This window comes from Amblyomma mixtum, chromosome 1 (assembly GCF_055824585.1).
Source record: "Amblyomma mixtum isolate Tamu chromosome 1, ASM5582458v1, whole genome shotgun sequence".
NCBI lineage: Eukaryota > Metazoa > Arthropoda > Arachnida > Ixodida > Ixodidae > Amblyomma > Amblyomma mixtum.
Genome location: NC_143012.1, coordinates 20,327,824 through 20,471,658, shown reverse-complemented (window position 1 = coordinate 20,471,658; position 143,835 = coordinate 20,327,824). Strand labels below are relative to the sequence as shown.

At 46.7% G+C, this 143,835-nt stretch overlaps 2 protein-coding genes and 1 pseudogene across 4 annotated transcripts; 2 read left to right on the top strand and 1 right to left on the bottom strand.

Moving 5' to 3' along the window:
• The first annotated feature begins 35,352 nt into the window (after nucleotides 1–35,352).
• Nucleotides 35,353–36,315, top strand: LOC149365657 (alpha/beta hydrolase domain-containing protein 17B pseudogene; annotated as a pseudogene).
• Nucleotides 36,316–43,271: 6,956 nt separating this feature from the next.
• Nucleotides 43,272–93,154, top strand: aux (cyclin-G-associated kinase). 3 transcript variants are annotated; one of them, XM_089545093.1, is made up of 26 exons: nucleotides 43,272–43,645; nucleotides 50,344–50,405; nucleotides 50,602–50,661; nucleotides 52,819–52,933; nucleotides 53,690–53,829; nucleotides 54,822–54,947; nucleotides 55,850–55,939; nucleotides 60,014–60,149; nucleotides 63,130–63,336; nucleotides 65,469–65,670; nucleotides 66,041–66,093; nucleotides 68,730–69,001; nucleotides 69,848–69,981; nucleotides 70,695–70,811; nucleotides 71,623–71,703; nucleotides 72,603–72,705; nucleotides 72,884–72,963; nucleotides 73,634–73,818; nucleotides 74,351–74,472; nucleotides 75,849–76,103; nucleotides 77,768–78,004; nucleotides 79,763–80,024; nucleotides 80,850–81,161; nucleotides 83,937–84,088; nucleotides 85,815–85,988; nucleotides 88,679–93,154. In XM_089545093.1, the coding sequence occupies exons 1-26, from the start codon at nucleotides 43,501–43,503 to the stop codon at nucleotides 88,772–88,774; spliced, it is 3,918 nt and encodes a 1,305-aa protein (XP_089401219.1). In that variant the 5' UTR covers nucleotides 43,272–43,500; the 3' UTR covers nucleotides 88,775–93,154. The 3 variants fall into 3 exon arrangements, with proteins under 3 accessions (XP_089401219.1, XP_089401210.1, XP_089401228.1); XM_089545084.1 differs by having other exon boundaries at nucleotides 65,466–65,670; XM_089545102.1 differs by lacking the exons at nucleotides 43,272–43,645; nucleotides 50,344–50,405; nucleotides 50,602–50,661; ... (3 more) ...; nucleotides 55,850–55,939; nucleotides 60,014–60,149 and adding an exon at nucleotides 61,213–61,424 and having other exon boundaries at nucleotides 65,466–65,670.
• Nucleotides 93,155–103,007: 9,853 nt separating this feature from the next.
• Nucleotides 103,008–110,230, bottom strand: LOC149365655 (uncharacterized). Its single transcript, XM_089545069.1, has 2 exons — nucleotides 109,768–110,230; nucleotides 103,008–104,480 (listed from the first exon to the last, which is right to left on the bottom strand). Exons 1-2 carry the CDS (start codon nucleotides 110,115–110,117, stop codon nucleotides 104,339–104,341), a joined length of 492 nt encoding a protein of 163 aa, XP_089401195.1. The 5' UTR covers nucleotides 110,118–110,230; the 3' UTR covers nucleotides 103,008–104,338.
• Between the last annotated feature and the right edge of the window lie 33,605 nt (nucleotides 110,231–143,835).

The window sequence follows — 143,835 nt, the reverse complement described above, 5'->3', positions numbered from 1 at the left end:
GGTGACAGTGAAAGCTGCGAGCACTTAGGAAAGCTGAACAGTTATTTCACCTGCGCTATTCTTAACAGAGGTTTGAAATTGAATATTCTTCGTTAAATGCTATAGAAGGAATAAAACAAAGTATAAAGGGCTAAAAGTGGTTATTAGGCAGAACGTACCTTGCTAATTACAGTTATTAGGAATTTTATGCGAAGCATATTACTAGAGGTACACTACAGCCCTTCGCCGTGGTTACGCGCCGTGCACACCACGTGGTACAGTGACGTCACACCACGTGACATACCACGTGACACATGACGTCACGACAGAGGAAGACGGAGGTACTCCACAGCCCTTCGCCGTGGTTATGCGCCGTGCACACCACGTGGTACAGTGACGTCACACCACGTGACACATGACCTCACGACAGAGGAAGACGGAGGTACACTACAGCCCTTCGCCGTGGTTACGCGCCGTGCACACCACGTGGTACAGTGACGTCACACCACGTGACATACCACGTGACACATGACGTCACGACAGAGGAAGACGGAGGTACACTACAGCCCTTCGCCGTGGTTACACGCCGTGCACACCGCGTGGTACAGTGACGTCACACCACGTGACATACCATGTGACAAATGACGTCACGACAGAGGAAGACGGAGGTACACTACAGCCCTTCGCCGTGGTTACACGCCGTGCACACCACGTGGTACAGTGACGTCACACCACGTGACATACCACGTGACTCATGACGTCACGACAGATCGCCGTCACGCGCTGGGAAAGAGAGAACGATGCCATCGCACAGACAGCGGAATGTCCTCGAGCGGCATTCCCGCGCATTTCGAACGCGCGTTCACACTCGGTGTAGGTGAAACGCTCGCTCCACCGGGCAGGCGGACGCGGCTTCCGTGGCAATCCAGGCGCCCACCCAACGCGCGTCTCGGGGTTAGTCGGCGTTCCGCTGTAGCCATGCCGTTGTCTTCCCCCACGACGAAGGCTTCTAGTGGTTGTATTAAAATGACCAAGTATTCAACCAAGGAAAGCCATGTATTACCAAGCCTAGCCATCAATATGCTTCGCATCTGACCAGGGTTAACCCAGTTAAGCCTCAGCCATTTTTTTTTTTTTTATTCAATTGTAGTAACACTATTTCCTCAAACTGCCGGTTCGAAAGAGCCCCGTGATTCGGCTTTAATCAGTGGAAATAGAAAAAAAAAACCTCTCTTCAGAAGCACACGAGCACTTTGCAGTGTTGTATTTGATTTTTCCCTCTGGAGAGAAGCATACAACAGCTGTATCTTAGCGGTACTCACCTACGGGACAGAAACGTGGAGGCTAACGGAAATGCTTCAGTTTAAGTTAAGGTCAACGCAACGAGCTATGGAAAGAAAAATGATAGATCTAACGTTAAGAGGCAGGAAGGGGGCAGTGTGGGTGAAAGAACAAACGCGGCTTAATGGCATTCTAGTCAAAATCAAGAGGGAGAAATGGGCTTGAGCAGGGCATGTGATGCGAAGGCAAGATAACCGCTGGTCCTTAAGGGTAACGGAGTAGATTCCAAGAGAAGGCAAGCGTAGCAGGGGGCGGCAGCAAGTTAGGAGGAAGGATGAGATTAAGAAGTTTACGGGGATACGCTGGCCGCAGCTGGCAAAGGAAAGGGTTAATTGGAGAGACATGGGAGAGGCCTTTGCCCTGCAGTGAGCGTAGTCAGCCACGTCGATTCGATGATCCTGGAGGTATAGCTAGAAACTCAAGTTTTCCTGGCGCCTCTTGAGAAGCACGGCTTCTGTAGCGTTGCTCCTCCAAACGAAAGGAATTCTTGCGATTATTAATTTGATGCTGACGGCGCTGATGACCCAACTGACCCGCGTATGGAAAAGGGCGTGACCTTTATCGTGCTAACAAAATAAACAACAAATGCTCCTGAGCTTGAAGGCGAAAGTTTTTCATTTCTGTTGGCAACCACCGCAACTTGAAATACGGGTAGAAGGGTGTTGTTTCTGTCATGGCGGTGAGTTTGTCTCCTCGTCCTATCTGCCACCGAGTGTGCAGAAGCTCAACATATATGTCGTCTGTCTGCTAAACAACCAAAGAAGATAGTAAGACGACTGGCCAGGCAAACGGTATTGACATCGTCTCTTTCTAATTCCTTTTTCTTTTTAAGTGCTCTGACGCCTTTGCGATGGGTATCGAAAAAGATCGAAAACGATGTTCGATATTGATACTTCGATGTTTTCATTTTTGGCAAGCAATACCTAATATCAATATACAAAATGCATCGGAAGATAGTATCGAAAAAATAAGTATTATCAATACCGCCCATGCATTCCTGAAGCTGCTCACTTTTCTGAAATAAATGAGAAAATTATTAGCGAAACATGGTTACCTTTCCTTAACCGAACCATTCCGGGTTATCCTCTAGCCTGCGACAGAAATTCTCATGCTCGAGGTATGACAAAGGAAACCACTCTCCCAGCTGCCTTGCGCAGGTGTGGGAATGTGAATGTACTGGTTAACTTTTTCGTTCTTTTCTTTTTTTTTTTCATTGAAGAAACCTGAACATGACGCTGTCATTGAGCGTGAAAGAAAAAAATATGACAAATATGAATCGATCTTCGTCGAACGCAGACGACACTTGCGAGTGATGCGATCCCGTCTACATCAGTTGTATTCATTCTTTTGCTGTAGGGCCCACTAGGGTTCATCACCTTTGTCGAAATAGAAAAAAAACATGGCGCATTTATCTCTTTCCGGCTTGAGTCATATCTTTGCTCGTTATTTTTCAAGCCGCGCACAAACGAAACCGAAAGACGTAGAAAAAGCAAGGCCGAAAGCGACGCATGCTTCCAAACTTTCCATACACTATACTTTCTTTCCAGAGAACGACGGCTTCTTCTTCTGCTTCTTTCCTTTTTGTGTGTGTGTGGGGGGGTGGGGGGGGGGGGGGAATTCACGACAGGCAACGATGCGTAGCCTTCGCTCTGGTTTTCCCTTTCGCGTGTCTTCGAGCTCCCAGATGTTTACGCTTTGCTTATTCAATTTCGCTCGCGGGGCGTGCCGCGCAGCAGGCGGTCACGAATCGTTGCAGACGACAGCGGCTATACCAAGGCGCGCAATGCCTTGCTCGATCAACGCGCCCGTCTGCGCAAGCGCAGTCTCAATGCCGTCATCTGCTTCGGGCGCTCGGCAGGAGCAGACGGCGAACGAGCGGCGCTGCTTGGCGATTAATTGCATGCAGCATTACGGACGCTGCGTGTGCGTGTCAGTACGATAAGTGCACGAATGGAAACGCCTAGCGAGAGCTCAAGAACAAGTATCTCTTAACTTCTGCATGGAATTTGAAAAAAAAAAAGCATCAAAAGAGTCTGCGTTTAGACGAAAGCTTTATTAGTTGATGTGCGGTTTTAATGTCCCGAAACCTCATGTGCGTGGTGAGACACGTTGTAGTAGATGACTCTGGACAAGTCTTGACAGCGTCAGGTTGTTTAACATGAACTGAGAGAAATATGGCTACCGAAAACAACAATTTACGCTCTTCTCTCAAACTTGGGTAGTATTGTACTTCTGGTTTGGTTTGTAGGGGTTAACGTCCCAAAGCGACTCGGGCTATGAGAGACGCCGTAGTGAAGGGCTCCGGAAATTTCGACCACCTGGGGTTCTTCAACCTGCACTGACATCGCACAGTACACGTGACTCTAGAATTTCGCCTCAATCGAAATTGGACCGCCGCGGCCGGGATCGAACCCGCGTCTTTCGGGTCGGCAGCCAAGTGCCATAACCACTGAGCCACCGCGGCGGCTGTTGTAGACTTCTAGTTAGTAAAGTGTTAATTAACCAGGTACAACTTTGGGCGAGCTCGAAAAGTCAATCCATTTCGCATTCATTCGACCTGTACTTCCATCCTACTAGGACGCGATCTAGTTGGTCGTGAAACTTTACAAATGTTCGTGCAGTAATTCTCGCTGACAGCAGGCATACAGGCTAGAAAAGTACTACTGACCAGAATGTGCGCCTATAAGGAGCGAGCTGAGGTGTAAAGAAAAAAAAATGAATTCCGAGTTAACCGGTTCGGCAAGCGTCGCCTTTTAACTGGGCCGGCTCCGCGCCGGCCCCGTTTGCAGTAATACTGCACGGAACTACGACGCCGGTATTAGTCATCCTCCGCAGGCTCGGCTTGACTGACAGCTCATTCGCTTTTCTGTTTGATTTTGCGCTCGCTTCGTTTAACACCTGTTGTCCCAGTTTCTCTGCATGCCGTGTGTACGCGTTCTTAGGAAGCAGGGGACGGACGACGATTAGAGACACGAGTAGGAGTTTGGAAGAAAGGGGGGGGGGGGGGGGGGGGGGTTGTAGTAAAAATGGCAAGATAGAAAGAAACGCGTAACATTGAAAAGAAAAATTGGCCAAGAAAGCGACCAGAAAGAAAGCAGGAGAGAAATTGGGAGCGGCGAAAGTGGAGCTGTCGTTATCGTTTCAAGCTTTTCTTTCCCTGTTCAATGACCTTCGTAGCAGATGTCGCTTGCTCGTATTTGCGTGGCATTAGAAGATGTATACGCACTCTAAAAGCCAATGGAAGCTTGTGCACGTACGCATCGGTGAGATATTTACGTGACCTTGATCCATCTTGTGCGCGGAATGATTCAGACGCCTTAGAATGGAAAGCGTTTGAGTTTCGATTTTTTTTTCTCTCATGATTAATAGACGTGATGGTGGGACTACTTTGTATCTAAAATGGGATGCCCTATTATAATAGCGGGTGTGCACCATCACATGTATGTCACGCTATCTGGTATGAAGCGAACAAATGCATGATACATTGCCGGCGATCAGATACAGGAAGGCGGTATCAAGCAGCACCGATATTGTTGGAAGCGCTTGCATAAATACTGGCACATAACATGTCCTAGATTTCTGTCTCCCATGGTGAGCAAGAGTGATTCATAATCCCTCTCTAAGCAGTAATGTCTCATGAACGCTGAAACGAGTCTGTTACGAACTATGTGCGCAAAGAGGTTAATACCAGGAAGCACATAAAGCTGGATAAACTGTGATGGCAATCAATCAATCGATCAATCAATCAATCAATCAATCAATCAGTCAGTCAATAAATCAATCGTACAATAAATCAATCAATCAGCCAATCATTCATTCATTCAATCAGTCAGTCAATAAATAAACGAGTTGCTCATCAATCAAGCTATCCAGGTCAGAAATTGAATGAACCAACAAGGTAATGAACTAATCGATCAGTCAGCCAATGAATCAGTCACTGGTCCAGTTCGTCAATTTTCCAAGCAAGCAGCGACGATCTTCTGTCTTCGGCTTCGCGTCTGTGCAAACGCAAATCGCAGTACTCGAGCGCTTAGTAAAATCGGTACCGATCGTCGCCTATGTGGTACCCCTTTTCTGTACGCGAGATCTTTTTCATCGCTTCTTCTCCTTAACTTTTCTTTTTTTCATCTATTGGAAGCCGGTAGCCATAGTGCCACTTTTCAAGAAACAGTTTTGTTCGCTCGCTTTCCATGCTCTCTCTCTGGTGTCTCTATTCCGTTTTCCTCGTGAGTTAACGATAGCGAACACAACACTACGCTTTCCCCTTCTTGTAAGCTCTCACACGTGCTTGCGAGCTCCCATATTTTACCTACGTCCGAGATTATCTCACGTCGAATAAATATCCTGCCTGCGCTCCCGATCGTCGAGGCTTCCATTCACGGCACCTTGAGCTCGGCTAAAGAGAAAGTGACCGCCGCACGGCCTCTACGCCTGCCGCCCTTGAGACAAACATCGCGTGAGATTCCAACCCGCGACCTTCTGTGCAGCGAGACATATTCGCGCAGACGCGGCAAGGCTTTGTACAGTTCTGGCTGTGAGCCACGTAGTGTGTGATCGGGTAAGCCCATTGAGGGCGCGAAGCCTTGGGGAAAGCTATCCGCGGACGCCATCTTCGATGCGCTGATAGTCGGATCGCTGAGAGCGATACCATCGGTCCGTGTGCCGCTCGTATATAGTCTTATAGTACACGTGAACTGAGGCGACCTACAGATTGCTGGTATAAAGAGCGAGGCCATCTGCCAGTGCGCGGTATGAGAAAGGACGCTTATCTAGTGCATAAAAAACTCATTTATTGTCACTTGTGCGTCGTACTTGAAAGTGCATTAACGAGACGATTGTATTGGAATAAAGGGTATTTTTTGTGTGTTCTCTCACAAAAAGTGCTCCAAATCTCCGATTTTCTTTGCGAAAACACTATAAAGTTGAAGGTACACCTGTAGTTGAAGATTGAAGAGCTCCTTATTAGAAAAAAAAATGATGGTCGATTTGCATAGGTAGGTTAAATGCAAATTAGGTGCGCTATCAGTTTGGTTTTCACTTCGGTTCCGGTGTTCACGAATGGCAGTTGTTCGGATAGCGATAATGGGTTAAGGTCCATATATGTGGAATTGGTCATTCTCTGCATTCAAAGATCCCCGGGCATCTCGTTACCAATTTTGGTAAGCAGCCTGCCGCAAAACCGGCTTTGGACGGACGGACAGACGGACGGACGGACGGACGGACGGACGGACGGACGGACGGTCGGACGGACGGGCAGACAGACAGACAGACGACAGGTGACAGATAGGCGACAGGCAGACAGACAGGCGACTGACGACTGGCGACAGACGACTGGCGACAGACGACTGGCGACAGACGACTGGCGGTAGACGACTGGCGACAGACGACAGCAGACAACGGCTGAATGCGGGGAATAGGGCACCAAAAAAACTTCACTACCTTCTTTGTTCTCAGGCACGAACTGGTATATGCAGCATGATTGTGAGTGTGTGAATCACATACAGTGCGCCATTACACCGGAAGCAACCAGCCCTGAATTCAAAGAAGTTAGATTTCTTCGCCTAAGTCGCTCCTCAGAAATTTTCGACGGCGGGCGTACCTAATATTAGGACGGAATATAGTGCGAACAGTAGACACAATACACTTTTTCACGCAATTGCGTTCCTCTTGAGTGAGCCCGATTCCTGTTCCCATGTTATCATCAACAGAAGTATGTAATCATAAACTAGCTACATGTACATATATTTATGTATATTTATATATATATCTGCGAATATTTGCATACACGTACGTACGTTTAGGGTCAGATTAAGCGCAATCGAGACAAAAAAATTGAAAAAGCAAAATGAGAAGATCTTAGATGAAGGAATAGACGATATGCGAAATGCGCAGCGCCATCTCTCGGCGCTCCGAGAACTAAGTCTTCCATGTTGGTATGGTACAGAAAACGAAACCGCTGCCCAGCGTTGGGTTAAAACGGCTGGGCTTCGTTTGAAAAGTAAAATGCCGATGCAGTGTTGCGCTACCCTCTCCACTGTGAAAAGACACTACGATGCGTGCCAGAACTAGGTGCGTTCCAGCTTTTCGCTTTTCTATTTTTTTACTCCGTCCCAACGTTTTAGTAACACAAAACGCCATGCGAGGTATCATGTGTCAGCACGCGGATCAGTGCGCAGCTTTCGCTTTCTGCGCTGATTTTTGACAAATCTCTCGAGGTGATTTGCGATTAAATTAAGATAGGGACCACAGCCTTTGTTGTCTCTGATCAAAATTAGAAGCCGATTTCGTGCATTTATCAACTCTCCGGTCGGGCGTGAATATATATAGACGCATACTCGAACAACGTAATAGAGAAGGTAATTTTTTTGAGCGGGCCAATCGCTCGTGCCGTGGCGAAATGAGTTCACTCGAAGAACCATATGCCGATTACTGCTTAGTTTGCTACGTGTTCAGTTAAGTTTTTCCTGTGTTCAATAGTTTTAGAAGGGCGAGCAAACTCTCTGGACCATATGCATATGTTACGCGCGTTAGGGAGTCTTTGTGAAGCAATACACGTTACGTATAAAAACTGAGGTGCGAATGCTTTATTTCTTGAGGATTCCTATACCTTCGATATCTGCGGCGACGAAACTCTAAAAAAAAGAAGCGAAAAATATAGCTACTTTATTATGAAGGAGGGACGCATTTCTAAGCTAGAAAGTACGTGCAACAGTGTTCTGAAAACTCTTCAGGCCTTCAGATTTTATTATCGTTGTGGTAAGCTCCAACAGCTTGCTTCGCAACAAAGCCATTTTTCTAAGTTTGGGAGTAAGTTAATTAAGTTTCGGAAGCAACCGAACATGCTAATTTCGCCCCTGCACACACAGCTTGACCAGCGTATCGAGTCCGTGCATGCACCTACAGCTGTAGCATCTTTCTTTAATCAAGCCGGCGCGGTGGCTCAGTGCTTATCTGAAAAAAAAAAAGCTGCGTCTTTGCTTACAATATTTTGAATTACATGTGCATGCCTTCTTTCCTCTTGTTAATGTCGACTGACTGACTGCGTCTTAAGCAGGACGCCGTTTCAACGAATTGTGGCGAAAATCAACCGACGCCGGGCTCTGAAACGGTGACGTTGAAAACCGCGGATGCGCATTGCACATTACAGTAAAGGAATCGAATTACGCAGCTGGTCGAGGGTCTTGTGTGATTATACTGCAATGCCGAAGCTCCTGGCGTCAGCGCGAACGAAAGTTCGTACTGTCACAGAAGTTTGTCAACAGACGTGCTCACTCGGCGCAAAATAACCGCTCGCTACCCTACCAGATGAATTCGCGTCCACCTGGGAATAAAATAGCCATGATAATGCGTGATGCTTGAACTGGTGCTTTAATGCGAGCATTAAAACGACAACAGCACACGGTCACGGTTAGACTTTCCAACCCACTTTCGAGTACAGATTATTGCGATCATCAGCGCCAGACTTCAAGCGAAGCTGAGGACGCGGTAGGAGTAAGCTGGCGCTTATTGAAAGCACCTACATTTGGTCAAAGATCAGCTGTGAAAACAACGCAGCAGCTGAAGCTTGCCTGTTGAAATTCCACTCGCAAGAAGAAAGCGCGCACAGAAAACAATGCACCAGCTCGACGAGCTCGACCGACCTAAGATGGAAACCGGAAGTTGTGGGCGCGGTGTTGCCAGACCGCCAAGCAATTTCGCATATCGTCTATTTAAATGTGTCCCTAAAGTGGCAGCTTGGGCGTAATGGTATGACATGACATGAAAGTTTAAGTGCCCAACCAGACGAGGACGGTGAAGAACGGAACCTAGGGAAGAGTGTAGAGGAGTGTTTCTTTTTTAAATTTGTAGTGTCGGTCAGTAAGAAATTAAGTGCATTTTATCGCTAAAAGCTAGCTTCTTAAAAAGAATACACAGAAGAAAAGAAAACAAACGCATGAAGTCGGTGAGATCAGAACTCACGGCCTCAAAATTTCGCTGTCATTGCTCCACCAACTGAGCTATGGCAGCGGCTGCCCAATCTTCTACTTTCGGGGTATTTATGTTGCGTGTGACCCAACCTTGAGAGTGTTCATCAGTGTTCACCGGTTCACAGGAAATACAGGACGTACTACGTCCTCCGCTATAAAGAAAAGCGATGGATGAAAGGTTTGGTTTTGGTTTTATGACGTTTAACGCCCCGAAGCGACTGAGTCTATGAGGAGGGCCGTAGTGGAGGACCCCGGAAATTTAGGCCACCTGGGGATCTGCTGTCACAAGTACACGGGCCTCTAGGATTTCTCCTCCAACGAAATGCATGTTGTGTTGTGTTGGGTTTTATGGCACATAGGCGGCTAAGGCCGTCATGCGCCAAGCTCACATCGAAATGCGCCTGCCGCGGCCGGGATCGAACCCGCGTCTTTCGAGTCAGAAGCTGAGTATCATAACCACTGAGCCACCGCGATGGCTAATGAAGGAGGTAAACACTCCCTTACGCTTAAGTTTCGGTGATTGCTGTCGGTCGGTCGGTTGGTCGGTCGGTCGGTCGGTCGGTCGGTCGGTCGGTCGGTCGGTCGGTCGGTCGGTCGGTCGGCCGGCCGGCCGGTCGGTCGGTCGGTCGGTCGGTCGGTCGGTCGGCCGGCCGGTCGGTCGGCCGGCCGGTCGGTCGGCCGGCCGGTCGGTCGGTCGGTCGGTCGGTCGGTCGGTCGGTCGGTCGGTCGGTCGGTCGGTCGGTCGGTCGGTCGGTCGGTCGGTCGGTCGGTCGGTCGGTCGGTCGGTCGGTCGGTCGGTCGGTCGGTCGGTCGGTCGGTCGGTCGGTCGGTCGGTCGGTCGGTCGGTCGGTCGGTCGGTCGGTCGGTCGGTCGGTCGGTCGGTCGGTCGGTCGGTCGGTCGGTCGGTCGGTCGGCGGCCGGCCGGTCGGCCGGCCGGCCGGCCGGTCGGTCGGTCGGTCGGTCGGTCGGTCGGTCGGTCGGTCGGTCGGTCGGTCGGTCGGTCGGTCGGTCGGTCGGTCGGTCGGTCGGTCGGTCGGTCGGTCGGTCGGTCGGTCGGTCGGTCGGTCGGTCGGTCGGTCGGTCGGTCGGTCGGTCGGTCGGTCGGTCGGTCGGTCGGTCGGTCGGTCGGTCGGTCGGTCGGTCGGTCGGTCGGTCGGTCGGTCGGTCGGTCGGTCGGTCGGTCGGTCGGTCGGTCGGTCGGTCGGTCGGTCGGTCGGTCGGTCGGTCGGTCGGTCGGTCGGTCGGTCGGTCGGTCGGTCGGTCGGTCGGTCGGTCGGTCGGTCGGTCGGTCGGTCGGTCGGTCGGTCGGTCGGTCGGTCGGTCGGTCGGTCGGTCGGTCGGTCGGTCGGTCGGTCGGTCGGTCGGTCGGTCGGTCGGTCGGTCGGTCGGTCGGTCGGTCGGTCGGTCGGTCGGTCGGTCGGTCGGTCGGTCGGTCGGTCGGTCGGTCGGTCGGTCGGTCGGTCGGTCGGTCGGTCGGTCGGTCGGTCGGTCGGTCGGTCGGTCGGTCGGTCGGTCGGTCGGTCGGTCGGTCGGTCGGTCGGTCGGTCGGTCGGTCGGTCGGTCGGTCGGTCGGTCGGTCGGTCGGTCGGTCGGTCGGTCGGTCGGTCGGTCGGTCGGTCGGTCGGTCGGTCGGTCGGTCGGTCGGTCGGTCGGTCGGTCGGTCGGTCGGTCGGTCGGTCGGTCGGTCGGTCGGTCGGTCGGTCGGTCGGTCGGTCGGTCGGTCGGTCGGTCGGTCGGTCGGTCGGTCGGTCGGTCGGTCGGTCGGTCGGTCGGTCGGTCGGTCGGTCGGTCGGTCGGTCGGTCGGTCGGTCGGTCGGTCGGTCGGTCGGTCGGTCGGTCGGTCGGTCGGTCGGTCGGTCGGTCGGTCGGTCGGTCGGTCGGTCGGTCGGTCGGTCGGTCGGTCGGTCGGTCGGTCGGTCGGTCGGTCGGTCGGTCGGTCGGTCGGTCGGTCGGTCGGTCGGTCGGTCGGTCGGTCGGTCGGTCGGTCGGTCGGTCGGTCGGTCGGTCGGTCGGTCGGTCGGTCGGTCGGTCGGTCGGTCGGTCGGTCGGTCGGTCGGTCGGTCGGTCGGTCGGTCGGTCGGTCGGTCGGTCGGTCGGTCGGTCGGTCGGTCGGTCGGTCGGTCGGTCGGTCGGTCGGTCGGTCGGTCGGTCGGTCGGTCGGTCGGTCGGTCGGTCGGTCGGTCGGTCGGTCGGTCGGTCGGTCGGTCGGTCGGTCGGTCGGTCGGTCGGTCGGTCGGTCGGTCGGTCGGTCGGTCGGTCGGTCGGTCGGTCGGTCGGTCGGTCGGTCGGTCGGTCGGTCGGTCGGTCGGTCGGTCGGTCGGTCGGTCGGTCGGTCGGTCGGTCGGTCGGTCGGTCGGTCGGTCGGTCGGTCGGTCGGTCGGTCGGTCGGTCGGTCGGTCGGTCGGTCGGTCGGTCGGTCGGTCGGTCGGTCGGTCGGTCGGTCGGTCGGTCGGTCGGTCGGTCGGTCGGTCGGTCGGTCGGTCGGTCGGTCGGTCGGTCGGTCGGTCGGTCGGTCGGTCGGTCGGTCGGTCGGTCGGTCGGTCGGTCGGTCGGGTCGGTCGGTCGGTCGGTCGGTCGGTCGGTCGGTCGGTCGGTCGGTCGGTCGGTCGGTCGGTCGGTCGGTCGGTCGGTCGGTCGGTCGGTCGGTCGGTCGGTCGGTCGGTCGGTCGGTCGGTCGGTCGGTCGGTCGGTCGGTCGGTCGGTCGGTCGGTCGGTCGGTCGGTCGGTCGGTCGGTCGGTCGGTCGGTCGGTCGGTCGGTCGGTCGGTCGGTCGGTCGGTCGGTCGGTCGGTCGGTCGGTCGGTCGGTCGGTCGGTCGGTCGGTCGGTCGGTCGGTCGGTCGGTCGGTCGGTCGGTCGGTCGGTCGGTCGGTCGGTCGGTCGGTCGGTCGGTCGGTCGGTCGGTCGGTCGGTCGGTCGGTCGGTCGGTCGGTCGGTCGGTCGGTCGGTCGGTCGGTCGGTCGGTCGGTCGGTCGGTCGGTCGGTCGGTCGGTCGGTCAAACCCGTCCGACGGCCAGTTACAAATAATTTAGCGTAAAATTTGTCTCGTTTCTGTTCTTTTCAGCTCCTTTTTCTCAAGTCACGTTTCTGTATTGCTTTCAATGTCATTTGTTCGCTTCATCGGCACCAATGCACGGGCGTAGTCGACCCTCTCTTTCTCAGGCTTGACCCTGAAAGACACATTTCCCCGGCGCGTAGCGGTGATGGTGGACCTTGCGGCGTCGTGTCTTGTTCATGCAGCAGCCCTTGTGCTCCGCTTCGATAAAAGTGTACTAACATCGCGATAATATCTTGTTTACGCTCCTGCGAAGCCGTTTTGAAGGTTAATAGCACCCCTCCTCCGCGAAGGCCGGACCGGTGAGATAAAGGACCTTGGCCCCGAAAGGAACTAGAAATCGCCGGCTTCCTCCATCTGCGTTGGCTTTAATTCCGCTTTCGCTTTCCGTGGTCTGCTCAAAGCGGCGCTCCCTGCCGAAGCAGACGAACGTGCACTACCGTATCGATGCGGACTTAGCGCTTAACGAGCCTTTTAAGAAAAAGATTGCAGAAAGTATAGAGGAAAATACATTAAAAACAAATACGAGTACTTAAGCGGCCATTGAGACCTCAATTACGAACAATATTCCGCCAGAAAAATATGTCACATAAGCAACATTATCATCATTACAAAATCAGTTTGAGTTAACTAGCTGAAGCAAGTGCACTCCATCATGCCAACATATTCTCCCCATACACTCAGAACAGAAAGGAGTAAAAAGGGAGTAACCGGTACTCTAGCGCGCTCCCTTTTATAAAAGAGAGTGCGTACCAGAGGACCACTTACTCCCTTCTTATTCCCCTATAGGCGTATTCGTGTTTAGAGTATGAGGTGAGAAGCTTGTAAGCTATAGAAAAAGTTCTGAACGGGAAAAGGGTCCGCGCAGCGAGCGAGGAAAAGCAAAAAATGCCGGAATAACGCAGTCATATGTGATAAGTACCAGTGTGGTTTAGATAACATACTCGTGTTAATGACATCCTATAGGAAATCAAGAACGAATGCATATGGGGCGAAACATGCAGTGCGGAGAACAGATAACCGGTGGTCTGTTAGGGTGGCGAAGTGGCTTCCGAGAAAGGAAAAAAAATTCAGAGACACCTAATTAAATTATGCGTTGGCAAAGCGATACCATTACCAGCTGTTGATGCCTTTGCCGGATGAAGTGACGTAATTTCCCTTCAGCCAATGGGTTTTATCCCGTTCGGTGACGTCATTGCTTCCCTAAGTAATCAGCTAATTTAGCCTCCGACGACACATTTTAAACAACCAAAAAGGCCAAGGAGTCTTAACAGTGACGATAATGACAACAGCATCGCCGACGATCAGACCAAACAATGTCAGAAAGTAAATGCAATAAATGTCCACCCTTTGTTAGGTGTTTAGAGCACAAGGGAGTTTGCTTTTGGGCCCCACCGAGTAACTCGTTATGCATCCAAATCGTCACAATCCTCTAGAAGGTAATGATTTGGCATTGACGCTGAAAACTGCTTACGTGTGAGAATGCGAAAACATTCCGAGTCATGCTAGGCTGCAGAATGACTGAGTCATGAGCCATGACTATGCCTACGATGCATGACTATACATACTTTGTACAAACTCTATACACCTTACATTACGTTACTTGTAAAGTGCTTAGCCGTGTTACGTTGCAGAAGTGAAGGGCTGAGTCATGCGTCATGGCTATGACTACGCGTCATGAAACGCTACTTGTGAAGTGCTGATTCATGCCACCTTGCAGAATTATTATGAGTCATGAGCCATGATGTGTCTACGCGTCATGACTAGGCATACTTTGCACAGGCTCTATACACCTTACATTACTTGTAAAGTGCTTAGTTATGATAGGTCGCAGAATGAGTATGAGTCATGACTTTGATAAGTTCCAGTACGTTACGTTTCATCGTTCATGACTATACACGTTCGCTTACATGTGTTGTGACATCGTACATAAGCGTTCTGGCATCCTCCGAATTTTTTTGCCATAGACGGCGGACGCGGGCTTTTGTGCTAATGGGGAATATAATGATTTCACATTAAATGGAACTCTGCTTTTCCACTCTCTGAGAATAACGACGTCATGGATGCTGCTGGACCAACAAACCAAAATGAGCCGACGCCAAAAGAGTAAACAGCAAGATATAGGTTACGAGAGATGGTTTATCTGCATGGTTTATGGGGTTCAACGTCCCAGCGACTCAAGCTATGAGGGACACCGTAGCGGAGGAAAATTTCCGGAAAATTTCGACCCCCTGTGGTTCTTTAACGTGCACTGACATCGCACAGCACGTGTCTCTGGCATTTCGCCTACTTCGAAATTCCACCTTCGCGCCCGGTATCGAAACCGCGTCTTTCAAGTCAGCAGCCGAACACCATAACCACTGAGCCACCAGAGGCCCGGTTACGAGAAAGTCAAATGGTAACTGTGTAATGAATTTGATGCATGAATAAAAAGAAACCAACCAATTACATCGCAGATACCGAAGACACTTGAAGCGCTGCCTAAATGCGCGTCTTTACGGCACTTGCGCGTGACTCCCTCTTTCTTTCCGCTTGAGTGTGAGGGAAAGTTACGCGCTCACTCCAGCAGCTAGGCTGCTGCGTGAGTTACACGCTTGGTCCTGCACGCCTTGCTTACAAGGACCGCTTTCACACCATGTAAAGGCCGCGAACAGGCAGTAGAGGTCGCTTCGTAAGGATTTCCGGGACCGGTAAGCAAGGCCTACGAACGCCCTCACTCTCACCGGTGAGAGGTTGAGCTATTGCGGTCACTAATCGCGTGTAATATCCGGAGTACTGGATCGAACCTTCGCTCTCTTTGAATGTAGTTGCTCGAGTCCTCGGCTTTAGCAATATACAGGGCGCCCCGTGCGGCAAGCTCGACAGAATGCTACTTCGTTATATGCTTAAACAAACATCACTACCACGGAGAGTTTTCTTCCAACGTGCATGTTTTTGTATTTGAAATTTTGCAACGTGAAAGAAACTTGCCAGTTAAATTACCCTCACGCCGCCGTGCTGGCTCAGTGGTTATGGCGCTCAGCTACTGACTCGGAAGACGCGGGTTCGATCCCTGCCACGGTCGTCGAATTTCAATGGAGGCGAAATTCTAGAGGCTCGCGTACTGTGCGATGTCAGTGCACGTTAAAGAACCCCAGGTGGTTGAAATTTCCGAAGCCCTTCACTACGGCGTCCCTCATAGCCTGAGTCGCTTTGGGACGTTAAACTCCTATCAACTGTAAAGTACCTTCCCATCTCTTTTTATAGCTCCAATGACGTTCGCATGGCAGCAAAAAAAAAAGCGCGTTTATTGCCGAGTGAGTCAGAGTTTAAAATGGCATACTTTTCCTGGCGATGATTTCGAAAGTCCATCTATGATCACTGACTCTTGAGAACAATGGGGGACGTCGCGTTTCCAAGGCGGTTTGTCTGTTAAACCACCTTAGACGGTGCACGCATGTGCTGATGATGCTGCCTTTCTACCGTTATTCCTTCAGTTGCTCCATGTCCGAATTTAACCGAAATAAATCTTTCAAACAGGCTTCACATAAAACAACATTAAAAAATCACTAGAGGCCAGCCAACGTTGTTGGACCACCTCACATACCCCGCACGTCCTCCACATATAACAGACTCGAATCTTCAGACTGGGTCAACTCTAACACAATTTTCGCCTCTAAACCACGGTACGTACTTAAACAACAAACTTTCCTGCATTATCACACCCGTACTTTAAAAAAAAAAAACTTAGAGGGGACACATATAAGCTCCGCCCTAAGGATATGACGTGATAGAGTAATCGGTTGATTCCCATATACGCAAAAGAACGTTCTCTACTTTACATTCATAGATCCCTGGGAGTTCGCATACCCTTCTCGGCGCATTGGTGCAGCGGTTAAGCGATGCACCACTGCCCTGCGATGACGGGCGCTTCCAGCGGTGGGCCTTGAGCGACTCAGATTGCTTTTCCCGGGCGACCAATCATTCATTTAACTGCAACCTGCCACGGTGGGTAGTTTGCTCACCATTCGGTGGGCAGATTGTGGTGACGCAGCAAGGTCACGTGACCTAGGTGGCCCATCTGCATCCTGGTATGCTCTCTGGGGACCACCTGCCAGAACCCTGCCCGTGTTCTTTCGCTCGCAACGCCGACACCAGATTTTCTGGTGAACGGGGCCTTTAATGCTAACGCATAAAAGCTGGCCAACATGGAACACTCGTCTACGAACTGCCTAGTATTCTTTGCCCTTTAACTTTTCTCCCTAACTCTGTTCCCCGCTAGGGGGACCGATTAATCTCAATATACCGCTGGCGCATTCCGTCATGCATCTTTTGGGTGACCTTTAAAGGTTGAAGTGAGTATACGTATCGTGTTTAAGTATGAGTAAGTCTCCGGGTCCCCATCTAGTTTAGCCTGCCTGTTTTTCCGTCTTCAATTGTCTATCCTCTGGTACACCAAACCTTAGTTCCGTGCGTTTAACATTTCATAGCATCAGTTTAAAGACCAAAACAACATCAATTTCACTCATGAAGCCAAATGGGCATGTATATTTAAGTTATCTCATTCAAGACAAGCTTAGCCTAATATAACGAAAATGGCCGCACAACGGTCCTCAAGGCCTCCTTTCGCCTTGACTTACTAAGAACTCTACAGTGCTACTATACCCATTGTTAGCGAACTTGTTGCTTATGGCGCACGGCGGAAGTCAACGAGCGAAACAATGTGCAATACGTAACGCACACAATGCTCAAAAAGGGCACGGACGAGGAAAAACATTGTCTTTTCTCAAAAACGAGTGACAACCACTTTTCGCGCGGCGTGCAAGCAGGAAGGAAACTCCCGCGGCACGGTTTGCAGACGGTAATTTCAGCGCTTGCAGACGACGCGCGAGAAGGCGTCGTCTGCATATGTACATAAGCATCACCCTTCTTTCCCCGGCTTGTACAAGGTCATGGAGGTCACACTCAGGGCATGTTGCATCACAAATAACGGCCACAGTTTCCACTAATAACTCGCTGGCCCAGATATTTGCGGACGATGATCCTGGAGAAAAAAAAAAGAAAAAAGAAAAAGGAAGAGTGGGGCAAGTAAGACATACGAAACACGGAAAGCAGACGACACCTTCACTCGCGCGCGTCATCTGCAGGCGCGAAAATTGTCGTCTGCGACCTTCCTAAAAATAAAAAAAAGGAACTGCGTTCTCCCTCTACATAGACCGCACCCAATCGTCCCATGGCGCAGCGCCCTCGACGTTTACCTTGAAACTTTCTAACGATCCACCCCCGCCTTCACGCTTAAGAAACTAATACAAAAAGACGAAAAAAAAAGTAAAGTACTGAAGCGAGAGAAAGAGAGCGCGGAAATGCGTTCAAGACCGGCAGGCGACTTGGTAATAACGGGCCTGTGACGTAGTCGACACGCAGACGAAAGAAATATGAAAGCAGACGGAAACAAGCATGCGCAGAAGTTTTCTCTCGCTCTCTCTATTGGGTGAAAGCTGTAAAAGGAAAATAAACAAACAAAAACAAAATGCGGTGATTCTAAGCAGGGGGCAAAACTGAAACAAAGAAAAAAAAACCTTCAAGCTAGCTGTTTTCGACGCCTTCTTCAAAGTCGGTTCCTTTCTGCGTTCTTGCTTTCGAAACAGCCTTCATTTGTTTTTCATTTTTTAGCTTTTTTCGCCTTCTTTTCCAGTAGTCTTGCCTCTGACTTTCTCCGGTTACCAGCAGCGCCTCCTAGCGGTCCCCAGAGACGATGGTTAGGCAATAGCGCCAACCGCCTTGTGCATTGCTAGCAGCGCAAAGCCTTGCAAAGAACAACAAGAAGAGAAGCATAAAATAAAAGGTGACAAATAGCGGGCCACCGTTCAACAGGAGCGAACGGGGAGGTTTGAAATAGAAACCGGCAGGCCTTGCCCGACCTGCAAGTTAAGTAACTTTTGCGCGCAAGCCGCGGCTGCTCGGCCGTTCTTTTCCGGCCTTCACTGCCGGCTTTTCCTTTCAACGTCCACCTTAGCTATTTTTTCTTTCTCTGGAAGTCGTCGGAAGTCCACGTGCTAAACGCCTTCCTCAAGGATGAGGAGTTAAGGGAACTTCTGATGCACGATCGGCCCATGTGGTTCTTGCGGTCACGTCTCGAAGCTGCGAGGTGTTTCTGCAAAAACCGTCGGTAGAATTCCATTCTTTGCAAGGCCAAGTTTCCTGGACATTAGTGAACCTCGACTGCACGGTAACTTTATGGCTAGACGGAGAGCGAGGGAGATGGACACGGGCAGATTTAAAAGAGAGACACTTGTATTGTATGAAGGAAGACCACATCGGCCGTCAGGATTTCGAGGAACAAGATCAAGGAAGGTGTTGCGTGAATACGATTGCCACTTCCAATAACTGCCTATAAATACACCTCCGAATAGATGCATATACAAAGAGAATCTAAAGTGGTAACTCAGTGAATGCGAACAATTCTTTTGAACAGAATAATCTTCCCCTTTATACCTTTCCGTAACTGTGAACCACTAGAGTGATCCATGTTCCTACTTAACGAGCCTCCAGAAACGTGTGTTCACCAGCCAACAGACGGGATCACCAGAAGAAGCAGTACCCGGGACAGCAGTGGTCCGTGTACTCCTTCTTCTGGTGATACCGTCTGTTCGCTGATCCCAATATGTTCGATTCACGCCAACTGGCCAGTATGTTTACCTTGATAAAGTTCACCAGCCAAATCGGCTGCTGAAACATACACGAGCAGAGCGGTATTGCTACCTGAGGCTGCCCTCCATCCGCCAGACAATATAAACCAAGCACGCTGGCGATGAAGCTCGCCTTCAACACACCTGACAGAAGGGCGGCAACTACTCGCCCGCATGAGGTGAGACGTGTCACTGCTACCATTAATATCGCTGCAAGCGCCACCGACTGGCACCTAACCCTGAGACTACTGTGCGGGGCTTACTTTGGACACATGACCAAGACACGTCACTGATGCGCGCCCGGGTTCGTCAAGAGGCTTGGGCTGTCTTCGAACAATTACCCCGATTGCGCTTGTGGTTGACGGACAACACCTGCAGTCGTAATTTGTAAACCGGATTGCTGAACTGCTTGTAACCCTTTCTAATGCTTCCTCATTGTTTTAATTCGCTATGCCCTACTGCATGCAGTAAGAAAAAGAAGCAAATCGCGAATTACAGTCCGCGTGGTGCTTGCGTCTCCTGTGATCCGCTTCAGAGACTTTTGACCCCGTATCTACTGACATCACTCATCAGCAGATTACAGATCAATGTCACGCTTCACACTTCACGATTGGATTCGGACCACTAGTGCGTGCGCGAATGCAAGGACATACGTACAGTCTTTCCCAAAAGTAACCAGGCTGGATGGTTTGCTTCTCATTCGTATAGCAGAGCCCTTACGGCTTCCCTAAAGTTCAAAAAGTTCTTGGAAGATGAGAGCAGGGGTTCTTCTTACCATACAGACATTTAGAACTTGAGGGCAGCCATAATAGCTTTAATATACGACTGAGAAGCAAATCGTGCAGCCTGGTTACTTTTGACAAATACTGTACATATTAAAATTGGTTAGGAAAGAAAAGGCTGAGGCGTAGTAACTGTCTCAATTCTCGTTGGACGCAACCTGTTGCCGATCGCTCCGTGCGAAAAAAGAGGAAGGAGGGAGTGAAAGAAGGAAGAAATAGACAGATGCCGTAGTGGAGGGCTCCGGAATAATTTCGAACACCTGGGGAACTTTAACGTCTACTGACATTGCAAGCACGACTGGGTGGTGGTGGGGTGGTGGGATGACAGCTGTCAGTAGAGCAAACTGTTTTTTTTTTTTTCCTTTGCTGTTAATGGATCGTTTGCGGCTTGAGGGGCGTCGGTGGTGATAGTGTAACAGATCTTGTGACTCTCCGGTCTAATTATGATCAAGCAGTCGCTAAACTACAAATTAACGCTGCAAACGCCATGAGTTGGTGCTGTAAACAACTTAATGTCGCTCAATCGAAATAAAAATAAATTGGCATATTCTTTTCACCATTCCAGTATCTTATCATTTTTCTCAGTGTTATAACAGTGTCTGCTCTGCTATTCTATACATTTCAGGTGTCAAGTATTTGGGTGTCCTTTCTGATTCCACCATGGCTTGGAACAGTCATGTAGCTTACATTTGCGAACGGAGTTTCTGCTTTACTCTATTAAAGCATTATGCGCAATTTATATCAGGAAAAATTATTGCACATGCAATTATCGTACAGTGTGTGGCGTTCGGAGGAGCGTTGCGCCAGCTTTCATTGGCTTTCATTTTAACAAGATCATCACTTCAGTGAGGTCATCACAGAAAAATTTGTTCTTGGGGATGTCGTGCAGCTTACTTACAATCTCAACAAAATAACTCCACGCAGGCCGGACGTCAGGGTCACAATTTCTGGCAGTCATTCGAGACCGTCAGATCACATGGAAGCCAAGGAGAAACAGCACATCGTATGGAATCAACTCTTGTTGTTTTTGTTGGCCTCTGGTGAAATGGACCGTACCCCCAGTGGGGGATTGGCAAGGTGTCTTGCTCATTCAAACATTAGCACTACATCGACACGTTTGAGATTGACGTGGGTGAAATTTTGTGGTAAAGGAAAAAAAATGTGAAAATTATAAGTAACAAAGGACGCAACGATGTAATTGTAAGATAATCGCACACTGGTTCTAGGACATATCCCCTGGCGCTTGCCCCAAAGGAGGGATGACCCGGAATAGAAAGTGGCAGCCCTAATCGAGTGAGGGGAATTTGCAGATGGACTCTTCGCAGAGAAGCAAACCATCGACAGGAGAGGAGAAAGTTATCAAGTGATTCAATTTCGTCACATGATTCACAAAGTTTCGACAGAGAGAATCTTGATCGGCACAAATGAAGATCTAATCGTGGTATTCTGCACTGCGAGAAGGTCATGGACACCTCGCATTGCCTTGAACTCGTAATAAACTACAACACACGCTCTCGCTAGCATCGCACATCGTTGTCTTTATCATGGTCTTCCTCATAACTACTCGGTTTAACTACGTTAAAACCCAACACTTTTTTTTTCCTTGACACTGGTTATAATGTTTCGGACCTTTGCTATAACCACCAACTATGCCAACTCTCTCCTTGAGTTATGCCTGATAGCATGGCAAACGTGAGGCTTCTCTAGCTCTTGTACAAGGTGTTGCACAGTACGTTAATACACACACTTCTTGTTCTGACTTGTTTTTTTTTTATGGCCGTCACTGGCGTTGAAACACCGTTTAAACTAAGGTGTGGTGCAGGGCTTCTGCAGCCGCTCACTAAATGGCTTAACAAACCGCGACTAACTTGTCAAGTGTTAGCCTTTCACACCGGATTTATGGTAACCAGTTTCTGCTTCGTAAAGTTGCGTTATAGTAACCGCATTCGCGACCATAAGTTGGTTACTGTTGTTTTTTAGCTTTCTCCCTTCATATCATATTCTTGTACTGAACGTTTCCATCTCTGTAGGCAGGGCTTTAGGCCGAAATGCGTAACGCGTGCTCACAAGCCTCGGTTAGATGAATGCGACCGAAGTCGACTACAGTCACCTTTTCGAGGGAAAGAGCAGGTTTTGAGAAGGAAAGACACGACTCATCCTCTACTCTCCTCCTCGATGTTTTTACATTTTCCCTCAAAAAGTGAACTGGAGTCGACTCTTGTCGCATTCATGTAAACGCGGCTACAGACAGGACATGCTGCGGCAGAGAAAACTGAAAAAAAAGGAAAAAAATGATCCCTAGCTTAATAAATTTATGTGGCATCAGACAAAAGTGCGAGTAAAAGCTTAACTAATCTCGGACCGGTAGCTATGAAGTTTTGCGCCCTCTTGAAAGCATGCACACACTCCCCGGAAAGGCTTTCGGCTTGTAAACTTATACTCACAAATAGCAGAGCGGCGACCTCCATAAATACTGTAGTGTGTAGAAAGCGGCATTTCGCAGGGTCGAAATAAACCAGCTGAACGAATCGCTTGCGACGCCGCTTACAGCTTAAAACCTTAAAATATGGCTCATGAGACGGAGCTTTAATAAATATTTCCCCAGCAACGCTGTTGCAGTGGAGCTCTATGAATGCACTGTAAGATATGTTCTGAGGTGCGTTATATTACTCACCACTGCGCTAGCGTATTTAGAAGGGCAGGCTGGCTCCTTTTTTTTTTTTTAATCTGCTCGCTTCTGCTTTCGTCTACCAAACAAGACTTTGAGAGGTGTTCTGGTCGGAGTTTAGGTTAGGTTAGGTTAGATCACGGAGAAATGAAAGGCGCGAGGCTAGAATATGGATTAAAAGGCTGAAAGAGGGGAAGGGAAAAATGAGGGTGCATGCCGCTCTCGGTCTACAGAGTGGGCGTGTGGATCTAACTGAAGAGTGGTCGGGACCATTATGTAGCAACGCACACGCATGAATACTAGACCCACGAACACCACTAAGTTGCTGTCTGCATCGCTTTCCAAACCGCTTTACACACTCAGTCTTAATTAATGAATTGGTTAACTGAATAATCGATTATTGATTAATCGTAGGTCACAGTGTAAATGGTAGGTACACTGTTATGACTTTCGTAAACAAACATGGGTACTGATGATGATACTAGCCCGGTGGGTCACGACGCACATGGATTAGGGCTCCGAAACTCGCGGCCCCAGTGAAAGTGTTGAACCTACCGTCGGCGACGAGATAAACTACAGCCTTGTTTTTGTTTACGCTCCTAGTGTATTCAGTGCCTGCTGATGTGATTGAAAGGTGCATACAAGGCACAGCGCGACAATATAAACGCTGCGGTCGACCATAATGAGGACCAAACGGGCGCACTGCTGGAATACGAATCACGCGTTTGTATACGTTACGTAACCTGGCGCGAGGCGTACGAGCAATCGTTACGTCGCCCCCTATTCTGTGGTTGGTATATGTGCCTGATGGAAGAACGCAAGGGACAATTGCGTGCGCGGCTACTCATTAATAGGCACCTCCAACGCCCCAGCCAACTGCTACATAGCTGGAAACGTACCGAGAACCATTGTCAGCGAATCCTTGTCATTACGTGGGGGGCACGCGAGTAAAGGGGTTAATGAAGCGCCTCCATACGCGACGACTTCCGGTGAAGTGTGTGCGACGTTGAAGGCCGTTACGTAAAAGGTGCTTCTGCTCCTCTCCTTTCCGGTGCCCCTTCGCCCCCGTACCCACGAAATGAGGCGTCGTGAATCGGAGGTCGCGTTTACAGCAACAAAAATTTACTATTTTATTTACGGTGTCTTCAGTGCGGAAAGGATGTTCCCCAAAGAGAGTAGATGGAAAACAAGAGCATAGGGAACCTAGTTCTATTGTGTGTTGACATGCGACAGCATTCGAGTCACTCTAAACACGAATACTCCTATCAGGGAGTAAAAAGAGCGGAAACTCTAGCGAACTCCCTTCTTTAAAGGGTGCGCGCTATAGCTTAATTCCTTTTTACTCCTTTCTGTTTAGAGTGTGATGATGCTTTTTCTGGAAGTACTGATGTAGCTTGTGAGAACCAGGTTGCTTTTCCCGAGCTCTTCCATTACACCATCTTCCACGGACGGCAGCTGGAGGCTGCACACGGATGAACCTAGTCTAGTGACGTCAGTTCCCTGCAGCCAATGGGCCTTTTCGGTCTGGTGGCGTCACTGCAGGGCTGGTGACGTCCCGTCCATCCTGCCAATGATATATCGGCGCTCTGGTGACGCCACCGATGACGTCACTGCCTGCTAGACAATCACGATTTTTCTGGGGAACGCCGGAGGTTCGCCGCCAGCTTTTCAAAGCTCTGGGAAGGCTTCTGCGCTATCGCATAGAAAAAAAAAAGAAATGGCTGAGGCTTAGCTAAGGTTAAGCCTAGTCAGATGCGAAGCATATTGGCTAGGCTTGGTAATACATGGCTTTCCTTGGTTGAATACTTGGTCATTTTAATACAACCACTAGAAGCCTTCGTCGTGGGGGAAGACAACGGCATGGCTACAGCGGAACGCCGGCTAACCCCGAGACGCGCGTTGGGTGAGCGCCTGGATTGCCACGGAAGCCGCGTCTGCCTGCCCGGTGGAGCGAGCGTTTCACCTACACCACGGAGACCTACACCGAGTGTGAACGCGCGTTCGAAATGCGCGGGAATGCCGCTCGAGGACATTCCGGGGTCTGTGCGATGGCATCGTTCTCCCTCTCCCAGCGCGTGACGGCGATCTGTCGTGATGTCATGTGTCACGTGGTATGTCACGTGGTGTGACGTCACTGTACCACGTGGTCTGCACGGAGTGCAACAACAGCGACGGCGCGAGGTGGACCCCCGTCTTCCTCTGTCGTGACGTCATGTGTCACGTGGTATGTCACGTGGTGTGACGTCACTGTACCACGTGGTCTGCACGGCGTGCAACCACAGCGACGGCGCGAGGTGGACCCCCGTCTTCCTCTGTCGTGACGTCATGTGCCACGTGATATGTCACGTGGTGTGACGTCACTGTACCACGTGGTCTGCACGGCGTGCAACCACAGCGACGGCGCGAGGTGGACCCCCGTCTTCCTCTGTCGTGACGTCATGTGTCACGTGATATGTCACGTGGTGTCACGTGTACCACGTGGTGTGCACGGCGAAGGGCTGTAGTGTACCTCTAGTAATATACTTCGCATAAAAAAAAACGAAGAAAAAGGTAAAGGCAGTTATTACGAGAAGAAGGTAAAAATCTGGGGCTCTGATTGGCCCAGGACAAAGAGGAAAGCCTAGCCTGCGCAGTGGCGACTCATATGTCTTCCGGGGAGGGGGTAGTGGAGGACATGATAAAACTGTCACTGTTACTTTTTTATTCCTGCGCAAGACAAGAAGCCTGCAAGCTTTCTTTTTCTAAATGATTTTTGTCTCAGTTCATGCCTGACCATTGATTACGGCCGTGTTGAATGCAGGAAGAGAAAAGCGAAGTTTCTTGCATGTTAACTAGTTTTGCGTGGCAATCCTTGCATCAGAGGCTCTACTAACCACCGGTAAACTTGGCACATAAGAATTAACGGATAAGATTATTGCAAAGTACCCTATACTGGATCCATCCAGTGCTTCGGTTCTCCTGGGGCCCTCTTTCCAGCTAAATCCAAACACGCGCACGCGGCCTCAACGTATACGTTGCGCAATCTCCATAATTCTTTTCTGTTTTGCTCCGCATCGCTCTCTCTCTCTCTCTCTCTCTCTCTCCCGTGCGCCAAATCATGTGAATTAAAGAGAGGTGCGTCAGATTTTCCTCCGTAAAGTGTATATTGCACGGCTGCGGGTCGGACTGCGCCTACTTGTTACGTACCCAGAATGACGCCGATTGTTCTCGAGTTGTCAGGCTGGCAGCTGCAGCACGCAAAACCACGTAAGCGTCTCATAGAGGGCGGTAGTGGTTGGCGACAGTGATTTATAGTCTCTGTTCCCGAGGGGAAAACAGAAGTCGCAGCCGGTTCGCGTGACACGCACACATAGTCGCTTGTGGAAACACATATACTTTGGACAACATTATTTCCGCTTGGTGGACAATGGCCGAAACAGAGAGCTGTAATTTTTCGCCGAGAAGTTCGCATGGCTCTCGTGTAATCTGCTTTCCCCTTAGCCTCGTTTTTTTTTTTCACGAATGCTGAGGTTCACGGTAGTTCATTCCATTGTTCGGCGGCCTCGATATTTACAGTTTTTATACGATAAGTTTTCTTTATTTAGAGAAATATAAGCACCTCATTTTAGTTGCAGGTTGTAGGCTCCCTAACGATGCACAAGACATGCGAACATATGGACCGCTACGTGGTATTCGTCTACAACCGTTTAATAAGTTGTCATTGAAATTCTTCTCTTATGCTGTCCCGGTTTCGCTTTTATCAACCAAACGATGTCCGTGGCATGTAAGCAGTGCTTAGGTCACAGGTGCATTAAAAAAAAATAACTTCATTATAACTGGTGATACGTTGTTTTTTTTTGTTATTTCAGCTATCGAAGCAAGTTGACTTAATCGTGTTAGTGATATAAACCTACGCAACAGCGATAATATTGCGGTGTTTTTCATATCACACAGGGCCTAGACACTTCTTACAGATTACAGCCATCGTTGGGTCGCTGACAGAAGCCAAAACAGCATCACGAAGAAATGCGATTATAAATTATTTATTGTTCACCGGGGAATATCTCGGGGGGGGGGGGGGGGGGGGGGGGGTCTGTGTAAGATGATGTCTAACACATCAAAAAGGACAACACGCAATCAAAATTTTGTGTCTGTACTCCGTAAAAGCGGAAAAAAATCTCGGTAAAATGGTTTAAAGTAAGAAACCTGAAAGTGATTAGCATACTTTAAAAATCTTGAGCGTTTATTATCATGTGTTCACACCCCTGATTTTTGGATGCATGTGTTATAATTAGTCCCATCTCTTCATTATATCTTGTCCTTCTTTTCGTGATTTGCATTGGAGGTTAGAAAACTGGGGAAATTTGTAATTTCTTTTGCACACTTCATGCGGCTTCAATGGCTAACAGGCGTCGCGAGCTCAGAAATATGCGATTAGTTATTGATCATTTTTTTAATGAGCACTATGGTCAGCTTTCTTGGACATTAGGCACCTAGCGCCATCTATTGGCCTCCAGTGGCGAACACCGCATAATGTAATGATGTCTGTTAAAAATGAAACTTTGAGAAAACTAGGGCGTACCGAAAGAGGCCTTCACGAGGCATCACATTTTATCTCATTGCCACATGTATGTGCGTAGGCCTACCATCAGCTCTGTTCCTGTGCTTTCATCCTCCTGCGTTTTTGCCCGCTTTTTCGTGCTGCAGTATATACGAAGGCCGGAGTAGGAGGAGAAAACTTTCATTAGAACAGTGTATTGAATTGGGAAAGGGAGGTGGGGATGGTCGTTGAGCTGGGTGGCAGTCCCTATTCCGGGACGCCATTGGCCGCCGCCGCTGCCCGACCAGGGCCCGCTGGGCCCGTGAATGTCGGGTCCACGTGTTTTAGTACGGCGGGATTTAAGACCCGGTTTAGAGCCGTCAAAGGTGGCACTGCTCGGTTCTGTCGAGACCCTTGGCGGGTCCCGAAAGTGCCCTCCTGCAGAGGCCTAAATAGTTTGTAATATCCGCATAAGAGATTAACGGGATTGGTACGAGGCCGGTAAGTTATTCCCGGGTAATCCAGTGAAGATCGAGTAATTAATTGTTATATCATTTAATCTGTTCACTGATTTTTGTACACGTGGTCCAATCTCTATCGGCTACTGAAGTTTGATGCGGCTGGCCAAGGCCTACAGGCAAAGAACCAATGAATTAAGAAAACAATCATTCAGACAAAATGATCAGTCAATAATTAGTTGATTGATCACTGTTATGCTATATATAACGATGATTTTACTTATTATACAGGCCGTTAATAATAGATCAAGATATTTTGTTATCAATCGATCAATCTATTATCAAGATCAGCGATACTGTCCGATCACTATTGCCGCTGCAATTCTCTACTCATAACTAATGCCGAGAGGCAATGAACCCGACGCATAGCTTTCACCGTGCATGCAACCCGTAAATGCAACCGGGCGACTCGCTCGCGTTCTCGATCCTGCCCGATGCAAACACGCCTGTACACAAAATCGGCATCGGTAATATTCCGCTCTCCTGGGCCCCCTCCTCCTCCGTGCCGCGTTACTCACCCACCAGCCACACCTTTCCCTCCGCATCTCCGTGCGTCACATGCGCCAATCTCGTCCCCGACCCCGAATCGACCCAGATCTTCGGAGAACCGAGCACCGTGGCGCGTCATCCCCGATCGTGTACGCCCGAGCCGTTTTCTTCTACGATGCGATGTGGCGTTATACTCTGTGCGCACGTGTGCTACCTGCCCGGTGTTGTACGCTAATACACTGGCACGCAAACAAACCACTCCCACCCACCGATCCCTCCGCACCCTGTTGTGGTGAATCCGGAGCTGTTCGGGTGGGCAGCGACGAATTAAAGGGACCTCATCGTACAGCACTGACAGGATTTTTGCACTATATATATATATATATAGTGCCCCTCATTGCCCTTCCGATGTTTGCTTAACACACACACACACACACACACACACACACACACACACACACACACACACACACACACACACACACACACACACACACACACACACACACACACACACACACACACACACACACACACACACACACACACACGTGTGTGCGTGTGTATTAAGCAAACATCGGAAGGGGAATGAGGGGCTTGTTATAAGTATGAGAGAAGCCAACAGCCACAGAAACCAAGGGACACAGGGGATTTTTAATTAATTTATTTATTTTGTGGTTTTGATTTAGAATATTACTGAATATGCTATCGTTTAAAGCTAATTAATTGGGCAAGCAGAAGAAAAAACAACCACATGCCGCCGGTGGGATCCGCGTAATTCGGCGGTCGTGGGTTCGGATCCCACCGGCGGCGTGTGGTTGTTTTTTCTTCTGCTTTTCTAATTAATTAGCTTTAAACGATAACATATTCAGTAATATTCTAAATTGATCAAAACCACAAAAGAAATAAATAAATAAAAAAATCCCCTGTGTACCTTGGTTTCCGTGGCTGTTGGCTTCTCTCATATATATATATATATATATATATATATATATATATATATATACTAGTTTCTGGTAGAGTCGTGCTTCGCCTTTGGCTCAGCGTCTGTTGCTTTGCTTCGATACATGTGTAGATAAGATCTCTTTCGGAGAAAAAAAGCGTTGGAGTAGCCGTTGTTGTATGTCGTAAACGAAAACGCCGGCGTTAATAGCCTCCTGGCCAATAAAATTGTTGCCTATAGGTGGATCTGAGTTATTAAAGGCGGGTAGGCCCGGGATGGAGCGTAGTTATGAGGTATGTTGGTAGTTGTGATAGCGTTTATGTAATATTGCTGAAAGGATAAGGGCAGAGACGACGAGGCTGGGTGTTTCATTTTTATGTGTGCGACTGCTTCGAAGAAAAAAGATGAACATGACGAAGGGTCGGTCTTTAGCATTATTGATCTTCAAGTGAGTTGTGTTTAAATGCAGGAATGCCATTTAACGACTGTTTTTTTTTTTCACATATCCGTGCCCGCAATTTTTATACGTCCATACGTCCACCCCATGAGAAAGCTTAGGAAAATAAAATACATGCGTAAAAGCACAGGTTTCAGTGGGTTTCCAGCCCGCGCCTCATACAGCTCTCATTCGGCGAAAATGCCGCTGTATGTGGGTTAGAAGGTGCCTGCAGTAGTAGACCACATTTGTTTATTTGTTATTTATTTATTTATTTGTTTGTTTGTTTAGTTGTTTATTTGTTTAATCACGTTGTTCCAGTGTATTCTTTTTTCTTTTATTACCCTCCAACCTAACCGAAGGCCCTGTCTAGAACGTGTAAGGTACTATGAAAAACTAAACCGAAGATTAACGTGTCCCGTCACAGTTCCCATTGTAATATCCAAATACACACATGAAGAAAAGAAAAACTATCAGGCGACTGCGAAAAATGTCGCGGATGCAGCTATCTGTAGGCTGGGGTTTTTGGTGGGTTTAGAGGGATATTGTTTTCTAGGGTAATGGTCACCAGCGTGATCATCGATGTTTCGCGTTCACCTGACGAGTGACAAGAATCACCGAGTATAACGACCTGTTTCTTAGTGCAATGCAAACTGGGTCACGCAGTGATTCACAGAAGGACACTTCACGAAAAGGAAAGGGCTCGGCGCAAACCAGCAACGTAACAGAAAAACAACAGACATTAAGCCGACAGGTTGGTAGGACAGGTAGACCGATCATTAGAATAACATCATAAAAATGTCATGTAAGTTGCAGTAATGTTATACGTTACATTGAAACGTTTCATTAATGTTAAAGATCAACATATAATGTTATGTTATATCTAAAACATTAGTTTAACTTCGAAAGTGAACATTATTCTAAGGCTGGTTTTTAAATATTATAGGCTGAAAAATTAACAAGTATGTTATGTGTTGCATCATAAACATTTGTTTAACGTTATAAGTAAACATTGTTTTAATACAGCATTCTATACATCATTATAATGTTTGAATTATAGCTATAGGCCACTGCGGTGGCTCAGTGGTTATGGCTCTCGGCTGCTGACCCGAAAGACGCGGGTTCGATCCCGGCCACGGGGGTCACATTTCGATGGAAGCGAAATTCTAAAGGCTCGTGTACTGTGCGATGTCAGTGCACGTTAAAGAACCCCAGGTGGTCGAAATTTCCGGAGCCCTCCACTACGGCGTCTCTCATAGCCTTAGTCGCTTTGGGACGTTAAACCACCACAGACCATTAACCACAAGAAAATATAACATAGGAACATGCAAATAATTTTTGAAGAAAACGGAAATATAACATTGCTATATTATTTCGATGGTGCCTGCGAGAATTACCCTGCAAAAGCTTCCATCTCGGCACCAAGCCGTGAGAAGCGGAAAGAGCCTTTTTAAGAAATAACGACTCATTGTCTCTTGGAAGAGGATCCGCCGATGGGGAGTTCCCAACGCACTTGCCACTTCCAGTTGCAGGTGGGAACTACGTGACGATCTCAGAGACATTTCTGTCCAGTTATATAAGTAGGCATATTTCCGAAATTATTAGCGAGACCTATTTCTCGCGAGCTTTATGCTATTCGCGAGAAACGCGAAAACCAGGTCATTCCGAAAATTAAGTCATTTGCAGTACCTTTTAGCCTTGTGTCCACCATTTCGCTTCCATTAAGTAACTTGTGAGACGCAGAAAAGGCTCAGACCCTCACAAAAAATTACTAACGGAGTCCACACACCGCTCATGGTTTTATTACTCCAAAGCCTAAGAACGCCAAGTGTACAACTCTTATAGACAGTGTATGGCATGTTGTATATAACCTCCCGAAAGTTAATGTGGATTATGAAAGACGCTGTGGTGGAGGAGTCTAGATTAACTTTGGTCACCTGCTGCTCTTTGACGTGCAAGTTTAATGCCCTCTTTAACAAGGTACAACACACAGGCGTGTTGCAATGTCTCCTCCATCAAAACGAATTCTCTGCGATTGGGATTTGACCCCTTGACCTTCGGCTTATCAACCGAACTTCGCGACTTTCGGGTCGACGCTGGCTTATGACCTCGCCTCTTTAGCAGAGTGTCTTCTGTGGACTTGAAACAAAAACTTCTATTGACCGCCAATGAAGTATCTGCGGACCGACGCTTTCAAATTATCCGCAGAAAATTGTGCACACAGTGACGACAGTGTTCAGAGACGCGCTTTTTTTTTACTTCTTATCACGGATGACCCATTTTATGTAGGCGTCTTTTTTGATTCGCCCGAATTGAGTTTCTCGCCTGACACGATCAACAAGGCATCGGAGCCGAGGTCGATAAACAAGCAGCGCCGCGGCGGCCGCGCAAGTAGGCCTTGCTTCCGCGTTTGTAAAGAGCCTGCCATGCAACGAGCAGTAAATAAAAACGCACAACTAAAACAATGTAAGCACAGAATACGAAAAGGAGCCCAGGGTTGCGTTGCGCCAATGCCGACGAAAGCGAATACACGCGTTGAGCGAAACACTTATCCTCGCAGACGACTATAGCTAGTAAAAACAAAGGACGCAGACGGTAAAGCAGAATAAAAAAAGAGCAGACGAAAACGAGCTGCCAACGAGGCAGCGGGAGTATGGTGATAGGCAACGGGAAAAAGAATGAGAAAGTAAAAGCGAAGGAATTAAGTAGAAAAAATGGAAAGGGAAAACAAGAAATGATAAGCGCGCGCCGGCGCAGGCAGGCCTACGATTCATCCTTGCCAATGACCCCAAAACCCAGAAGCCCGCAACGGAGGAGGCGAGAGTAGCAGCAACCTCGACACACTCCCGTCCCACGGCCGCCGATGAAACTTCCGTGCAGTGCATACTCTGCTTATGTTTAAATCTTCGCGTAGCCTTCAAAGCCATACACGGCCATGTATTATCTTGATATCACTGCTAACTTGCATATGCGGCACAGTTCTTGAGTATCATAACTCGCTCTGCAAGGCGGCGTGCAACGAGGGGCCCAGAGAGCAAGTTTTTTGTGGGTTCCCTCGTATGAAGTACTATACAACAGCTTTTAAAACTCTATTTTATCTTGCAGCCTGCTTCAGTGATGTGTTGCTTCGTTATCGTCGTCTTGCAAGATATCATGCAGGCGGTGACGACGCTCGTCCCGTGCAACTACTCACTGTACACCCTAAACAGAAAAGAATAAAAAGGGAGCCGTACTCCAGTGCACCCCCTTCAAAAGAGAGTGCATTAGAGGACAGCTATACTCCCTTTTTACTCCCACATAGACGTATTCGCTTTTAAAGAGTAAAGCAGACCACCTTGCATCGCTTACCTAATGGCTAAGGTTTGGATGTTGTCTTCTTCAATCCTCACTGGATTGCACCACGGAAACTGTATGGCTGTTACGTTTCGTATGCGTTTCATACCCGTCGTGCAGCCGACTTCGAATAAACTTCGGTGTCAACTGTGGACTGACTTTAGAAGGTGTCTTCTGACAGGAAATTATTGTATGAACGCACATGTAAGGGGCTTTGTGCTTGCAAAATAAATCCCTGAACCGCACTCTCATCCCAACCGCGCGGACCACGTGATAACTGGCGATAATGAATTCCCATTGGTGAGCAGGTATGTACGGCAATGCTTCATTCTGATTGGTCGTCAGCTGACCATGTGATTTAAGGGTGATGACGTCATTGAGCTTTATTTCTTACGACATACTGCTAGAACTAATGCGGATGATGCAACTGTATCCGCAAACCTGGCTAGTTACAGTTACCACTGTTTAAAAGATGCGAGTTCAAAAATTTCGTAGAGGTTCCCTAATTAGGAGCTGTGTCTTTGCAAAGGATTCGTCACGACCTTTTCGCACGCTCTTTTCGCGCTTCGTAACGCTGTACGCAACTAGGGCTATGGAGCCGAAGGCCGAGAGCTCCACCGCTGCACAACGCGGCAATATATGCCTCGACGTTTCGTATGCTGTTCCTTCTCCGCCATCCCTCTTTCCCTCTATCGCCCACACTCGGCCACCTTCACTTTCTCGAAATGAAAACAATCCTTCCTATTCATTCCTCCTTTCGTCGTGAAGACTTTCGTAGCGATCGCCGTAAGTGCTCACCCCCTCCCCCAGGTGGCAGCGGCAGCAGCGCTGAGCGAAGCAGACGACCGTCTTATGCGAAACTGCGGGGAACGCCGTAAGCAGACGAACAACGCAGACGGCGGCGAGCAAGAACGATGGCTGGCCGCGGTGGCCTTCTTCTTGTAATGCCCTACGCGGCAAAAAGGCGCGCGCTGTAGGCGGCTGCGGGGCTAGCTTCCTCGATTATGTCCGTATTTCGTCGTCTGCGCGATGATGTTATAGCGGGGCGGAGAAAACGGCTACGGCTGCGCAAATGGACGAGGTGGTTTAAAAGGAAGCCGTCAAGAATGAACACTCGTCCTTTTGTTGTTACTGCGTTAGGCGATTTTGTTTGTTTGGCGTGTCGGGGATGTTTTTTTCCGCGTGTAGCATTGTGGGGTGCGCGAGATGCGCTGCCGTTCTGCTGCGTGATGGCGCTCCGTACGACAAAATGGCGCAGCACCTTGAGATTAGAATGGTTCTTTCCTGCTGCAGAAAATACACGAGCAACCATGCGCTCCAAGATGACACTATCACATTTATATTGCAATCACGCATGGTGTTTCGAACATATATCCGCTATCAAATCGCAGTCGAAAGTGTTTAGTTGTTGCCTGCGGTGTATTTGTTTCATTTGAGACCACGTGGATCATGCCAGAAAGAACAATGCTAAAAACAGGGGAAAAAAAACTAAATCGTAAAAAACAGCGAATTGAAGTTGGCTTGCATAGGTAGTTTACCCCGTTCCGATGCCAAAGATGTTGCTTTCATTGAAAGCCAAGATTTCGTGAGCTATAAAGGGTCACAAAGTAATACAAGTATCACCACCATCGGCCGTTTTCGGAATCAAATTGCGGAGTGTAAAGACAGTGTTTTTAGCGCGGATCTCACGATGGTCACAGAGTTCTTTCTGGGCTTGACGTCAAAAGTGTGAACCGAGTATAGTGGGCGAATTTTTAAACCCAATTATCGCGGCAATAAATGCGTCTTTTGCTGCCGGAAGAAGCTGAACGTATCAAGAAAGAGAAATAGAATCGTTTCTTTTCTTTTTTTTTCTTCACTGGGAACGTAACTTAAATGTTGTCGTTAGTGTCCCTTTAAAATCACTTTTGGTGGGCGCATCACTACTCAATATTAAGACCTTGATCACCGATATAGCAGAAGCCTTATACTGAGAAGGCTACGGAATAAATTTCTCGTCGGTTTAGCAAACAGTGTATTCATTCAAGTCGACGTTACCTTTACCGCCCTTTGTTGTGCCGGTATACACAAACTTCATTCTTACTCCTAACACGTCGCAGGCAACACACCTTTTGATACACGATTCTTAAAAAGCTGAGTGGGCGGGACTACGCTAAGTATATAATGTGTGATCTTCAATTGAATGCGTATTTTCCCGAGGGTGACTAAGAAAGCGACTGCGTATTATGCGTACGGTCATGGTACGGGTAGAAAGGTGGAGATGACAAGCATATTCGTAATTCACATAGTGCATATACGTGATCATGTGCTGAGGGTTCGACGACAAGCAGGAGAGGACAGATGTACCGGAGACTGTTCGATGGTTTTGCGCTGAAGCCTTCATAGGTTCCGACATGTTCACGGCCGCTCGCAGTTTGAGCGCGGCATGATGGTTCGTTACAGATACCGATCAAATTGGAGGTAGAATCAATGTTTGCTCAAACTTTCACCACAGCGCTGACGCGCGATTAAAAGCCGTGCTGCGCAAATCAAAATGCGCATTGACAGTCACCTCGCCAGCTATTTAAGCATCGCGCAGTACTGCGACCGTACTAGTGTGTTGCCGAAGGCATTCACAGGTGCCACACTTCTGTGGTAAACCGTCGCTTTGTAGAAGATGGACGTCAACTGGGGCCGACCATGGCCCGCGCGCCAGCTGCTCCACCTACTCTGCTGCCCGCCTCTTCCGTCCCGAATCGCGGCACAGCTGGCATTCAGACCTCCGGAACCCAGCTACTCACTCGAACCCACCGACGACGCCTCGACGCTCACCTTCAAGCTCAACGAACGGGCCGAATGGCACCACTCTCGGAGGAGGCTCGAGGCCATCGAGGTCTTCCAGAGGACCACGTACTACGGTCGCCTTCTGACCTGCATGTTCCTGCGCTACAACGCGGCCGCTCCCTTTACACTGTTCATCAGCCACGGCAGCAGAGTGGACCTGGGACTGATGCTCAACTACTACCGCAGACTGGCTACGCTCCTACGCTGTCACGTGTTCAGCTACGAATACACCGGCTACGGCCCCAGCTTCGGCGTGCGTCCCTCAGAGAGGGACCTGTACGAGGACGCCCAGGCCGCCTGGGAGGCGCTGCTGAACCGCTACTACATCCGACCCAACCAGATCATCCTTTACGGCATGGACATCGGCACCGCGGCGACGGTGGACCTGGCCGCTCGCACCCGACCAGCCGGTGTCGTCCTGCACACGCCCATCGCTTCGGGCCTCCGCGTCGTATTCCCCGGTGTTACCAGGACGTGGTGCTTCGACTCGTTCGCTAGCATCGACAAGATTGCCCGGGTGAGGTCGCCTGTGCTCCTTATCCACGGTATGGACGATCAAGTGGTGCCGTTCACTCATGCCCTGGCTATGCACGCGCGATGCCGGCATCCAACCGAGCCCCTCTGGATCGAAGGAGCCGGACACGACGGTCTTGAGGTGTACGGCCTGTACACCGATCGGCTCAAAGAGTTCCTCTGGATCGAGCTGCATAGCTTTCCTCTACGAAGAGGCCTGCCACCCCAGGAACCTGATGAACCATGCACAGAGTCGACCCAGCTGTTGCTTCCATCGTCTTGACTTGTCTGTATTTCTTGGAAGTGCCTTTTACTCTTTATTTTTTTTTTTGTGCTTGCGCCAGCTCCCGCTAATGGAAATGCCTGTTGGAAAAGGCACTTGACAACTGACAACACATCGCCGGACCTTATTAGCGAAGTGGTACACTGTGGGGGTGGCAGTCCTGTGGTATACGTGTAGTCTGAAAGGACGTGGCGAACTTATGCTTGGTATTCGCTTGTGCACGACAAAGCTGATGTGTGCTGCCAACTGTTTGACAAATGGTCTGTTCTCGTGCGGGCCACGCTTGCTTTTACAAGTTTTACAAGGTCGGGCATCATATAATGACCTTGCAGTATGAGTACTGCATACGAGCACGTCCGTACATGGTTCATGAAGGCCATTAAAGAAGTTCTGAAGGAGCCAGCCGCACGTCTCTCTCATTTGGGTTGTATTTAACAGACCACATTGTTATGAATCCTAATTAGCCCTTTAATTAAGTCGCTTAGTGCACACCTATGTATATAGAGCATGAAAAGAAATTGCCTCAAGAAAGGCTTCGGGGGTGGGGGAACAGGATGCCACAAGGCACTCTTGTCACACCAGCGAACAGGAGACAATACTGCCAGGCTATTCCCATTATTATTGTGAGCTTCCGCCATGGTCATGCAGGTAGATATTGCCGACAGTACTATTTCTTTTAAATTCCTAGCGTGGTGCGCATCTCCTAGACAGGAAATGGTCCCACGATTTCTAGGTGTCAGAAATTCTGGCATGTAAGTGTTCGTGTTGAACTATTTGACACTTTGAACGAAAGTTTTTATATGCGTGTAAAAGGTTACGCGTTTGTGTTTTCAGTACGAAAACTAACTCGCTTTCTTGTGGCGTGGATCTGCGATTTTGGGGAATTTTTTAAAAATCGTAACGAGTGGAGTCTGAACGACCAAATACAAAAATGAACGCACTTTTCTGTTCGACACGCATGGCCAGTTGTCTTACTGTGTTGCATCCACAGATTCAACACAGCGAGATCCACGGACCCTACCGCCATCTGCTTCCGAAGGGAGTAACTGCGCATGCGTAGGCCATCCCGAGGGTGTCAGATGGCGCCAGCTGCCCGCATTACGGTCACGTCTAGACCAATCTGCGCATGCGCACTAGCGGCGCACGGAAGCGGATCGCCTTTGCGACCGTGGAACGCGCTGCGCTGAATCTCTGTCACTACATTCGCGAAGGATCGCGATCACGCACGAGATTAAAAGGCGTAACGGATTGTTCTCGACTGCGCACTCTTGTTATCTGGGAAGTTCTGTCATATTTTTAGAGTGGTAGGTCTGCTCAATGCAAAATTGAAGTTTCAGATATTGTCTGGATTTGGCATTTGACCTTCGGACTCAGCAATTCATAGCAACAACCTTAACTGAATCAGATGTCTAAGCATGCTTTTACTATGGCCGATGCGATGGTGTCCCCAAATTGGCCTGAGTATCGACAACATTTGCCCTCCCCACCCGCGAAATTTTACCTTCATAAATTTGAACCAAAATCAATGCCCAGGCTAATTTAACCACGGGAAACATAACGAACTCCAAATTTATCCCATCCCCCCACTCGAAATATGACCTTCACGGATTTGGGCCAAATCGACACCAGGGTAATTTGACTGTGGGCAACCCAATGATGAACTCTCCCAAAATTTGGCCCACCCCGAAAATTTGACCTTCATCGATTTGGACCAAAATCGATGTCAAGGCTAATTTGACTGTGGCCAACACAATGATGACCTTCAAATTTGGCCTTCTCCAATTAAAATTTGGCTCATCTCCTAAAATTTGACCTTCATCGAATTGGATAAAAGCGATGCCAAGGCTCTTCATGGCCAACACAACATTAACCTTCAATTTGGCCTTGCGCGTGAAGTCCTCGCTCATTGTGGTCGGTGACTTCAACAGGAATGCGAAGTGCGACACCAATTTCATAAACGGAATGAGAGACCTTGGTCTTCTGCTCAGTTCCACTCCCGATGTTCCCAGCACGCAATGGAGCACCGCAATAGATCTCTCCTCCGAGCGAGTGTGCTCTGCAAAGGTGACCATATATTCGAACTGCAAATCATAGCCAACTACTGAACGGGCCACAAAACTGCGTTTACCCGCCGCGGTGGCTCAGTGGTTATGGTGCTCGGCTACTGACCCGAAAGACGCGGATTCGATCCCGGCCGCGGTGGTCGAATTTCGATGGAGGCGAAATTCTAGATGCCCGTGTGCTGTGAGATTTCAGTGCTCGTTAAAGAAACCCAGGTGGTCGAAATTTCCGGAGCCCCTTCACTACGGCGTATCTCATGGCCTGAGTCGCTCTGGGGTGTTAAACCCCATAAACCAAACAAAACAAAACTGTGTTTGCCAGAATAGCGTAAAAAGAGAAGAAGAAGAATGCATGACTGAATAAATGCTTAACAGTTGCAAACCGAGTGCTTGCAAGATATAAGAATCTGAGCAAGATAAAATAATCAGTAAATCATAGTTAAGCAAGAAAGAGCGACCGCTAGACCTTCGGTTTAACAGAGTTAAACCGCTGTCATTTTTTAGCGTAAGTTTCCAACCACCTGTAAGTGCGCGTGGCACTGGCATCGTCGAGTTGCTATATCTTCTTACGTCTTGGGCGCGAGTTCACTCAATAAACTGCCTGTATATCAGTTTTCCTGACTGAAAGCACCTCAACTGGGCAGTGCATATTAAGGCGAAAGCCTTTAATGCCTCATACTGTCGTTAGCAGACGCGTCGGCAGGAGTGTCGACAGACGCGTCGGCAGCCGTGTCGACAGACGCGTCTGCATATTTGTCCTGCTTAAAAGGCTCAAGGTTCCAGCATGAATAAAGGCGCATCTTGTCAATGCATGCGCTTCATAAATAAAATAAAAGGAGTAAAGTCAAGAAAAGGAAAATAAAAATAAAATAACAAAAATAAAAAACAAAATAAAGATAAGATGTGGCAATAAAAATAAAAAACGAAAATTAAGAAAAGGAGCAATAAATAAATAAAAACAAAATCTGAAAAATAAAAAAGTAAATAAAAACAAACAGTGGCCAGGAAACGCTTTCGCCTTGCAGCACTTTAGAGAGCCAAAGTGCCCCCTGAACTTTTGTTGGTGCAGGCTGGTCTAACTAACGGGATAAATTTGAGGCGAACGTTACCAATGAAAACCAGTGTCTTTCTACAGGAAAATACTGCAGAGCGCCGCTGATGACGTCAGAGGTCACCCTCATTCTTCTACTATGGCCCGCTGGGATAGCACAGCAACTGAATGCTGCAACTGAATGTGATAAGAAGTTTCCTCTTCAGATCGAGCCAGTGATAATATTCACGTAGCTAATAAACATTTACGTATTAACATGCGTCCTTCGAAATCATTATGATCGCCCCTTTATTACTTCTGCCTGAAAGTGACTACCTTTGCCTTTTTTAAACCCTGATTAAAGGGAAGGTGAAAGGGCTTTTTGAGAAATCGGTATGATTCAAGCATTCGAATGTATGAAGCGTCTATGTAAAGCGTGCCAGTAGCCTTGCGCTACCATTTAAAATGGCGACGTAATCGTCGATTAAAACCGCGATGATGTTCAGGCTTCTCCTTACTGCGTTGGAGAAGTGCGGGGAAACTCGTGATGACGTCATTGTTGCCCAAATTTCAGATGTACGCTACCTTCGCCCACATGTTGCCGTGCGTCATCCAATGCCGCTAAAAAATGGTTCGTGGGCAGCACCTTCGGTGGCATTGATTTTCCTTTTTTGAAGCAAGCGTTTTTTTTTTTTGCTAGAAACGTAGCGCCGCTGTACGTGACGTCATCACTGAGGCCGCTGCCAGTCACCATATCAAATGCTAGCACACAAATATTTCACATTATTTGCCGGCAAGTTTCACGTATTTGATCCTTTAAATACGTCGAATTCTTAAGCCTCTTCAGTTGCCCTTTAAAGCGTATTGGACCACTGTGGTGGCCTCAGTATACTTGTTAGCCTCGTGCAGAACACCTCTGCACAATCGTGTTTGCTCGCATATTAGTTGATATCGCGTATAGGTCAATCCCCGATCCAACTTTGCAAACCGAGAAAGAAAAAAAATTATAAAGCAATTACAAATTCCTGGTAATGCAGATTTTGAGCGGATTTTAGCAGGTTTTCCGTTTTCCGCTTGAGCCTCTTCTCGCTTGCGAGCCCTGGCCGCTCTTCTGCGTGCCGCATCCTTCTCCCGAGTTTTTGTACGACGTTAAACACCTTTAGCATACCGTGTTACCGTTACTGGAGTACCGGAAGCCCGCCCACCGCCAGTGCACACGCGCTGATTGGTCCTGCGTCGTCTGGCAAGTTGATTTGCGCATGCGCATTGACGGCTGCGGACTCCCGGTACTCCGGTAACGGTAACACGTATGCTAAAGGTGTCTATTGTTCCTCCAAACGACTGACACAATCTCCACCTGCGCATTCCAACTCCAGGACGGCAGCTGAGCTCCAGCGCTCTCCGTCCCGCGCTATCTATGTCGAGGCTGACTCACTACATCTCAGCGCGTGCGGGTGACTCAGTGCCTGCATGTGCAGCAAACCCTCAGCTCCACTCCTCGCATTTCCTCCTGCGCTTCCGCTTGCGCATGCGCGGACGCTTGACGTTGATTGCCCCGCTTACTGTGCATGGGCCGGGAACCTTCGCCTTATGGTAAGGTGAGGCTGATCAAGGTTGGAAATGGGCGTAGTTGGTTCATATTTAACTTCATTAGTGCGCTACTCATGGGAACGAAGAATACTGGACGCAAGAACCACACACGCAGACAGGGCGCAAACTATCAACTGATTTTGCTGCGTGGGAAACCCATTTTATATGAACGGTTAAAAGGAACAAATATGACAGAACAATCAAACATGGTGGCGTCAGGGTGCTGAATTAGCTTGTTTTCTTCTTAGGTAGATGCGCGGCTGTTTCGGGTTTTTTACCTCTCCTTTGTCAACGTGACTGACAGGTGCTTACGCACGTTTCTTCATTTTCTGACATCATGCAAAAGGCTTCAAACAGCTCCCGTTTCATCCTATCCTGTGACCCAGGGATGGCAGCAGTGTTGTAAAATAATGCTTGGCACTTGTCGCATCTAGAGCAGTGAGTCGCAAGGTTGTCTGGCGCCGTTAACAAGCTGCATAACATGCGGTGCTCCCGGAGCCGTTCATTCAAGCATCGTCCCGTCTGACAGCGGAATTTTGTACACCACTCCGGAAGAACAGGGCACGAACTTTGTCGCGGGCTTTGCCACACATGTGCTCTCACATGTGCGCCATGGGCTTTAGCTTATACTAGTTCAGAGATGGCTATTGGTTAGATTCTTACAGACGTGAAGCTACCATGGCCGCGGCCACCATATATAGCTACCATGGCCACCATATATAGCTACCATGGTAGCTATATATGGTGGCCGCGGCCATGGTAGCTTCACGTCTGTAAGAATCTAACCAATAGCCATCTCTGAACTAGTATAACTAGTATATATATATATATATATATATATATATATAAACCTGAGAGTTTTTTCACACGGTCAGCTCTACGCTCTCTCGCCAAATAGCGCGGTGAGGGCTTGTCTTACGTGTTTATTATTCAATAATTAGACAGACGTCGGCAATAAGGAAAATAACTCGAATGTTAAAAGTGTTGAAAGTGAGGATCAGGGAGGGTCAGCGAAGTGGTGGGTATGGCGAGGAAGGACCAGTAAATTTTTCAGAATGAAAAACGCCTGGTGCTCGAAATTAATCCGGAGCTCTTCAGTACGGCCCCTTTTTCAGTCTTTCCTGTTTTACTCCCTCCCTCGTTTCTCCCCCTCGCGCGATCCATCGAGACTCCAAGTAAACACCTCCAAAGAAAAGCGCAGTACTGTTTATCTTTGTCCGACAGCGAGGCAGTATTGCGCCTTTCCTTCCCTCAAAACTAATTTATACATCAGAGTGGGGATAGAGGAAAGTTCAGATATTTTTGTGACTCTAGCAGGGACGAGCGTTCCAGCCCATGTGTATTTGACCTCCGCACTATGAGAGCATTACACTATGCGACGAGGCCACTTCGCTCAAAAGGCGCTTCAAATGAACTTATAACCTTTGCTAGCGGTTGCTTGAGTGCTCTATATGCTCACTTTCAACGTACAGTCTTTGTAAAAAGTAACCAGGCTCCATGGTTTGCTTCTCATTCGCGGCTTCCCTGGAGATCAAAAAGTTCTTTGAAGGTGAGAACAGGGGTTCTTCTTACCATAGAGAGATTTAAAGCCTGAGGGCTGGCATAATATCTTTAATATACGACTGAGAAGAAAAACGTGCAGCCTGGTCGCTTTTGACAAAGATTGTACATGACACGCTGCACCTCATCGTCGGCGCTCGTATTTGGCGCGCGTTTTAGGAGCAGTAGTGCTACAAAGACGACGCACAGCTCCTGCCCTCTGGTGATAAAGAGCAAAACCTTAGTTTCTTGTGGTTGCCTTCTTTCTAGCAGAAAGTAAACTAGCAGATCTTTGACGACACGTACTATAGCGGACGTTATTATTATTTAGGAGGGAATTGTTAGCAGCCCGCAAAGTTGTGAAAGCCGCGCCTGACGCGACAAAGCGGTGGACTGCAGTCAGAGCTCTTTAATCTTACTAGTTGCGAAACTCTCAGGAACCGCTATGTATCAAAAACTGATGCTCTAACCAGACAAAAATGAGCACTTGCATAATGTCGCGCCATCTGCGGTAATTTGATAAACTGCTTTGTGCTGTCTGTAACACTAGAATGCCGAAAACAACAAGGTGAACTGTGTGTTTTATAGCTCTTTTTATCACTTATAGGCGGCGCCACAATCTTTGAAGTTGTAAATGTTGGAGGCCGTTGTGGCAAAGTTTCGATTCGAAAGTTTCGCAGCTGTTCAGATTAAAGAACTGTGGACTGCAGTCTAGAGTGACGTCACTAAACCAACATGGCGCCCAGCCGTGAATGAAAGCGTCGCCCTGTCGCACGGTCGATATGTGATCCACCGTCGCTTTTTCGCCGGAGAACCCACGACCAACACCTCCGCCGTTTCTAGAAGGCGCAGACGCGTCATGCTTTGAGACGGACCCCCTTCGGGAGAAATAAGCGTCGCAGTGAGAAGCGCAAGCCGAAAAGACGCCGCCGCTCTGCAGCTCCGACGCCCCTTGTCGTCGGCAGCATGACGGACCTCTTCAAGTCGGCGCTCGGCTACTTCGCCAGCGGCGGCTCCTCGTCTTCCAACGCGCGCGAAGACCACGAATTCGTCGGCCAAGTGGTCGAACTCGGCCACCAGAAGCTGCGAGTCAAGCGAGTTCTCGCCGAAGGTCAGTATATACGGTTTCAAAGCTCTGTCTCATCGCCGTATGTATTCTTTGGAAGTATTACCCAGCTTTTCTTTTTGTGTCATCGACTGCCCAGGCTGCGGTGCACGGTGTGTATGTTTTGTTGTCGCTCGCGTGTCTCGTCGTCGCTTCTGTCTCGGAGGTACGGAAGAAAGCCGCGGAGCTCGTTACGCTGAGGCGCAGCGTTTTGCGCTGTCTCTGGATTCTTTATTGCTTACCGCTCCCACCCAACAGCCGCGACTTGGAAACGTCAGTGCGTTGAGTGCCGAGGAAGCAGCTGTTTTCGGCGAGGGGGGCAGGCGGCGGAGCGGTTGTCAAGCGCGAACCGACTGGCGTTTCCCCCATCATGATCGGGCGCACACGGATAACCCACACCACCACCGCCACCCCCTTTCCTTCTTTTTTTTGTTTTCTTTGCGCCTCCAGTGTCTCAATTTCGCGACGTCTGCTGCAGGACTTCGCGGGGTTTCCCTGCCATCGTTCACTCGTCGCGCAGTTTTCTTGGCGAACGCAGTGGAAAGGAAAACGCGATCGTGATTCAGCGGCCGACCGTGGTTGCGACAATTCAGCTGCTCCGGTAACCAAAGCAGATCGCGGCGCAGGTCTCGCTGGAAAGGGTGGTCGGGAGTTTCGATTACGAACGCGAGTAGCAGCCGCAACAAAGAGGCGTGAGCGGCAGCTTTTTGTTTATTCTGTTTACACTTTGTTTCGCTTTTGCTCCTGTCTGGCATTCGTTCCAGACGCCGCGTTACGGGAGGTTTATGATACGCCCCGCAACGTTAAGAAAAAAACGCTAAGAGGACGGCATGCTTCGGCGATTGCGTGTATATCTTTCGCACCCGTCTGCTGCCGTATGTGTGCGCTAAGCGCGGTTCCGCATTCCTGCGTGATATATTTATATTGTGCTTCCGAGCGCCTGTGCTGCGCTGCTTTTGTTGCGGAAACGCAGTTATAGGGAGCGCCGTTTCCAGGCAGCGGGAAGGAACTGTACGTCTGTCACCTAAATGGATATGTTTGACCTTCGTCGGAGCTTTTATTCTGCTTGTGTGTGACTGTTGGTGGTGGAGGGGCTGCATTTTGCTTTTTTTTGTTCTGCAGAAACGTGTTCACACCTCCGTTCCACTGTGCAACCGAAGCACTCAAACCAGAACACAACACTTACGGAGCATGTTTTTTTAGCTGCTCTGTCAGTGAGTCATCCGCATTTTGACCGGTGTTGTATGTCGTGTGCGGTGACTTTAAAGCGATACTTTGGTCCGTTTTAGTGGGCATGACGTTTTATTCGGCATTGCTTGTCGTGCATACAGTGCTTGCGATGGGGACGAACAGAAGATGCAAGAATGCAAAAATCCATTGCCGGGCTGCGCACTTTTCTAGAGTGTAATGAAAGTGTCGTGCTTTTCTAGAGTGTGCAACCAACACTGAGAACTGGGGCGGTGCCATTTACAAAGGCTAAAAAGACTCGAAAACAGTATCTTATCATGCGAACACTTTTGTGAAGGTACAGATTTAATTCCCTTGACTCAGAATGCTACTTCGAGCCGAACAAAGAGCAAAAAATGTCACCATGCGTGCCAGAGTATGCCATTGGAAGTGTTGTAGATCGGTGTGTGGTTGTTTCTGCATGCAAGCGAACTGATAGTTTCTTTAATCCGTGTATCCCTTGCCACTGAGGTTAGTGCAGGAAGAGACAGGGTAGGAAGTTGCAGTGATTAAAGTGAATTGCACGCTGAACATGAAAATCTATGAAACCCTCATCTAAGATCGTGCCTTTTTTGGCGGTCAGTCGCTTTGAAGGTGCCCTGCCCGTGTGTGCTTGGGGTTGTTCATTTCATCAGCATGAACCAGTAAAGACGCTGCAGTGTGACTGTGGCACACATTTGCGAGGTTTGGGCAGGGCATGTAATACGAAGGCAAGGTAACCGCTGGTTCCTTAACTCTTTCCGTACCATGGGGAAAGTGGCCACTTTCTGAAGGTTGCAGTACATTTTTTTTTCTGTAAAAACTATTGCTTTCAATATTTATTTCAATACCCAAAACAGAGCTGAATAAAGGTGCTTTCTGTTCATTTACGTCTAAACAACAAATTGCATGTGGCAACAAAAAATTTTATTTGCTAAAAACGAGATTTTAGGAAAAAATGGAACAAAACTTGCAAAGACACGCTTGTATTTAAAAAAAAAGAAATGTTGAATAGTATTCTTGCTCCAAAACAATAACTGGAAACCCTATAGTTGTGCATCGTAGCGCGGCCGCCTGTGTTTCAGGCTGGTTTCGATCATCACCGATGTGAAAACTGAATCATTTTCAGGCTTGTTTTTGCACATGTCGTCGATTAAATCACTCCCAGACGAGACGGAGTCCTGAGATTTGCTATGTTTTAGAGCGTGTGGCGCGTATGTGGATGCTGCCAAGCAACTTTGATGATACCACATCTTCGGAGCGCGTTCAAAAAATGCCGCTTTTTAGGGGCAAAAAAAAACTATATTGGAAACAAAACTTCAGTTCTCCGCCTACAAGCCAGATGCACATTGTGCCTGTAAGCAACACGGAAGGCTCCGAAGTCGAGCGGCGAAGGCGTCATCTGCGGGCAACATGGCGGGCAATGAGCGCAGGTCCGCGTCTTCATTTCTTCACAGTGCGTCAGAAAGTGCCCCCTCGCGGGACTAAAGAAAACTACATCGGAAACAAAACTTTGGTTCCTTGCCTACAAGCTATATCTTCAGCGTGGTCATTAGTAACGCAGAAGGTCCTGAAATCGGGCCATGAAATGATTGTTAGCGGGCTAACGATGCTCAATGGGTGCGGTAGGGAAAGAGTTAAAGGGTCAGTCTACTGAATTTTATCGACCATATTTTCTTTGCAGCAACCGATAGCTATTTACTCAAATTACCGTTTAGCCAGCTGTGGTGCCAAGGAGTGCGGTAGAACATTTTAAAATAGAATTTATTAATGTGGGAACACATCTGTATGAGATGGTAGTCTCATCTGGCAACCATCTGGATTTCCGCCGCGCGGCGACAAACATGGCGGCACCCGTCGAAGCCGGACCTCTCGCTTCGGACTGAATTCTCGTTGTTGCTGCCTTTTTCAGTGCGTTCAGTGGCCATAAATGGGGCGCCTGTCTTTCGCTTCGTCTCATCTCGCCTATAAGAAAACATATAAGAGATAAATTTGCTTTATTTTAATAATTAGAGTGACGATTCTGCCGCTCCTAGGCTTAAGTGGAGAGTCGGTTTGTTTACAGCAATGGTTCCCGTCCTGGCGACCAGATGGCGCCACTATAGGCTGAGTTTATTTTTGCGTCTCTGCTAGCATACGCTGAACTAAAAGTGGGAATGTGCCTGCATTTTGCGTACGTGTAACTATAAATATTCATGTGATTTACAGAAAAAGCGAGCGGTACGCCTTCTACAGTTTACTAGAACAAAACGTGCGTTTCTCTGACATTGGGGCATACAAATAGAACGTAGTATATTCACTTATGCTTCTACAAAAAAAGACTACCACTTTCTTGAACAAAATGAACGTTTGGGGTCGCCACCATGCTTTTTTACGCGACTTTCAACGCCGAAATAAAATATAAATTCCTGCCTAAACCGGGCGCAGACCCCTCGTTATTGATGTTATAGGGTGCCAACTACCAGAATATGCCATTATTTATACACTCATCTCGGTGAGTAGACTGACCCTTTAAGGGTAACGGAGTGGATTCCAAGAGAAGGCAAGTGTAGCAGGGGGCGGCAGGAAGTTAGGTGGGTGGATGAGATTAAAAAGTTTGCGGGGACACAGTGGCCTCAATCGGCAGAAGACAGGGTTAATTGTAGAGACATTGGAGAGGCCCTTGCCCTGCAGTGGGCGTAGTCAGGCTGATGATGATGATGATGCCTTGATTTATTCACAAAGCCGCTGGCAATACAATAGTGTTGCAGACATGCCATTATTGCGCCGCAAACACGTGTGGCTTTGCAAAGCCATAAAATAGTTTTTAAATATACTGTTGCTGAGTAACCAGTGCAACTATGTGAGGTCAATATTTCATTGTGCCTTCTGCATGTTCTATCACGCTCACAAAAAAAAATATTACTGTAAGGAAGGGGCTATTGGCAACTGTAGGTGTGAGAGGGGACTACTTCAAATCTTAGAACGAAAACCACTCAAAGGACGATACACAGGAAAGAAGTAGACAGGACGAGTGCTCCGCGCTCTTCCTGTCTACTTTTTTTCTGTGTATCGTCCTTTGCGTGGTTTTCGTTCTAAGTTCATGCATTACCAACTAGCCCCCCTTCGTACACTCGTTGAATTACTTTAAATCTCCTGAAAGAATGTACCCTCAAGGAACATTTTAACTAGCCTGATGTAACATGTTTTTTTTTTCTTGAGTTTTAATCATTACACATCCTGCTGTTTTGTCTTATATTGCACTTAATGGTAGAAGATATGCAGACTAGCCCAGCATGTGTGGTCCACTTACACCCATCTTCCCCCTCGGCTTTCTTTCGCAGTTTGCGGGCAGTACTATTTTTATTTTGTGTTTCAGTTATGTCTTCATGGTTCGTTTGGAGCAAGCATGGAAAACATTTCTCATCTAATCAGTATGGATTATCCCGTCTCGCGGTGCTTTGTTACCACACTCTTTTCTGTACACTGGGGCACTCTTCTTATCAGGGAAGCAACTTTTGGCCCACGACCTTCTTTGATAATCAAATGTCCAGGTTGAATATTATCACTGCCTGGCTTAGGAGTGCATCTCAGCGAAGTGGGCTTATTCTGTGACGGTTGTTGAGCTCTTGAGTGCAGTGATATAAACTGCCTTTGTGTTCTCATCTTGCAGGAAGCTTGGCAGATAGCTGTTTGATATTGCATCAGATTTGACAATGACCTGTCAGGTGGTTGAATGGCTTTGCTTGCATGTTGACACAAGCCAGTTTTTGTCGCTGCAGTTGCTCAGTGGTTATGGTGCTTGGCTGGTGACGCGGAAGATGAGGGTTTGACCCCCCGCCCTCGTCGGTTGTATTTCGATGAAGGCGAAATGATAGAGGCTTGTTTACTGTACGATGTCAGTGCATGTTAAAGAACCCCTGGTGGTCGAAATTATCCAAAGCTTTTCTCTACGGCGTCCCTTATAGTCTCAATTGCTTTGGGATGTTAACCCCATAAGCCCATCAAACAAGCCAGTTTTACGACTCACTGACAGTGGTCATTCTCGTAACTTTTTTAGCTAGAGGTACTTTTCTATCTTGACGTTGACTGTAATGGAGAACTGCAGATTAACTTCGGTCACCTCGGGGTTTTCTAAGGTGCACAAAATGTTAGTAAGAGTTTCTTTTGTAATTTTCGCACTTTGCCTCCATTGAAGTGCGGTTTCTTCTGTTGAATGCGCGCTAATATTTTTCTTGCTCTCATCTGGCTCCTAACTTAACGGTGAAATTAAATTTGTGGCTGGCCTGTACTGAAATTAGTGTGGTATTTTTGTGTGATTTTGCAGAACTTTTTTTTTTTTTTTTACAAACATCTGGAGCTTACTTACAAACATCTGGAGCTTACTGTTAAAATTTTGTGTTGGTTACAAGGATGAAGAGTAGAAGGTTCTTGGTAATTGGCCTAATTACATGAGGAAGCTACCTCTACTAACATTTTGGGCACCAACTTCTCTTGCGTGAGAACCTGCAGATCCAGATGCATACAAACTTTTTGCTGTGGTGTAGCAACTGCATTGAATTTGATTGAGTGGTGCATTAATAAGTGTATTACTCAGTAATGTCTACTTATAAATGGCCTAAAACAATTCTCATTAGAAGCAAAAATAAAGATAGCACTGGCATATGCAGGTGCTCAGTCACTGTTGCCACATCAATGAGACCCTGAGAAAAAATTAAAGTTTGCCAAGATTCATGAATTGCCACTTTCTAAGCCTGTAGAAGCAACTTTGACTAGAAACGGAAACTTTATAAACTAGGAAACAGTAAAAAAATATATGCTTGCATGGCGACAGGCCATTTCCATGAGAGCTGAGTGGTGACACGGAGGCAGGCTTCTGGTTAAATAGAAAAACAAGACAAAAACGAGGCGCTATGCAGCTGGATATTTATCTTTAGTGTTGTTGCACAAGGAAGAAAAAAATCATAGCCTGGCTTGAAAAATATAGGAAGCAAACCCTGATGCCAGGCATCGTCACCAATGTCACGAGTTTGAAACGGAGTGTCGTTGAAGATATTCAAAGTTTAACGCCTGGTTTTTTGCTATTGAAATCATCTTTCGTTTGCTGAACAAACACTAAGGGTCATGAAAAGCACCAACGTCTCTTCTACGTGGCGTGAGAAGAATTATGTGAAAAAAAAGTCATTTAATAAATGACGCGTGATAAAAACGACCATGAGATTAAAATGGTGCCTTCCCATTCCGGCACCAAACCGAAGGCTTGTTAATGGCGATGATTGAAAGATCACTTGATTGAAGACAATTAAAGGGGTGAGTTGGATGGAAGCTTTTTAGGTTCAGTTTAGCTAACTGGGTTTGCAAAGTGGTGGTAAGTGGCTTCTATAACTTCTCATCGGTGGAGGGGGATCCTGAGAGATGTTCGTGAAAGTTTCTGGTTGTCCACTGTTGCTTGACCAATTCTGGCGAGAATTTGCATTTTTCTGACGAGTCCTTTCGAATACTTTGTTGCGTCTTTGCAGGAGGGTTTGGCTTCGTGTTCGCGGCGCAAGACTTGGCAACGAACAGGGAATATGCACTGAAGGTAATGACCCGGATTTGTGCTCTCGCTCGACCTTAGCCAATTAAGCGCTTCCTGTGCCCTTCGACTTCCTCTTCTCCCTGACTCCATCTGAAGATGTCGAAAGTAAAAGGAAGTGGTGTGTCACTCTGTTAACAGATGGCGCCCACTTGTTTCCTGTTGCTTATGTCACAACCCTGCGATGCTTTTCCTTTCGCAGCGAATGTTTGCCGGAGATGAGGAAGCGAGCAGATCCATCCTGCAGGAAGTCAACGTCCTCGTATCCTTTGCTGGATTTGTGAGGGGATGTCTGTGTAGTCGTCTAGTTTGAGTATGTGAATGAATGGATGAAGTTCTAGCACGTGTCGTCTTTGCTGTCGTGAACCAGACTAGCTGTTGCTTTCTTTTGCAAAAAAAAAAAGTTTAAATCCTTTGAAAGGAGTGGAAGAAATGTTGAGCTGCAAGCTCTGGAACTTTAGGTTGGAACATTATTTCCAAAGGACTTGGTGCTTTTGCAGTTCTAGTGTATGGTATTCCGTTGGGTGTCATGGCATTGTTTAACCTTAAAAAACTGCCGCCGCGGTTGCTCAGTGGTTATGGTGCTCGGCTGCTGACCCAAAAGACGCGGGTTCGATCCCGGCCGCGGCGGCTAGAATTTCTTTGGAGGAGAAATTCTAGAGGCCCGTGTACTGTGCGATGTCAGTGCACGTTAAAGAACCCCAGGTGGTCGAAATTTCCGGAGCCCTCCACTACGGCGTCTCTCATAGCCTTAGTCGCTTTGGGACGTTAAACCCCATAAAACCAAAACCAAACCTTATAAAACTTTTTGCGCTTCTGGATGACCGTGAATTGTTGTGATCTGTGATGGTGGTGTAATTAAGAAGGATGTAATAATAAAATGTTATTCTAATTATTAGAGCGCTACTAGAAGAAGAACCTGTCATGCTTGTTGGTGCATAACATGGCCTGATCGTAACCAGCTCTTTTTGTATTCAAAGCTCATCATAGCTGCTTTTTTGTTCTTGCATTTGCTGCGGTGGCTCAGTGGTTACGGCGTTCGGCTGCTGACCCGAAATACGCGGGTTCGATCCCAGCTACGGCGGCTGAATTTCGATGGAGGCGAAATTCTTGAGGCCCGTGTGCTGTGCGGTGTCAGTGCGCGTTAAAGAACCCCAGGTGGTCGAAATTTCCGGAGCCCTTCACTATGGCGTCCCTCATAGCCTGAGTTGCTTTGGGACGTTAAACCCCAATAAACCAAACCAAACCAAACCAAACCAGCATTTGGGAAACACACCGAAAACTTGAGTTTTTCTGGAAAAGCACCATCACTACAGTTGCCTTTCTGCAGCTAGCCAAAATTGTTTTTGCGGCGCTACTAGAAGAGGTCTTGCAGTGCAGATGGGAAAGAGATATGAAAAAGAAAAAGGCACCACAGTATGCCCTCCACAATCGATGCTGACTGAATTGCAGAAACAGCAACAAACCTTGAGTGTTCACCTTGTGTCACCGGAAAATGCCAGTTTGCTATAGTACGGAATTATCGAAGGAGCTGTCTGTCGTGACAGCTTTTCTAATAAGTTAGCCTTCAGTAATAAGTTCCATATCGGCTTCTGCTAAAGCTTTACATGCATGATTTGAGCTCCTTTTTGCTGCTTACGACATGAGAACTTGCTGACAAAAGCAGAGGTAGAATTGCAAAGAAATTTGTAGAGGCTGAACCGATTAGATACACGAATTGCAAGGAAGTATGCAAGTTCGCCTTCGATAATGATGCGGGGTATAGTAAACTGGCATAGTAAACTGGCATTTTTGCGACTGCTGCGCAAATTTACCTGTAAAGGGTTTCTTTCTACATTTTTCTGGACAGGCTGGTCTGTGTTGTGTGATTCGCTGCAGTGACCTTGATTTTTTTTTGTGTAGTTTTACTGTATGCATTATAGGATACCATACTTCCTTGTCCAATGAATGCACTTTTTTTGCCGTAAAGTTCCTGAAAATGTGGAAGATCGCATTTGGAACATAGGATGATATTAAGAAAAAGTTTGTGTCCAAAGTAACGTTTGCATCCACATTAGAGTTCATCTTTTATGCGAGTATGTATACAGTCATAATCAGTATGGAAGTGATTGGTTCTGTGCCAGCCACAAGTACACACTTCCTGTAATGAAAGTTACTTGCTTTTAACAGTGATAGTACAGTAAAGGGAAAGCAAAGGACTACCTATTGATATGTGTTTTGTTGGGCCTTCATGCAAAATAAAGACCGTTAGAGCACTTTGTTTTGGATGGGTTAAGCCTAAAGGGTTTGCATTCAAATTGATTCAGACTGTACGCACAGGTTTTAATCATTCTGCCGACGGAGCAATTCTGGAAGGCTTGCATTCGTCAGTGAACCTTGTTTGCTCATCATTATGGACCTTGACTGTTGCTGCCTCCAGAAAAAGCTTTCAGGTCACCCAAATGTGATAGACTTCATTGCAGCTGCATCCATAGAAAAGGGCCAGTCGGGTCATGGCAAGTCGGAATACCTTCTCCTCACAGAGCTCTGCCCAGGTTAGTGAAAGACAACTGCACCTTTTCTTTTACAGCATCAGCTAATTTTGCACAAAGTTTAAGTTCGCTATAGCTAAGTATGCATTTTGGAGGCTGAGCAGATCATCATCATCATGGCCTCTCCCATGTCTCTCTAACCCTGTCCTTCGCCAGTTGCGGCCACTATATTCCCGCAAATTGCTTAATCTCATCCGCCCACCTAACTTTCTGCCGCCCCTGCTACATTTGCCTTCTCTTGGAATCCATTCCTTTACCCTTAAGGACCACCGGTTATCTTGCCTTCGCATTACATGCCCTGCCCAAGCCCATTTCTTCCTCTTGATTTCGACTAGGATGTCATTAACACACGTTTGTTCCCTCACCCTCTCTGCCCGCTTTTGATCTCTTGACGTTACACCTATCATTTTTCTTTCCATAGCTCGCTGCGTTGTCCTTAACTTAAGCTGAACCCTCTTTGTTAGCCTCGACGTTTCTGCCCCTTAGTTGAGTACCGGTAAGACACAGCTGTTGTAGACTAGCCTGGGCAGATGTTAGCCGCCATTCTACCGAGTGAAACTTTGAGACAAGTAGCCTATTTCTTGCAACATAGTTTGCTATTGTCGGAAGTTTCAGTATGGAGTGTGTCCTTCCCTTTTCTTCTGAATATTCATTGATGTTCATGGTCTTTGTGTGGAGTCCTGTATGGTCATATCAAAAGCATGCGTCATGTCTTTGAAACCAGTGAAGTGGCTAACGCTCCTGCCGTAATTTCTTCAGGTGGCCCCCTGGTGGACATACTGCAGCAACGCACGACCCACCTCAGCCTCAGCCAGGTGTTGCAGATCTTCTACCAGACATGCAGCGCGGTCCGCCACATGCACTCGCAGAGTCCGCCCATCATCCACCGCGACCTCAAGGTCAGAACAGCGTTGCCACTTCTCTGTATGTTCCTTGCCTTTTTACACCCTGTTTAAGTGTGTTCATTGCTACTGGTTACAGTGTTTTTATTATTATTATTATTAATAGCACAAGTTGGCAGTATATTGTGGTTTTTTTTTTGTGCACCACATCTGTTTCTGCACCCACGTGTCACCCCTTGCGTGTTTCTAATGCTGCAGTGAGTAGCGACACAGATATCTCAAATTTCGTGTTCACTTCATGCTTTGCATTTCGTATTAAAACTGTGTTTGTATTGTTGGTGCTTTTAATTTGTCTTCATAATTAGTTTTTGTGTAATTGAAATTTCGTTCATCATTACACCGTGAATTGTGGCTTAGTTTTTTGTATCCATTCCCTTCTTATACGACCAATGATGCCACATTGTTGAAGGACATTGTGAGACGTAATAGCTTGTCGAGCTGCAACTTTTTCAATGCATTTTTTTTTTTTGCATTAGAAGCCCCATGGGGCCAGAAAGTGCCTTCGGTCATACAATTTGCCTATGGGCTGGATGGAGGGAAGCGATCTAACCATACTGGCACATTTCCATTGGCTGGGGGGAATTGACGTCACCAGATTGTGGCCACCTAAGGTAATGTACATGTGGCTTGATTATGCACTCCAGCTGTGCTCACTAGTGCTCTGGGTGATTCGGTGCCAACTGTGCACTTCACATTTGCTTAAGGACAGAGCAGCAGGACTTAGGGCTGTCTGTCATCACTGTGCTATTGGCATTCAAACTGTTGCACAACCTGTGTTCATGGACTTTCGCGTTTAGTGGAATCAGTCTTCTGCATCTACTAATGTGAAAGATCTCAGCTCTGCAACTCTGGTTGACTGAACTTTCGTTTGACTTTGCAAGAGTGTTGTCCATGTGAAAAAACCTGCTCCAAGGATTATAGTTGGAAGCAGGAGTCTATTGTAGGATTGTTTCGTCTTAGCCTCGGCTGCTGTCGTGTGTTTTGTGCAGATTGAGAACCTCTTGCTAAGCTCCAAGGGCACCATCAAGCTATGCGACTTTGGCAGCTCGACAACCAAGTCCTACAAGCCCGACAGCTACTGGACGGCCATTCAGCGGAGCCTCATCGAGGACGAGGTGTGTGGGCATGGAACGTTGCTACGGAACGTTGCTATGGAATGTTGTTACGGAACTTTGCTTTCATGTTGGAACTGCTGGTGCTGCTGTCACTTTGGGGTAAAAATTGGGCTGGATTGATCCATGCTTATTCCAGACTATGTATGGTGCCAGCCCGCATTTCTTTCTCACTTCTCCCATTCTATTCCCTTAACCCCTTTTTCTCAATGCAGTTGAGATGTTCTCCACTAGATGGAGCCAGTTACTTTATCTTCCATTTCTTCATAACATAACATAACCTTGCCTAACCTTGGGGTAAAGGTGGGACACATGAGTTGAAAGTGCCCGAAACATTGCTGATGACCTGTGTGGGATGTGGTTAAAGAGTATAACGGGATTGCTGTTATCTTTCATGACAAATGGGATCGATTGATAAAGTTGGATTGATGAAAATGTGGTGAAGTCACTTGGGGTGACTTGGGTTGAGCAGGTAAATGAAAGGCTGCATAGTGTCTCCGAAATTAATCTGGAGCCTTCCACGACAGCTACTCTTCTTTTCCTCCTTTCATCCCTTTAGCTCATCCTTTCCCTTAAGGCATGGCTTAGGTGTCCACCGAAGTGAGAAGTTATTGTGCCTTTCCTTCCCTGATAAATCATTTTGGGACGAGAACGTTTAAGCAGTAGTATCAGCCGGCTTAGCTCGGTGTAGCAAAATATTTGTTCTCATAGAAAGAGCACAGATGTGGGCGCATGGAAAGAATAGTGTCACTGGCTTGGTTTTCACGATGTCCCAACATTTGAGCCTTTGAGTGAAGAGTATGCTTATTTCAGTGCGTACAGTGATTGGTTTCAGGCGATTGAAGTGTTTGCCTTGTGCTCAGCGTCTTTTTCTTTTCCCTCTCACTCCTCACTTGCCCCACCAGATGTGCAAGAACACAACTCCGATGTACCGGCCGCCGGAAGTGTTGGACACGTACAACAACTACGTCATCAATGAGGCCATGGACATCTGGGTGAGTGATGTCAGAGCTTCTTTTTTTTTTTCTTGCGCTGGGATTTGAGTTACCCGTGCTCTTGGTTATTGATGCTCTTAGCTTGGCAGCTTTTGCGAGATTACGAAATCAGAATCTCATGGTGCACTCTTCGTTTTAACAGTGTTTAAATACCTGCACTTACTGACGCGAAGAGTTTTTGCAGGTGTTTAAAAGGCTGATGCTACGAGGGGGTACCCAAAAGAAACCGGACTTATTTTTGTTTGAACTTATTTGTTCACATTCTAAGCACAGACCTTCAATCTCCTTCAAAGTATTCCCCACTTGCAATGATACGCTTGTCGAATCTTTCATTCTATTTTTCAAAACATTGTTTAAATTCGTCTTTTGTGATGCTTGACAGTGCCTCCGTCGTTTTTTTCTTCACCTCAGCAACATCAGCGAAACGCTTTCCATTCACCTATTTTTTCATTCTAGGAAACAAAGAAAGTAGCATGGGGCAAGGTCGGGAGAGTATGAGGGTTGAGGAATAGGGGTCATGCCATTTTTGGTCCAAAATTGTCGTAGAGACAGGGCTGTGTGAGCAGGGGCGTTGCCATGATGGAAAAACCAGTCACCCGACCGCCACAAATCTGGCCGCTTCCACCGCACACTGTTGCCCAGTCTTTTCAAAACATCCAAGTAGAAAGCCTGGCTAACTGACCCTGCGAAAAAAATTCTCAATGGACGACTTCTCTCACGTCGAAAAAACAAATCAGCATTGTTTTGAGGTTTGGTTTCACCTGACGAGCTTTCTTGAGGCGAGGTGAATTTGAAGTTTTCCATTGGCATGATTTTTGCTTTTATTCAGGATTCGATTCAGGAACACTTGAGTTGTCCCCATAGCATCGTCCTTGTACGTCTTTCTTAATATAGTTAAAGAGTTTCCATTCAACTTTTTCCGAGCAAAAATCAGAATTTCACCGGCGCACGCTGTTCACGAAAATCAGCCATTGCAAAAATGACATTCACACAACAGAGTCGTCACTCTAAAACTCTGCCTAAACTAGTCTGACCTCCTTTTAACGACGGCACTCGGCTTACTGACTCAGGAATGTTCGTTCTATGCGCTCCTAGTGGCAAAACGCGGTACCACAGAAGCTTTGCCGACCAAAAAATTTAGTCCGGTTTCTTTTGGGTACCCCCTCGTATATGGTCCCGATTTATTGAAAGTAATGAATATTCTCTGTCTCATGATGAATAATTTGTTTTCACGTCATGTTTTCACATCATAAATTATTAGTCTCTTCTTGGGGTGTTTGAGATGGGTTATATGATAGAATATCAGACTAAATTGAACTATTTGCAGTGTTTGGACCTGGAGTGACCCACTATATGTGTAAATGGCTGGAATTCTTTTACCTTCCTTCAAACTCCCATAATGCACGAGAGACTTGAAGTAATAGTACTAGAAAGTAGTAACGGAAAGTGTCCAAAGAACGCACACGTTGCTGCTAAAATGATAGGCTGTGGCAAGTGGAGGTGTTGTTTTTTAGTTTCCTTTTGGGCACTTTAAAATTTGGCAGTCAAAACGGGAGTGACAGGTGTTGGACAAAGGCATGCGACCTTCCTTCATGCCTCGCTGACTTCTGGTTTCGCTAGCTGCCTGGTGAGGGCTTCTCTCAGCCCTGGCAGTTACAGATACTGCTGCTTTCAACTGCTGTAGGACCTTTTTCTTTTTCGCGGAGATTCCCTCTCAGGTTCTAAGTATGCATTGCTGTACGTTGTGAACTCGCATCTTTTTGGGAGTGTGCTGCTGCTAGTGGTGATTTCTCCTTTAAAATGAATTTAAAGGTGCACTGAAGAGGAATCTGAACTCGTCTTTTTGCCGCGGGAACTCGATCTACACGTTCCGAGCATTCTTAGAAACTGCGACTTATTGCCCTGTGTGGCCGATTTCTCTAATTAAATCGAATTAACGCCCGGCTCCCGCCTTTTTTTTTTTAATTCTGCCTCGTACGGTGGGCGGAGTCGACCCACGGGGGGGTGCCTTTCAGCCAGCCCCATGGAGGCTTTGCTTTCGCTTCGTTTTGTTTTTTAGGTTTCCGCGAATAAATAGTTTCATTTGCAGATAATATAACCGCAAAATAAGCCCGCAGAAATAAAAATACGCGCGGACTATTTGCTTCTACGGACTACTACGTATTACTCCACCGATGGCAGAGTGGCAAGCCGCCACGGGACTGGGTGAAAGGCACTCCCCGCGTTGGTCGACTCCGCCCACCGTACGAGGTAGAATTAAAAAAAGAAAAGGCGGGAGTCAGGCGTTAATTCGATTTAATTAGGGAAATCGGCCACACAGGGCAATAAATCGAAGTTTCTAAGAATGCTCGGAACGTGTAGATTGAGTTCCCGCGGCAAAACGACGAGTTCAGATTCCTCTTCAGTGCACCTTTAATGTTTTTCATATAGCAACTGTGAAAATTTTTTCTGTTAGCTAATGAGCACATTAGATTATAGTATGTGATAAGAAGCTGCTCTGACATTATTAATTTTACTGCATATTATACTCTGTTTTATAACTGTGCTCATAACCACTCCCCTTCCTGATTTCTACGGCCATACAGACAAGCTAACAAAGAAACAAACAAATGTGTTAAATAAATACGAATAAATACTTTTCAAGACAGTGAGTTTGGAAGAAGATCCTTTGGTCTAGTCATGAAGACGTTTTTGTCAGCTATGAGTTAATATAATTTAATCTGGGTTTTTAGCATTTTGTGTGCTATTGAAAAAAAAACAACAACTTATCCTGTGATTCTTGAGTGCTTTATTGGCTAAATCTGGTACCTATTTTGACGTTACAGTTCTGAACCATTGTGACACTTTATACCACATTTTGTGCAAGCCTGTATGGAACATAAATGGCTGGTGTTTTGCACTGTAAAACTAGCAAGTTGGCTTTCTTGAGGCCTGCATCAACTGTTTATCCAGGAAATGTTATTATCTGATCAGAAATAGGGAGCAGTGCCTGATAGGGTTGAGAACCTTGTGAAGATGGACAACAAAGATAAACTTCGTCATTGTCATCATCAGTTATGAGGTGCAATTCTGCTGTGCACATCTTTGAACACAAGTGTCAGTAAGATGGGTACCTCTCACAAACAACTGACTTGTCGTTCATAGGGATCATTTACTTTGCTAGTTGGTATAGGACTGTTAGGTGCAAGGAAGTAAAGTTTTTGATGACTGCTTCTAAAGAGTGTTTCTTCTCCTGAGGTTTACTGTAGAAAAACCTTAGCTGATATTTGTATGAAGTTTTCAGTTGCAGAACATCGTGCAGGGATGAGGTGGTTTGCTTCTAAACAAGCACGATTTATATGCCATGCTCTGCATATATGCTTTGGGCTAAATCTCTTTTATTTTGGTATGAGGTCATTTTTTGCAACTGCTGTCATCGCCATCAAAGTTAGGCCTCCTACAGGGCTTGCTTTAGCATGACAGTGACTACTTTGTCGCTCTGAATTTGCCAACTTGTGTAACATTATCTAATCCTGGGCTAAGTGGGTATCAGTGATAGGGGCCTTTCTTCCGCAGTGGGTGTGATTTGGCTGATAATTGGGAATAAGGCAGACACAGTGGGAACAAGGGAGATACTATTGAGATTAAGGCAGATACTCTTGAGAATAAGGCAGATGTTTTGGCAGAACTAAACCAGATGACAGGACAAGGGTGAACTGATAGACAACTAGTAAATATGAGAACAATATTATTAGATCTGCATTTTTAATGACATTCCCGATGTTTGCATGGGCATCTAATTCATCAGAATGACTGAGTTACTGTGGATGATGTGGTTAATTCAAAATTTCTTAATTTGAACTGCTGGTTTATGTGTTTCTCCTTGTCAGCATCAGAGGTGAATAAAATGCCTACCCTGATTTGGAACTCCACGTATTTAGAACATATTTTCGGTTCCACTGATCTGCGAATTACTGAACATTGACTGGAAAAGATATGCTTGTAAATCATTCAAGGTTTAGTTTTTGAGGAAACTGGCCTTGAGTCGCGGAAGCAACTGCGGCCCATCTTACCTTGTGTGCCGCTCGTTGGCAGGCTCTGGGCTGCGTCCTCTTCCTGCTGTGCTTCCGTGAGCACCCGTTCCCGGACTCGTCCAAGCTCCGCATCCTGAACGCCAACTACAGCATTCCACCCGGAAACACCCACTTTGACATCCTCCACGACCTCATACGTGAGTATCGCCACCGAGCACCTCATCATCAGTTTGTTTTGTGACTACCACTTCTTAAGGAAGGTTTTTCTGCAGTTTGTGGCATATAGTTAGTTCTCCTTTGTTAGCATGGCATGCCGTGACTGAAAAGTTACTGACTTCACTGCTAACCAGAGAAATAGGATCAGAGTCTGCACCTTGTCCAGTAAGATTGCACGTCATTGACAATGCCTTGTGTGGTTGTGCACTGCTAGTCAGATTGCACGCCCTCTTTCAGCAGTCGAGTGTAGTAGAGCTCTCACTCACTTCACTCTGGAAAAGGATGAGAAGCCTAGATTTTTTTTTTTTAACTCTTTGTAGTTGCTTCATAGCCGCATCAAGAACATGTCATTGTGACAAGTTTGTTTTCCTTTTCGCATGGACCTTCTGCAGTTAGTTTTGGTGCGTTCCTTTCCAAAAGCCACGTGCAGGTGTCATCTGCTGCTTCACGTCACTTCGCTCCTGTCATTTGTTCCTTCCTCTTTTTATTCACATGGGCTTTTTTTTTTTTGCCCCGGTCAGCTGCCAGATGATGCCTTTTTGTTTGTTTGTTTTTTTAACCTCATAGTTGCTCCTTGCTGGCCTGTCAGGCCTCTGTCTGCATTCTTTTTCTTTGTTCTGCCAGTAGGCTTGTCATCCGCTTGGTGTGTTGTATAGGCATGCTCCTCCCATAATTGCATGCAGCACTGTTGAAAGCTGACACCGTGGCTGAGGTGGTTCACATTACAGCGAACAAGGATGCAAGTTGGCCATTGTGCTACCACTCTGCCATTTTGTAGATCTAGCCCTTTCTTTCTTTTCTGGTCCACTTCATTTGCCGCATGCAACAGCAACTTTGAAGTTTCGTGCATCCAAGTTTGAAGACGTCACTGCAGTGGTTGTTGTGAGGCCGCCGGTACGCGGAGCGACTTTTACCGGTTGCGCAACCTGCGAGCTCGGTCATGTGACGGCCTTGTGCAGTGGTGCATGAAAAAAAAAGTGGGTAAAGTGCAGTTTCCGTTAGTTGCCTCTCTTCTGCATGTCTCCTCGCGCAGCTGCCATCTTGCAACTAGTGGTTAGGTGGCACGGACGTGCTGATCTGCGCTGCGCGTCCTCGGCCTCGCTTCTTTGGTCGCGCCCATATTTAGATCTTCCTGCGAATCGCCATGATTGATAGGGTCCTCGAAGAACTTGCTAGCATGATCTCCTGGTGTACGTGTTGTGTGGGCTGGAATCTCTGTGGAGCGTACCCTGTGGTGGTGACCAAGGTGTTTTCAGGTGGGGTCTTTCATTACTTGCTTGTCTAACCTGCCACCGTGGTGGCTGAGTGGTTACAGTGTTTGGCTGCTGAACATAAGGACATAGGACCAAATCCTGACTACGCTGGCCACAGTTCCATGGAGGCAAAATGCAGAAAGGTGTCCATATGCGATATCAGTGGGGTAAAATACCTGAGCCAGTCAAAATTAGCCTGCAGCTCTCCAGTACTGCACCTTTCTTCCTTCTTTTACTCCCAGCTTCCCTCAAACTACTGTTGAGGTGTCCACTGAGATCGAGACAGTTACTGCACCTTTCCTTTCTTTGTAACTATTTGTAACTAGTATTAAATTTATTATTTTTAATTAGTCTTGGCTGGTCAAGAGTAGGATGTTATGTTGGAGGACCTGACTGCAGGTGATGAGCAACAAATGTGTTCTCGTCATGTTAAGGCTACGGATCTTTTGAAATTCCTGACTTAACCCCTGGATAGCTTTTTGACTGCTGTAAGCATTGTATGACCTTCTGGGTGCTGTAATGTTGGTGCAGGTAAATTCTTTGCTTGGCTCTAAATATACCTTTTAAGTTTGCTTGTTATGATTACGAGTTCTTCGACATTTTGTGGAAGAAACTGCTTGTGAAGGCTTTGTATGCATTCTATATGTTGTTTTTCAGCTGTAAGAGTGCTGAGCCCATCTTGCTCAGTCTTGGTGTTTACAGTGTTGAAATTCTGCAGTGCTGCATTTTGAAGTGCTCTTATAATAACATACAAGAACAAAGGAAGTGCTGGCCTTGTTTGAGTTTTTTAAGCTATTGCACGTGTGTGCTTATCTTTTGATCATGCTGCTTTCATAGAGGAAGTGAGCGGTCTTAGTTCCTGCTTCTTGTACTTTTTATTTCCTCTGTGTCCTCATGGTAAAATCATTCGTGTGCATTGCTTTGCTTAAATTCAGTTAGAGCGTGGTTTCTCAGACGGTTCCAGGGAGCCTGTGGTTTCTTTTTGAGTTCTTTTTTTTTTGTTTCCCCGAACACTTAAATCCATCCACGTCTCAACCCCATCATTTCTTATCTCGCTTTATTTTTGGGTAATCATACTGTGTAACTGCATACTTCGTTTTACATCGAGCCATTATTATTGAATTTGCCTCTTTTTTTTTTTTTGAGGGGCTGTGTATATGCCGCTTTTTTTTTTTTTTTGTAGGAATGAATCAAGTATAAAGTATCACAATGGTTCAGTACTGTAACATCAAAACACCAGATTTATGCAATAAAGCACTTGGGAATCGCAGGAGCAGTTTTTTTTTTTGCAATAGCACACAAAATGCTAAAAACCCAGAATTAAATATTAAATTACAGCCAACAAAATTGACTTCATGACTAGGTCTAAGGATCTTATTCCAAACTCTCTGTCCTGAAAAGTATTTATTTCACATATTTGTTTTGTTTCTTTGTTAGCTTGTTTGTATGGCCATAGGCATCAGGCAGGGAAGTGGTTACGAGCGTAGTGATAAAACACAGTATAATATGCAGTAAAATTAATGAGGGGTTATGAGCACAGTGAGCAGAGCATAGTTTTTTATTAGGAAGGAGTCAAGACGTGGACGCCTTTTGAAAGCTTTACAGGTTTTGCTGATCCTGCAAAGATGGGGGCCCCTGTGGTTCTATAGAAGCAGGTGTGAGTAGAGTGTGCTTTTTCCTCGCGTAATGTAATGTTGCTCACATGCAGGGGGCATGCTCCAAGTGAACCCGACGTCACGGCCGACCATCGTCGACGTGGTGGAGCGGTTGCAGGAGATGGGCGAGGCCAAGAATGTGCGGCTCGAGGACGCGCCGGGACTGCGCGGTGCGAACCCAGTGGCGTCCCAGGGCGACGCCAGTGTGGCACAGCAGCAGCAGCAGCAGCAGCACCATGGCGTACCAAACTCCACTTCTGGTGGGTTGTGGCCAAATTGCCGGCAACACTGGCCGTGGCTTCCGTGCTGACTCACTGTTTCTTGGCTTTGCATGTCTCGGTGTAATTTTCGGTGCCATTTGAAACCTCGGAGGGTATTTGCTTATTGTTAAGAGGATTGCTTTCTCTGCGTGGCACTGTCTGTTTTTTCTTTGGCACTACAGATAGAATGGGTAGCTTTGTACTGCGTTTTCCTTTGAGCAAAGCACACAGGTGACTAGTACAAGGAGAATGACAGATGCACTCATCGATGTGGTGGACGCACTGATTGGGAGGATAGCCAGCGTGTCTGTTGTCATCTGTCTGTTTCTTGTCTTCTCATTGCATCGCTTGAAGAAGGCAATGAATAGAGCCAGGGTATAAGAAATAATGATCTTGGTTATCGTCTTTGTGTTGCTGTTGCTCCTTAGAGCCTGTCAACTCATGCTGAGCTTTGGATGCAGCTAAGGCTTCACTCACTTTTTTTTTCTCTTTTACAAGTGTGTTTTTTTTTCTATGCTCTCAATCCGAACATTGATGTGCACACCTGTGCGAGATCTTGAGCGGACTAGTTCTAGTTCGGCAAAACATTCTTCTGTAATGGCAGCCATTAGTTGACAGCTTCTTTGTGGCCATCTGCTGTTTAGTAAGGCAAGCTTCGAACTTTTCAGCCTGACCGGTTCACTGAAGAGCTTAATTTTTGGTGGCTGGGCCGTTAAGCTGTGTCAGTGCTTGCTGTCCATTTGCAAAAGTTATAGCTCATAAGTGAAGTGTGATTTTTACTATCCTTCTTCTTTCTTTTTGTACCTAAAACTTAATAAAGTGTGATAAATACTCCATTGATAAGGATCAAAACAGCTCCGTTTTTTGGAGGTTGCCTCGAACTGTAAGGGAAGGGCTTCAAAGTTGAAATGTGCTTGCATTTAGTACCATCACTATCTTATTGCTAAAACAAGGTCACCAAAAGACAGAGGAGGAGGGAGTTTGAACTGCGTGTTTCCCAATTTCATTTTAATATCTGTGATGTTTGCAACTTAAGAATACACCCACTTGTTTTGCAGCGGACTTATCGAGACCCCTGACACCTAGCTTGATTACACTCATGTCACCAGTGAGGAGGGAAATCACCAGAAGAAACGTGTTTGCCAGCCTCATTTCTCAAATTTTTGACCAAGTTTAAGCTCATTTACCGTATTTTCCGGTGTATAAGACGCACCCTTGTATAAGACGCACCCGCCATATATGCAGGCTGTAATTGAAAAAGTTGGTATATAAGACGCACCCTTATATAAGAAGCACCCCAGTTTACCCAGTTAGGCTAGTGAGGATCAATTAAACACGCTTGCGCGACCATCACAAAATTCACCGTACCTGTGAGAAATTCTTAAGCAACGCTAAGTGGTCGAAAAAGGCAACACACACGCCATTCCTGCCCACGTTCTAGAAAAAAAGAAAGAAAAAAACGAAAAAACTCTCCCATATGTCCATAAGAACATTTTATTTCTACTTAAAACCTTGGAAGTCTTCACCTTCGGATGCGCTATCAAAAAGTTCGCCCATTTCTGGTGGCAACGAGACTGAAACATTCTCTTCGCACTACGTACATGGAGCAAACAAAGTTGCAAGGGTGGCTAAAATAAGAACGCCGGCTTGTCCTAGCTTGTCTTGACAATGACGAGAAGCGTGATTATCGTCATCTTTTGGCATTTCACATTACTTTTGCTTGGGGCCTCCGAAACGGTGGTGTGTTTGTGATCCCGGAAGTTGTCATCCCCGTCGTTTCATGATAAAGTTCACCTAAAAAAAGTTGCGCACGGCGGTCCCCGTACTGAAGTATTAACCGTGTTACAACCGCATCATTGCTAGTGATATTTTTTCGGTAAAGAAAGCTTGAAACTAAACCTGAGTAATTTCTGAACTCGCAAAAAAAAAAAAAAACGAAAAATTCGCATATAAGACGTACCCTTGTATAGGACGCACCAGCAAGATTTTTGAAAAAAAGCCCGCTTCTTATACACCGGAAAATACGGTAACCCTGATCATCTACGTTAATCGAGTTTTATTTTAATGATTTGATAAGTTTCAAGTTGAATTCCAAGGAAATTTCTCATCCCCGTCGTTGTTGCGACCAGCAGCCCCACCAAGCCGGCCGCCTCCGCCGACCCTCAACGTCCACGGGAACGTGGGAGCGCCCGCATCGGTGGCGGTGGCTGCCCCTCCGCCGGCGGAAGGGGGCTGGGGCAGTGCAGGCCTCCTGACGTCCCTGCGTGGTGGCGCGGGTAGCCTGCTCAAGCGCCTCGGCGACACCTCTTCCAAGGTCATGCACATCGCCCAGCAGTGAGTCACACCCTTTTGTGCCCTCCTTGCCTTCTCTGTGGTGTTGAAGTGCGTCTTAAAATTTTCCTTGAAGCTTTATGCGGAGACACTTCCTTTGCCCTTGGTGTCGCACATTCATTACTATAGGGAACAAAATTTTGGCACTTGTTTTGCACGTGAGGACTTGCGATCGATGCCCCTCCCGTCCATAATTGGCAGCCCTGTGGTGACCCCTTTGATTCTTTCAATGTGTTTCTTTTTAATAATGTGCTTAGGACTTATCCTAAAATTTCAAATTTGGCTCCCTAAGTGATGGCTCCTTGTGTATAGTGTGTGGCATGATTGTCTCCTTTGTTTATTCACTGCTGCCTCCGCCTTCTCTTTTTTTCAGGACAATGGGCAAGGCTGATTTGGACTTCAACTACATCACAAGCCGAATCGCTGGTGAGTCACATAATGCACTTGTGCTGAAAATACGGTAGTTTTCAATGTGACTGACTTATTGTGCTGAAACGGTAGTTAGTTAGCATTGAAGATTTATGAGTACTTCAAGAGCATTTCCGTCATTTATGGCAGGTTTGACCACATAGCTGTTACTACCCACACCTGCTACACTCACTACCTTGCAGGAAGATGTCGCACATTGTGTTTTTCATAAAAATCTGTTCCTGTGATGCATCACTCCAGTGTGCTGTGAATGCTCCCAGCCCTATTCTTCCGTGCTCAGAGTGGTCATAAACACTAAGTTAACCCACTGTACTGAGAACATGACTGTCATGCTCTCATGTTCAAGTACGCAAATTCAGCTGTCGAGTGGGCGGAAGTATTTGTGCCAATAATGAGCATATTCTGGTGTCCTTTTATATTTGTTGTAGTTAGCTATGCTGCTATTAACATGTTGACATATTTCTGCCGTTACTTTGTCTTCTATAATAAGGGAGTAATTACTCATTGGCATCCACCCGAGCAAAGCCATACGGCTTCAGAGGAAAGCTATACAGCTTTCTCAGAAACTTCGTAGTTAAAGAAAAATTCGTCCTGGTCTGGGGATCGAACCCGGGACCACCGCTTGACCGGAGCAGTCGCTCTACCAATTGAGCTAACTGGGACGGCAAGCTTATGGTAGGGCGAGAGCGAATTGATCAATAACTCGAAGTGGGAACCGTGTTGGTCAAATGTTTAGGGGAATCCCCCAAGGTGGAGTAGATTTGTAATAAGGGAGTAATTACTCATTGGCATCTACCCGAGCGCAGCCATACGGCTACAAAGGAAAGCTATATAGCTTTCTCAGAAACTTCGTAGTTAAAGAAAAATTCGTCCTGGTCCGGGGATCGAACCCGGGACCACCGCTTCACCGGAGCAGTCGCTCTTATAACACGGTTCGAGTTATTGATCAATTCGCTCTCGCCCTACCATAAGCTTGCCGTCCCGGTTAGCTCAATTGGTAGAGCGACTGCTCTGGTGAAGCAGTGGTCCCAGGTTCGATCCCCGGACCAGGACGAATTTTTCTTTAACTACGAAGTTTCTGAGAAAGCTGTACAGCTTTCCTTTGTAGCCGTATGGCTGCGCTCGGGTGGATGTCAATGAGTAATTACTCCCTGATTACAAGTCTACTCCACCTTGGGGGATTCCCCTAAACATTTCACCTACTTTGTCTTCTATGCATTTTTTTACTGTTTAATAAGGACTGTTTGCCCTGTAGAGGTTATTCTTGTAGTAATGCTAGATGCGGTACTAGTCGCTTCCAGCAGCTGTGCCCCAGTATTAACAATCAGAGCAGTGACCCCCAACTAGCGGTGCGATAAGTCGCCACCATGGCAGGTTTGGGCCAGATGGGACAGACATGGGCCTTCTACTTGAAGGAGTATTTATTGCTCTTGAGCAGGTTACTCGCAACACAACAAACCGCCACCATAGCTAGCAAGAGAGTGTTTGGCATGTGTACCGTGTGAAAAACCACAACAGGGAGGGAGTATGCGAAGGGGAGAGGTGGTTTCAGCTTGCCTCGCACAGCTCTGCACTCATGGCCTGTGGCGGTCAGTTGCGCATGATGGCCAGGCGATTCAGTGACGGTGTTGGGTCTCATTGGCAGATATCTGATTCGTGCACATGCACGGCTCCTGCAAAAGACCAGAGATCCTCGGGAGAAAGGAGCTCCTCCAGGCCTGTTGAGAGGTCTCTCCGGCTCAAAACGGAAAGATGGGAGGCGCCGTGGAAGCATGAAAGGCCGGGGGGGGGGGTGTACAGGCCCTCCTCTTGCAATTCCTCTGGCAGCGCACATCTAGTTGTTTTGGGATGACCAAGTGTGGCCGCCATATACGGGATGGGGAGATATGCGTGTACATATCTCCACGGACCTTCCTCCCCAAAATGGTTTGAACACTGAGTTGTACCTTGTCAGCAGTCTGGTGTTGGTGGCAGAGGCTGAAACTGGACTACTGCAGTATTGTCAACAAGTTCTACTTTACCGCTTGAACAGAACAGGCAGAAGTGTCATCATTGGGTCTGGGGTAACAGTGGCTACCTACCTTGTGTTTTCTTTTGTGGGGCACAGGCATATGCAGTCGTGGACTGAAGTTTTCAAGATGAAAGTTTGCAGAAAAACAAAAGAATTTGTGTTGCCTCGCTACCAAACAGCAAGGGCTCTTTGCAGTGGACGGAGCACGCCTGTCCCTTCAGGTTTCCCAACTTTTCGGCCAACTGGTTTGCCTGACCGCGAAGGTGTAAATTTTTACCTGAACTCTCATCCTGCAATCTTCTGTCCATGATTTTATGTGGTCTCTTTCCTCTCAAGCTTGATTTCCAAGCCGATGTGCGACCTTTTGCCTCCTTCCTATTGCCTTGTGTTTTGTTGCCATTTATCGAGGTGAATGTGAGCACTTACGGTTTGCCACAAAGTTAGCTTTCTGTCGTCGTCATCATCATCATCAGCCCACAATTGTGTCTCCACAATTAACCCTGTCCTTTGCCAGTTGCGGCCACCGTATCCCCTCAAACTTCTTAATCTTTCTTAAGCTTTCTGTACCATGGCTGTAATCTTATGATGCGCCTTCCTGGTGTAATGGTTGCCCCGCACGCAGTTATGTCGTACCCGGCGGAGGGGCTGGAGTCGGCGTACCGCAACCACGTGGAGGACGTGCGGGCACTGCTGGACGCCCGGCACCGGGGCCACTACGCCATCTACAACGTGTCGGGGCGCGCCTACTCGTCGGCCAAATTCGACTGCAAGGTCACAGAGCGGGGCTGGCTGGCGCGCAAGGCCCCGCCCCTGCACACCCTCTTCAACCTGTGCCGCTCCATGCTGGCCTACCTGAGCCAGGACGCCCGGAACCTCTGCGTCGTCCACTGCCTCGTGAGTGAGCGGGGCAGGAAAGCGGCGCCCTCTAGCTTGGCACAGCAGTGTTACACGCATGCCTTTTTAGAACTTGTTGTGCTTCTTCACTAGAAAATGTTCATATCTTCGTTTAGTTTTTCTGCGAATGGCAAACTGCTTGTTTTATAGTTGCTATCAAACCCTGCTGCAATGAATGCTGCTGCAACGAAATTGCTGCCACTGCGAAGTATTTCGGATTCCCCTTTCATTCAGTTTCCAAACCATGTGTGGTTCTGCTTAAACAATATTTCCCTGAGTAAGCAGCCGATTTTTCACTTGCCACATAGCACTAAACAGACACGGACACAAGGAGACAAACAGAACGAGCGCATCCTGTGTCCGTGTCTGTTTAGCGCTATGTGGCAAGTGAACCGTCACCAACTTGCCCAAGCTTCCATTCTAGCTGATTTTTCTTTTTGTGGATTCAAATAAGGCCATTGAGTTCAGTATCTCTTGTGATTTCACCAAAAATGACCCCTGAAGTAACTTTGCTCTATTCAGTGGTACCGCTGACATTCCCAGTGGAACCTGCATTAGTTCGAAGGCATGAGCGCACAACAATACAGTCTGGCAATACAGTCTGGCCTGCGATAGTTTTGCCAATGGCTTGCACTCTGCACGTGCGACTTATGGCTGTTAGTGTGAGGCAGCTTTCTGGACTGCTTTTAGGAGGTTTGAGTCCCTCTTGACAGTCATTGGCTGCTCCTGTGCTAATTTGTTTTTAATGTTGTATCTCGAAAGAAATGCTATGAGCTGTGTGCTGACTGCATTTAAATCTGTCATCTTGCTGTCCTGCCGTTCCTCTTCTCTGTTGACTGGCTGCAGGATGGCAAGGGCTCGTCAGCAGTGCTGGTGTCGGCGTTCCTGGTGTTCTGCCACCTGTTTGACAGCCCCGAGGAGGCCCTGCAGATGTTTGCAGTGCGCCGCTGTCCCGTCACACTCTGTCCCTCCCAAATCAGGTGCGTTGCCCTCTGGAAAGCCAAGTGAATTGACATCAGTAGTGGTACAATTAAAATAAGTTAATGCGTTACATGTATTCCCTTCAGGGCACTGCAAAATCGTTGTATAATAGGCACAGTGCCCACAAATGTAGATGCAGTAAAATGAGCTAGAATCTGAAAAACCATCTATAGAAATAAATCAGGCTAGCCATGCAAAATGAACCCTTAAAATCAGTTTTAAAAGTATCTATACCTTTCTGTTTTATGATAGCTCTGGTATAGCTGCAGTGAGTGTGTGTTTTGGCTTGCTTGTTTTGGAACCATGAGTTATAAACTTTAGCATCAGAATTTAGCGAAGTTAGCGTCAGAATTTTCAACATTCCTCCAATGTGTTTAGTAGGCATTGGATAAAACAGCGCAATGGACGAGACAAGAGAAGGACAAACACCAGCGCTGACTAACAACCAAATAGTTTATTGCTACAGGCGAGGCAGCATATCTGTCCCGTCAGTGCTGGTGTTTGTCCTCCTCTTGTCTCGTCCGTTGCGCTGTTTTATCCAGTTCTCCACAAATGTACCAACCAGGCCCGTATTTGCCCTCTTCTGGAATTCAGTAGGCAGTGTGTGGCCTACACGGCTTTTTTGTTGGAAACACAAGCTGCTTCAGAGCTCGCGCTTATCCGTACCTCGGGATCTGTGTGTACTAAGGTGTGCCCTCGGTGTTGTTGGCAGGTACATCCAGTACATGTCGCAGATGGTCTCCCAGAACCACCAGGTGCTTCCCCACCGGTTTCCGTTAAACATCGTGGCGCTCACCCTCAAGCCTGTGCCCCTGTTCACCAAGCTCAGGTGAGTTCCTCTTCTTCATCATCATTGCCATCATCGTCAGCCTACTACTGACCGAAGTTTTACCTGAGTTCTGTTCAGTGATGTCTGACCGAAGTTTTATCTCTGTGCAACGATGCAAGAGCTTGTACAAGGGGCCAAGACCTTGTGAGGCTCTTAGCCTTTAGCCTTAGCCTCCTCGTAGACTCTGTCTGAGGAACATTAGCCTTTAGCCTTGGCCTCCTCGTAGACTCTGTCTGAGGAACAAATAAAGGAAAGGAATACGACCAGTGCAGGGCCAAGGCCTCTCCCATATCTTTCCAATTAACCCTGTCTTAATCTCATCCGCCCAGCTAACTTTCTGCCGCCCCCTGCTACACTTACCTTCTCTTGGTACTCAGTCCGTTACCATTAACGACCGTTAACGACCATCGGTTATCTGTACTATTACAGCTTGAGAGGTGGTGCATCAGGAGGGTTGAAAATCCTTCTCTCCTTTCTGCAGCTGTAGTAGTAAAGTGGAGATCCTTTAATTTGACCCCTTCTGGGCGCACAAGTCAGAGTTTAAAATAAAAGATAAACTTCTAAATTTACTGTGAATTGAAGCCTTATTTCATCAAAAGTACTTCATCTTTTACCTGTCAGTGACTTTGAAAACACGGTGGGGTCATGAAGCTTGTATCAAAGCCTGTGCTAGACTAGTTGCAATGCTCTGTTCTCTCTGTGGCAGGGATGGGGCCTGATGGGCTCATTGGGCTGTTAAAGATAGTTACGTTAAGTGATGTAAGTAGTGCATTTAGGTTATCTTTGTCTCTGTTCTGTGCTTCTTTTGCAGGGACGGGTGCCGGCCGTTTGTGGAGATCTACGTTGGTGAAGAGCGGGTACACAGCACGTGCCAGGAGTATGAACGGATTGCGTGAGTGATAGTTTCTCGTGGTGATTCACTCGTCCTGATGATGTTAAGCTTGTTTTGTGCATTGGCTGCTTTTTTGAAAGTGCAGTCTATTAAGCGAATGAGTTTGCTTAAATGTGTTAACACTGACACTAATTCTGGGGTTTTGAGTAACCAACTTGCATCGTAACATTTTCGAGGCTTGGCCTATTGTCCTCGAAAAGTCTCTTTCAAAGGCTGAATGTTAGTTGAGGGATTGGAAACATTGTCTGAAGTTTTGCTTTTCTAGTTGAGAAAGTTGAGGAAGTGGGACTTCGTTGGCGAGCAGTGGAGTGAGGTATTCATTCTAATTACGACTAGCATTGTTAGTCAAGGACTGTAGCTTAATTCAATACCGCCGTCGCGGTGGCTCAGCGGTTACGGTGCTCGGCTGCTGTCCCGAAAGACGCGGGTTCGATCCCGGCCGCGGCGGCTAGAATTTCTTTGGAGGAGAAATTCTAGAGGCCCGTGTACTGTGCGATGTCAGTGCACGTTAAAGAACCCCAGGTGGTCCAAATTTCCGGAGCCCTCCACTACGGCGTCTCTCATAGCCTTAGTCGCTTTGGGACGTTAAACCCCAGAAACCAAACCTAATTCAATACCTTCTATCCAGACATTTTGTTTGTGAGTTCTTGCTCATGCAGACTTTATGCCGACCGATGTAAATTCACCCCAAGTTTTGTTGCATTTCTTGTTGTACTAAGAAGCCCTCAAAGAAGCCTGAAAAGATCCGTTATAGAAAAGCAATTTGTAATTTAAATGCGTAAACTAACTGTGCACATTTCACGAGCTATAGTTCGGGAGTACTGTGGAGAATTTTGTCTTTACTGGCTAACTGTCTCTGTCTGCCTTTTCTCTTTTGTGCACCATCCGACATTGCATAGCCACCACAACTATGCAGAGAAGCAGCTGACCATTCCACTGAACGTTGGAGCAGCGGGAGACATCACAGTCGCAGTCTACCACGCTCGGTCATCGTTTGGAAAGGTTAGTTGTGTTACCATGGAAAAAATAATAGGCCAATGTTGTTTCAGTAGTCATTGGAGTCTGGGGCTTCTTTTAGATGGAAGACTCTGTGCATGACACAGCATCATTAAATTGCTGTATCTTTATTTAAACATGGCCTTCTTTAGCAAGTCTCTTAATGGAACCCATGGTCTTCCAGGTGATGCCAATCAAGATCTGCCAAGTCCAGCTGTATTCCGGGTTTGTGGCGCCCGGCACTACCCAACTGACGTTTTGTAGGTGAGCCCCAGCATGTAGACCAGACTCCAAAAGGGGCTTCATGGTGGTAGCTTTAAGGATAAAAGCAGTGGCATGAAAGAGTAGAAAAAAAAAAATGCTTTTAATGAGCGGTATCATTAACACTGCAGTTTTTTTTTTTGGTGATGCAGTCCTAAGCAATTTCAGAATGACTCTGCTTTGGAGGAATTGAATTGAAGATTAGAGGACAGAACTGCTGACCGTAAATGAAGTAATTAAAGCTTGATGACATCTTGGTATGCCATATGGACACCTTGTTTGCAGCGCAACCTGTAAGTGTATTACTGTCGGTTGCAAGCAAACATTAAGTCTTTGGCTTTGAGGTAAATGCGAATTAAAAAAATTAGCTGCTGATCAAAGTGGATATTTTCAATTATTTTTTAATAGAGGGGCTGTTACATTTAAATGCCTTAGCTAGCTGGGATTGAGCCGCATTAGCCAGACTCCCCAGCAGGTTCAGATGGCACTGAACTGTCCTCTCCAAAACACTTTATTACACCAACTTTTGCCCGTGAAGTACATTTATAGAAGTGACAATGACTGCGCTTTGTGGTTCACAGTGGGCCTATTGCTTCGTGTCCAACACACGTTCCCTGTGTTCCTGCCATTGGGTTGCAGCAGTTCTTGTGTTTCGCGTGGTACGGCATTGCAGGCACGAGCTGGACGGCATTGAGGAACCGGACCGGTACCCCGAGGGCTTCATGCTCTCCCTGGATGTGCGGGTGGGTGAGACTCCCAGCCAGCGGCTCACCAATGGCCTGTGGGCCGACCTGGAACACCTGGAGACCAGTGCTGCAGTCCTGTTCAGCACTGATGAGGAGCTCGAGGCCTGCATCGGTGAGTGGTACCCAGGTGCTCATGTCTTGAAACTCTAAGAACACCATGCTTTGGTTGCTTGTTCTTTCTGAGCAGTTTGTAATTCATTGTGTAATTTCATATATTATTGAATTTCTTTCCTCATGTTCTTTCAGTTTCAGTTTCAAAAGGCAAATAAATGGCAGCTGTGACATCACAGATGAGTTGAGGTCACATGAGACCTAACAAAAACTGCGAAAGTTTAGCTGCATTTTTGTTGGTTTTCATTCCATCTCTTGTCATTCCATCTCAGGTGAAGCCAATTAAAATGATAAAGCAGTGATTATTTTGCTGTTTTTGTGTGCATATGTGACGACCCCAACTCATTTGAGCTGCCACAGCTGCCGGCTGTCTTTTGAAACTGATATGAGAAAAACAGTGAAGAAGAAATTTAATTCACTTGCGCACTTTTGTTAGGAAGCTTTATGTGACAGTGTTTCTCACAACCTGTGCATTGCTGCCTTGTTATGCAGAGGCTGGTACACTGTAACGGATGTTTGTCATCATTGTGCAGGCCACTTTTCGCGGAATGCGCCCCCTAGGCCGCCTCCTCCGCCCACCCCTAGCCTACCCAGTCGGGACACTTCTCCGCAGCAGTCGGAGGGTGACATCGCCAGCACCACCACATCTGCAGAGGTGAGCGCCCCCTGGTGGGGCCCTCTGTTCTTTGCACACTTCGACAGTTGGTCCATTGCAGGGCATAGTAAAACTGCGGTACGATCAACATTTTTACCTGCTAGTAAAGCGTTTTGGTGTTGCCACATTGGGGCACTGAGGTCAGATGACTGAGAGCATGAACACAAGTGTTGGGACAATACAGTCAACGGTAAAGTGGTGCTCGATTTTTTTCATGCCAAAGTACAATTCAGGCTATGAGAGGTTGTCTGAAATGCTTTTTTGAGAACCTGATGAGATAAAAGAGTTCGAACGTACAAAACTCGTGAGTTAAGCATACCAAGTTGTTTTTCATTAGCATTCAAAGTGGTGACATAATCGCCAATTAAAGATACGAAGATTTTCAGTCTTCTCCTCACAGCATAGGAGGAAGGCAGAGAAACTAGATGATGACATCATTGTTTATGACGTTCATAATTTCTGCTGCCTTCACCCACTCCGTGCCATGCATCATCTGATGCTGCCAAACAATGGATTGCAGCTTTCGCCTTCGGCGGCTTTAGTTTTCTTCCACCAAGCAAATGTTTCTGCTTTAGAAACGTACTACTGCTGTAGAGGACGTCGTCATCGGCCTCCTTGGCTGCCGCTGTGTGCTGCGGAGAAGTCTGAATGCCACCGCAGCCTTATTCAGCAGTTATGTTTTAAGTGCTAGCTTGGTAAACTTTGCATGCTTTACCCACAGCTTTCACACATTCGACCTCTTTAAGCTCGTGGAAACCTCTTCTGTGAAAAATGCAGAGATGAAATCACAGTAACTGATATTTTAATCTCATGCATAGAACTTGAAACACTCAGAAACAAGTTTTTTACCTCGTTTTACAACCAACACATCCCTTTTCATCCGTCATTGATTTTAGGTGAAGAAGCTCTTATTGATAAGTCAAGTGTTTTCAACTTTTTAAAAGAAGCCAATGTACTAGAAAAACTCTAAATTTTTACCCTGTGCTTTACAATTTATTGACACACCTCAGTCACCCTCCCATCGTGAGAAGACGGCTGAGGTCACTATTACATCGGTTGGGGACCTCGAGATCCTTGCACAGCCAAGGATGGCTGCTGAGGTTGCCAACCCTTTTTAAAGCATTCACCATAAGTCTCTTCTAAAATTTTGTCATATTTACTAAGTTGCACAAATTAACTTTTTAGGCCCTTTACACCGCCATTCATTTAGACTTTTGTATAACATCTATCTAGAAGAATTTTCTATACCCGGAGCTTGGCGCATGATAGCCTTAGTCGCTTATGCGCCAATGAACTCAACTCAACTCAACTCAACTCAACTCAACTCTTCTGCTGATACCTCCGCACTCTGAGCACGATTTGCTGCATGGCCGCAGAACTTGCTGGGCCCGATCCGCAAGCCAGCGGCAGACGGCGGAAGTGCGGCTGCCAACAGCGACACGGCAGTGCCACCGCCGCGGCCCAAGGCAAAGGAGGTGGACCTGCTCAATCTGGCGAGCTTCTCCATCGACGACGGCAGCGGGAACGGCAAGGGGCCGGCTGTGCCTTCGGACCACACAGTGGACGACCTGCTGGGCACATCTCTGACCAGCCAGCCAACCTCAAACTTTGACTTGCTAGTCAACCACGCGGTAAGGGCCAGCCTTCAGATAAGATTTTAACAGGACAGTGAAAAAAAAGTGTCAGCTGAAAAACGTAGTAGCCGGAACCAGCGCGTGAGCAAATTGTGCATCGTTATCTGCCACTTTTTTTTTTGTTTCTTACAAGCGCGACGTGCTTCTCTACAATTTGTGAAGCTTTTTGGTTCTCGCAATGCAGAGCATTCGAAGCGTCCTGTGATGGTTCTCCATCTATCTGCCTGTGCAGCTATTGGTAGAAGGGAGGCAGTAGTGAGGAGGGAGCACAAACTGAGCGGGCGAAGTTGCAGCACGTGAGCATCTGCGCGGTTTTCGCGGCGTCTGTTTCAGTGCTAGAAAATCATTGTCTACTGGAATCTAAATTGTACCTTCTAAGCTGCAGAGGACCAGGAAAATGCAGATGACAAACAGCTGGAGCCATCCCCCCCCCCCCCCCCCCCCTTGACATCTTGTACAGGGTCCGTCAAAAGTTCCCAGGCCACATGGTCCGCTTTTCATCGGTATATCCTGGCACTTAAGATTCCAATAGAGCTATCGAGGTTTTCAGATGGTAGAACGATCCTTCTTCTATTCTCTACAGATATTTTGAGCTTCGAGGGTTTCTCAACAGCCCGACTATGCTGCTCAAAAGCAAACCTTGTGGCCTTGGAACTTTTGACGGACCCTGTACATCACTGCCCATGCACCTACTGCCGCAGTATAGTTTTGTTTTTGTGCCTTTGGAATTGGCGCTTGCGTTTAGCGGTGCTAGAAGTCGCTGAAAGCTGTGGCGGTCAAGTGCCGGTGGATTGCAGAGTCCCACCTCGTCCAGTGCACCATCATGGTTCCTCACGTCCGAAGTGTAGGCTGTGGAAACGCTGGCGTTGAGTAAAGCACTGTCACAAGGTGACATTCAAGACGTAGGTGACATTCATGCAGGCCACAGTTGCAACATAATAGCCAAGTTTGTATTGTGTGGATGTCGTCGGAAGCTTGAGCAGGACTGGCTGCTGGATTTGTAGCTGCTGGGAAATTGCAGCACATGGCAGTGTAACAGCGGGTTACTATGGTGGAAGGTGCATGAAGCTGCATGAAGTAGGATAATGCGAGATGTGATAATCTTTCCGATTGTGTGGGTGTGAACAGAGAATCCAGTAATGTTAATAAGCGAAGAGGTGGTTGTCAGGGTGCATGCATTAGAGACACTTGACAGCATGGAATACACTTCCTGTAATGTGCTTTGCTGCGTGCGTTATAACACATTAGATTACTGTATCTTGTTTAATGTGTTTACATATGCTTAAGTTGTGTAATTAAGCTCCTCATGGCAGATGCTGGTATGAAAAAATATGTGACAAGTCCATGGGGGAGTCTTCCCGATTTTCACATGCTACCATTGCTTCGCTGGCTTCAAATTGCTACATTGACACTATTACACTGAGATGGAAATTAGTTTCTGCGCTACGTTCTTACTTGGTGCCATTGCCATATCATCACAGTCGAGATGCTCTGTCCATAGTATGAGCGGCTGCCTACGGCATGCTTTGGCAACTTTAAGCTTCCTCGTCATTGGTGGTGATATAGCTAAGTCCGTAATGGTGAAAACTTGTACCACTCTGCATGTTTTCGCGAACTGTTGGCAAGAGGGTCACATATTTCTCTTCTTTGTCACCTGTCAGTCTGCCCAGCCTCCGCTGCTTGGTGACCTGTCTTCTTCGGCCACTGCTCCTGCCTTCGACCCGTTTGCCAATGCTGCCCCGGCGTCGTCTACGGTCCCGACGGTCAACCTGCTGGAGGCCAAGTCTCCGACGGCCGCCAAGGGCGCCGACCTCTTCGACCCTTTTGGCACGGCCACCCCGGCTTCTGCTGGCGCCGGCTGGGCAAACACCAGCGTCAGCGCGGGCAACACCCCACAGGTGAGGGGCACTGGAAGAGCTGCATCACGTTCAGGGAGAGGACTGTTTGCAACACAAGATGAGAACGTGCAGTCTTTGCAAAAAGTAAACAGCCCAAAAGGTTGCTTTTAAGCGGCGCTCTCGTAACGTTGATGGGATCCTAACTTTGAGAGGGAACAGGATGAATGTACCTCTCACCTTTGAGAGATTTGGAACGGTGATGATGGAAAATGAGGAACACAGCATTGCTTAAAATGATACATGTGGGGCTCTGTTCTTTCGATATGGGCTGCGCAGGGGTTGAAGCTCCCTGATGGCTGTGAGTGGCAGCAGATGAGCAGGAAAAGTTGGTTGAAAGAAGGAAAGAAGAAAAAAATGTGAACGTACGCACATGCACTGACAGTACCTGGTGGAAAAGAACACAAGAATCCTATTTTGCACTTAGGCAAGTGCGCTGGTTGTCCATGTAGCCAGTAGATGGCGCCATCATGATGGAGGCTCAAAGCTCTTATGACATTACTGCACTGTGCCCGGCTTAGCAGCCGTGACATTCTACTGTTTAGCATGAGGCTAGGCTGTGCATTGAATGCCCAGTGATAGTGGCAGCAAAGCGTTTACTTATGCTCTCATCATCCCGTGGGTTACCTCTTTCTGTCTGCACAAGCGTCGTTCCCCATGGAAATTAACTGTTGTTGCTTCGTGCAGGTGCGTGTATTCGTTTGTGTCATGACCTGCATCCGAATAGCACTGTCTGGTATCATGATGTGAGGTGGCATGGGAGGAGAGGGTGCTCTCTCTTCAGATGTCTCGGCAGCTGCACACATGCTGCACTGTATCAGTATCGACGTATCGCCATGAGCACGGCGTTAGGAGCGTTGGCAAAGTTTCCTTGCAACTCTTGGTGGAATTCATGGATGCTTTACGAGATAACCTTCAGGCTCAGATACGATGATACAGTGAAAGCTCGTTAATTCGACCCCCGTTAATTCGGAAAATCAGATAATTCGACGCGCACGCGAGGTCCCTACAATTATACATAGGAGTCTATTGGGCGAAACTCTCGTTAATTCGAACAAATTTTGCCGTGCGTCGGTTAATTCGACTTCACTCCGCAGCCCGCCAAGCCGGTGTGCCGAGAGCAAAAAGAAAAAAACTGCCACGAGCGGCGCTACTGTACGGCTGATAGGCCATCCGTATGGTCATTGTCGTCAGCAGCGTGAGCGAGGGTAGTCGCTCAAATTCGCTCGAAAAAGCAGACGGTGGTAACAGATTTCTTTGCCAAATAAAGGTACGTCCTGTTGTGGCAAACATTGTTTTTTGTTGTTCATTCGATAATTTGACATTCGGATAATTCAACAATTTTTCTCGGTCCTGTCAGTGTCGAATTAACGAGCTTTTACTGTAGGTTATTGCTAATCGAGGTGTTGGTGATAAGCCACTCATCATTTATGGACACCAGATGCATAAGGATTAGTGGAACTAGAGAAAAGGCAGGGACAAACAAATAGCGCACACAATATGTACAGTGCACAGATTTTAATGTTTGTGCATGTACATATTTTCAGGACTGAATCGGCTGACCCAGACCAAAATATACAATGCGTTCATACTTTCATATTTCATATTTCATATATTTCATATTTCAGCCTAAACAACATTTTTCATAACAGCAGAGTTTACACAAGCACAATGACATCGATGATGTCGACTTGTGACAAAAATAATTTTTGATCCTCAACACTACAGCCATGCCCTGCGCTGCCTCTTCTTCCCGTGCAGCACAAGCAGGGTGGCATCCCAAACAGCGTGTCGGCCTTCAACATGGCCGCCGCGGCAACGTCAACCAATGCCGGTGGCGCCGCCAAGCACGACACCATGCCGGGAACGTGGGACACCCTCTTCCCAGGCAGCACGTGGGTGCCGCTGGTCCCCTCGCAGGGCGGTGGCGGAGGAGGAGCGCCTGCGGCTGGGTTGACGCGGAACGCATCCACGCCTAACCTGGAGGCCCTGGGACGCAAGGCCGATCCGTTCGCAGACCTCGGTGAGCCACCCTTGGCTTTACTTTCATCTTGGCTGTGCAGCAGCTACGATAACCAACGGATCTGTTTCAGAGGTGGTTTCTAAACTGTGTGCAGAGGGTGTTTCAATGCGAGGGCCATTATTGTGAAGCCAAACAGACATTTAGACGAACCACGTCAGAGAAATTATGAAAAAATTCAGGGGGCACTTTGGCTCTCTAAAGTGCTGCAAGGCGAAAGCCTTTCTTGGCACACTGTTTGTCATTGATTGCAATACTGTTTGGGCTTTACTAGTGCTTTATTTGACTACACACTTTGACTGCCGACTTTGACTGCTTCTTTAGCACGACTCTCTCTCTGCTTCGATGAGTTTGGTTGTATCCATGGCTCTGTTCGCAGTTATGAGGTATGTAATGTGGTCACCCACAGATGCCGTACGCCCCGTGTCGGAGCGAATGACATCTATTTTATTAGTTGTCGTGGGCTCCGAAAGGGGGCGTCAGGCATCCGTTGGTGACCACATTACTTCGATACCGCGCACTCTGACGTCATAGCCATTTCGACCAGCCGAAAAGCGTGACACCTCTGTTGACAACCTTCTGTCGACAACGGTGGGGCATTAAAGGCTTTTGCCTTAAAATGTGTTCTCACTTGAGTCACACGAAGCAAATCCTCCCAACAATGATGCTGAGACTTCCCATGTCTTTTTTGCACTCAAAAGCTTCAGGCCTTCTTCTTCTCAATTGAATTTGTTCATTCGTTTGTTTTGACAGGCTTGCAGCAATGATTACGTCCTGGGCAAGCAGCCAGATGCCTAACACGGCTCTGTCCTTGTTTGTTGCGTGCAGGAAATCTGACAGGCGGTTCCACCGGAGCCGGTGCAGCTTCTAAAACTGGAACGGCAACGGGTTTCCCAGCCTGGTCACAGCAGAAGGCAGCCGGGGCCTCGGGCAGTCCGCAGCCGACCGGCAGTGGAACCCAGGTTGGCGGTGCCAACGCCAACGGAGCCAAGTGGAGGCCCGGCTCTGCTGTGCCTCCATCGGCCGCCACGGCTGCGGCGGGGCCTCCAAAGCCAAACTACAGCGCCGCAGCTGCGCAGGGCGGCACTAGCGTGTTCGCGGACAAGACTACAGCACCGGCAGGAGCTCCGTTCAGCAATGGTGAGGGTTGGACTTTTAAGAACTGCCTTGAACTGTTCTTGGAAGCTTCTGCACTCACACATACTTTTTCAAAAAAAAAGGCCCTCATTACCGTTGCTGCTGACTGAGCCTTTGCTGAATTTTTTTAATGTAAAAGCTTGTTAATTTGTAGTTTGCGGTGACATCAACCTAGTTCAAATTAACCAAAGTTCAAAGTATCGAAAGAGAACAAAAAAGTCGGTGCACTGCGATCGCAAAGCAATTGGTTAGTGAGGCTGCCCTTTTTATTGTTTAAAAAAACCCTCGATTGCCTGCATGTTTTTTCCCGAAGGCAATGGCCGACACCTGATCTGTCTTCGCCTTCAAAACCGGAGAGGCTGTCAGAATTCAGTGTGTCCCTAGTTCGCGCAGAAGAGGGCCGTACGCATTGTGATGGGTGTGCGACTGACTGAGGGAGTAGATAGACAGTGCCAACGTTTGCGCTAGCAAGTGCGTGTTACAACCTGCGGGTAGCTTTACCGAATGGTCTTGTTTGGAGCAAGTTGTTGGTGTTGACATTGTCGGCCACGAGAAACCGGATTCGAACACGCCTTTGTTTCGCCGCTAATCGGTGTGGCGGCTTGCAGCTGGGTCAAATCGGGGTCGCAGGTTTGATAATTAAGCTGCGCAAAGTGGCTGCGCAACTCTTGTTGACTTGGAAACTAAAGTTTGTGCAACCATTTAGGTCCAAACTCAAAAGTCACAGGACAGTTGCATGCTACTTCCTGCTAGATTCTCGAGCTTAGAGACCACGAGTCGCAAACCGCTGAACCAGTAAGGCTCTGCTTTGATCGCCATCTTATTTTTGATAAAGGTCAATAGTGTTCGTTTTGGTATAACCTGTATTTTTTGGCGATGTTTTGCTTCACTAACGATTCAGCATTGTATCCTGCGTGATTCGTCTCTTCAGTAAAGAAACTTGGCACAATTTTGGGTCAGATGCGCAGTTAATGCCGGCAAAAGCTCCTAAACTTCATTTCTCAAGTGCCAGTGTCATTGTGACACACTTGATTTGATGGATTTTGGTGCCTGTGGCTTTAGCTAGCACCTAAAAGCGAAAGCCAGTGCGGCTAGCTACTGAATTCTTGGAGATAATCGTTATCAAACACATGCAGTAAATGGACTCTCGGATGTCAGACACCTGCTTTGGCTATATGCTGCCTCTGGCCTTGCATGCTTCATGCGTCGTTTTTATCTTCTTCACATATCTGTCTTCGAAGAGGCAGCAGAATAATGAGGCTACATGAATGTGTGCTTTAGCCAGCGCGTGGTTAGACTTATCGATGGCAGGACCGATTTGCATTCGAATGAATGAGCTGCTTTATTGATGTGTATATACCGTATTTACTCGCATAATAGGCGCACTTTTTTTCCAGAAAATCCGGCTCAAAGTTCGGGGTGCGCCTATTACGCGGGGTAAAATTTCCGGAAATTTTTCGACTCGCAAAATTGAACACACCGCGTAAACGCACTCGTGTACGGGCCGCACCCCGTTTTCCCGAAGAAAATGTTAAAAAAAAAAAGATCCGTGTAAGGGTTTCACCGAAACTTTCCACGACACACGCGGGAATAGCCTTAGGAATGCACGCGCCGAGGCCTCCGCGATCGGCTCCGGCTGCGCGCAACGGGCGCTTGATCGCGGAGGCCACACACGCGTGCAGGAGCTTCCAGACGCCGCCCAGGAGGGCGCCCAAGGCCAAGCTTATCATCATCATCATCGCGTTCCTCCGCCGCGAGCTTTCGCTATCTATATCGCCATCAGCATCTCCAGCTCGTTTTTTTTTTTTTGTTGCTTTCAAGTGCCGGGATTTGCGGTAGCGCGATAGTTATCGTGGTTTATGGCTTTGCCGCGGAGAGCGTTGATGTTTTAGCTCGACGGGCAAGCACCTTAACAGCTACATGGCTGGGAGTTTGCTCTCGAACGCGGCAAGCGTGCGGCAGGTCGGAAAATACGACGTGGCCGAAAAGTGCGGCAGTTCAGCAAAAACTTTGTTAAAATAAAGACTGGGGAGCTGGGGGGGGGGGTGGCGAGGCGTCGGCTTGCAATCGTGTAAATACAGTATTGATCACAGTGCCAAGTTCGGGGTGCGCCTATTATGCGCGGAAATAAAAAAATCTGATTTTTCGCGCCCTAACTAGGGGTGCGCCTATTATGCGAGTGCGCCTATTACGCGAGTAAATACGGTACTTCAACGGAGTTTGGTTGGACGAAGTCACAGAGTTTGAATTATCCAGAAATTTGAATTAATGAAGTCTGAATTAATGAGGTTTCATGTACAGTCGGGGACAAAAGTCTCCGGACCACGTGTTCCTCTAACGAAGTTGATAGCTCTGCTATTAGTCGGCAGCTGGAGACCACACTTGTGGAGGTAAAAGTTAAATTTTCGTTCTTTCATCTCCACAAGTGCCTTATCCAGCCGCTGTCTGATAGTAGAGCTATTAGCTTTGTTTGAGGAACACGTGGTCCGGAGACTTTTGTCCCCGACTGTACTGTAACTTAAGTCCCATTAATTTGAAGTCCTTATTTATTTGAACTGAAGCATTGGCCCCATTCACATCAGGTTATTAAAAGGCACTCCTTAATTCAAATCACACATAATTTAGACAAACTTTTGTTCTCTCTTGAGTTTCAATTGCAAATACTCGACTGCGCTGTGTTTTGTGACCATACAGTGTCATCTACACAAGTGTGTCACCCTCGAATGCTGTTACAGTTCAGCTGAGAATTAACGCTTTCCTTTGTCTGTGTGCATGTAGGCCAGAAAGCCAAGCTGACGGAGGACACATTTGAGGACCTCCTGGGTGAGCAGGGATTCATGGGTTTTGGCAAGAGGGACACGGGCCCCAAGACAATGGCCGAGCTTCGTCGGGAGGAGATGGCCAAGGAGATGGACCCCATCAAGCTCATGGTGGGAGGCCCCACCTCTGTGTGTCTGGGTGGCATTGGCGCATGAATTTATTACCCAGCTTGTCAAGCAGAACTGTGACATGGCCAGCAGTGTAGCTGATGCTTGTACACCATGCAGGGAGCACAGGGTAGATCTTTGGGCTTAGATTATGGATGTCGATGAAAACAGCGTGCAGAGATGCCCCTTCTGATAAATACAGTAGACTCCCGTTAAGACAAACTCGCTTAAGATGAACCCTTGGTTAAGATGAACAGTGGTGGTCATTTGTTTGGTTTCCCATAGAGTCAATGCAAAAAAAATCTGCTTAAGATGTACACTGCACACGTGCTAATTGGTTAAGATGAACTTTCACGACCAGCCGTGCCCAAGCCGTGCAGCTTTACTCGACCATTCGAGCAGTATTTCAGCGGAAGGAAAGAAAAAAAAAGCTAAAAAATTGAAAGCTTTTTTGCACCGCCGATGCTCCATGCGACACGGGGAGGCACAGAGACCTAACCACGTCTCCGTTGAAAGGGCGATTCTGTGAAAGCAGAACTGTCGCTGCTCCTCCCCTGTGAGGGCACTGAAGGATATCTTGGAAGGTTAAGTGATATGCCTACGCTTGTAGCAAGCAGACGATTTTCTCGACAGACACAAAAGAAAATAACAGACTGGGCAACAGTCAACAGTGCCTGATGCACTGCACTAGTAGTGCAATAAATGCTTATGTTGCAATTATTTTTTTCCTAAAAGACTATTTCATGGCTTTGTTCACATATACGAAGTATTTGGACACACACTGCATGCTCGAACATCATTTTAAGAAGCACTCCTAATTAGATGAACTTCTGATAAGATGAACAGTCTTCATGGTCCCTTGGAGTTCGTCTTAAAGGGTACTGTACAGTTGAACCCTGACTACAACTTTCGGGGGACTGCACAAAACCATTATTATAATCTGGGCATCGTGTAATGGAAACCTCGTGCAACGAACACATTCATGTAATAAATGCACCCGCTACTCTGGCTGTAAATGAAATGTTATTTTTTATTTCACTTTTGCATTATAAAAGCGCAACTGGTGATCCCAGCATCAGTATAGTTTACGGACATCAAGTACAGTCTTTGTCAAAAGTAACCAGACTGCATGGTTTGCTTCTAGCTTGTATAGTGGCGCCCTTGTGGCTTTCCTAAAGCTCAAAAGGTGTTGGAAGGTAAGAACACTTCCAGTCCTTACCTTTCACGACCATTTCACCTTCAGGGAAGCTGCAAGGACTCTACTGTACGAGCTAGAAGCAAACCATGCGGCCTGGTTACTTTTGACAAAAGCTGTACTTTGTGTTTGAGGGTTCGGTTGCAGCTTACATGTTAATATCATCCGCATTAGGGTGGGGGTTTGAGCGTCCAAATTTCTGCCTATGCACACAATGCACTCTGGCTTGGGCATATCATAAGTTCATATCATCCTGAAAGTCGCATTTTTAAAATTTTTTTTTTTCCTGGCAGTGCTGGGCTGGCAATGCTTCAAGAACTTACCTCCGGCCAGAGCTCCTCTGTTGCAGCTCATATTGAGCGCGATAATACTTGCATACATACACAGACGCGCACAAACATGCATCTTTCATTTTTTCAAGGGAAGAGGGAACCAGTTGTGAAAAAGCATTTCAGTTTTACGGCCAAACGGATGAGGAAAGTTGTGCTGTAGTTTTTCACTGGTGGCGCAATGCGCTCTTCTCAACATCCGCAGATCATGGACTGGACGACGAAGAAGGAGCGCAACATCCGGGCACTGCTCTGCTCCTTGCACACGGTCATCTGGGAGGGCTGCCGCTGGACCGAGGTGGGAATGCACCAGCTGGTGTCGCCCGCAGACGTCAAGCGCTGCTACCGCAAGGCCTGCCTCGCCGTGCACCCAGACAAGGTGGGGGCCTCGCTGTTGCCGCCACACTCTACTCGGAGGGGGCACTGCCATAGCCTGTGTGCTTCTGAAGCATGCTGCCATACCACTGTTATACTACTCAGTCTTCAGAAGTGTTCGAATTCAGCCGTGGCAGCCAGATTTAGGTGTAGATGAAACCAGAGTTCCTCAGTAGCTTTCTGGTAATGAAGCTTCCACGTAGCGGTACGGGAGAGGTTTGTGCGCTGCCAGGAGTGGCTGCACTGTGGCGCTAGTGGTCGTGCGGAGGCCAGCGGGGAAGGCGCCTGCCATTGGCAATGATCTGACGCACTGGCATTGTGGTGAATTGTCACTGCATTCTCTCAGTGCATTCAATATACAGTAAAACCTCGTTAATTCGAACTCGGTTTATTCGAAATCCCGCGTAATTCGAAGGTTTTCGGCGGTCCCAACAGTTTCCATGCAAAATTTGCCGGATAATTTGAACAGCCAGCGCGCCCCTATCCGGATAATACGTAGGTTTAAACCGTGGCCTCCGTGATTCGCGAAAAGAAAAATGCGTTGCCAGTCTCTGAGGCCAGTATAGTTGAGTTGCTGGAGTGGCAGCCAGGCGGCACTGTAAATAAATGTTCGGTTTCCGGTGGTTTGTTGTGCCTCAGCGATCTGCACGGTACACTACTAGTCTCGGAGGCTAGCTTTAGTTGACAAAGCAACAACCAGGTGCCACTAGGTCACAATTTTTCTGGCTCCGTTTCCGTTGTTTGTCTAGCTCGTGGCAGGCACTGCTCGTAGAGTTTTGATTGTTCGGTGCCGCGATCAAACGTGTTCTGTGTTCAGGCGCGTTTATACTCCAACGTAGCGCGCGCGCGGCACGGCGATGACCGCAGACGTGTCCGGCGGCTTCAGCGCACTCTGACCGCACCGTGGAGCATGTCTCTATTTCGCGCCGAGCGCGCTGAAGCCGCCCACCCAGAATGCACTGTGCACGCCTCCCGCGCCACTCCTCCCCTCTACCCCCTTCGCCACTTGCCTCCTCTCCCAGGCGGCGTGTCGAACTAAGAACGTTTTGCGCTCGCGTCGGAGCTCCGCTCCAAGCAGTGCCCCTAATCAAAGGGTGGCAGAAGAGCGAGCGCCCGCCGCCCGCCCGCCCTCCCACCCCTCTCCTCCCGTAGCCACAAGTAGTAGTCGCGTCGGAGCGCCTGGCGTAGCGTCGCCGATCTGACGTATCCGACCACAACCGCTCTCGCCCGCGCGCCGAGAACGTCGGAGTATATACGCGCCTCTAACTACCGCACCAAGCAGTCTCGCATCGATGACTACTTCAAGTGACCGTTTTTCAGGCAAAATAAAGGTGCAGTGTTGATGCAGCCATGTTTCGTACGTTTATTTCTCATTTTTCGTAGATTTTTGATATTTCGAAAACCCGGTTAATTCGATGATTTTTCGCGGTCCGACGGACTTCGAATTAACGAGGTTCTACTGTAGTGCGATGGTGACGAATACCGAAGACATGCTGTGCTCCGTGCTGTCAGTTCGTCAGCAGGAAAAGCGCAAAAATGTGTTGTTGTTTGCCTCTTTGGTGACTGTTAATTAATTAACGTTAATGGTGATTAATTGGCGCTTTTGTGCATGCATTGTTTCTTTTTTTATAACTTATGAGTATATTTTGTGTACTGTGCGCTTTGGGCATTATTATTTGTAACTGTATATAAACTCAATTGTTTCACATCTGCTGTCAGCGTTCGCCTTCGAATGGTCGTACAGTACTACAGCAAATTCTCTCATGTGATGGAGGATTTCAGATCTCTGTGGTAATGTTTCACATTCTTTGTAGTGGTTCAGCCAGGTTCTGCTGAACTTATTCTTCCTTAGAAACACTGCTCAAAGATGAAAAGCATGTGAAGGAATAATCATGATACATTTCAGAGTTTCACGGAAGTACAAAATCGTCTCTGCATTGCTGGAGTGCACAGTCTCCTTCTGTACTTCCTTTCTGCACAAAGCGTAATGATATATTTGTTCTGCAGCCGTGGCTTACCTGTATTCACATGTGAATACAGAACTAGTGATAAATGACTAAAGTGCCTTTTACAGCAGTAGCTTGTGCCATAGCCCTACAGTGCCGATACCACTTCGTTGCCTCCTGACTCGCCGCTGTGCACCTGGTGGCAGCTTCTGTCCCTAATCAAATTGCGTCTGAAGTTTCATGGTCAATAAAAAGGCATTGAAGAACTCTGGTGAAATGCAAAGGGTGCCCGTGTGGTCTGTGATGTGGGTGCACTTTAAAGGATCTCCAAATGGCCTAAATTATTCCAGAGCCCTCTGCTGTGGCGCCTCTTTGTTCTTTCACTCCCTTCTCATCACTTCCCTCATGGTGCGGGGACATGTCCACTGAGAACATGTCCACTGAGAAGTGAGACGTTTACTCCGCCCTTTCCTTTCTTCAAAGCCAATTTTAAATTTTCAGTTCAGAAGTGGTGTGTACATAGTGGCTAGAAAACTGGCCTCGAGGTTGAGTGGTAGGTTACTACTACAGTCAACTCTTGATAACTGAAGCTTGAAGCGGTACTGAGCTGACTCACAGTTTTCTGATTGCAAGAATTGGAACAGTAGAGTGCTTTTAACTAGAACGCGGCTCCACAGCTGCTGGACTTGGACCCTTCGCAACTTCGGCGTTATGCACTTCCATTTCCTTTCTTTCTTTTCTTGGCCAGCTGGTTGGCACGGAGCACGAAGAGTTAGCCAAGCTCATCTTCATGGAGCTCAACGACGCCTGGAGTGAATTTGAAAAGCAACAGGGACTTGCCTAGTCTGGAAAACCGCTGGTCTTCGACCTCCCCTTCTGCCTCTTCCCCCTCGCACAACCTCGGCATGGTGGCGGCGGAAGACAGTCCATGGAGGTGCACACACAAGAAAAAAAAAGAAGTGGACCCACAACATCCAAGCGACATGCATGCCAAAGCAAACGGGGCTGTGACAGCGTGAGGAGCAGTGGTGTTTGCTTCGCAGCCAACGGCGCATAATTTTTTTTTTTTCAGTGCAGTAGCGGACCATTATTACCATTATTATTTTTTTTTTCCGGCACTCGTCATTGTTTTACCATCGTCAGAGAAAGCGGCTTTCTTGTCATGACCTGGCATACACCAGTCTTGTTACCTCCGGTTAACAAATTGTGTGAGGCTTGTTTTTGTGTGGAAGCTCGCACAGTGGGCAGAGCTTTTAAGTCCTTGAAGCCGTTCTGAACTAGTCCAAAGGCTGACCTGGCTCAATTTTGATTAACACAAAAAGATGACCGCAGCCTTGGTTTCTGATCTTGCGCCATTTTAAAACGTGTGCTTTGTTTCTTCAGTGGAAACAAGCAGGGGATGGGGCGTGGTCTTAGGAGTTTAAGTGGTTAGGAACGTTATTGGCATAGATGTTCTAAACCGATCAGAAGTGCTGTATTATGAACGCAGTACCAATTAGTCTATCAAACCAGCTACAGAGGTTTGATTGAGTTTTCAGGAATACAGTGGATAGCTTGGCAGTTAGTGCAGCTTAACGTAGTATGGTTTTACATTGGTCGAACCGATTAAAACCACTGAATGGCCAAGCATCAGAAACCATGGTTTGGTGAGTAGTAAGTAGCACGATACAAACTGGATTGCATAAAGCAGAATGCGCTGTCAGTCTGGTTTTTGCCTTTTGTTGTCATTGTTTGAGTTCGCGTGTACAGATTGCACTGCACAATTTCAGTGAATCTCAGATTGCAGAGAGCCTAATTGACATGAAGCACACCGACCTGCCATAGACTTGATGACAGCCTAGCTTTGGTCAGGTCAGGTTAGTGCAGAGAGTTCAAGTGTTGTTGTTGTGGCTGGGTACAGTGTTCAGAACGTGAGCTCATCTGTTTGTTCTTGTTTTTGCTTGTAAATAAGCAGTTTTTGTTGACCTCTTTCTTGTTAAGGGGTCTCGGTAACTTCTATTCTTGCTTTTTTTTTTTTTTCCTTTTCTGGCCCTCTTCCGAGCAGCACAAACCACGTCTGGGCCATTATTTGCTTTGTTTTATTAGGTCCTCAGAGCTTCGTGGTTGTTGTTACTTTTTGAAACTTATCTTCCTTTATTTTGTTGAGGTTGTGTGGGCTGTTACAGCAGTTAAGTTGAGGATGGGAGGGCTTATAGGTGTGCGCTGATCATTCCAGCAATTTTTGTATTCACATATCATTTTCATACCTACTTTTTTTTTGGTTTTAGAGGGAACAAGAAAAAAAAATGCACATTTTGCTTCGTCTTTGTGTGGTGAGGCTGTTTACAAGGCCAAGTCACAAACCTTAGGTGATATTATCAAGAAGGGAAATATCTTGCCACTGTGTTCTCCCCTGAGTGCTTTGCTATCCTAGCTTCCCTTTGCTGTGTAGTGTTTATAGATTAGTGCAGTGTGTGCTGCCGCTATTTTTTCTTTCTTTTTTATATCACTAACCAGTTCTTTTAGTCAGCTTTTGCATGCTGTCTGCTTTCTGCCTACTAACCAGCTTTTTCTCAGCACTTGGGTGGGTGCTAGTAACTTTACTTTCGTTAGGTCTGACAACACACGCTGCGAGTCTGTGCAGTTAATTTTATGCCTTTTGTTTAAAGCTAACCGTTGTGTGAGGTGTTGTCAGCGTTCCAAAGATTTTATTGTTGAGTGTATTAATCAAAGTATTCTGGTTTGTACAAAGTCATTCTTGCACCGTTGGCTCTGCGCGAGTGCGTTGAACAATGGGTGCATTTGAGTTGCCTCCCTATTACTTGAAGACGCATGGCGTTGTCGAAGTGTACGCATTGCTGTTAACATCATTTGCTGTGTTCCTGGCCCAGTTGTTTGTTTTTCGAGCTTTTTTTTTTGCTTTCAACAAGCTCAGTATTTTGAATGTGCACTGTGCTGAAAAAGGATCAAACCAAGATCAGTGCAAAGCGTTGGTCTGGCTTTGTTGTCACAAGACGTCGATTTATGGTTAGGCCCTCGAAAAATTGTTACATTTGTGAATTGGTTCAAAGGAACACCCAGGAGTTGGCTGCTAGGTATCTAGCATTAGCTAGCATTAGACCTATACTAAGTGAGGAGCTTTGCAGGAACTCAAACTAGTTTAATAATGTTCTGGATGTTTTTTTAGTTTGCATTTTAATGACATGTTGCCTTATTTTTAATTGTACTCGATGCTACTACCACTGCTTCTACGCACGTACAGTCTGGTTCAGTGTTAAAGGGAACACCTCACTACAGTATGCAAGCAGCCATCATATTCTCTAACTGAGTGCTAGCCACTCTGTTCGGTGTTTCCTGAATAGCCTCTTTTTTTTTGTCTGTGCGGACAAATGGGCCTAATACTGGTTAGTTAGCTTTCAAGTGAGTTAAGTGTTTCCTTTCTTACTGAACTGCACTGTACTTCTTCGGTCTGCATAATGAATCATGGTGTTTACTGTAAACATGTCACTGCGCACAGAGGCATGAGAGCACCTCGATGTTGTGCGAGGAGGGTCGATGCAACTAAGGCGGCTTCAGTAGCAACATTCACTTTTCTGCAGGCAGTTCATCACTAAGCGCTGCTCTAGAAACGAGACTTCACAAGGCAGGCAGTTTAGGCTACAAGAGAGGCTAACTAAAGTATGCTGTGTCCTTTGCCCTTTACCTTTAGAGACAGCACAGGGTCACCTCACTGAATACTGAGGGGCTTGTGGGGTGCAACTTTGTTGTAGTTTGACTAACGCAGTTGAAATTGGCGTGTTTTCGTTGCGAAGATGTTAGAAGTTCCTTCGTCTGGTATGACAAGAGCACTGTCTCAATTGGTTTTGCTCATAGTATGGCCCTGATGTTGTGCAGAACTTCTTCATGTCACCGTGTTTGCATTGACAGCCTGCCAGGCAACTGGAACCTCAGTTTGGCCTGCTGTTGTCAGATGGCGCTAGCAGCAACTTCAGTTTGCCTTGTTGCCAAAAGATAGTGCTGGCAGCACCGTTTGTGTGTCCAGCTGCCAACAGAAGGCTTTGGCCATTTCATTGATGATTGGTTTTGGATAGGTGACAATGGTTGAGCTCGCATTGGTCTTGAATGTGCTAGTTCGGCTTGCTGTTTACAGATGGCGATAACAGCAGGTGTAGTTCAGTTGGCTGTCATGAGGTGGCGCTGGCAGCAGTCTTACTCTGTTCAGCTGTCAACAGATGGCGTTAGTCATGTGACAGTGATGTGATTGGCTGTGTGTAGACAACACTGAGTTCACGTTGGTCAAGTTCGGCTTGCTGTTTACAGATGGCGATAACAGCAGGTGTAGTTCGGTTGGCTGTCATGAGGTGGCGCTGGCAGCAGTCTTACTCTGTTCAGCTGTCAACAGATGGCGTTAGTCGTGTGACATTGATGTGATTGGCTGTGCGTAGACAACACTGAGTTCACGTTGGTCAAGTATGTGTTTATACCTCATTGGTGTTGCCCACTCAAGATCATTTTTAAACTAGTGTGGCAACTGTTTGCTGGATAAGACAAATGGACGCTGCGTGCATGTGCCCATTCAATTAGTCGGTGTTAGATGCAGATTTGCACCCCATGCCTCTGTCATTGTCCAGAGAGGTGCCTTCTGGTGATGTTCTTTTTTTTTTTTCTTTTTGGTGGTGTACACTGCTGCCTCTTGTCTTTCCTGCCATAAGCTGGTTAGCACCTCAAGACTGTAAAAAAAAGAAAAATCTCTTCACTGAGCTCGTGAGTAATAAGCAACTATTTTCGTGTGTGTGAAACTGCACGGTGAATGTACATAAGGCAGAGGTGACAACTTCTTGTTTTGTCTGTGATAGAGTTGGGAAAAGCTTGTCTGTTCCTGCTGTCGAGCTTCCTACAATCATGTTGATGCTGAATGTAGTCCCTGTATTAAGGTGATGCTTGTGAACTAGGAGGGAATAATTTTATTCTTCCCTGTAATTGCGTCATTCCGTGCGCTCTGCTGGTTTGACGCACCAAGTCGTACCAGTGTTTAATTTGAAATTCTCGTTCCACTCAGTTGGCAGATTTGTTGAATACGAGGGACATTTTTTAGGCTGTAGTGTCAGGAAAGCTTTAGCAGTTTGCATTTGAATTTATTTGATCAACAGAATGTAACTGCAGAAGCAGTTAGTTTGGTGCCTAGCATCTGAGATTTTAATGCTGAATCAAAGATGCATGTTTTCTCGGTGTTATTCGGTAGGACCTAGTAGTAGCGAAATTTGACTAGCACAGATGTCGCATTCTATTCATCACTCAAACATTCATATCAAAAGTGATGCTTTTTGGTGGTCAGCACAGGAGGGGTGTGATGCACAGCTGCTGACGCAGTGTAATATTAAATGCTAAGCTTTGGCACCTTCACTTCACACCTTTTTTTTTTCCGGTGGCTACTTGTAGGAAGCTCGATGGCTGCTAGAATTTCATTCCACAAGCTGCTCTCGGACACAGAGGCTCATTGTAATCAGCTGTACTGCTTCTCGCTGTCTCTATTTCCTGCTCTTATTTGTTTGCTTCATTCTTGCCGGTTTTTGATGTCAAGATAGTGTTTCTAGCGAAAGGTGTCGCTGACTGAAGATGTCTCTTCGTTGATGTACATATTATAAATATATACATACGTGTGTGCTGTTGAAAAGTGATGAAACAATGCGAGATGTTCCAGCGTGCGTATTTTTTTCTCGGCTGTGGGTCTGTGGTAGTGCATTAGAGCTGCCTCTTCAATGCACCACTGGGCCCATGTTTTGTAATGGTTCAGTTCCCGATTCATTGTTGTTGTGGATTGTAACATGTGATTAGCGACATGACTGACAGCTAAACGAGTAGCATTATTTGCTGGTTCCGCTTTATGAGGCGGAGCTCACCATTCTTTTGCAATGAAGCAAAAGATGAATCATGAAATGATCAGATACGAAAAGTTTGGTCCCTGGTTCTTTCCTGAGCAAAAAACTTCAGTTGAGTGCATACTGAATGCGTTGATGCAACCATGCCTTGGTATCCTTGCCCTGGTATATAATCAGCTTCGTGTACTGGTTACGCATTCTTGCATGCTTCCTGCATTGAGTCTCATCGCTTGAGTTTTGTTTCTTTGTTGCATTTGGTGAGTGCGACATTTGGTTAACTATTTGGAGTGCTTTTGTGGAGGTTTGTAAGGTGCCTAAGTTGCATTGCTTCTCGTAAACGCCATTACAACATACCCACTTTTGCAATTTGGGCAACAATGATTGCGAGTCTGGCAACACTGGGAGGTCACCCTGCTCCCTCACTGAAAGGACAATGCAAGGAGCCCTAGTCAGGCAACTTATGCTGCCCTGCCTTTGTGCGTGCTTCAGTTTTTGATGCGTTCGAGAAGGTAGGTATGAATGATGGGTTTGAAGAACCTTTCTTTTTCACTAAGTTTGCATGCTCTGCATCGGTTTTGTATTTTCGTGTTTTAGAAGAATATTGTGGTAAGGGAGGTAATTACTCATTGGCATCCACCCGAGCGCAGCCATACGGCTACAAAGGAAAGCTGTACAGCTTTCTCAGAAACTTCGTACTTAAAGAAAAATTCGTCCTGGTCCGGGGTTCGAACCCAGGACCACCGCTACACCGGAGCAGTCGCTCTACCAATTGAGCTAACCAGGATGGCAAGCATATGGTAGGACGAGAGCGAATTGATCAATAACTCGAAGTGGGAACAGTGTTGACCAAATATTTAGGGGAATCCCCCAAGGTGGAGTAGATTTGTAATAAGGGAGGTAATTACTCATTGGCATCCACCCGAGCGCAACCATACGGCTACAAAGGAAAGCTGTACAGCTTTCTCCAAAACTTCGTACTTAAAGAAAAATTCGTCCTGGTCCGGGGTTCGAACCCAAGACCACCCTGGTGGTCCTGGGTTCGAACCCCGTACAAAGGAAGCTGTACAGCTTTCCTTTGTAGCCGTATGGCTGCGCTCGGGTGGATGCCAATGAGTAATTACCTCCCTTATTACAAATCTACTCCACCTTGGGGGATTCCCCTGAACATTTGACCAAGAATATTGTGGCTAAGAAAACTGCACGAAATCGCGTCGTACTAGCATATCTCTAGTTCACTGTACCAGTGCCAATAATATGTTAGTCCTAAGAAATAATGGCAGTGGCCTGCCCAGTGTTGCTGATCTTTCATCATTGGTTGCCTGGCATGTGGAAAACATATGTGGACCTGCAGTGTAAACGTTGGCATGCATTTTTAGGGGTAGTATCTACGCTACATTTCACTGGCAGCGTTAGTGTGAAAGACAATGCACGTTTAGCTGGCTTCATCCAAGCTGTCCGAATTGTGCTGAGAGAGTGTCATTGTTTTCTTTGCCCAAGAATATTTAATACTCAGATGCTGAGATTGCACTCTGTTGTACACGTTCATTCAGAGTGCTTTTTTTTTTTTTTTCGAGATCGCTGACTTTGTAAATTAGAATTTGTTTTCAGTACCCATTTTAGCAGTTTGTAGTGTGGACTGTTGAATTTGCTTAGTAGACTCAAAATTTTACTTGTTTTTTTTCTCACATTTTTCAGCCGTTCCATGTCTGTTTTGAAGCCTTAAAGGGACACTGAGGAGAGCTCTATTAATATTTTTTTTATAGCAAAATCCGATAGTTCGGCATTTCATGGCTTTGTTGCCACTTGGCCAGCAGCGAAAGATGCATTTATTTCTAAGAAATTTGGATTCGGAGTTGAAATAGTTTTTCCCGCCGCTCTGATTCAAACTTGGGATTCTGCTATGACGACACAGAACTAAGTGACGTGAAACATGACAATCACATGACGTAACGCAGACTCCGTGATTTCTAGCGGCCAGCAGTGTGGCCCAGCAGCAGCCGAAACGAAAGCTACCGCCGGCCGCACGTTGAAGGCATCTATCGGCTATTGCGGCCGTCGCTTCGTTTACATTTGCACCGGCGTTTTGCCAGCGTTACAATGGATCCCGTTCTTGAAGTCGTCAACGAAGTTCTCGCAAATAGATGCCTTTAGCATACCGTGTACCTTGTTGCCGTTAGCGGAATACCGGGAGCCCCCATACCGCTGAGAGCAAGCGCTGATTGGTCCCGGCGCTGCAGGAGCGCGCGTAGCTATTGGGTACGTGGCGCCATCTGGCGACGTCAAGGAGATTTCCGCATGCATTGGCTGCGCCTCAGTGATTCGTAGCTTCTCGTGTCCTAGTGTTGCTAGAACTATTGGTTCTAGCAACACTGTTTTGTCCTATGACGCCATGAAGCTTGTACTTGCGAGTTTGGCCTGTGGTGGCGATACCTGTATTTTGGTTCTTGCTCTTTTCTATGTTACAGGAGCTTTGTTGTCAGTATGAATGGCGTTTTTGTAATCAGGAGCTGGTATTCTGTCGATGCAAGTCAACTTCAATTTCTCCTCAGTGTCCCTTTAAAGAAGGCTCTTTTATATGCACTTGCTAGACCTTGCAGAGGTCATGGTTTGCATACAAAAAGCGCAGGCTACTGAGTTCATTCCAGTAATGACGCCCCTTGTAAACTTCCCAAGGACAGAAGGCTGAATCCAGTAAGAGCTTTGAATATGTTTTTGGACTGTTCCAACTGGCAGTGGGGACAGGCTGCCTGGCGTATTTTGCGTGGAGGCCAGCAATGGCAGGTTGCATGTTTTGCATGTTAGGCAACATAGCGATGTAGTGACATGATTCGTGCATTTGTGTAGGCTGTGCAGTCATTGTCATTTGAGCAACTGCATCTCAAATGACAAAGCTTGACACAACGCACGTATTGCTGATGCAAGGATATGGTGATAGGGCTGCGAATGGTATCCATAATGCTTGCCATTAACCCACAATAGGCATCCGACGTCGTCGTTCAAGTGCCGTTCAAATGGCATGCTGTACGTAGAGAGTGGTATAGTTGCTGTTTGAGGCACACTCATAGCTCGCTAGAACAATGGTATGGGATTGGACGGTGACCTGGAGCCTGTGCTGTGTGTGTCCAATCGGCAGCTGAGTCGTCGGAGAATTGAGTTCTTCCTTGCGAACACTGCGAATTCGGCTCGCGATTGGCTGCCGCCTAGAGAAGGGGGCATTGCCAGAGAAAGGAACGAGGGTTTGGCCTATATTAGGCTGCAGAAGCAAATTCCAACCACTATTTCTTGGTGTTTTTTTAATGTGTTTTGTATATGTGCCATGCATGGGGATATGTCGGCAAGATGCGTGCGTTGCTCCTCTTGTGTCGGCCCATGCCCAACAAGTTGTCTGCGTGTACATACGGGGCTTTCTGCTTGCTTGTGCAACATGCAATGATATGCGCACTGCATGTACTTAAGTCACGGCAGTTTTGATGCACCATATTTTGGTTCTGTTGTCATTTCCACTCGATGCATATCAGTACATGCACAGATATCCAGATACATTCCACTCGTGTGCCGCGCCCCAAAGTGAGAGGTTTGCTTTGTGGGTGTGAACGTGCATCATCCTTTTCAAGCACTAAAGGCGCTGGAGCAGTAGTCTTACATGCTTTTGGGTAGACAACTGCACTATGCGTAGTACATATTTGCTTGCAGTAAGTGCAACGCTTTTGTTTTCAATTGTTAGGCATCGCATAGCTAGTTGATTGCATGTACAGACAGTAAGAAACATTGAGGTCTTTTGCTTAGAAGAATAACACAAGATAGAATGCAGCTTCGATACACCGTCTGCTAGAGATTATGCAAGCGTACCAGTTAAGTGAGATTCGTTTCGTCCACAAAGTATTGTGCTTTCATGACATAGTCATAATTCAATTTGTTAATCACTGGACATCTGGAATAGGCTACAGTGAAGGAAATTAATTAGACTTGGATAGCTACAGGACCATTGTCGCACTTTTTATTTTTGACCTCGTGGTAATCTGATGCTTTTGGTAGTTTCCAGAGCAGACGAGGTTATACAGTCTCGACTGGATGCATTGAATTATTCAGCCAATACTGCCACAGTGGAGCAAACCTGTATGAGGGTTAGGAATCTGAAAGGATTGAAAATGTGGGCAGACACGTTAGTAAAAGTTCACGGTGTGAAGGAGAAAAATTTTTTCGCAGACATGCAAGCCAGTTGTGTGAATTGCTAGCAGTTATGAAGGCACAAAATTTGCGATGACCCTGAAGCTTGGCAGCTGTTTGCCCCCCGTTTGGGTTCCGTGCTTGGGACTTGTGCAGATCCTAAGCTTTCCTAAGATCCTAACTCCTAAGCTTTTGATTTCAAATCAATGGCTGCGGCTTCGTGCAGTGCCAGCACTGCTGGCCTTTTGGGCGCTGACCTTAGGTGACGGTTTTGTGCCAATTGGTTTCAGCACAGTCGCTCTGCTGCGCTCGTTTAGATGGTTCGACTTTGGCCACTGATATTGTGTGTGTCAAGCCACTATTCACCTGTGAACGCTTCTGGGAAAGCCAGACAGCCAATGAACTTTTTTCCTAGTTGCAAATCCCTCTAGTGGCCGCCAGCTGAACTAAGTGTGCCAGGCCAGCTATACTGTCTCCCACTTCTGCGAAAATTCTTTCACGATGGAAGGGTGGGCATACTTTCAGACAATAGTAAAGTGCAGTGCTGGCTTCGTCTAGGAAGAGCACACAGGTGTGAGTCAACTGTGGGCAGGCACATATGCCACACTGTGCGTTGTCAGAGCTGCTCTTCATCTGTTCAAAAATTCGTTCAATATCCATTAAAACTTCATCCGTTCAATATCTGATTAAAAAATGCTGGCAGACGAGACTGTGTTGCTTTGACCAATCCTAGTGTGTGCAGGCCATAAATGAAGATACATGAAGATGAAGATGGTAGCACTGCACCTAATTATCATCGCGCAGTTCTTAGTGTCGGTCGCACAAACACTAGTGTTCATGGAAAAATGTGTGCAGCTAATGACCAATGTCGCTGGCAGATCCTGGCCAAAAATGGCTGACAAGGAGACTTGGCGCATGCATAGAACACTACTTTAAGAGGTGTAAAATTAATTTGCACAGAAGCCCAATGCACCTTTATGAGTCCAGTTGCAAATCAGCGCTTGTGGTGTCATTTTTTTGTGGCTCGTCTATTTCGCGCCGTTCTCCACCATTATGTGACTGTAACCTCCCCTGTGGTTGACCAATCGGCATGCAGTGCGGGTGGGGATGGATGCGCCACCTGTTTTTTCTCTTTGCTGTTGGAATTCGTGGTGTAGTACAACAACCTGCGGGTTAATCCCGGTACCTCTCGAACGTTTTATGCCACTGGTACTTTGATGCTGAAATTTTGCGCAGAAGTGGAATTTTTTTATGGTCTTCTCTGTATGCTACCGCATTGCCTGCCTTGTTCCTGTGGCAATATTGTTGAATGTGAGTCAGACCTTCCTGTTCCTGAAAACAACTGATTAATATAATTATGTCGTCATGTTCTTATGTTTTAGAGCCGCCGTGATGGCTCAATGGTTATTGCACTCAACTGCTAACCTGAAAGACGTGGGTTCGATCCCGGCTGTTCCAGTCTAATTTCGATGAAGGCAAAATTCTAGAGGTTCGTGTACTGTGCAATATCTGCAGGCTAAAGAACCCCAGGTGGCTGTAATTTCCGGAGCCCTTCACTACGGCGTCCCTCATTGCCTGAGTCACTTTGGGACATTAAACCCCCCATGAACGATAAAACAAACCTTACGTTTTACTGGAGGATGGTGACACATCTGTGTGCAGCTACCTGAACCTTATTCATTTCTTTGAGGGCCAGGCTTTTTCATTTCTACCGTGCAATCGAAACTGATATAAGACCTTTCCATCGGGTGAGGGACATTTCGAAACACCTCCTCTGTGGACTGTTGCAAACCGTCCCTATTGGGAAGGAGTCCTCATTGGGAAGGAGTCTTTATAATGCCTTAACCGTGCAAAATTTGAGCGCTAGCAAAGCTGTGGCACAGAGGTTTTTAGCTGGCGTCTCCGAGCGCTCGAAAGATTGCAGGAAAGGAACCAGGTGCATTATCAATCGTGTTTGAAGGAGTGGTTTTGAAACCTTGCAAAGCCTTTGTCTCTGAAACTTCATTTTCAAGCCGATTGTGTTGTGCCTTGATTTAAGACTCAGCTTGCAGTATTTTTAAAACCGTATGCACTGAAATTGCATATATATTTTTGTTTTCTGCGACATGTTCTTGGACCTCCGTGTGTGTGTGTATATAGAGCCGAACGAAAGCGTAGTCGATGGAAGAATAAACTTTGTGTGAGATATGACGTCACCGTTTGTTTCCCAGTGATCTTTTCCCCAAGTATTTATTCGAAGAAAAAAAAAGATATAATTGTTTTGTCATTGTTGTTTAAAGGGACACTGAGGAGAGCTCTATTTATATTTTTTTATAGCAAAATCCGATAGTTCGGCATTTCATGGCTTTTTTGCCACTTGACCGGCAGCGAAAGATGCATTTATTTCTAAGAAATTTGGATTCGAAGTTGAAAAAGTTTTTCCCGCCGCTCTGATTCAAACTTGGGATTCTCCTATGACGACACAGGAGTAAGTGACGTGAAACATGACGTGCACATGACGTAACGCAGACTCCGTGATTTCTGGCGGCCAGCAGTGCGGCCCAGCAGCAGCCGAAAAGAAAGCTACCGCCGGCCGCACGTTGAAGGCATCTATCGGCTATTGTGGCTGTCGCTTTGTTTACGTTTGCACCGGCGTTTTGCCAGCGTTACAATGGATCCCGTTCTCGAAGTCGTCAACGAAGTTCTCGCAAATAGACACCTTTAGCATACCGTGTACCTTGTTACCGTTAGCGGAATACCGGGAGCCCGCATACCGCTGTGAGCCAGCGCTGATTGGTCCCGGCGCTGCAGGAGCGCGCGTAGCTGTCGGGTACGTGGCGCCATCTGGCGACGTCAAGGAGATTCGCGCATGCATTTGCTGCGCCTCAGTGATTCGTGAATTCTCGTGTCCTAGTGTTGCTAGAACTATTGGTTCTAGCAACACTGTTTTGTCCTATGACGTCATGAAGCTTGTACTTGCGAGTTTGGCCTGTGGCGGCGATACCTGTATTTTGGTTCTTTCTCTTTTCTACGTTACAAGAGCTTTGTTGTCAGTATGAATGGCGTTTTTGTAATCAGGAGCTGGTATTCTGTCGATGCAAGTCAACTTCAATTTCTCCTCAGTGTCCCTTTAATGAAATGGCCAGTTAAGGTTTTGAACTGGCAAGGCTTAGCATAGCGCAGTTCTCTTCCTCAAGTAGCTAACTATGCATGTGCAGATGTCTGTGAAGGACCAGGTATAGGCACATGCCTGCCACTGCACAGACATAGGTGGGCCCTCGTGTGAGGGGATCATGGTAGCGGGCTGTGTTAGGCTAAATCTCTTTTTCGGATGTGAGTAATGACAAGCAGTTTTTTTTTCTAGTGGGAGCCGTTCGGTCATGCTTTCACAATGAACATTCATCACACGCAAACGCTAAACACCGTGCAGTAACAGTTTCAACGCATTTATTCCTCTGTCTGCATTTGTATATATGTACATACATCCGGAGTCATGATATGTATATTGTGCTCAATTCTCTGGGCTCTGTCAAAATATGTCAAATTCATTAAACGTGTTCCAGCGTGCACGCACTTAGAACGGGGTATACAAGATATGCAAAATTCTGCGTACAACAAGCTGTGTCATGCCCAGACTGATGCCGCAGCTTCTTCAGATATATGATGACATCGCCTCTTGGCACAGCCAATGAGATAACGGCAGTGCCGGTGTTCATGATTATCAAGCCTATTGGCTACTTTTTTCTTCTGTACATGTCATATACTTCCGCCCCAACCACTGAACCCTTGTTGATGCGTATTTGATGAAATTGACAAACACCGTTAAGTGGAAGAAGATACACATTCAAAAGGCAGGGCTGTTACGAAATGCTGTTGTGTAATGGCATACAGTGTTCACGTTCAGTCCCCTGTGGTCTTGCTGGTCAGTGAAAATGCATGGATACAACCTTCCGCATACTCTATGGGTCCCTCTTATCATTTTATCACTCATTTCGAGACTCGCACCATCGTGACTTCACGTGGCACACCCACTTGCCTGTATAAAATGCACCATAGCTCGAAGTGTACTAGCAGTATTGTAACCTGGGCTCTAAAGTTCGCCTGAATGGCTCTGAGACCAAATGAGTGAAATTTACTTCTTGGAAACGGACCCTGTTCTTTTATGCCTGGTGTTCTTGTTTCAAAGGCAGTATACTTTACTGATAGTGTGAATAATAACTCTGGGTGAATACTAAATAGATATCTCTGTATAAAGATGGCTTCCAAGGACTTAATATTGATAAACCACTATAACGAAGGAAGGCCTTACGTTTTTAAAATCCCGCATAATCGTATTTGGTGCCGTGGAAATTCAACGCGAGGTGTGCAAATAGTGTGTTTGGTGCATCTGTCATGTAAAGCGAATTTTTCCGCAAAGAATTGGTTGCGAGATGCGAGTGTGTAGTCAGTCCTCTGCCTTGAAACTATTAAACGTTTCAGCTGTGACATTTTACAGCAGATAGCTTCTTTCAATCAACAAAACTTCATATTTTGTGATGGTAGCCTAAGCTCCTTAAGTGCATAATACTTGACATTAAAAATAAAATTGATCCTTACGTCCTGCTCTGACGGGGTCGTGCCACCAGCCACAACTATGCCATGTTCCCTTTATGGCCTGAATGTGCAGGAATATGCAGTGTGGACATTTCAAGAAAGTGTAAAGTTGATGTTGGATTTTTGACTCATGAACAGCTATGGCCGAATAGCACCAGGAACAACTTTTGTGGTCAGCATATGTCTTTAAAAAGTTTCAAGCGGGTTCTATGAGATCTTATGTTTTCTCACAAGGAACTAAAAATTGTGGAAGAAGTAATGAGCTGTTGGGGGTAAGTACACGGAAAAGAATAGACAGTTATCTTATGAAACTGCTAAGTCCTAGTTGCTGTGTCACCACTATCAGTTTACGTATAGGCCATTTCAGTTTCTGTCAGTGGGCATAAACAAGTTTGAAGTGTTTGGCTGCTAGAAAAACGTGTTTCGGAACTGTTTTCAACTGTGCCTTCTTGACATGTTTTCACACAAACCAGCAAAAAAAACATTGGTATGGTACTTTTATACAGCTCTACCAAAGCACCGCACTCCAACTGGGTATAGCCCAGTTTCAAATGTTCAGTTTTGATAGACCAAGGTTTCTGCACCCGCAAGGACCAAAAGAAGAGAGTATTAGCATAGGGTAGACGTATAGCAGATTAACATATGCGTATACAATACTAGTTTTCAGTGGCGTCATAGCGGCCGCCATCTCTGGGTCGGGAAAGCGCAATGAAAGCCTCGGCGTTTCGTTAACCCGCCTATCGCCAACCGGTTCTCGCGGACACTATGGAAGCTAGCCAAAGTACCCAAAGATGACGCTCATGACATGGCGTGAAAACTATACCTCTCCGATATGCTAAAGCTCCACTTAAATGGTCTTCGGCTCATGGTTGACACAATTCATAAAGTACAAGTTACACTGAAGCTGCTAAACACTGAAGGGACTGAAAACGTGTGATATTAACAGTCTATGCTTTCGACCAAGTGGACAAAATACAATATGCAATACAGAAGCGTGTGAGTCGGAAATGTATAGATTCTTAAACATACTTCAGCTATCTTTGCTGAACAAGTGCAATGGCATACTCTTCAAAATATTGATGCCACAATGACAAAATGTTGCTTTTTTTTTGCAACAGCATGTGTATGCGGTGCAAAAACAGTAGCCGACTGTGTAAGGGGTCAGTTTTTCACCACATAGTAGGAATGCAACAACTTCGACGAGGCTTAACCACTGCGTGGAACAAACTGCGCGCGCCAAGGTCTAGTGTCTCTGAGTTCTTACGTAATTGCACACAGCACTGGGAACCAGGGCGAATTCGGTGCAGCAAACTGTCCACAGCACTAGCGTCCATGCCTTTGATCGCATCGCGCACTTCACACATCATTCGCAGACACAGCCAACAAAACGATGGGTGTGACAGCTTGCCGTTCATACAGCTGCATTTGCCCCTAATTTGGTGGACAAGATATGTGCATCTTCACTGTGAACGTGGAGTAGTTGATGAACAACGCTCGTCTTGGGGCCTGCAACTCCCATATTTGGTCTTCCGAGTCTTCTGTTTCAAGTTGATGACTGTTGAAAAAAGACTCTTGGCGACACATCGCTCGTATCTTAGGAGTTCTGGAAGAACACCGGTCAGGCCTCAGTCCAAAGCCGATGGAAAAACCATGGAGGCCATCTTCTTCCAACTTCCCAGCAGTCGGCTGTAGGCTCCAGGACTTCTAGCCCAGCAGACAATGCGGTCCTCTCCTGGTCTTGCGGAAGAGCAGGGATCCAGTTTGGTCCAGTGATGCCGGGAAGTCTTCTAGAAGAAGGCCCTGGCCGGCCGTCATACAAACGTCACCTTGGATCCGACGTGGGTCGTCTGCGGTATGGCGTTGACAGTGTTCAGGGCCTGGAGCGCCAGCCGGTTTGCCAGGCGCGCTCTGTTCGTGGCGTTCAGGTACTGCTCGTGTGCTGCGTTGATGTACCTGGGCACAGAAAAGCAGCGCAAGTGCGTTCATGTTTTGCTAATTAGTGTTGCCGAGTTCAAGATTGCAAAAAGCTGGCACGAGAACATTGTTTTCTGGACAATATATACATGCCGAGATGTTTGATTGGAGATGGGAACTATGCAGAAAGAATGCTTGTCTAATTCTTAACTTTAAAGAAAAGAAAAATTTTGAAAGAACAAATATTTGGGTGGCTTGGCTATGATGACTGTTGCAAGTTAAAGCAAAAGACATTACTCTTCTGGAGTTCGCGCCCCGCCGCGGTGGCTCTGTGGTTACGGCGCTCGGCTGCTGACCCGAAAGACGCGGGTTCGATCCCGGCCGCGGCGGCTGAATTTCGATGAAGGCGAAATTTTAGAGGCCCGTGTGCTATGCGATGTCAGTGCACGTTACAGAACCCCAGGTGGTCGAAATTTACGGAGCTGTTCACTACGGCGTCCCTCATAGCCTGAGTCAATTGCTTTGGGACGTGAAACCCCAATAAACCAATCTGCAATCGCAGCAATCTGCAATTTGCAGTAACTCATCTACAGCGGGACACCGTGTTCACTTTGTCACGGTTTTAACATTGTTAAACCGATAATAGTGCGAAAGCAATTTTTGCCAAGGTCAAATTTTCGGCCAAGGTCAAATTTTGGAGGTGGCCAGGGCCAATTTTTAGAAATGACTCGGGCCAAATTTGAAGTCATCATTTTCGGCACGGTAGATTGTGGTTGGGTATCGATTTTCGTGCAAATGGGCAAGGTCAATTTTGGGGGTGGCCAATTTTTGGAAATGATCGAGAGTAAATTTTGGAGGTCACCATCGTGTAGGGCATGGTCAATTATGGTTGGACATCGATTTTGGCGCAAATCGGCCAAGGTCAAATTTCGTGGGGTGGCCTAGACAAAATTTTGGAAATGGCCAGGGCCAATTTGGAGCTCGTCATCGTGTTCGGCACGGCCAGTTATAGTTTGACATCAATTTTGGTCCGAATTGGCCAAGGTTAAATTTCGGGGGTGGCCCGGGCCAAATTTTGGAAAGAGCCAGGGCTGAATTTGGAAGTCACCATTGTGTAGGGCACGGTCATTTTAGTTGGTCATCGATTCTGGTCCAAATCGGCCTAGGTCAAATTTCACAAGTGGCCCGATCCAAATTTGGAGGTCACCTTTGTGTTGGGAACGGTCACATCCGGGGTTTATGCTTTGTGTTATGCGTTATGCTATGTGTTATGCTTTTTTGTTCAACTTGACAAGGCGTCGCTGTTGCTATAGGTGGCGGCAAGAGATCGGATGGACAAGATTCTTGGGCAATGTTGGTGAGCGTATGAGTGCTCTGGCACTGATAATGAGGTGTTGTCAGCAGAGGCTGACACAATTAACTGTAGTTACGCCTACAGCTAAAGTGATGCAGGGCATAACTAACAGATATGCACTTTTCTTCACTATATCATATATGACATATTAGTTGCTGGATGCGGTAAGGGAATATGTCTACTTAGGGCAGGTAGTGACCGCTGATCTAGATCAGGAGAGGATAACTCGAAGAATAAGAATGTGGTGAAGCGCATACGGCAGGTTCTCTCAGATCATCATCATCATCATCAGCCTGACTACGCCCACTGCAGGGCAAAGGCCTCTCCCATGTATCTCCAATTAACCCTGTCCTTTGCCAGTTGTGGCCACTGTATCCCCGCAAACTTCTTAATCTCATCCGCCCACCTAACTTTCTGCCGTCCCCTACTACGTTTGCCTTCTCTTGGAATCCACCCAGTTACCCTTAAGGACCAGGTTATCTTTCCTTCACATTACATGTCCTGCCCAAGCCCATTTCTTCCTCTTAATTTCAACTAGGATGTCATTAACTCGCGTTTGTTCCCTCACCCACTCCGCCCTAGCTCTTTCGATCTCTTAACGTTACACCTATCATTTTCCTTTCCATAGCTCGCTGCGTTGTTCTAAGGTGAACCCTCTTTGTTACCCTCCACGTTTCTGCCCCATAGGTGAGTACCGGTAAGATACAATTGTTGTATACTTTTCTCTTCATCATGAACGGCAATGATCATGAACGGCAATTTACCAGTGCCCCTCAAGAGAAAAGTATACAACATTTGTATCTTACCGGTACACACCCATGGGGCAGAAACGTGGAGGCTAACGAAAAGGCTTCACCTTGAAGGGACCATGACAGCCTACTTTTGCGCATAACCTGCTTATTGCATTTAATTCCCAACACATTAAATTACAATTGCCCCAAGCTACAGAAAGACAAATGATAGGTGTAACGTTAAGAGTATCCAACAGGAAGAAATGGGCTTCGTGCAGGGCATGTAATGCGAACGCAAGACAACCGCTAGTCCTTAAGAGTCACGGAGTGGATTCCAAGAGAAGGCAAGCGTAGCAGAGGGCGGCAGAAAGTTAGGTGGGCGGATGAGATTAAGAAGTGTGCAGGGATACGTTGGGCGCAGCTGGCAAAGGACAGGGTTAACTGGAGAGACATGGGAGGCCTTTGCCCTGCAGTGGGCGTAGTCAGGGTGGTGATGATGATGATATGACAGCCATTTCCCCACTTTCTTGCCGCCTGTCACATAGCCGCGTATTTTCAGTCAGCAGTTCACACTTCAGATCACAGCCTGTAAACTTTAAAAGAAAGTGGCCCTACCCAGCAAACCAAAAACCTCTCAGGCACGTCTAGCTAGACGTCTCTGAGAGGTTTTTGGTTTGCTGGGTAGGTTTGCGCTAAAAAGAAATATAGCCACACGGATAGAGAGAGATATAATGATGAACGGCAAGGCAGGCAGGTTAACTAGGCGACGCCCAGTATGCTACCGTGGGAAAGGGGACGAAGAGAGATAGAAAGGGGAGAGAATGGGCCTTTTTTTCACGTGACCGTCGCTAATAACCTGTTTATTTACCTTACTGAGGACGTGGCCAGGTCGGAGAGCTTTCCGACATGTAGTACTGTCGGCGTCAAATTGAAAGCGGAGAGCGTGGACAAAGGCCCAGTTTACTACGTCTACCCGTCGTCATCAGAGGTAGGCGCTCTCGTACGGTTAATGATAGTTTTACTTTTTTTGCGTTCATTTTCTCGCTTCGCCACCGGAGCGCCACATTCACCCTTTCTACCGATTTCGACTTGCTTCAGGTGGTTTCGCTGGCGGCACCGGCTGTGGGTGAAGCGAGCGCTCTTATCTCCGTGGCCTGCAGCGCTTTGATTTCGCTTCCATCATCGTCGTGTTGCCGGGGCCTGGTTGGGATTCGAGCATTGAAAAAAACCGATCGGGCTGCGGTCGATGCCCAACGCGACAGTTCCTGGATCGCCACCAGAAAAGCTCAAATACCCTGGAACATTCACGCGTCAGCGTGCAGCCCGAAAAAAAGAGCGCGAATCGCTTCTCTTACCGTCGCGGTGTACAGTAACGCGTCATTGCAAAGGCAACAGGTCGTCTACTGTCTACAATTACCAGACATTCTGCGGTGAGGGACGGCTCGGAAACTTGCCCCGAGGGCATAGAGAGCGTGGTTACCGGCAAGGGTCAAGACCTACTTATCGTGGCCGCTGCAGCAGACACACCCAACATTAGGGCTCGTGAAGTGAAGGACGCTTTTCATTTGTGTGCCCAGTAGAGGTTGCTTTGCTAAGCCTTGTGCCGTCGCAGAAGCCAGCGGTCTCGGAAGAAAATAGAAAAGCAAGGCTTGTGTTTGCACAATAGCATGCATCGTGGACTACGGAGAACTGGCGCTGCGTGATGTTCTCTAACGAATCAACGTTTTCAACTCATCGGGACAAGCGTCAGCGAATTTGGGCAGCCGACAACACCAGATGTGCCTTTCCTGCCATGTGCGCATGTCGACCTGCCATACATTTGAGGTAAGATTGCTGTAATGCATCATATTGAGTATTGCGACGCGAAAAGAGCGCTTCGCTCTGTTCTTAATTCGCGCAACCGGTCGACCTTTATCTGTTCACAGCGCAACCAGACGCTGTTAACGCGACAATGGTAGAAGCAAAATCTGAGCGCAGCGGCGTCGTATGCTGCATTGTGTGCTGCGCATGCCCAAGCGCACTGAGGCGGTGGCCAAGTGTGTGTGTCTGTGTGTGTGTGTGTGGGGGGGGGGGAGACAGGGGGGAGCCGCCTTCAAAAAATCTGCTCTCCTTAGTTATTTCCTTCCTCCAACGCAGGGACTTGGAGCGCTCGCTTCACCCATGTGGTCCACAGCCGGTGCCGCCATCGACACCGCGCTGCGATTGGTAGAAAGAATGCACGGGGCACCCCGGTGGCAAAGCGAGATAACGAAAGTCAAAGAAAACAAGCCAAACTATCGCAAACAGAATGAGCGCGCCTATCTCTGATGACAGGCGGATGGCATAAAATGGACCTATGGCCACGCGCTCCGCTGTTCGCATTCATTTGATGCTGATAGTATGATCATCTTAGTATGATCATGGACGTTAGTCTCGCGGCAAGTGCCATTTAACGTGTTCATTAGCCAGTGAAGTCGAACCTCGTTATAACGAAACGGTTTATGAGAAAATAATGGATATAAAGAAGGAATGATTGTTCCCCTTGGAAGCTATAGGTCTACACGGGCTATAACGAAACTACGGCTATAACGAAGTAATCGCTGTGCTCTTTTAGCTTCGTCATAATGAGGCTAACTGTACATACATCTATATGTGTGCATTCACATGAACATTCATATGTATTCTAGCCATTACACACCCAGGAGTTCCAAAAGACGAACAGGTCAAAGTGAGGGACCAGACCTTCCCAGGAGCTTCACTTTGTTCCTGCTTTTGGCACTTATATATGAAAAAAAAAAAATCTCAGGCTGCCTCGGTGGATTGTTTGAATGCGTTAGCGGGCAAACATTCGTTATATCCGAGGCTGACGCACTAAAGGTCGTCATGTTCGAGGCGGTACGCTTAGATTCGTTATATCCGAGGTCAACACATTAAGTTCGTGACATGCAAAGTCCAGACACGAAAGTTTGTTATATGCGAGATTGCATGCTAATGTTCGTTATACCCGAAGTAGTATACCAAGTTCATATCGGCAATATACTTTCATTCGTAGCCTTTTACTGGCTACTGACAGACGGCAGTCGCCATTTCCTCTAGCACAGACCTTTCTAATGCAGGAGCAGCTATCCCGGCATTACCTTTTAGCCAGTACGCAATCTGCCTTTACTTACACGAGCTACGACAGCCACTGTGAACGCTACGCTGGGCGTAGCCTCGACTCATTTAGTGCTCTAGAAACGTACGAGGAGCCGAGTGTGCTCACCTGCGGTACATCTTGCACTCCTCTTGTTCCTTGGCCTCCTGGCGCATGTAGCGTATCATCATGAACCCGATGCCGAATGAGTAGAAGAACAGCACGACCACGATGTAGAGCAGGGCCTGGCGCTGGCTCGCCTCGGACTCTCGGTCGTCGACCACGGGCGAGCCCGTGGCCGAGGCGCCGGACCACAGGTCGTCCTCCGGGCCGCGCGACCCGTTCGACGAGGGCGATGAGGAAGACGACGAGAGGTTGGCCGTCAGCGAAAGCAGCAGCCGGGTCATGTTGTGGCAGTGCACGTCTATGGCTGAAGATGGAGGTCCGCGCTGGACGCTTCGCGGTTGCACCGGAGCCATTCGACGGTGTCTCCGCGCGTCGAGCCCAGAGACCCGTCCCCTTACTCCACTCGAAGCCTGTCTCCAACTGGCTTCTTTTCAAGTCACCTTGCCTCTTGCCTCGGAAGCAGTACTGACGCTCTTTCTGATACTAAGCCTGAGGCTCTATTTTTAAAGAAACGTGGAACTCATCCTGTTCATTACGCCTGCATTCCGGAAGCTCGTTTCCTTAAGTCAATGCCCGTCTTCAAATCCTCTTGCCTCCTAAACTTTAGCACAACTCGTGAAACTGAATAGCTTAGCTCGAAAAGTGTGGCCAAGATTGGAAGCTCAATTTGGAGAATGGTCACTTTTTCATGGACTTCATTTAAGAAGCGATGCCAGTGCTCTAGATCCTCGTGCTGAGTGTGAAGGCTTCGTGGAGCGCTCTGTTCGGAATGGTACCGTCTAACTTTCTATTCTCCGGTGTGTGTATGTTTTGTGCTTGTGTTACTGCGAGTTCTGGAAGGACTTAACAGATTCCCAACAAAGTACTCTGAAACTTGCTGCTCTTTCAGACGAAGTTTTGAGCCATGCCTCAAGGTTTGAGCTTAAGGCAAAAGCTTCCCGTTGTCCTCTAGCTACCGCCCTTCTTCGGAACTCAGTGCCTTTCGTGCCTTGCTGAAAAATCGTCATCAGCGAATGTTCTCGTGCACATGGCGTACATTACTGCTACACTGTTCATGGTCTCGTGGTACACCGATGATGCACTACAGGCGCCTGCAGGCGCTGGTCTTCTATCGTTAGGTGATTGACTTGAGGATTAGGGTTGGTCGTCTTGCCAACTGTGTTCAGCTGCTTGACGTGACCCTATAAGGCGCGGCCAGTGCTGCGCTGTTCACGTACATCTGGTTTGTTGACAGTCCTTGCTACTCTCTTTACATAGGCGAGTCGCGTCGGCAGTGCTTTTTATGCAGCCAAGGCTCGCACCTACCAATGTGAAGTGTTTTGAGCTTCTTTTTTTAGCGTTGAGGATGCGTCTGGATGCACGATTAACAACCTCGCGGTCTCCCGGGTCTGATGTTGTCTTGCGATGGCTAGGATGCTGGTTAGGGTAAGTTTAGTGAACTAAACCCGTTTTGCCCGCGTTTCTTTCTAGACCAATTTGAACGCTTTAATTTATTTTATGCGAACTCTGGGGGTTAAATCTGCCTTTAAGTGCAGCTAATATAAAGCACGTCTTGTGATGATAACAAAACCTCGCTGAAGCTTATATGGCCTGTCGTCAGCGCTAGAAGGAGCGTCGCTACGTTCTACGCAATATTTTGCAAAAGTCTGCTGTGGTCCATTTATTGAGCTTTGCTCGTAAGTTTTTGTTCCAAAAATGTTGTCAGAACTAATCAAGATATGTGATCTGCTTTAGTAGGCCTCTGTTCAGTGCACCCAATCTGCGCTGAGCATAGCGGATGGTCACTGACGAGTCCCTGCACGCATTCTATTAATGGTCCCTAAAAAGGAAGGCCTTTATGCTTGACGCTGAGGTTTGAATAGATTTTTTTCTCTTTATCAGCCTTGGAAGCTGCTGCTCTTGTTTTCAAATGCAGGCCTTGTTCGCGTTGGAGTGGGCATTTATTGCTTCTTTTCTTGGCAGATCTGCGGTTGGTGAAGCCCAAAGAGGCGACCGAAGACGGTGCCGGTTGACAGTTACTGACGGCGCGAGCTCGCAATAATTACGTCAGACTAACGCGCATTTACTTATGGTATTTGTTCTTTGAATGTTTTTTGAAAGCTGATATCTAGATTTATGTCAAATTTGGGTGTCTAGCTCCATGGGGGCTCCCGAGATTAACTGCCTTTACTGTGAGCCGTGTTCCTGCGTTCTCCTTGTTTTCGCAATTAATTTTCTTCAGCGAATGATTGAATACGAATGCAGCGCGGTAGTTTATCGAGCGTCGAACCGGTGTAAACGGAATTAACTTTGCTGCTTTCCGAGAATCAAGCTTTGCCAGTCACTTTTTCCTATCGTATTTTCTGCCCTATATTTGTCTTTGTACTGCGATAACGCGTTGATTGACTACCGCTTGGCGAAGAGTCCTAAGCGTTGATTGTTTTCAAACTGACGGCGATCTAAACCGAATGTTATAGCCCTGTTGAGCTGTTGTGGTCTGGATTATCCTGTGAGCTACCCCGACGGCACTTCGCGATACGATTGTCAACACACGGAAACGCTCCTGGTCGCGCCTAACTGCTTGATAGCTGGTTCAACAGTGGACGTCTCCAGAACAGCCTAAGAAACCAACATTGAAAGCTTTGCTCAGTGGAGAAAGGAAATATATGGCCTTCGTTCTTCGCCTGAAGTGTGTTCCTTCGGACGGATGTTCTTGCTTGAAAAGATTCCTGTGAAGGGTGAAAAGGAAAAAAAAAGTACGGAGTGCACTAGGTAAACAGGTGATAAACACTTTCGAAGCAACCTTATTAATATGCATTTTTTTTCAGTTTCATTACCAGGATTTTCGTCCTGACTTTGCTAAGAAAGACAAAAAAAAAACGAAAGGAAAACGAAAGAAAGGAAGGAAAGTAGGAAGAAAGAAAAAAAGAAAGACAAGAGGGAAGAAAGAAATGAAGAAAGAAAGAAGGAAGCAAGGAAGGAAGGAAGGAAAGAGAGAGAGAGAGAGAAAGAAAGAAAGAAGGAAAAAGAAAGCAAAAGAAAGAGAGAAAGAAAGAAAGAAAGAAAGAAAGAAAGAAGGAAAAAGAAAGCAAAAGAAAGAGAGAAAGAAAGAAAGAAAGAAGGAAATAAAGAAAGAAAGAAAGAAAGAAAGAAAGAAAGAAAGAAAGAAAGAAAGAAAGAAAGAAAGAAAGAAAGAAAGAAAGAAAGAAAGAAAGAAAGAAAGAAAGAAAGAAAGAAAGAAAGTGATGGAGGGGGGAGGGAGGTAGAGCGTTGCAGTTGCGAGGAAGTTGGATTACTGTTGACATTAGTTTTCACACCGCGCAGTCATCCACAATGGCAGATACCAAAACAATAAACTTAAAATTTTCCTGGTAATAAGGCTTCCTCTCTAATCGGTTTTAGCTCTTTAGCACGGTGAGCGACTGAAGCGGGGAATTAATGGTTTGGTTTAGGTTTTAGGGGGTTGAACGTCCCAAAGCAACTGAGGCTATGGATACGCCTGAGTCAGTTTGGGACGTTAAACCCCCATAAACCAAACCAAACCAAACCATTCATTTCCCGCTTCAGTCGCTCACCGTGCTAAAGAGCTAAAACCGATTAGAGAGGAAGCATGATTACCAGGAAAATTGCTTTGTGAGTCAGTAAACACCCTGCAGATTGTCGCCGGCAGTCAATAGGAAAGGAACAGAAATTTTCGCAAGCGCCGTTTATAAAATACTGCAGAAAAATATAGAATGGCGAAGCTGGCTGGACGGCGAAGTACGATCGTCCTCATTTGATTTGGTTTTACGAGGTTTAACGTCCCAAAGCGACTTAGGCTATGAGAGACGCCTAGTGAAGGGCTCCGGAAATTTCGACCACCTGGGGTTCTTTAACGTGCACTGACATCGCACAGTACACGGGCCTCGAGAATTTCTCCTCCAAAGAAATTCTAGCCGCCGCGGCCGGGATTGAACCCGCGTCTTTTGGGCCAGCAGTCGAGCACCATAACCACTGAGCGAGTGGAGCTCTCTGAGAAAGTAATGAAGCTAGCCCGCCAAGAAGCGTTACATCAGGGCTCGAAGAATACAAAACCTAGCGTAACATAACCACTCGGTTTTAAATGTTTTTCGACTGCACCTCTTTTTCTTCATTTGAGACTGACTGCTGCAGCGGTGGTTGCCGTTGGCCTCAAATGTTAATTACACGCAGGCACGCGCACGCACACATACTTTATACATATGCTGTCCATGACACTTTAAAGAACCCCAGGTGGTCGAAATGTCCGGAGCCCTTCACTACGGAGTCCTTCATAGCCTGAGTCGCTTTGGGTCGCTAAACACCCATAAACCATAAACATATACCTACATAGCACACATATGCACACATATACACGGATATGTCGACGTGCATACATGGTCGACACAGGAATTTTAAAAATTGGAGGGGACACTTCAGCTCCGTTGTAAGGGTATGCCGCAATACCTTTGGTTGGTTAATGCCCATGTATGCAAAAGGTCATTCTCTATGTTGCATTCATAGATCCCCGGGAGTCCTCGTACCCCTCCTGGCGCAGTGGTGCAGCGGTTACGCGATGCGCCACTGCCCCGCGATGGAAGGTGCTCCCAACAATGGGCGTGGTGCGCCACAGATTACTCTTCCCGAGTGACCAATCATTATATCTAACTTCCACCTGCCAAGGTGGGCAGTTTTCTCATCATCCTTTGGGCAGGTTGTGATAACGCCGCAAGGAAATGTGACGTAGGTGGCCTACCTACCCCTTAGGTTGCTATCTGGGGACCAGCTGCTGAAGTTTTAATGCGGAAGCCTTTAATGTCTCATCGTTGTAAGCAGCAGTTGTCGACAGAAAATGTCACGCTTTTCAATTGGTGGAAACGGTCGTGACGTCACAGTGCGCGAATTTCAAACGGGGCCACTTGCACTTTGGCTAGTAACCATACAACCAATTGAAGGGATCGTATAGTGATGCTCCAAGTAAGTGGGACTGAGCTTAGTTAATTGCATAATTACCCAATTAGCCTTACTAGTCAGGCCATATAAATAAATAAAAGCGATTAAGAAATTGGTCGAGCTCAGGAATCGAACCCCGGTCTTCGGTGTGAGAGACGAGCACGCTATCCACTCCGCCATGCCAGCTCGATGGTTCGGAATGAACAAAGGCGCGTCTAGTGAATACAGTGTCTTCACTCACTCTCATCCTCCTCCATTTCCTTCCGGCGAGGTTTAGGTGTCCACCGACAAATGAGAGACAGATACATTTCCTTTCCTCAAAAACCAATTTACCGACGAGCGAGGCGTAGAACCGAATGGGCGATGGCGTTCTATGGACTCCTTGGCAGCGTTGCAAGACGCTGTCGCATTCCACTCTTAGGGGCGAAGCTTAACATCTTAACCACACATCAGTGACCGAACTTTAGGTCAAATAAGTGCCCCCCTAAATTTTGACGGGTGTCCACCGAGATATGTGAGACAGTTACTGCGTAATTTGATTTCCTCAAATACAATTTTCATTTTCTTCATTACGGCTCCTCTTTATCTATCTTCTTTCACTCCCACCTCCCTTCCTCTACGGTGCGGTTCAGGTGTCCACCGAGATGGCAGAGAATTACTGCGCCATTTCCTTTCCTCAAAAAGCGTTGCGTTCAAAGGGCAAGGCATCGCGCCGAACGGGTGGTGGCGTTCCATGGACTCCCTGGCAGCGCTACAACGCGCTGTCGCGTTCCACTCCTAAAGGCGAAGCTTAAGCGTAATTAATTAGCAGTTAATTAGTATTCAGGCATTAATCAGTAATTAACAATTAATTAGTGATTTGCCATCACTTAGTAATTAGTACTCAAATATATGTGACGCAGTGCCACAGCAACAGCGAAGGTGGTGCGGAAAACGCTTCCGCCTCTACCCACTTTAGACAGTCAAAGTGCCCCCTGAATTTTTTATGCGAAGCATATTAATAGAGGTACACTACAGCCCTTCGCCGTGGTTACGCGCCGTGCACACCACGTGGTACAGTGACGTCACACCACGTGACATACCACGTGACACATGACGTCACGACAGAGGAAGACGGAGGTACAGGTCAGCAGCCGAGCACCATAACCACTGAGCCACCGCGGCGGCTGTGGCAGCTTATTCCTTTTGTACTCCCATATAGGCGTATTCGTGTATAGAGTGCAGGATACAAGTTTTCAGTCTCATCAGCGCGTAATCCGTATCGCCCCCTTTTTTTTTTCAGCCGTTCTGCAGTCGGTGTACAGCGTTGTTTGTTGTCTTAGGGCTGGCGTACCATGGAGACACATCTGTAGAAGCGCGATTCAACTGGCACTAAAACATATCTTCCCTTTGTCCACAAGAGACGAGCACAGAGCGTGTTGAGTGCACTCACTCAAGGGACAGCCCAGTTCCGGATAGCAGTTCGCACTCCCCTCAGGGCAGTCGGCAAACGTGGTCGTAAAGGAGAATTGCCGTTACTTTCCCGAGGGACGCGAGAAAACTTACCAACTCCTTCGGTCGTTGTGGCGTGTCGTTAAAGGTGCTATTCTACCGAGACGGATACTGAGATGGTGGTGTCGGGGTAGTAGAGGTTCGAATATGAATTTTAATTTTGTTCGCGTCCGTTAGAAAGGATACGATGCAGGAGGCATGGGGGAAAAAAGAAAAAAAAAAGAAGCTAAGGACTACTTGACAAAGCCACATGCCGCCGACTTGAGAGTCTGTGCAACACCAGCACCGACTTGGTGTGATTGCAGCATAATGTCACGATATAACCAAGTTACATACATTAAAACAAATAAAGTGTTTCACAACATGAAATGCGCAACTATTGCTGGCAATTCTACTAGATACTGACAGACACCATCATTGAAAAGAATTTATAATTGAATGTTTTGTTATGATTTACGGGGGTTTAACGTCCCAAAGCGACTCAGGCTATGAGGGACGCCGTAGTGGAGGGCTCCGGAAATTTCGACCACCTGGGGTTCTTTAACGTGCACTGACATCGCACAGTACACGGGCCTCTAGAATTTCGCCTCTATCGAAACGCGAGCGCCGCGGCAGGGATCGAACCTGCGACTTTCTGGTCTGCAGTCGAGCACCATGACCACTGAGTCACCGCGGCGACTGTTTTTATATATGTGCAGGAGTGTGTACCAGCCTTTGTTAATCTAACCAGAAATTGCAGCGTAAAATGATGCTAGCAATATCATGAGCGCGCAAAACAGTTTGGTCTTGTTTTAAAAAGGTACATGGTAAATGTCCCAAATTTTAAATAATTCTCAAAACACATCACAAGAAAAAACGAAAACGACTGCGTACTTAGCTTCAAATCACTCGCAACCAGAAAACACATACAGTCTTTGTCAAAAGTATACAGACCAAGAGGTCTGCTTCTGAGCCCAGCAGCGCGGCTCCTTTTGCACGCTCAGGGACCCTAATCTCACGAAGGCGGGAAGAACTTCAGTCCTCAACCCTCACAAGCTTAGGACAGTCAGATGTGCTTAAGAGCCCCGCTACACGGCTTGGAAGCAAACCCCTTGAGCTGTATATTTTTGACAAAGACTGCACATATAGTTACGCTTGAAATAACTGCGCAGTGAAATAACGCGCCCACTCATCACCGTACCATAAGCTTGTGCAACTTGGCCTGATGAAATATTAAGAGGCTAAGCGGAGTAAAAACGTCCTTTTACGGAGCTCGCCTAATACATATATTTTCAATTAGCGCCCCGGAACGGTAATGGATGCCTTGCGTCAATTTCCTGAACTTTGGGCCTTGCTAAGTGACCTTTCGCCACTACCACAGCTGACCGTGCGCAGTACCTGCCCATTAAGCTCAGTTTTCGCGGGGGCGAAAAGTTTAAATAAGGTCGGGTGATGCCATTAGCGCCCCGCGAACTGAAACACCGTCCCGCTCCACGTTCAGCGCGTTGGGAGAAAGCGAAATAAGGTCACGATTCGTTCGAAGCGCATCGACCGCATATTAGCGTGCTTGCGAGTCGTGTGGTGGGCCGGCGAGTTGCATTGTTCGCCGTATATCCCTACGCGCCGACGCGTCGCACGCTATGTAGCAGATGCGCTCACAAAGCAAAACCGGAAATCGATGCGGGTCTTGACGCCTCCTCACTTCCGCTTACCGGCAACACCCTGTACTGCATCCTTGTTTCTTTAGACTTTTATGGAAACATATTTAACACGTAAGTTTTACTTTATACAACGTACGTAACGTACTTAACAAGTACTTGTGTCGCCGCGGTGGCTCAGTGGTTATGGTGCTCGGCTGCTGTTCTGAAAGACGCGGGTTCGATCCCGGGCGCGGTAGTCGAATTTCGATGGAGGCGAAATTCTATAGGCCCGTGTACTGAGCGATTTCAGTGCACGTTGAAGAACCCCGGGTGGTCGAAATTTCCGGAGCCCTTCACTACGGCGTCTCTCATAGTCTGAGTCGCTTTGGGACGTTAAAGCCCCATAAACCAAACCATAAACCATAAACCATTAACAAGTACTTGAAGAACGTTTTTAGGCAGTTCATAGATAGTCGATGGACCTTTGGATCTTTGTGTATTTCGAATTTTATTGAAATGTAATTCATGCATAGGTGCTCCGTAATATTTCACGTACATAAGTGCTTCCTTTGCAAACATTGTAAACAGTCCACAGAGTATATTTGTTTCTTTAGACTTTCATTAAAACATTCTACTTTACACGTACGTTCTACGCTAAACGCAACCTATCTTAACATTCACTTCCCTTGTAAAAATTTCTTTAGATAGTCCACTGGCAGTTCTTCCTGTGTAAATTTTTATGAGGGTTATAACATACAGAATGCACATCTTCCGTGACAAGAACCTCCCTTTTTCGGCTTCGATTTGGTGTATACACCGCGCTTTACTTTACTTTGAAGCGGATTTGTTGCCGTCTGCTGCTTCGCTTCGAGGCAGACGACACGCAAATGGCACGCAGACGGCACGCAGACGAAACATGCAGCAACCCAGTTGGCGAAGAGGAGAAAGGCTTCAAAAGAAAAGGCGGCTCGCGGATCTAGGTATGCAGACCGATCAATAGAAGCCCACGAAGGCTAGCCTTTTCAGCATTGTATTCCTGGTTGAGTTGTGCGAGGAAGGATATGCCGCGGAGGGAGCGGCCTGGCGTGACGCCGAGCAACAGTAGCGCCATCTGTGCTGGGCGCGTAGAGAGATGATGCGAGTTGAAAAGGAACGTGCTGGGAAACGCGGGGTCGGCAAATCAAAGCAAAACCATATACGGACATTTTTGGACTGATCTCCTGAGATTGGTTCTTTCCGAAAAGGAAGAAGGGAATAAAAGTTCAGTCCGCATTGCGAATCCTTTCGGTACCCCTATTTCGCGTCCGAGCCACTTTCAAGCAAATTGTGCATCGACCTGGCACCTTCAGTGTTTTTTTTTGTTTTTAATCAGTAAGGCGCCTTTAGAACTGTAAAGAAAAAAATTCAGTTTTTTTTCCTCTTGAATTTTTCGTCATCTAGGTAAGGCAAATGCTCGATGGTAAATTGTTCATTGTTCCATCTCACTTTATTGCTTTCACACACGCTATGATGTTAGTCGACGTGGCATATGTGATAGATTAGAAAAATTCATTTCGCCTTTGTTTTTTGTGCGTAAGACTCGAGATATATCGCGGTTCATGTCGGCTACTTTTATTTTTTTAAAGCCGATGACGATAAAATGGCGCGTCAGTGGTTACTTCCTACGCGATAAAGAAGCAAATTCACTAAAGGGCGAACTGCTCTTGTATGCGCATTTCTGGCAGCGAGACTAGTGCGACCACATTTTCACATGAAACGGGCGTATGTTCGTCTGGCATATATGAACCTTGCTTTCACCTTGCGCCGTCTTTTCGCACTCATTTACGTGTTCTTTCCACTTTCTTAACCTTCCCTGGCCCCTACGTAAATCCCTAAATGACCGTTAGGGTAAGTAAACAAAATAAAAACGTTTTACATGGCCTTTTGCATCTCCTGTGGGGTTCGTATGGAGAAGCTTTGAGGCTGCTTTAAATGGCTGAGGATGAACTGTTAGGGTTAACGGGTCTGTACGCAGTCAAAAAATAAAAGCAGAATGATGTGACAAGAATCAACGGATTCAGCAGCGTTGGAAAAGAATTCCACAGCTGAAGTACCCACCTTAGGACCTGGAACGTTATAGCCTTTCCTAAGGGAACACTATGGGAACTTGTTCCCTTTTAATGCTTAACTTCTTTAGCGGGTTGTCTTCCTTACTAGAAAATGTAATAACCCTCAGGATATCGTGATCGATTAAGGGCGAATTACTCACTTGACTTGAAGGAGGTCTGGTGGAAACCTCGCAAACAGGAAAAAATAAAGTGGGAATGTTGTCACCGCTTTAACACAGGAAAGCTCATTCGTTTTATTCAGCTTACTGCGTTGAGGTTTAATACACTGAATTAGAGTTAACGAAAAAATATTGCTAGAAGCATGAGCGAAATATATAAACGAATGGACAACACAGCTGCGGGCAAGAAGGATGGGACCCCACTTCCAACATTGATGGAACGTTAAAGGAGGCTTCCCCTTTCTAAGAGTCATGCTCAGGTGAAGCCAACCTCCAAAGACGAGCGTAAGAAAAGTAGATGCGTATTTCTTGTTTTTTTTTTCGTATTCCTTTTTTTAAAAATGCTCTCGCTTTTGCTAAAGCAGCTTCTGCTGCGGCTCGTCTTGCGTAAGCTGCAGAAGAGGTCGAAGGTTTCTGCAAGACTATGGTGGACATTTTTGCGTTATATTTTCGTTCACTCCGCCGAAGCGTGATAGGCTGTTTTGTATAAATGTTTTTCTTCACTTGTTTTGAATTTATTCGAAGGACGATCGATCAACAAATTGAAAGCCGGAGGGTTAGTTGAACTTTCAGAGGAGGCTGCTGCCAGAATCAATAAAATATTATAAAATAAGATGTTCAGCGTCCCGAGAACTTTATTGGATTTAGTTTTATTATGCACTGCTCATTCGCAAACAGCTAATAGCTGCCTCCTATAAAATTATTCATTCGGAAAGAAACTGCTAATCTGGGTTCACCTTATTATCTTTTTCGTAGCTCGTCGAACTGTCCTTAATCTAGTTTTACGGCTTTTAGTTCGCCTCCTCAAGAGAACGTTGATAAGATACGCCGATATATAACGTTGTATCAGTCGTTATTTTAACGTTGTACACCAGTTACATGCCGGTCAGAGGTCTATTTCCAAGTCCCTCCTCTTTTAGCATTGCACCCACATGAAACGCAAGGTCTACGCACTATTATGCGAAGCATACTAGCCGCACAACCGAGCTCTTCCTTGCTGCGCCGCGCGCGGCCGCGTAGCTACCACTTGACCTACATCGGCGCACCACGTGATACAACGTCACAACAGCTGTGAAAGCTGGGGCTCAACTCGTGCGCTCGCTTGTGGACGCGCAGCCTCCACCGGCGGCCCAACTCCCGCTCCTTCCGCTAGGGGCGCTGACGTCACAACAGCTGTGAAAGCTGGGGCTCAACTCATGCGCTCGCTTGCGGACGCGCAGCCTCCGCCGGCGGCCTAACTCCCGCTCCTTCCGCTAGGGGCGCTGACGTCACAACAGCTGTGAAAGCTGGGGCTCAACTCGTGCGCTCGCTTGCGGACGCGCAGCCTCCACCGGCGGCCTAACTCCCGCTCCTTCCGCTAGGGGCGCTGACGTCACAACAGCTGTGAAAGCTGGGGCTCAACTCATGCGCTCGCTTGCGGACGCGCAGCCTCCGCCGGCGGCCTATGCTTCGCATCCTAGGCTTAACGATAAGCTAAGCCAGGCCATTTTTTTTGACAGGGCGTTACCAAAGAACTCCTGACCGGACCTCTCTTGCCCTAACCCACGAAGTCTAATCCACGCTTAAGCCGTAATTACTCTGAGCTGCGTAACAGCGCCTTCTGGGGAACCGCTCACGTGTTTTGCGTTAAAGATCGGAATGGCCTGAGGCGGTATAATTAGTGGATCAAGACAGAGCCCTGAATACTTCCGTGGTACTTCTGGGGTTCTAAATCTTAAAGCTGGTCTAATCGAAACCACTTTTAGTGCAGTAATGTAAACAGCGTGGCGTTCTACTTTTTCGTCCGGGCTAAAGTTGGAGAAGCTGTCACGAGCAGGTGACATTATGTTGAAGCACAGTTGAACTGGCGTGAATACATAGTTTTCGCAGCGATTTGATTGGTAGCGTGGGTGGGACGGTGCTGATGATGACAAATGACTTGCGCAGCTCCCAGAGCAAGCGCTAGGACTAGAATGTAATACTGGTAGTCTATTACAACGTTCACAGGAGTGATTAGCTTCTAGACTGAAGTTTTAACGTGCTTTACTGAGAAGTAGAGGCATAAAGCTCAGCGCTTTGTTATTACCAGGAAGAATTTCTACGCTGCTAAAGGCAAACACTTCAGCCAGTGTTTAGGCGTCGGGCTAAGTTAGTCTAAGCTTTCGTGGTCGGTCAGACTCTGTCAAGGGGATACAGGTTTTTGAGATTAACTAACACTTTTAAGTCTTAGTTCGACACCACTTAATCTTTTTTCTCTTTCAAGAATGGGCGTACAGCTGCTGCTTGTCAAACATTCGGGCTTTGTGTCTGGCGAGAAGTGCTAAATATGGTTAGGCTTACTTTGCGAAAAGAACGTAACTGCAAAAAATTTCTAGCAAAATGGCGTCAACGTGAACGTTGGCTAGTAGACTCTGGAACTGTGAGTTTGCGATACTTGCGACTTTCACATACAGTGCACCACTTAGGAATTTGTAGCATGACTGCGGTTGCTGCTGAATTCACCTTGCATGCTTTATCTACTATACTACAGGATCTTAACAATATGAGGACTAATGTCCGCTATCACCTTTCTGAAAGTTGCAGACCTTTCTCAAGATCCTCGCAAGTGCAGAAAATGCTTCCTGTTCCGGTGTTCGAACCCGGGATCACCACCTGTATGGAAGAGCCGCTCTCGCAGCTAAGCTATGACGGATAGCAGGGAGTAGGGCGAATATGAATTTCTTAGTGAAGCAGCGCAACGGCACAAGGCCAAGGGAAGAAGAGGACAAACACAGCGCTGAACTGACAACAAATGTTTATTCCGGATGCTAACAGCATATATATACTCTTTTGCACCTTAGAAAAAACAAAGAAACAGAGAGCAGCAGAAAGTATCAATCCCAGTCATTATGCGCATGCAGCTGTATCGCGTGTACTTCGATCATTTGAAATCAGGAAGTTGTGCTCTTTCACCGAGATGGCAACGGAAGGAGTGCTGATACAATTCGCACCCAGCTTCATGATCTCAGATGCCTCAATAATCTCTCGTGTAAGCTTATCCTTGTGTTTGGTAACAACTTGGCTGTTTTTGAATTCTGGGTAACATGAACAGTCACGACAGTGAATACCTATGTGGCGGGCCGCATAGGTATTCACTGTCGTGACTGTTCATGTTACCCAGAATTCAAAAACAGCCAAGTTTGTTACCAAACACAAGGATAAGCTTACACGAGAGATTATTGAGGCATCTGAGATCATGAAGCTGGGTGCGAATTGTATCAGCACTCCTTCCGTTGTCATCTCGGTGAAAGAGCACAACTTCCTGATTTCAAATGATCGATGTACACGCGATACAGCTGCATGCGCATAATGACTGGGATTGATACTTTCTGCTGCTCTCTGTTAATTTGTTTTTTCTAAGGTGCAAAAGAGTATATATATGCTGTTAGCATCCGGAATAGACATTTGTTGTCAGTTCAACGCTGTGTATGTCCTCTTCTTCCCTTGGCCTTGTGCCGTTGCGCTGCTTCACTAAGATATGTCAGACCAACTCGCCCACCAGTTCATGTTGAATATGAATTGATCAACAACTTGATCGGCCCTTTTTTCGATACCTTCTCCAACCTAAGGCAATTCCACTGAACACATTGCACTACCGCAATCTTCGCAGCGAGCGCCGTCAGCTGCCATTTGAGCCATTAGGAGAGAGCCATGAGGGGGGGGGGGGGGTCATTGTTATGTTCGTGTGTGGAACATGCCACGCGTCTGCAGCTTGTACACGTGACATGATCAACGACTTGATCAGCCCTTTCTTAGACACCTTCTTCCCCTAGAAGAATTCATCTGAGCACATTGCGTTACCGTAATATCTTCGTAACTAGTGCCGTCAGGTACCATTTGAACCAATAGAAGAAAGCCGGGGGTGGGGATGGATCATTATGTTCGCGTGTGGCACAAGCCATGCGTCTAAAGTATAGTGTACTAGAATTCTAATACACTATTCTAGTACGCTATAGTCTAAAGTATGCAGCTTGTACACGTGGTACGACAAGGAGCAACATTTCACTGTGCGTAGCGCCCTCTGTTGACGCTTCTACGTACTATAAGGTGTCGCGTTGCACAAACAACGGCGCACTTGGGCACAATTGAGTCCGGAGGAGAAAAGACGCTTTGAATGGTGGACACACACCTTTGTAAGTCAAACGATCTCGGCGCCGTTGTTTACCTGAGGTGGACGCGTCAGTCGACACGCTCAGTGAATGCTTTCCGGTGCGCGCTGCATTTTCTTAAGGACGCCTGTCTGCGGCTTCTCGGAAGAGGCGCGTAGGTGCGGAAACCGAGCGTTGCCGCCCACGCTCGGCTCAACGAATTCCGCGTGGCGTCACCTGGCGAGGGGCTCTTGTTTACCCGGCCATTCTGCGGAGGAGGTTGACCCCTTGGCTCCCAACACTGTCAGGCGTGAACCTTTGTTGGGTCGCGCGTGGCCACGACGGCGTGTTGGCGAAATTGACTCGTCCATTGTCGATCAAATCCTCTACAGCACTGTTAATGGAATTTCTGACCTTTACCCCGGAGATGAGCATTAGAGTACGGGCAGTGTACTTTAACTATTTTACGTGAAAATTGTACTAACGAAGAAATTTTTTTCACTAGAACGTATTCTTCGCTGTAACGAAAGCATTATTGCATATTCTTTCGTCTTTACAGAGACTAGGTTATTTGAAAGGGTTGCACTGTGCAGTAAGGAACCTAATGCTTAAGTGGCGCTAGTAACCAAGACTAGGTGTTTTTTGTATCACCCGGTTGCCTTTTTTTCCCCTTTTTGCGTGGTCGCTTTTGAGGGTGTTGTCGATGAGAGAGAGAACATTTCTATTGCCGCGTAGAAATGAAAATAAGAGAAGAAAAAATCGTATACCATATTTTTTTTATGGTAACAATCATACTAGTCAGCCCAGTCCAGCAAATTTTAAAACTGCCACTATGCTAAATTGGTAAATTGGTTTTGGTAAATTGGTTTTTGAGGAAAGGAAATGGCGCAGTATCTGTCTCACATATCTCGGCGGACACCTGAACCGCGCCGTAAGGGAAGGGAGGAAGGTGGGAGTGAAAGAAGAAAGAGAGAAAGAGGTGCCGTAGTGGAGGTCTCCGGAATAATTTCGACCACCTGGGGATCTTTAACGTGCACTGACATCGTTCCGGCGTGGTCTAGAGGGTGGGATACCTGGCTTTCACTCACCCAACATGCTGTTTAACAGAGCCACTGATTCCACAAATTGATGTTGCTAGAGAATTGTACTAGAAAAGTACACGGAAAAGCTTTGTTTCACCTCTCCAAAATTACTTTTGCCAAAATGCACGCCGTGGCACAACGCTGACACTTTGCTTGAACTTGTTGCAGCACGTATGGCGCTCATTCGGTCTACGTATTAACTGTGCGATCCTCTGTGTTTACTAGCACCGTACGTTCCTGGCGTTATATAGCTTTATTAAATTCCCTGCTTTGGCCGTTTAAAATACACTTTGTTTTGTGACTTTTTGGCTTAATACGTCTGCGGGAAGGCGGCGTTCTTTAGGTGCTCAGCTAAGCATTGGGCCTTGATTACTGCGAAAATTCTAGAGGGCAGAAAAGGCCTCCGCGAGGTTAGGGGAATAATTTTTTTTTTCATTTCATGCAACCTCTGCTATTTTCTAAACGCAGATATGCGCTTCAGCTGCTGCACAGGTTACCTATCAAGGAGGTTTATTGTTTTAAATTGAAAGCATCGTACGTGCTCCAGTTAAACCTCAGTTGTTAGTCCAGCGCTGTCCCGTGTATTCCTTCTGGTGATCCCATCCGTTCGCTGGACCCAGCACGTTAGATGTGCATTTTCAGGTACCTAAACTTGAGCCTAGCTGTTCCAGCCGTAATCTTGTAGGAATCTACTACATAAAACCTCACGGTATCATCATTAGGCTGGGTTCCCAGTGTTTACGGTGCTCGGCTGCCGACGCGATGGACGCGGCGGTCGCATCTCGGTGGAGGCGAAATTCCAGAGGCCCGTGTACTGTGCGATGTCAGTGCACGTTAAAGAACCCCCGGTGGTCGAATTTTCCGGAGTCCTCCACTACGGCGTCCCTCATAGCCTGAGTCGCTTTGGGACGTTAAACCACCATAAACCAAACCAAACCAAACCAAGCCAGCGTTATAAGGAATTGCTGCTGACTCTACATATTATAATACTTGGCACTTTCGGGACAGTCATTAACTTTTTACTTGACAGGCAGTCAGTTCCATGCTGGAGGATCATGCTCTAATCAAAAAGCAATCTACGAAATGCGGCGCGGTGTTGATAATCGCAAACTAAAGCAGTAGTGCCGCTAACTACATAGATACCGCCCTTGCCTCCATCTTCTTAGAATCAAAACCAAGAAGATACGCAGTCATATCCAAACCAAGAACGCGCTTGTCCGGAATTAACGACGACTGGCGACTCGCCCGATAAATGGGCACTGGGCGAGTTTCAGGAACAAAGAGCAACAGAATTAGGCTTAGTGAAAAGCAAAGAAAGACGAGACAGTTGGCTTTGTTTTGAACGCACGCAGGGCCAATAGATCGCCAGCAAAGATTTCCTCTGGTTCCCGCCATCTCCGCTTACAATCGGTGATATTTGCATCGCGGATTTTTGTTTTCCTTTTCTTCGTTTTCAGGAAAATCCGCCTATAATTCTCGTCTTGCGTCGGTCGAGGTCTTGTTTTGATCGTGCTATACCGCATTGTGTTCCGTTTCTTTTCAGTCTATCACTTCAAAGCTCTCGCCGATTCTTCGTCTGCTACTGCGAATTTAACGCCGTCTGCTCTGAACGCAGACGACGCCCTTCCACAATACAGCGGCAATTCGATCCCGGGAGTCTTTCGGGCAGCCGGAAAATTGGGGAGGATATATCTGCGTTTCTTATCTTCTGCCGGTCTGCATCCGTATCATCAAACAGCGATATTTTCTTCGTCGAGTTTGTTTCGGTTCTCCCCAAGTTTTTGTTCTTATCTCCGTGCATAGCCTTTGATGTCTTGTTTTGTCCATTGTGAACAAGCGCTTAGTGTAGGGTTTCATCTTTTCTAGTCGTCTTGGGGAGAAATGCATTCGTCCCTGGGCGCAGATAAAGGTTGAACGTGCTCGTTAGCGCCATTGTTTTCGATCGAGGAGATGGGAGGATTTACGAGGGCCTCCAGCGACCGTGTGGCTTGATGGCTGACGCTTTCGATTATCGAACCTTTTGTTTGAATTTGATTAGAATGATAAAACTGCTTTGTTCCACTCGCAGCAAATCCTGCGCCACTTAATTTACAGAATGGTAGAATGGCTAAATGTTAAAGAAAAGTTTTTTAGCACAAGGCTTACACCTGGATGTAAGTTGTCCTTGCCTTTACTGTAAGGCGGTAGTTATAAAAGAAAATGCAGATGCACCCGCGAAACGCTAGCTGATTGCATCTGCTGAAGAAACGCATTATAATCAGCTTTACGACTGTAGAACACCTTTTAATGACAACATTGCTGAAGGGCTTATTTACTACGCTTTGCCAGGGAATGCAACAGTTATACAAAGTCACCGGATTGAACAGAGTCAAAGATTATCGAATCAATATTTATATGACACAGTTTACGATCCACGGCACTCATTCAGAGTGGCATAATAGTATTGCGCGTGGTAACTTCTCTTTCCCTGCTCAAGTACGGTTGCAATCACAAAGGTTTTCTTGGTTAATCGCCTGACCTTGTTTAGTATGCTTGCGTTTACTGCATTTAGACGATAAACCATTGCAAGCTTTTATATTTTATGTTGCATTGTTGGTTTAGTTCTAGCTGCATGCTGGAATTGCTTATTCCTACATTCTCCTTGAGCCTCCGGCCTTCAACTTTGATTATGGTATTCCGTGACATACGTACAGCGCAATGTACACAAAGAACAAAGGAACAGGTCCAGTGGGGTGCGTTTCTGTTCTTTGCCCTTGTGTACTTCGCGCTAACAGTATGTCACGGTATACCGACGTGCCCAAGTAGTATCCACCCTCAGCGGTATAATAGTGGCCTTGCGAGCATTTTTTTCGTCTTCACACGTAGCCTTCACACGTAGCTTCCGAGATCGTACGTGGTCTCGGAAGGCAGCGAACTACAGGAAAACGTTGCCTTGCAAGTGTTTACGATTACTGTCAAGGGAACAATGCCGAGACGTGATGTTTTGGCTCCTAAAAGCATGGAGGCCATCGTTTCGCGGTTTTTGTGTGGGTGAATACACTGGCACAAATGTTGACTTTTGTAATAACTCCTCTTTTCTTCCGCTGGCATTATCCGCTACCGATTTGTCGGTCAGCCGGCCGGGCATCGTGTCTGGTTAGCCTTTCTTATCTTATCCACAACATTTCTGCTTTTCGCTGTTTTTTCTCTAGATGATGGCGAGGCTTGTTGATTAGGGTATTTCATATCGTATCGCAAGTTCTAAGTTTATTCAATATTGATGCAACAAGAGAGACGTCATCACGTGTTGTTCGGACCCATATTCGTAAGCTAGCGAAATGTCAAAATAGACGAATAATTACCTATAAGCAGAATTTGAATGTGCTTTTCCTTGTATCGGGCGTCTGGGTTCCTTGAGGCTGTAATTTCGCAGCTTCTAGCCAATGTGACCAACCATAAATTTGAAGGAAGGAAAATTTGATCGAAGTAAACATTTATTCAGTAGATTTTGTCGTGCAGCAAACTGCATAAGCTTCATCGTCACATACCACACGAATTAAACAAGCATCAGTGATGATATCAACATATACAATGTATACAAGTGAGAAATGCACAGTGCTGTGTATCTCTCACTTGTTGCAAGTTTTGTTGTTCAACTGTTGTTATTCAACAACAATATAATTTTGAGAGAAAGCACTCTTTTATTGGAACTTTAAACTGTTTGAAGGGCTTCATGAATTTTCACTTGTGGATGTGGGAGGACGAGTGATTCGGTATTTGTTTAATTTACGTTAGAAAGTACTCTATTTTTTTCAGAATAGAAGTATTGCCATAAATCAACTTCATTGGTTTTTTTTTTCTTCTGCTTTTCTAATCAATTAGCTTTAAGCGATAACATATTCAGCAATATTCTAAATTGATCAACACCACAAAATAAATAAATAAAAAAAAATCTCCTGTGCCCCTTGGTTTCTGTGGCTGTTGGCTTCTTTCATATTTATAACGAGCCCCTCATTCCCCTTCCCTTGTTTGCTTCATTGGTTACGTCATTCAAAGTTTTAGCGTCAGATAAAGAAATCATTTCCCAGGAATTCTGCGAAGAGAAACTCGGTTGAAATTGCCAGCTGTACCTTTTCTGGTTGTACATGGTGACGAAGATTATAAAGATGCCTGGAAAGGGATGTTATGCCTCATATAATGATTTCAACGGCTTGCGGCTGTTTTGTTTGTGCAGCACACGTAGGCCGTACACTATTTTGATTCTCCTGTAGCAATAAATTCATACTTGCTATTAAACAGCGTGTCAAAGCACAGCACCAAAGGTTCAGAGGAAGCTTCAGCTCCGATGCCGTTATCCATATACATGGGCACAAGGAAATGTTATTGTTTAGCAGCCACGGAGCCGAATCGGGAAGGATTTCTTGCATAAAAAATTATAGAAACATTAGCTACTGACCGGAGCAGGATTTTAATTTAGCTTTCAATTTTCCACGACAGATTGCCGAAAATTGCCGGATTCAAAAAAATTCAGTTCAAATTTTGTTTCTGCAAGTTGGCCATATACCATAGCGAAAACGGAATCTAAATTCGGCAGACACTGCCCATTGGAGCACTTTAGAGGAACAATACTTGCGAATTAATTTTGCTGTTTTTGGCAATTGCTTATGTATTCTCCAAATATGTGGTACGATTTGTATGAATTTAATATACACAACACTTATGCCATTTTTATTCATTCCGAGTACTCCTACTAGTGTAATTTACAATTAACTGGTATGTATTTATTTATTTTTTAGAAATACTGCCAGTCTCTGGTTGAGACGTTAGCATGTGGGAATTACATGCATCATACGTAGTAAAGGATAACATTTCTAAAATGTTAAGGAACTACAAAATCGTAAACGTGAAAATCTCCGACTTTCAGATATTACGATTTTAAAGAAGTTTATTTTTTTTTTGTTGCTGAGCGCTGGGGACCAATTTCAAAATCGCTCTTTCACCAGTCACAACAGCTTGGTTTTTCGTATTTAAAAGGAGCACATTTCATTCAAACTGGTCGCTGCAGAGGCTGCCTAATGAGAACGCTCCAACATTCCCCTTTCATCTAAATGGGAAAACCGGTGTTTGGTATGAACCACAAGTTATTCTAAATGGGCGAGTCGGCGCTCGTCTAATTTGTGTCTCTGTAGCAGAGCTGAGTCGCAGGCCCGTGGAAAAAAAGCGAGTACTGCGCTGAAGAAATAGGCCAGGGCTGAACAACACGGAGCCTGACTGCGAGACAGGACGAGTGGTGTTTAACGGGCTCCTTTTTTCGTGTCCCGCCTATTCGTGGAGTGGCGCTCAGAGAAATGTGCGGGCGAACTAGACCGTAAGAAAGGATGGCGTGCATGTGCGCGGTGTCTGCTCTGGTGGGAGTCAAATCCGAACGGAGCGGCCGTATGACTCTACGGAATGACTGCAGCAATCAAGCACCGAGTCTCCCGTCAGTGTCCCTTCATATCCAATTAAGACGGTGTGTACACAATCCTGTACGTTGCGAATTCGCAGCTTTTTATAGGAGCATGCTCCAAGCTAGCAGTGACTTCTTTGTTTTTGACGAATTAAGCATTCTTCAAATCTCAGCTGCGGAGCATTTTAATGTCACCAATCGAACTGAGTAAGTGATACATTAGAATATAAAATTTCTAAGAACAGTAAGTTATTCGACATGATCATGTACGGAGACTCTATACTCTGTAATCATGCAATTTATTCAGTATTCCTATAGAGTCAGTGTATTTTTGAAAAAAAAAATATTCCACAATGATTAAAGTGCTTGTCTGACGAGTCCTGGTGAATTTTATGTTACTTTTTGAAATAATTTTGACGTTTGTAGATAATTTTATAGGTGCCCTTAAAACATTAACGGTTGATGGTTCGCGCCGAAATATTGAACATTTGGCTCTCTTTAGGCCTCCATAGACTATTTAGGCGAACAAAAACACTTTTTATTAGACATTATAACCGGCGCCTGGAAGGGCTAATAAATATTTTCTACAAGATTGATTAGTTGGTCATGTTCATGTTTGTAAGAGCTTCAAGGGAAGAGTGCACATGAGAATATAAAGAACCTTCAAGCATAGCGTTAAGCGCACACCGAAATTGCTGCCGTTTTCGACGGGTTTATATGCAGTCAGCTCTCGGCATGACAACGGCAAGGTAAAAAGATCCACTAACTGCGCGTTAGCACGACACACTGCATGCTAGGTAGTCATAACAGAAGCAACGTTAGCGCTTTGTAATAACGGTAAGCTAAAATATTTTACTCAAGAATATCGGGACACCTAATTCTATTGCGTTAGCAATGCGATACCATTCGAAGCTGTTGATGCCTTTGTAGGAAGTGATTGGCGAGGACTGCGAGACCCAGGTTGCCCTTCTCTTACACCACCTGCCGTGTGCCACGGTTTACAGGTGGAGACTCCACACAGACGAACCTGGTCTGGTCGCGTCACCTTCCTTCAGCCAATGGGCATGCTCCAAGGTGGTGACGTCACACTCCTTCAGCCAATAGTATTTCTTCTCTCTTGTGACGTCACACTCCTCCAGCCAATAGTATTTCTGCTCTCTTGTGACGTCACCGATGACGTCACTTCCCATTAGCCAATAAGGGTTTTTGCGGGGCGACGCCGGAATGCGCCGTTGTATGGCTCCGGTGAGGGTGCCATGCTGTGAGATAAAATTCTGAGGGCACTTAAGTCTGCTGACATGGAGGAATGCGAAAGCATGTGTTTTGAGGAGAAGAAAGGTTTTTGAGGTAAGGAAATGGAGCAGTAGCTCTCAAATTTCGACACCCTGGTGGACACCTCAACTGCGCCTTAAAACATGCAACTAAACGTGCATATGTCATTGGTCCGAAGCCCCGTCGCAAGCTAGCCTTCAACTTGACTAAAACATGTAAGCTGTATGCAAAGAGAAACGCTATGACAGCATTCGGAATGCTGTGCGGCGAACGGTTGCTGAATGAAGCTCACTTGGATGGCGCACGCGTACTCTTTCCCTTTCTACCTTCCCCACGCAGGGGTTACCTTAAACAGAGAGGAGTAAAAAGGGAATAAGCTCTCCTCTAGCTAGTGAGCTAGATCAGAGTTTACTCACTTTTTACTCCCATACAGGCATGTATTTGTTTGGAGTGCTACAGCTTCTCGAAGGTTTAAGCCGCTGAACATGCTGGCTGAAATCTCTTCTTTTCTATTTCAGAACTCTCTCTCTCTCCCTACCTATCTCTCTCTGTCTTTGAAAATATTGCACCCCCCCCCCCCCACCTCCCACCGCCAGAGACTTTGACAAGAAACGTTGTAGCTAAAAATAGATATTCCACGCTACCCTGGTTGGAAAACCTCACTCTGGTCGTGTACAGTCGGTTAGCCCCAGCGGTGTTCCGAGTAAAGAGGGGCGTAGGCGGAATGACCTCTTTGAACGGAGTGCGAAATTGCGGGCCATATATTTGAGCACGCTATTTAGTCTGGCGTCATTTTCGTACGGCAATAGCGCGTACTTGCTCCTGGAAATGGCTTCATTACCCTCCATTCCCAGTCATCTGCAGTAGCTCGTTTGAGGCAACTGCCGCAGATGGCTCGGAGAAATGTTGCTTCGCGATGAAGGCGGGTTCTTTTAATTTGCCTAGTTTTGATTTTATGAAGCTGAGGACCATTTAAACGTAAAAGGCAGCCGCCGGAAGCTTTGTATACTCTTCTGTACGGAGGTAACTTTCTAGCCGGGAAATACGGTCCAGCTTTGTTTCGCTTTAGTTAAGTTCTCTGAGAGAGAGAGAGAGATTCCTGCTGCGAAGTCGACGTAAACATGATGATGATAAAAAATCAGCACAGACACGTTCAATGTGAAGGCGATCAGTTTCGTGTAAGCCGGAAGGCACCACAAATTTTTTTTCTTGGTGTGATGCTGATTTGATTTTCAATACAAGTGACGAAGTCGAATAGGGGAACCAAGGAGGCAGTTATTCGCATATGATCCCGGCCGCGACGGCCGAATTTCATTGGAGGAGAAATTCTAGAGGCCCGTGTACTGTGCGATGTCAGTGCACGTTAAAAAACCCTAGGTGGTTGAAATATCCGGAGCCCTTCACTACGGCGTCCCTTATAGCCTGAGTCGCATTGGGACGTTAAACCCCAATAAACCAATAAACCAAACCAATTATTCGCATATGTTTTGTTCGGCCTTCCTGCGAAACAAACATCTCTATAGTGTTTTAAGGTGTTCAGCTTAAGCCTAAATTGGTCACCTTTGTGTTGATTCTGACTGTACAGACGCCACAAAAGTGCAAAGGAGCACATGAGCTGCGGATAAGCTGCGCTAATACGTGGGCAAGCAACCATGGTGGCTCAGTGGTTATGGCGCTCGGCTGCTGACCTGAAAGACGCGGGTTCGATGCCTGCCGCGGTGGTCTAATTTCGATGGAGGTGATATTCTAGAGGTCCGTGTACTGTGCGATGTCAGTGCGCGTCAATGAACCGCAGGTGGTCGAAATTTCCGGAGCCCTCCACTACGGCGTCCCTCATAGCCTGAGTCGCTTTGGGACGTTACCAAACCAAACCAAACCAAACCAAACCAATACGTGCACTCTCGCTGTATGCATCTCGCATGCTCCGTTTTACTGCTGGGTTACCTGTGCGGGTGCGCGCACAAGGCGATACAAAATTTGCTTTAAGAACTTTCTCGGTCTCACTGAAACACCGATGCTAGATAAAAACATGACTTTATCAAAAGAGCAGTTTGTAATGGAAAAAAGAACTTTCAGACCCACGCGTCAAATGTTGGACTGCAACTACTTCAGAAATGAATTCCCACAGATTAAATCCGCACTGAAGCCCATGCATTCTGTCGAAACTATCTTCTTTTTTTTTCGCCCACTACTTCCTCTTCAGCTTTCCATCCTGTCAAGCTCACGCGAACAACACGCGTAGGGTATACCATCCTACCTTCATGGTCATGTGTAGCGTGTACGTTTCTACATGCATGATCTTTATAGCTTTTATACTCGCCAATTGGCCCAGATTGAGTCGTACGCGTGACGTGTACATCCGGGCGGCGCCAGGGTTAGAACTGGACTGTTATTCACTTCAGCTCTGTACTGTGGACGCAACAGTTTTTCTGAGGAGAGCGGGGACAAAAGCGGGTTAAAAGAGCACGCCAGCCAACTTGATCGCTGCAAAGTAACGATCGTCAGGAAAAACAACAAGAAAACAAAACACAAGTGATTACGTCATAGAACGGTTCCGGTCGGCGGTTTCGGAGCCGAGCTAGCCGAGCGCCGTCGTCAGCCACTCGGTAATGTTTAATGCGGTGTATTTTCCGGACCTCGCTCGCGGCCGCTAATGGGATACGGCGTGGGGGCGATCGCTTGTCTCCATCGGCGGTGCTTTTTTCTAAACTCGCCGTCCAAACTGCGTTTCCAGAAAAGGGACTGAGGATTTACAGCGAAAGAAAACATTAAAGGCGATTATTGAGTGTTCCTGTAAAGAGAAACAGGCGCGGGAGGCGAATACGAAGAACAGAGTAAATAAAGACTTGGCTAGAAAGGAGGCCGAAGAACGGCAGAAAGAAAAGAGAGAAGGAATTAAAGGCGGCAACGAAAGAGGAAGGAACGATGGAGAGACGAAACGATAATGAGAGAAGTAAGTAGAAGACAAGAATTAAGGCAGCAAAACAAAATAAAAAAGGGAGTATTGAAGTGCGGGAGAAGGCAGGGAAGAAGGAAAAACGAAAGGAAGTAAAGGGAGTAAAAGGGAGAATTAAAGGGAAAAGAAAAAAAGAGAAACAAACAAGTAAAGAGGGGCATAGGTAGGATGGAAAAAGAGAAATAGAGATGGGAAGGAAAAGATAAAAAGAAGGAAGGGTAAAAGGGAAGAAGGAAAGAAAGAAAAAAGAAAGAAAGAGAAAACGGAAGACTAATTACTAAATAAAGAGAGAAAGGATTAAGAATGAGAATTAAGAACGCAAGAAAGAAGAAAAGGAAGAAACAAAGAGAGACAGGTAAATGAACAAAGAAAGACAGAATTAAAAACGCAAAAATGAAAGAAAGAAAGAAGGTAAGAAAGAAAGAGAGAGAAAGAAAGAAAGAAAGGAAGAAAGAAAGAAAGAAAGAAAGAAAGAAAGAAAGAAAGAAAGAAAGAAAGAAAGAAAGAAAGAAAGAAAGAAAGAAAGAAAGAAAGAAAGAAAGAAAGAAAGAAAGAAAGAAAGAAAGAAAGAAAGAAAGAAAGAAAGAAAGAAAGAAAGAAAGAAAGAAAGAAAGAAAGAAAGAAAGAAGAAAGAAAGAAAGAACAACGAACTTCCCCAGACAGGCGATGATTCGGAGTTCGATGCCTGTACGAGGACAGATTTTTCAACTATGAACTCTGTGTGGCAGGTGTATAGCTTTCGCTGCAGCTTTGCATTAGTGGATGCTTGTTACTAACTGCTCTTTTATTAAAAACGAAACAGAGAGCGAAGGGATGCCGACAACTAGAGCGGTGAAACAAAAGCATGTGGCATTTTGTATTCTATCCAAGCTCAAATCCAGCTGGCTGTAAAGCAAAAAGGCAGAAAAATTGGTCATCGCCTATCGCTTCCAGAAACGGCCGCTATTTGGACACATTTTTGCGCAACTTTATTTACTTAAATGCGAATTTCATATGACATCTCCACGCCTGTGGCTAATTCGAGAGGACGCCGCTAAAATATAACAAGTTCTTTCAACAGCGGCTGTAGACTGTGAACTCGGATTCGCGCATCATATGTCTGCACCCGATTTTCGCGATTTTCTTTCCTCTGCCGAAAGTAAGCAGCCGGTGCCACAGTGAGCATGTTATGTAAATAGGATCATGCTATGTAAATAGGAACATGTTATGTAAATAGGATCAACAGAAACATGAGAACACTAGACAATACAAAAAAACCACAAATCCATCGAGGCTGAAAGGCAGTTGTCAACACAAGCACCGGAAAAAACACTCGGGCCTAAACAATTTAATTTATTTAGTTGTTTATTACTGCTTTCCACCAAGGACAGGTAAAAGGTAAACTAAACACAAATAAACATTGTCAAATTATAGTTATTTTGTGACAGAGGCCAATGAAAGCTGTATTATTCTGGTGTACCGCACTGGCGAAGAAATAAAAATTGAACAAATCTTTCCGTGCAAAAGGTGATTTTAGCGAAGTATGCTGTGGCGCCGAAGGTCTACAGCTAGGGGCTGATTAAAAAGCAAGAAAATAAATTCTAAACGCAATATTTTTCTTGGTTCTTTCGAGTGAATAAACGGCGTTATCCTGATTTAATTCAGAGCAGATACCGTACACCGAGAAGTGAGAGAGTGTACTTCTCCAAAACTGATAGTATCGTGTTTAAAGAACGGGTTCGAAACAACACATGCACATTCAAGTTCTGACTTAATTAATGAAAACAAAGCAATATATGTTACGCAAGAAGTGTCTTAAGAGGTTCACTTCCCGAAACTCGGAGGAACAGGTATCTATGTGCAAATTCAATGATATGGTGTTAGTGTGGCGGCCAGACATTTACATTTATTCACTTCATGTAATGGTGATGAACCTATTCTATATGCTTAGTGTTTTGTTCAAGAAGCGAAAAATTCAGCCTTCTCAGTGTTGAGCAAATTCCCCCATTCACTATAAAATGCTAGCATGAAAAGATGATTAAGTGCGTTATAGTTAGCAGAAGACTATTTCACGAACATGGGCAAAATTTCATCCGCGAACTGTCTGTTTTGTTAATTAAGTTAAATGCACAAGTAAAACTAAATTCTCTTAAGTGCGAACTCAGCGCTCCATTTTATTGTGTTCTTATCTGTACAGGGGCGTTCTTATCTATTCACGCCTTGCCCGGCTGGGGATCTGCTGCGTCTGCTCTGGCTGAATTTAAAGCACAGCTTAGTCGTTGTTTTTCGTTCATTTGTTTTGCAGTGCAGAATTAAAATCTCTTTCGTTGCCGCCTTTAATTCCTTCTCTCTTTTCTTTCTGCCGTTCTTCGGCCTCCTTTCTAGCCAAGTCTTTATTTACTCTGTTCTTCGTATTCGCCTCCCGCGCCTGTTTCTCTTTACAGGAACACTCAATAATCGCCTTTAATGTTTTCTTTCGCTGTAAATCCTCAGTCCCTTTTCTGGAAACGCAGTTTGGACGGCGAGTTTAGAAAAAAGCACCGCCGATGGAGACAAGCGATCGCCCCCACGCCGTATCCCATTAGCGGCCGCGAGCGAGGTCCGGAAAATACACCGCATTAAACATTACCGAGTGGCTGACGACGGCGCTCGGCTAGCTCGGCTCCGAAACCGCCGACCGGAACCGCTCTATGACGTAATCACTTGTGTTTTGTTTTCTTGTTGTTTTTCCTGACGATCGTTACTTTGCAGCGATCAAGTTGGCTGGCGTGCTCTTGGCAGTTGTGCAGCAATCACGCTTGCAAAAGCAGCGAGGCGAGATTAGCAAGCAAAAAAAAAAGTAACAAGAAAAAGGTGAAAAATAATTGAAGCAACATTGATGATGCTCGGTGACTCGACGTCGAAGGCCTGGTGATGCAACAAGACGCTGTCGCTGTGGTTGGCGGCGGTTGTTAGGAAAATTAGTAGTGAAAGCTAGGGCCTGTTTGTACGTGCTCCGGGTGCAGAATTATTCAGTCTGATGGGCGCGAAGCTCCACAGACGAGAAAATTATGCTGGACAGGCTTTAGCTCACTACTGAACTTCTTACTGAAGAAAGTTCCATACTATAATGAATGAGTCAATGAAAACAGCTGGAATGGCCACCATGGTCAACATGGTCACCAGCGAAGCAGTAAATTTAACAGGGTATTTATCATCATTGTCGTTGATGCCATCGTTGTTATCGCATTATAATAATTAGTCAAGTATAGCCCAATTCAGAACAGAAGACATCTCTCAATGACCTCTATATTACTCAGGTATACTGCGCTAGACGAGCCGACATTGTTCAGCGGACGATTTCCTCAGTTCGTCAGTTCGAACATTTTCTCACCATCTACCGACCCCACCAATGTTTTACAATCCATTGGTACCCACTCCGACGACCTAATACACAACCGATCACCAGTTCTGTCCGCTGCGTTTCGTGTCCACATGCGTTTTCTCTGCATTTTAATTTAAAGTTTTCCACGCCACCCGCTGAGATGGATCTTCGCCACCTTCTCGGGATGTGTTCAAGAACGCAGGATAAGACGATTACAGGAAGTAGGGCTTAGGGTAAAAATGGAGGAAAGCCGGTCCTTGTGACTAACGGACAACGCTAAGAGCCGGAGCCTGCTCGGAGAACAGCCATCGCAACCTACTATAGCTTATTGACAACCTAATCTTATGCCATGTGGCAAGTCCGCCAAATAAAAAAAACGAACACCTACTCGCTTTTGCTCTCAGATCCGTACGCTGCATTATTCTAGCGAGAGCTACATTACGCGCAAGTTACGCCGTGGCCGCACCGTGACCTTGAGCCATTGCCTAGCAACCGCCGCAGCTGGCGGCCGCCGCTCGCCGCGCCATCTGGCGTGACGTCATAGAAGGAGCCGGTGCCGCGGCGTGCCGGCAAAACCGAGTTGCAACAGCTGTGCGCATGCGCCGTAGGAGGAGGGGGTATATTTATATAGAAGCTGTATATAGTATATAGAAGGCGGCTCGGTGGAGCCGTCGGTAGATATGGATAATGAGTCGTAGAGATTGAAAGAAGTCAGGCTCAACTACAAGACTAAGAACCGGAAATAAAACAAATGCGTCACACTTTGCTGCATAACAAATGCCCCGTCTTTAGTGTAGCCGCGATTAGACGCAACGGGCGGATAACAACCAAAGCTAAACATTGGACGTAGCCGGAGAGAAACCAAGCTAAACGACAAGGTGAAATGAAGTTTGACCGTACTCTCGCAACGTATATCCTGGCCTAGGTGAGTTAAGCCACTGCCATTTTTTTTTCTCCAATTGTTAAACACATCCTCTTCTGTTGTATCGATTTCCGCTCTGTTCTTAGCCAGATTTCTATCCTTTTTCTGAGCCTCCAAGGTTTAGCCTCGTATGTGAGTCACATACTCTCACTTTGAGAACAAGATCGATGATTGTAACTGAGAACGCTCCATGCCATGATAATTACTCGTTTTCGTCGGGTCTGAGATTAGAACGCTTATCTCCTGGTGAAAAGCGCTACGAGGTTGCATCTAAAAAACAACTTTTTTTGTGGCGAAGAATCAGAAATTCAGTTATTCTCAGGACACTTGCACGCTGTTCTTGAGATGGTTCCGAATGAACTGCCTTCACACCCTAATGCATAATCCACAGGTTAGGTCTTCCATTATTAGGAAGTCTATAAGCAGATGTGTTATTTATTTAACTCTGGAAAATTCCGAATTTTTATCTATCTTGAAGGCAAAATGTTTAAGAATGTTACTCAAGGTCAGTAAATTCATACCCTGAATTAACTTGTTACTCACTGGTAATAAGCACGAAGTTTAGCCGGGTCCGGACGGACACCGTCCTTAGAGACAACATGGCCTAAAATGGTAAGTTGGCGGGCGGCAAAATGACACTTCTTTAAGTTGAGCTGAAGGCCGGCGTCAGAGAGGCAGGTCAAAATGTGCTTCAGTCGGGAAAGGTGAGTGTCAAAGTCAGGCGAAAACACGACGATGTCGTCGAGGTAACAGAGGCAGGTCTTCCACTTCAGCCCACGCAGAATGGTATCCATCATCCGCTCAAAGGTTGCAGGAGCATTACAAAGGCCGAAAGGCATCACAGTAAATTCATATAGGCCGTCAGGGGTTACAAAGGCTGTTTTGGGGCGATCGGCCTCTTAAATCGGCCTATTAAAGGCACTGGGACCTTATTAAAGGAGCAGGGCGGCAACAGTCTGCGGTCAGCCAAAGCGAGCCCAAAGCACGCGCAGCGATGGCACTGCCGCCGCTGCACAGAATGTTCGTCTTCGTCTTTACAGTACTCATGCTACAAGCGTTAAGAATTTGGAAACTGCGTCGTGTTCTTTAGAGCATGCCATGTTTTCTTGCAACAACGCTAACATTTTTGGACACTGTATGATTTTCTCCTCCCATGGAAGACTAGTTGAAACTGTAAGCTACTTAAATACCAGAGTGCTTCCGGCTGCACCACCATCAGAGTTGGTGTTGAGAACAGCTGTTCTACCCTCTCACATTTTGTTTGGCCTGCCTACTCGACTGATAGAACTACAAGGAATGGACTATTTTCGCCAGTATTCTCTTTTCCGTCATTGAGCTTCAGTCACTATAACTTGACTAAAAGCACACATACTCGAACTTCCTTTAACTTCTCCCGCTGCAGTAAGGAAATAAGCTCAGTCCAGCATTGACAAGTTTCAGAAAAAAAAATCAACTCGAAATTTAATCACCCTGATTAGTTTTGCTATTCAGAAAGCGTAGCAGTGACGTCAGAGCTATGCAGGAACCGATCTATTTTTCAGCATAAGCACACAGTCTCTTGCGAAATTATACTTGGAACGTGTCAGTGTAATTAACGGGTTGAGGGGCAGAAAAGAAAAGATGCAGTTGGCTGCCAGAGAGGAAATAACTGGATTGGCGGAGGAGATAAAGCGACACCTAAAAAAAAAAAGGAATAAACTGTGAATACTCATCGCATTACGAAAACATGTCCAGTAACACGCCCCGGTTCTTCGAAATAGTCTTCTCCATAATAGATAAAGTCGTAGCGGGAGCGTCGGCCTCGGTGTGCTTGAAGCAGACGACTGCCAGAGAGCAGAACAAGAAAGAAACGTTGGCTACGTTCTCATCTGTGCCTAATGGCTCGCGGTAACTACGCTCTTTTTCGCGACTGGCTCACATTTGCCAACGACGTCGGAGACACCACAGAGGCGGGGGTTAACAGACGAAACGAGCTTGTCCTGGCTACGCTCTGTAGGCTTGGCTTGGCTAGGGTATCATCCCGCGGATGGAAGCAATTTCAGACCGTTTCTTTGCAGCTCTCGCAGACGATACGCTTTTTCGTGCCTTCTCGTCTGCTCGCCGCTCTTTGGCCTGGCCAGTCCGCAGCACCGTATTCGAGATTTCGATGGAGCGGAAAAAAGCTCTCACTGGTCTGCGTTGGGTGGAAAGAAAAGACTAGCAATCTAGATTGGCTAGTTCCCGCAACTTACTCTTTGTTCTTGGGAAGGAAATAAAGGGAGGGCAACAATCTTCTGATTGTTGCTCGTTGGAGCTAGCTTTCCCGCAGTTTCTGACGCGCTAGATTCGCTGTTATTGGCTTCGCTAAGCTGGCGTCGCGTAGGCGCTGCAAACAAGGCACTAAGCTCATCTAGGGCCACAAGGGCTTGACTTGGCTCGACTTTGTTTGGATAACGCTTTTCTTCCGTTCTTTTTTTTTTCCTGGCTGTGTTTCGCGCAGGGTCATTCTCGTCGCCTTGTTGGTGTGGGCAGTGGTCATTTTCCAATTTGATCTTTTCATTTCTTCTTTGAGGAAAAAAAACCTTCGTTTCCAGTGGACCGATGTCTTACGCGTTGTGCTTTCGACGTTGAGGAGTGCATTGCCTTCTTGGCTTATCTGCTGTTTTCTGCAGAGTTTGACTGAAAAGAAAGGATTGTAGATTAGAGAGCTTTTTTTTTTCCTGAAAGAGTGATCCTATCAAACTCACTTCGTTGATGGTACGGGCTCATGGACGCAATGTAAGTCCAGTATGGACGGAGCTCCATTTTCATAGCGTATTACCATCTTACCTGACGAAGAGCTAAGACCACAGTCCTTCTAGGTCTCGGTGGTTAAAAAAAATTGAATGTATTGAAACGTTGATGATTATCGCAGGTAGCTTCTAGAAGCAGCAGTTCTATTTCAACTCAAGTCTAAGTTGTTGCTGAGTCCAGCATGCGCCCACAAAAGAAGCCTTCACAAACACAGAAGGAAAAAAGGGGTGCGATATCGTTGAGCGTGGAAGATAGCATCAATGGCAACATAGCATGAAGATAACAGACAACAGGCGAAGAATACGAAATGAGCAAAAACAGATGGAGATTATGTATATGATGACGAAGGTAACAGTTAGATAACTAACAGAGTGAAGGCGACGCAGATGATAACATGGAAGAGAGGTGGTATTCTACCTGTGACGTAGAGTCGAAACGTGTGTGAAATGGCTACAAGCTGCAAGCAACATGTACTAAGCGCTCCATTTCTCATTAATACCGGGATGAGGCTATGTAATGTAAAGATATGAGGAACCTTGCAACCATAGAGTGAGAGCTTCAAAAAAAAAATTAGATGTATGTACTCTTGCACCGATGAAAGCGATTATTCCATGAATAATTATGAAGGGTCTTCGCACAGTTTCTTCCTATTAATGTCTACTATGATAATTTAAACCTTGAAATGAGGTTTTCAATGAAAATCAAGTGATATGACAGAACATTCAATGGAACGAAAAAAGTTATGCGGCAGTTGCTGCGAAGCTTTTCGTAAGTTTTTTTTTTTTTTAATATCTTGCTGCCTCCGCTGACCATAAATGTATTTTCTGACGTAGAAAATGTAATAAACTTTACATATGCTTTAAAAGGCGCCAATGAAAGCAAAAAGTAAGAGTATTTTAGCACTTTAGATACTGCTAAATTTTGGTATGCTATATTGACAAACCTATGCAAATATTAATGTTTCTACTAATACTAAGCTAAGCTACGACTAATACTAAGTTATACTAATACCAAATGATGTACTATTACTGCTGTCTCTCAAGTGCCCAGTCTGTACCGGGTATACACAGTCTGTATAGGGGGTTACTTTGTGAAGGGCTGTGTGATGCCGTTAATTCTTTAAAACGTCAAAAATCAACGTCCTGCCGGTTTTTGAACACATGCAGCTCAGGCATGTATTTTGTTTAGACTATGGGACACAAGAGGAGCAGTTGGCGGCGTGTTCAATGCGAGCAGCTAGCAGGAATGTTTCTAGACAACATCCCATTCCAGCTCCAATTTCAACATATGTTTTAGTTATTGTTTGGCATTTTGATGTATAAAATGATTTCTTTAAATCTAAATTTTGACACAAAAAGCAGTTCATAATGCCTAAAGATCGCATCACCGGTTGCTAGTAGGCAACCCCCCTACTAGGTTTGATTTCCGACATATATTAACACCTTGTTTGTTGCTGAATGCTTGGTTGGACCCGGTGCCTTGAATTTGTCTTATCTTGTTACAGCTTGTGTGTCGTTCACAGCGTTCTTGCTCGATTGGAATTCATTTGGACATTACGCTGAATGCCAGTAAAAACTCAGTGTCTGGATTTTATTGAGTTCCGACATTAACAGAACGTTCTTGTAGGCTAGCTGGTTCATTTCGAGGAAAGTTAATACTGATTAAATTTTCTCGAAATGAACCAGGCCCGCAAGAATGTTGTACTAAAGCATGTTTCTTCTACCCTTCCTTATAAAAATGGTCTATAGACAGTCTGTAGACTTCTTATTGACTCTATTGACTTCCTATAGATATTGCTTTTCGTCTATTCATAGTCTATAGACCGTCTATAGACAAAAGTCTACTGAAAGTGTATGGCCATAGATTGGCTGTGGACTGTCTATGG

Excerpts from the sequence above, each read along its gene's own strand:
- aux (XM_089545084.1), top strand. The coding sequence starts at position 43,501 with ATGACGGACCTCTTCAAGTCGGCGCTCGGCTACTTCGCCAGCGGCGGC. Across the intron at positions 50,662-52,818 it reads TGCAGGAAGTCAACGTCCTC|AAAAAGCTTTCAGGTCACCC; the intron begins GTATCCTTTGCT and ends TGCTGCCTCCAG. Across the intron at positions 54,948-55,849 it reads GGAGCCTCATCGAGGACGAG|ATGTGCAAGAACACAACTCC; the intron begins GTGTGTGGGCAT and ends TTGCCCCACCAG.
- LOC149365655 (XM_089545069.1), bottom strand. The coding sequence starts at position 110,117 with ATGGCTCCGGTGCAACCGCGAAGCGTCCAGCGCGGACCTCCATCTTCA. Across the intron at positions 104,481-109,767 it reads GAGTGCAAGATGTACCGCAG|GTACATCAACGCAGCACACG; the intron begins GTGAGCACACTC and ends TTCTGTGCCCAG.